A 144,179-nucleotide genomic window follows, 5' to 3' on the forward strand; every position below is an offset into this window, starting at 1 on the left:
GTCTGTAGAACATATGTAGTGATGCCAGTACTTTTATTTCTGATATTAGTCATTGTGTTTTCTCTTTTCTTCCTAATTAACCTGGCTAGAGATTTATGGAATTTATGATTTTTTCAGGGAAACAGTGTTCAGTACAAATTTTCCTATAATTATCCTCTTTTCATTCCCTACCCCCTCTTATCTTTATAATTTTCTTCCTGCAATTATTTTGGATTTAATATTTTCTTTCTAAAATTTCTTGTTTTCTTTTAAATATATTTTATTGATTATACTATTACAGTTGTCCCTTTCCCCCTCTTTGCCTCCCTCTGCCAAGCACTTCCCACCTGCATTTTCCCCCTTAGCTCATTTCCATGGGCCGTACATATAAGTTCTTTGGCTTCTCCATTTCCCATACTATTCTTAACCTCCCCCTGTCTATTTTCTACCTACCATTTGTACTTTTTATTCTCTGTACCTTCTCTCTCTCTCTCTCCTTCCCCATCCCCTGCTGATAACCTTCCATGTGATCTCCATTTCTGTGATTCTGTTCCTGTTCTTGTTTGTTTTGGTTCATTTGTTGACAGTCGTGAGTTTGTTGTCATTTTACTGTTCATAGTTGTGATCATCTTTTTCTTAGATAAGTCCCTTTAACATTTCACATACTAAGGGCTTGGTGATGATAAACTCCTTTAACTTGACCTTATCTGGGAAGCACTTTATCTGCCCCTCCATCCCAAATCATAGCTTTGCTGGATAGAGTAATCTTGGATATAGGTCCTTGCCTTTTATGACTTGGAATACTTCTTTCCAGTCCCTTCTTGCCTGCACGGTTTCTTTTGAGAAATCAGCTGACTGTCTTATGGGAACTCCTTTGTAGGTAACTGTCTCTATTGCTCTTGCTGCTTTTCAGATTCTCTCTTTATCTTTAATCCTGAGTGATGTAATGATGATGTGCCTTGGTGTGTGCTTCCTTGGATCCAACTTATTTGGGACTCCCTGAGCTTCCTGGACTTCCTGGAAGTCTATTTCCTTTGCCAGATTGGGGAAGTTCTCCATTATTTTTCAAATAAGTTTTCAATTTCTTGCTTTTCCTCTTCTCTTTCTGGGACCCCATGATTTGGATGTTGGAATATTTAAAGTTGTCCCAGAGATTCCTAAGTGACTTATGGTTTTTTGGATTCTTGTTTCTTCATTCTGTTCTGGCTGAATGTTTATTTCTTCATTCTGGTCCAAGCCATTGATTTGAGTGCTGGTTTCCCTCCCATCACTGTTGGTTCCCCATGCATTTTCCTTTATTTCACTTTTCATAGCCTTCACTTTTCCCTCTATTTTGTGCCCATACTCAACCAATTCTGTGAGCATCCTGATTACCAGTGTTTTGAACTGTGCATCTGTTAGGTTGGCTATCTCTTACTCACTTAGTTTTATTTTTTGTGCAGCTTTGACCTGTTCTTTCACTTGAGCCATTTTTTTTTTTGTCTCAGCATACCTGTTACATACTAAAGGGTGGAGCCCTAGGTATTTTCCAGGGCAGGGCAACCCACAGTGCTGGGTTGTGGCACTGTATGTGGGGGAGGGATCTGAGAGGAAACAGTGCTGCTTGCTCAGCACTCTGTTGGCTTTCAGTTACTTACTCTGCTACCCACAAGCAAATAGGGCCCTTCTGGTGCTGATTCCTGGGTGTGTGGTTTTGTGTACATTCTAGGTCCCTGTAGGTCTCTCCAGTGAACTCTCCTGCGAGGCTGGGAGTTTCTCCTGCTGCCACAACACCCACAGTTTTTTTTAGTCAGAGGTTTTGAGGCTTTATTTCCCTTCACCAGAACCCTGGGTTGTGTGGTCTGTCTCGCTCCCCAGTTGTTCTTCCTGGTGTATCCACACAGAATGTGGGTCCACCCACTCTACCAACTGATGTCTCGCCCAGTCCACCAGCGGCCTCCTTACCCACCCCAATTCTCCAGCTATCTCCTAGCCATGAGTCTTTACCATCCCGGCTGCCTGTCTCCACCCCTCCTACAGGTCTGGATGGATGTTTCTTCTTTAATTGCTTGGTTGTTGGACTTCCCACAGTTTGGTTTTCTGGCAGTTTTGGTTCTTTTTTGTTTTTAAATTTGTTTTTGTCCTTCTTTTGGTTGTGCTAGGAGGCTTGTGTATCTATCTATGCCTCCATCTTGGCCAGAAGTTAAAATTTTTTAATATCATTAATTTGAGATCCCTCTTTTCTAATGTAAGCATTTTAGAGCTATCAATTTCCCCCTGTACTCTGTTTTAGCTGCATACTACAACATTTTGTATGCTACATGTTCATTTACTTAACATTTTCTAATTTTCTTTGAGATTACTTGTATATAATTTCTTCTTGGATGAATCTATCTTATTTTTTCTATGATTTCTCCCCCAATTTCTGTTTGTTACTGATATTCAGCAAATTGGTCACAAGACATAAGGAGCCTTGGTGTAATTTCCTTTATGTTTATTTAGCTTAGGGTTTATTAAGTTCTTAGATATGTGGATTTTTGAAAATTTTCTTCAATTATTATTTGTTACTCCTCTCTCTCTTTTTCCCTGTGGATACTCTAATTACATGTACTTTAGACCATTTGTTATGCCACAGCCCCCTGATCCCCTGCTCATGTTTCTCCATTTTTCCTATTTATTTATTTATTTATTTATTTTTATGATTTTTGTTTCTCTTTGTTTTAGGACAGTTTTGGGCCTTATGTTTTCAAGTTCACTGATTTGTATTGCTGTAGTGTTTAATCAGCCGATAATCACACCAGTGTATTTATGCTTTCAGATACTGCATTTTTCATCTTGTGAAGTACCGTTTGGGTCTTTCTTAACATTTTACATTACTCTCTTCATTATATCTATAGCTTCTTCTATCTACCTTTTGACCTTATGAAATATGTTCAGCATATTGAACATAAAATATGTTCTAACTCTTGTAACATTTTTTCAGATAATTCTGTTATACATGTAATCTTCTGTTTCTTTTAATTGATTATTCTGTGAGTTATGGTTCATATTTTCCTCTGTTGAGCCGCAAACAGCATCTGACCCCTGCAGTGGTGTGGCAATACCTGTGTTTCTCTCCTAGGCAGGCCTGGCAACTCCAGGTGCTGTAATAATAATTTTTACCCAGGGCCTGACTTCCATATCCCTTGCCTTTCCAAAGGAGTATGTTGTCTTCTCTGTTTAAAAAGTTACCAAAATAGCCCTGGCTGGTGTGGCTCAGTGGTTAGAGCATTGTCCCATAGTTGAAGGGGTTGCAGGTTGATTTGTTAGTCAGGGCACATGTCTAGCTTTTGGGTTCACTCCCTAGTCTGGGCACATACAACCCCGGGTCTGGGCACACAGTCACAGGTCCAGGCATGTTCGGAAGGCAACCAATCAGTGCTTCTCTCTCACATCTCTCTCTAAAAGCAATGAAAATCATGTCCTTGAGTAAGAATAAAAAAGATTACCGAAATAAATCTTAAAGTTAGCTTATTAGGGTAGGTATAGAGGAGTTTTTTAGCATACTGTAATGCTAATTTAACCCTACTACTTAGATGTTATCCTCTGAGGACTCTAATCAATGACCCATGACTTGAAGAGTCTTTATATAAACTCTTTCAGTCTTATGTGGTCTCTGAACATTGCACAGATACCATTTTTCTGGTGATTCCTTTACTGGTCTCTGAAACATGCATGGATCAGTATTCAGCTAAAGACTTAAGTGGACCTCTGTAAATGTTCAGATTTGGCTTCAGGCCTTTAGAACTGTAAGGGAAAAAATGTTTGTTATTGTAGGCCACCAAATTTGTGGTAATTTGTTACAGCAACTATAAGAGCCATGCAAGTTCTAAAGTTTTAGCTCTTACATTTACGACTATCATATTGTGTAAGAAAGCAGTCTAACTTTATTTTATTTTATTTTTTGCATGTGGATCTATGAGTACAGTGTCCCAACACCATGCACTGAACAAACAATTTTTCCCCATTGAGTTGTTGTAGCAACTTTGTGGAAAATCTACTGTAAATATAAGTGTATACTTTTGAACTCTCAATTCTATTCCATTACTCTATGCTTATCCTTTGGCTACTATTTCACTTATTTGATTACTACAGTTGTTTGGTATGTATTAAATTCAGAAAGTTTGAGTTTTCCAAATTTGTTCTTTTTCAAGATTATTGTGTTTATTCTGGGTCCCTTGCACTTCCTTATAAGTTTTATGATCAGATTGTCAAATAATGCAAAAGTGTACCTGGGATTTTGATATGGATTATGTTGAATCTGTAGATCAATTTAAGGAGTGTTGTTATTTTAATATTAAATATTTCAACCCATAAACTTGTAGTGACCCTCTACTTCATTTACTTAGGTCTTTTAAAATTTCTTTTCATGAAGTTTTGTGATTTTCAGAGTATAGGTCTTACACCTTTTCTTAAATTTATTCCTAAGTATTTATCTTGTTTGGGTCTTGTAATTAGAATTGTTTTCTTACTTTAATTTTCAGATTGCTCATTACTACTGTATAGAGATATAATTAGTTTTTGTGTTTACCATGTGTCTTTTTGTTCTTGTTACTTAGTTCTAATATATTTTGGTAGATTCCTTAGGGTTTTCTATACACAAGATCATGTTACTTTCAAATAGTGATAGTTTTCCTCCTTCTTTTCTAATATGAATTCCTTTTATTTCTTTTTCTTCTCTGATTGCCCTAACCAGAATTTCTAGTATAATGTTTAACAAAAGTGGTAAGAATAAATATTCTTGTCTTTTTCCTGATCTCAGGGGAAAAGCATTTACTCTTTCACTAATAAGTATGATTATAGATATGGATTTTTCATAGATGACCTTTATTTAATTTTTTAATTAATATAATTTTTAAATTAATAGGCTTTTAAAAAAATATCCTCATCCAAGGATATGCTTACCAATTTTAGAGAGAGGGAGAGGGAGGGAGAGACACATTGATGTGAGAGAGAAACATCAGTTGCCTCTTGTATGCACACGGATTGGGGACCGAACATGCAGCCTAGGCATGTGCTCTGACCTGAATTGAACCTGTGACCTTTTGGTTTACAGGACAACACTCCACACTGGCCAGGGCCTAATTAACAGATTTTTTAAAGAGCAGTTTTATTTGCAGAAAAATTAGGTAAAAAGCACAAAGGTTTTTTTATATAGTCTGCCCCACATACAGTTTCCTCTAATAATCATGTATTATAAGACATTTGTTACAATTGGTGACTCAATATTGACATATTACTACTAATTAAAATTCATGGGTTTATTAGGGTTCATATTTTGTGTTGTACACTACCATGGGTTTTAACAAATGCATAAGCTCACATATTTATCTACCATTACAGTATCACGAAGAATAATTTTATGGTCCTAAAAATCCTGTGTCTCAGCTATTCATCTCTTTTCTGTCTTGAATCTATGGTGACTACTGGTCATTTAACTATCTCTATAGTTTTCCCTTTCTCAGAATGTCATGTAGTTGGAATCATATAGTATGTAGTATTTTTAGACTGGCTTCTTTCACTTAGCAATACACATTAAAACTTCCTCCCTGCCTTTTCATGGCTAGATAGCTCTTTTTTTTTATTGCTGAATGCTATTCATTATGTGGTTGTACCACAGTTTATTTCTCTGTTCATCTGTCAATGGACATTTTAGGTGCTTCCAAGTTTTGGGTATTATGAATAAAGCTGCCATAAATATCCATGTACAGGTTTTTGTGTGAACCTAACTTTTCAATAATTTTATATAAATATTGAAGAGTGGGATTGTTGAATCAAATGGTAAGGGTGTGTTTACTTTTGTTAGAAATTACAAAACCATCTTCCCAAGTGGCTGTGCCATTCTGCACTCCCACCAGCAATATATGAGCGTTTCTGTTGCTCCACATCCTCACCAGCATTTGCTGTCAGTGTTGTGGATTTTAGCCATTTTAGTAGATGTGTAGTAGCATCTCATCATTGTTACTAATTGGTAATTTCCTGATGACATACACTGTGAAACATCTTTTTAATATGCTCATTTGTTCCCTGTATAACATCTTTAGGGAAGTTTCTGCTCTAGTATTTTGCCTGCTTTTTAGTTAGGTTGTTTTTTTATTGCATTTTAAGAGTTCTTTGTAAATAAATTTTGGATACAGCTCTTCAACACATATGTGTTTTGCAAATATTTTCTCCTCATCTGTGGCTTGTCTATCCATATCATTTACTTTTTATTTAATATTTTGTTTCCTCAGTTCTCTCATATGTAAAAAAGGTAGTAATAAAATCCATCAGGGTTATTTTGAGGTTCATATCAATTAAGATTCATGCTTTAAACAAAAACCACTTTGTGTATTTTAATTAGTAAGGTTTTTAATACAGTTAAGTTTTGTGCTTATAAAATTGGAAGGCCAGAGACCAAAAACTAGATTGAACCTCTAATAAAACCTCTTAGAATTGGATTACTTACTGAACTGGTCTTCCAGGAGAGCTGCTGCCTCTGTCACACTAGGGAAGGTAGAGATTCAAGAGGCTGTCACCGGAACCATGAATCAGTAACTTGCTGCATGAAGCCTGTCATTGCCACTGTCACTACTACTGTATATCTGTAACTGCCTGAGCATTGGGAAACTGAGCCCAGATACTAGTGCTCCCACTCTTTACTATTATCTGTAAAGCCATGGATGTTCACTTCACAGACTTGCTTGTCAGAAGAAAATAAGCTGCAAGCCACAGGAATGTGTTCTCATTTTTGCTTTCATTTTCTAAATTTCAGAGGAGTGCTTCTAATTGGTGGAACCTAATTTGCAAATCTAATATGCTTTGTTAGTTGAAAAGGAAATCTAGGAATATAACTTTTTACTTTCCAGCTTTTGTAATAAAGTAAGGTACAATAGAAGAAGATGGGAAAAAATTCTGAGCACCAATAAACTATACACAGTTCAAGAATTAGATGAGAGAGCACCCGGGACAAGGCCCAGCAGCCGTGGTGGTGCACGCCAACAGCTTGGACCAGTGCAGCTGCAAGTATAGCCACAGCTAGCCCCAGCCCTTGCTGCCTGCCCTCACCCCACCACTGAGTGTGAGTTTGCACCCATCTCCTCTTACACAGGCACCTGCAGCCAGCCACCATAATCTGAGTGGGTGCCTAACACCGCCTTCTGTGTTTGGGTTTACTATTTATTTTTATTTATTTATTTTAACATCAACCTTTTCATTGAAACTGAATCTCCACAGGATTTCTGAATTTGGAAACTAAGAAATAGACATTGTTAGTTACCTTCTGAAGCAGATTTGTCATTTTTTTTTTAATGTAGCATTTTATTCTAGCTGTCACAGAACGGTAGGCAATAGTACTGGAAAGAAATGAAGGAAGGAAAGAAGCACTGCATAAAATCCCATTTGTGCCATAATGAAACTTGATTATTCTTGGTTATGCCTGATGTAAGTAACCAAGCTATGTTCTTTTAGAAATGGTAGATAGTTTTGATAAACTAGTGATGCTACAATTCTATCCAAGCACTGGAGTGGAACTTTCAAAAGGGAAAAGATACAAACATCGCTGTGGAACTGAGTTTCCTCCTCACAGCTTATCTAGGGTTTTATTGAGCTTTGGAAAAGAGAAAATGTTTTCATACTGTTTTCAACAAGGAGAGCTTTTAGTGGCATAAAAGGGAATAAAGTGTTTCTTCCTAATATGTATACCATTCAATTTTATTTTAAAGTTGAAGAGGAAGAATAAAACACAAAAGGCACAATTAAATAACCATTATGTAGTTTGGTATAAAATCACCTCTACCTCTGTCATTTTGAACAAGTCTTTTACTTGTTCTAAGACTTCTAAGTTTCTGAAATCTAAAACATATGGAGGATATGAAGAGTTTGTTAAGAATATGATATACATGTCTGTGAATTACTTTTGGCACTTTCATCCATTCATTCTTGAAATGTATTGAGTTCCTATTGTGTATCTTGACCTGCAACAGGCACCGGGAATACACAGACGGAATTGCAGTACCCCAAAGCCAATGACAATAGTTCAGTGTGGTAAGCACTCTTACGAAGTCATGTGATGGTTCTTGGCACCGATTCAATGCTAACAGGAATCCCCAATTTGGGGCATGGTGAAGAAGGAAATTTTATTCAGTATAAACAGTGTAAATTGTGATGACAGCAGGGCTGTGGGAACAACACGGCTGTGAAACAGCTTACTAGTTTTACACCTCAATTATGAAGCAGCAAGGCTGTGGAACAGCATGGCTGTGAGGTGGTCCTGGGGCAAGGTGGTCCTGGGGCAAGGCAGCCCTGGGGTGAGGCCTTTCTCCAGCTAGACAGCTCTGCTTTGCTCTGCCCTGCCCTCCTCTCTTCTACCTGCTGTGCTCTACTCAGGTCCAGAGAGATGTCTTCAGTGTTTTAGCTCCAGTTGGGAAAATGCTTTCTTCAGCCTTCAATAGAAAGAGAAAGTGCACTCCCCAAGCTAGAGTAGAACTAACTTACACAGAGAAAAGTTCCAGTCCCTAGCCCCTGATTGGTCCATCTTTGTGCAAATAGGGACTTGAAATCCTCACAGTTTGATTGGTCCAAAAGGCACTGTCCTGATTGGTCAGAATAGAGCCACACTGATTGATCAATGATGGTGTTGATGGGCATGAAGCTGCTCAGCTCTGATAGGATGGGGAAAGCCTCAGTCCTGATGGCTGAAGTAGAATTTCAACTCCTTTATAAAGGATGTCTCAGATGGTAGGAATTAATGCAGGCATGCATTTCAATGTGGGAGTCATGCAGTTCAGTGAAGGCTTCTCCCTGAGCAGGTGGTTTGTGTGAGAGACCCTTGTTATAAATGGCTGCTAGGCTCTGCCTTTACATTTGAGCTTATAGGTAATTAGCTATAAAATTTGTATACTAATTCTAATACTCATACTAATAATAACTGCTACTTGTTTTGTAAGCATTTGGTATATTCCAGGCACATGGCTAAGCACTTTATGTTCATTATTTTTCTTAAAAAAAAAGATTTTATTTATTTATTTTTAGAGAGAAGAAGAAAGAGAAGTAGAGAAACATGTATGTGTGATTGCCTCTCGGATATCCCCAACTGGGGACTTGGCCTACAACCCAGGCTTGTGCCCTGACTGAGCATTGAATTGGTGATTCTTTGGTTCATAGGCTGGTGCTCAATCCACTGCATCACACCAGCCAGGGCATCAATATTTCCCTTTTAGTACTTTTAAGAGTCACCGTTCATAGTTGAGGGCACTGGACCTGAAGAGGTTGAATAACTCCAAATACCAAGCAGTTGCGGTTGGTGTTGGGTGTCTATCTCATTTCATTAGACTACCCTTTAGCCCAAGGATATATGCTGACCTTCCTCACACACACCTTCACTGATGATGTTTCTCTGCCTAGACTGTTCCTCTTCCACCTCTGCCAATTAAAAATCAGCACATCCTTCAAAGTCCAACTGAAAACTGTCTCTTCTCTGTGAATTTTTATTGGCCTTGTCAGAATTAAACATTCCCTCTTTAGTGCTTCCACCCTGTAAAACTTATATTAAGTTTAAATGTATTGATGCCATAGTGGTACTCACAAATTAAATCTTGTAGCATAATTATTAGTGTACATGTATGCCCTCTCCACTAGGACTAAGGTACCTGAAGAGAGGGACTGACTATTCTTTGCTGAAAACTCCTAGAGGGCAAATATCATGTCTTAATCATGTATATAATTATTGATATTTATTCATACCTTCTCCCATTGTAGGGAGACTTCAAAGAGGAGCCAAGATACAGAAAACATAATTAGGTAAAATGAGAAAAAAATGAACAGGAGCATAAAGTGGGGCCACAAAAAGGAGTTTAACAATGCTTATCATATGGTCAACATACAAGTTTATTTATTTTCAAAATAAACTTTCTAGAAGCTCACTTTCATTATTATTATTATTATTATTATTATTATTATTATTATTATTATTATTATTATTTTGTATTCTTAATGTCAAGTACCAGGTTAGAGACATAGGACAGTGAATAAATACTCATTGAACTGAATACCTGCATGTAAAATGTAGGAGGACTGTGGAGAAAAGAATAAGATTTGAAATCAGATCACTTTTTAAAAGGTAGCACTGTTGAGATATGATTGACATACAGTAAACTGTACATATATAAGGTATACAGCCTGTTAAATTTTGGTACATAGAACACGTGAAATCACTCCACAAAACAAGATGCAGTCAGCCCTCTATCCACAGGTTCTGTATCTGCAATTCAGCCACCATCGGATCAAAAATATTTAAAAAAATATTGACATTGTCGACATGTACTATGTATGTAGTTAGGACAATTGGCTGCATCTGTACTAAACATATATAGAGACTTTTCTTGTAATTTCTAAATAATATAGTATAATAACTATTACATAGAATTTACATTGTGTTAGTTATAAATAATCTGGTGATGATTTAAAGAATATGGGGGTATACATAGGTTATATGCAAATGCTATGCCATTTCATATAAGGGGCTTGAGCATTCTTGGATTTTGATATCCATGGGCAATCGTCCATGGATACCTATGACTGTAATGAAAATAACTGTCAGTCCCACTAGTTATCTTGTGTTCCTTTGTAATCTCTTTTCCCTACACTCTCCTACCCTCTCCTACTCTGGCAACCTTATTTCTCTCACTGTTGGTTAGTTTACATTTCTTAGAAAGTTATCCATTCACCTGTTGATAGGTATTTGATTGTTTCAGGTTTTGACTAATACAAATAAAGCTGCTACTATGATCCAGACAGAATTGAGTTGGTTTGAACATCACATGGTTTTCTGTATTCTGTTTCTACATTATGTTGAATAATTTAACAAGAAAGGTGTTTTAAAGGTTATTAGATTCCAGTTTCTTATTTGTGGAATCTGTTGGAGCTACAATGTTGTTGAGATATTATATCTGTTTTGCTGCCCTGTAAATTTCCTTGTGACAGTCTAAGTATTAGAAGTTATACTGTTATTTTTTAGTTTGTTTCAGAAAAAATTAAGCCTGTTTTATTGAGCTGCCATTTTATTATTGCAAATAACTTCTTTAATTTTCTAATTCTGTCATCCAAGTTATGCTTTCCTTTTAAAAACAGTAATCTAATCTTATATGTTATAATTATTTATTGTCAAATAATATTATGAAAAGACTGCTATAAAATACTCTTAAGTCTATTTTTTAATTAATTTATGTACAAGTTTTTATATGGACATATGCTTTCATTTTTCTTGGATAAATTCATAAGAGTAAAGTATCTGGATTATGCAGTAGGTATATGCTTAACTTTTTAAGAAATTGTTAGATTGTTTTCAAAAGTAGTTATGACATTTTATATTTCCATTAGTAATGTGTGAGAGCTCCTCCACTTCTTTGCTAAAATTTGGTATGATCAATTTTTAAAACTTTAACTACTCTAATAGATGTGTAGCAGTAGTTCATTGTGGTGTATTTACCTAATGACTGATATTGAGTGTGTTTTTCTGTGCTTATTTTCCCTTGTATTTGGTGGTTTCTGTTCAAATCTTTTATCTATAGTTTTCTTATATTTATTGTTTTTTTCCTTATTACTGAGTTTTAAAGAATTCATTTTATATTCTGGATACAAGTTCTTGAACATATGTATGATTACAAATATTTATCATAGTGTATAGTTTTTTTTATCATTCCCTTAATATTGTCTTTGAAAGACACTATTGAAGAAAATTTTAATTTTGGTGAAGTTCAATTTATCAATTTGTTCTTTCTTTTGGTGTTGTTGCTAAGAGATTTTTGCCTAATCCAAAGTTGTAAAAGTTTTTATCTTTTTTCTTCCAGAAAATTTATAATTTCAGGTTTTGCATTTAGGTATATGATCCATTTTTAAGAAATTTTTGTATACAGTATGATGTATGAAGTACAGGCTGAAAGTTTTTTTGTTTTTTTGTTTTTGCCAATAGTTGTCCAGTTGTTCCACCATTATTTTTTTGAAAAAAATTTTTCTTTTTGCATAAAGTTGCATTTGTAACTTTGTTAAAACTAGTTGTCCATATGTGTGTATCTATTTTTGAACTCTATTCTTTTCCATTGATCAAATTGTTTACCTTATGGCATACTTCACTATTTTGATTGCTGTAAATTTATAATGAGCCTTAAAATCAGGTAGTGTTAGTCCTCTAAATTTGTTCTTTTTCAAAGATGTTTGGGCTATTACAGGTTCTTTTCATTTCTTTATGAATTTAGAATCAGTTTGTCATTTTCTATTAAAGACTGCTCTGATTTTGAATGGGAATTCATTTTATTTGTAGATCATTTTCCGGAGAAATGGTATCTTATTGCTATTGAGTCATTTGACTCATGAATATGGTCTATATTTCCATTCATTTAGGTCTTCTCTCATCAATGTTTTAACATTTTCAGTGTATACAACTTTACATGTTTCATTAGATTTATTGCTTACTATTTCACTGTTTTCGATGCTATTGCAAATGATATTATTTTAAAATTTTAATTTGTGAGTGTTCATTGATAGTATATAAAAATACAATTAATTTTTATATTTTAATCTCGTGTCCTGAGACCTTCACTAAACTGTTATAAGTTCCATTGTTTTCTTCTCTTTGTACATTTCATGAAATTTTCTACATATATTTTTGTGACTCATGATTTTTGTAAAAAAATTTCACTTATTTCTTATGGTTTTATTTATTTTCTTCCCTAATTGCTCAGAGTGGAAGCTGTAGCATCAATACAATATGGAATTGTAGTGATGATAGCAGATATAATATCGTTTTTCTGATTTTGGGGGGAAGGTTTTCAAACTTTCACTGGTAAGCACAATGTTAACTGTAGGTGTTTTGTAGATGCCTTCTCACCAACTTGAGAGAGTTCTCTTCTATTTCTAGTTTGTGGAGAGTTTTATCACATATGGATACATGGCTTTGACAAATACTTTAATTTGTATGTCATTGAGATGATCATTTTTTTGTTTTTGTTTTTAGATTGTTAGTATGGTGAATTACGTTGACTGGTTTGTAAATTTTAAGCCAACCTGGCATTCCTCATATAAATACCACTTTGTCATGCTGTATCATCTTTTTTACGCATTATTGGATTAAATTTACTAAAATTTTATGTTAATCAAAGTTATTGGCCTCTAGTTTTCTTTTTCTTTTTTTTTTGAAATAACTTTGTCTAGAATTGGTATTAGCATAATGATGTTCTCAAAGAATTAATTGGAATATACCCTTCACTTTTAAGTTTTCTAGAAGAATTTTCATAAAATTGGTGTTATTTCTTTCTTAAGTGTCTAGTAGAATTCACCAGCTTGGGACTTTTCTTTACGGTAAGGCTTTTGATTAAAAATTCAGTTTACTCAATAAAAGATTATTGTGATTGCTTACTTCTTAAGTGAGCTTTCATAATTTGTGTCTTTTAAGAAATGTATTCTTTTATACATAATGTCACTAATTATCAGAGAAATGCAAATTAAAATCACAATGAAATATCACCTCACACCTCTCAGAATGTCTATCATCAATAAATCAACAAACAACACATGCTGGCGAGGATGTGGAGAAAGGGGAACACTTTTGCACTGTTGGTGGGAATGCTGATTAGGGTAGCCACTGTGGAAAGCAGTAGGCAGTTACCTCAAGTTATTAAAAATGGAAGTGCCTTATAACCCAGCAATTCCACTTCTGGAAATTTATTTGAAGAAAGTGAAAACACTAATTTGAAAGGATATATGCACCTCTATATTCATTGCAGCATTATTTATAATAGACAAGATTTGGAAGCAGCCCAAAGTCCATCAGCAGATGAGTGGATAAAACAATTATGGTACATTTACACAATGGAATACTGCTTGGCGGCAAAAAAAGAAGAAAATTTTACTCTTTGCAACAGCTTGCATGGGCCTGGAGAACATCACACTAAGTGAAATAAGCCAGTTAGAGAAAGACAAATACCATGTGATTTCACTCATATATGGAATCTAATGAACAAACTGAACTAACAAGCAAAATAGAGAAAGGCTCATAGATAGAGAGAAGGCAGGCTGAAAGCTCTGGGGATAGGGTTGGGGGGTGGAAGGATCAAGAAAAAAGAAAAAGAAATCATTGACATGGACAACAATGTGGCGATTGCAGGGGGGAGGGGTTGGTGGAGGTGGAAGAAGGTATAAGAGGGATAAATGGTAATGGAAAGAATACAATAAAAGTAAACTATATTTCTTTTCTTTTTAAAATATATATTATTGATTATGCTATTACAATTGTCCCATTTAACCCCTTCACTCTCCTCCACCCTGCACACCCTCTCCCACCCACATTCCCCCCCTTTAGTTCATGTCCATGTGTCATAAGTTCTTTAGTTTCTTCATTTCCCATACTATTCTTGCCCTCCCCCTGTCTATTTTCTACCTACCATCTATGCTACTTATTCTCTGTACCTTTCCCCCCTCTCTCCTCCTCCCACTCCCCTGTTGCTAAACCTCCATGTGATCTCCATTTCTGTGGTTCTGTTCCTGTTCTAGTTGTTTGCTTAGTTTCTTTTGGTTTTGTTTTAAGTGTGGTTGTTAATAATTGTGAGTTTGCTGTTGTTTTACTATACATGTTTTTTTTATCTTCTTTTTCTTAGATAAGTCCCTTTAACATTTCATAAAATAAGGGCTTGGTGATGATGAACTCCTTGAACTTGACCTTATCTGAGAAGCACTTTATCTGCCCTTCCATTCCAAATGAAAGCTTTGCTGGATAGAGTAATCTGGGATATAGGTCCTTGCCTTTCATGACTTGGAATACTTCTTTCCAGTCCCTTCTTGCCTGTAAGGTCTCTTTTGAGAAATCAGCTGACAGTCTGATGGGAACTCCTTTGTAGGCTACTGTCTCCTTATCTCTTGCTGCTTCTAGGATTCTCTCCTTCATTTTTACCTTGGCTAATGTAATCATGATATGTCTTTGTGTGTTCCTTCTTGGGTCCAACTTCTTTGGGACTCTCTGAGCTTCCTGGACTTTCTGGAAGCCCATTTCCTTTGCCAGAATGGGGAAGTTTTCCTTTATTATTTGTTCAAATAACTTTTCCACTTGTTGCTCTTCCTCTTCTCATTCTGGTAGCCCTATAATTTGGATGTTGGAACGTTTAAAGATGTCCCGGAGGTTCCTAAGCCTCTCCTCATTTTTTTGAATTCTTATTTGTTCATTCTTTTCTGTGTGGTTATTTCTTTCTTCCTTCTGGTCCACTCTATTGATGTGAGACCCAGCTTTCTTTCCATCACTATTGGTTTCTTGTGTATTTTTCTTCATTTCACTTATTGTAGCCTTCATTTTTTCATCTAATTTGCGACCAAAATCAACCAATTCCGTGAGCTTCATGATCTCCAGTGTTTTGAACTGTGCATCTGATAGGTTGGCTATCTCTTGGTTGCTTAAAAAGATAGATTCTGGGGCTTTCATTTGGTCTTCTGTTTGAGCCATCTTTTTTTTTTTTTTGGTCTGGTCGGGCCTGTTACAGTGAAGGGCAGAGCCTTAGGTGTTCACCAGGGCTGGGCACTCCAGTCGCTAGGTTGTGACAGTGTATGTGGGGGCGGGGTAGAGGGAATAATGGCACTTGCTCCATTCTCCGTGGGACCTCAGTCCCTTCTGCTGCTTCCCCTGAGCAAACTGGGCCCCTCTGGTGCCAATTCCTGTGTGGGTGGGCTTGTGCATGCTGTGGGGCCCTCCAGGAACCTCTCCTGTGAGGCTGCATGTCTCTCGTGTGCCTCAGTTCCCACAGGTGTCCTGAATCAGTATCCCAAGGCTCTATTTCCCAGCACTGGGATACTGGGTTGTGCGCTGTGCCTTGCTTCATAATCGCCACTTCACTGGGTCTGCCAGCTGCCACTTGCGCACTCAGGGTCCACCTGCTATGGTCTTGCACACCCTGGATGCCTTATGTGCCTGGTCCCAATGCTCTCTGCTCTCTGAGCTGTGACCCAAGCCCGGCTGCCCGACTCTGCCCCTCCTACCAGTCTGGATGAATGGGTCTATTTCAACTTCTTGGTTGTTGGACTTCCATTCAGATCAATTTTCTGTCAGTTCTGGTTGTTATTCCGTTTCTAAATTGTTGTCCCTAACTTGGTTGTGCGAGGAGGCACAATGCATTCACCTATGCCTCCATCTTGGCTGAAAGTCCAAAAGTAAACTATTAAAAAAAAGAAATGTATCCTTTTCTTCTAAGTGGTCAAATTTATTGGCTTAAAATTATTCACAATATTTCCTTTTTATTTTAATATCTGTGGAATTTATCTTTTCTCCTATTCCTGATATTATTATATCATCTCTTTTATTCCTGATATTTATAATTTGTATCTTCACTCTTCCCTTGATCAATCTGGTTAGAGGTTCTTCAATTTTATTCATTTTTTTTAAAGAATGAGATTTTTATTTTATTGTTTTTTTATTTGGTTTTCATGGATTTCTGCTCTTTATTATTATTGTAATATCCTTTATTCTACTAAGTCTGAGTTTAATTGTTCTTTTCTAGTTTCTTAAATTGGGAATTTAGGTCACTGATTTGAGACTTCTTTTTCTAATATAGGCATCAGTACAAAAATATAAATTCCTTCATAAGAACTACTTTAGTGCCCTGGCTGCTGTGGCTCAGTGGATTGAGTGCTGGCCTTGAATTCAAAGGTCATTGGTTTGATTCCCAGGCAGGGCACATGCCTGGGTTGTAGGCCGGTCCCCTGCTGGGGGTGCTCAAGAGGCAACCAACTAATGTTTCTCTCCAACATTGATGTTTCTTTCCTTCTCTTCCCTCCTCATTTCCCCTGTCACCGAAAATAAATAAATAACATCTTAAAAAAAAAGAACTACATTAGTGTTACCTCATAAATTTTGATTTGACCTTTAAATTTTATTCAGTTCAAAATTTCCCTTTTGATTTTTTCTTTGATATGTGCACATATTTTTCCATTATTAGGGGGAATTTTTCACATATCTGTTATTAATTTCTAATTTATTTTTATTTGGAGAATGAATTTTATATGATCTGAGTGCTTTCACATTTATTGATACTTACTTTTATCACCAGAATATGGTCTATTTTGGTAGATAGTCTTTGTGCACTTCAAAAGAATGTGCATATATCCAGCAGTTGTTGGGTGAAGTAGTTTAGGTCAAGTTGATTTTTAGTGCTGTTTAAATCTTCTGTATCCTTACTGGTTTTTATCTGACTGTTCTGCCATTTATTAAGAGAGGAATGTGCAATCCCTGACTATAATGGGAGATTTGCTTATTTATCCTTTTAGTTTTTTCTTTGTTTTCTTATACTTTGTTATTAGATTTGGGATTTTTATATCTTTTTGATTAACTGACCCCTTAATGATTATGAAAATATCATCTTTATTATCAGTACTATTTTCTGCTCTGAAATTTTCTTTGTCAGGGATAGCCACTTTTTAAATTAGCATTAATATGTTATATCTTTGACTATTTTTCACTTTTAACATTTTTGTGTATTTATATTTCAGGTGTGATTTTTATAGTTAGGTGTTGACTTCTTTTGTCTTTATATACAGGAGATGGGCAAAAATATGTTTACAGTTGTTCCTATGGAAAATAATGCAACAATTAATAAATAATATAAGAATAAACTCTTTGGCATACTCACAACTGTAAACCTACTTTTGCCCCATCCTATATTTGAAAATATGCTTTTTAAATGGGGTATTAAGACCATTTATATTTAATGTCATTATTGGTATGGTTACATTTAAGTTTATCAACTAGCTATTTATTTTATAATTGTCCCATCTGTTCATAATTAGCCTTTTCCCATTTTTCTGTCATTTTGATTTTTTTTTGAAATTTTTAAAGATTCCATTTTATCTCTTTTTTCCTGTTAACTATATTTTATTATTTTCCTATTTTAATGGTTGCTTTAGCATTTATAATAAATATACTTGATATATTTTGACTACCTTCAACTAATATTATGCTACTTTACATTAGTTTAACAGCCCTAACATAGCATATTTACATCTTTCTTCTCCAACTTTGTGCTATTTTTTCATATATTTACTTCTAAATATATTATAAATTTAACAGTAGAATGTTATTATTATTTAAAGAGCAGATTCTCTTCTGCAGCATTTAAGTTACAAGAGAAAAAGTAATGTGTTTACTGATGTACTTAATATTTCTGATGTTCTTCGTTTTTTGTGTAGCTCTACATTTCCACACATGCAGTGTCTTTTTCCTTGCTAGTTTTGAGACATTTTTATTATTCCTTGTTAAAAGTGTTTGATTACAATATATATCTGTATGGTTTTCTTCAAGTTTCTTCTGTTTGGGGATTCATGTAACTTGAACTTATGGTTTATAATTTTCCTCAAGTTTGGATAATTTCGGGAATTTTTGTGGCCTTACTCTGTGTCTTAATTGAGTGGCTCCAATTACATGCACATTAGGCTGCCTGATGTTTTTCAGTTCACCAATGTTATTTTTTTCTTCTTTCCTTCCCTTCTCCCTCACTATTTTCTCCTTTCCTCCTTCCCTTCCTCCCTTTTACCCTCCCTCCTTTTCATCCTCTTTAACTATCTGTTCCTCCTCCCTTTCTTCCTCCCTTCCTTCCTTTCTTCTTTCCTTCCATGACTCATTTGGATAGTTTGTTATGTCTTTGAGTTCACAAATCTGTTTTTTTTTCTGCAATGTCAAATCTGTCATTAATCCTAACTAGTACATTTTTGTTCTCATATTGTAGTTTTTATCTCTGAGAATTCAATTTGAACATTAAAAAATCTTCCATGTCTCTACTTCAATTTTTGAATATACAGGATATAGTTATCATGACCATTTTAGTGTTCTTCTCTACTAGTTCCAACACCTGTGTCAGTTCTGAACCAATTTTGATTAATTTATTTTTCTTCTCATTATGAATCTTATGTTCCTGCTTCTGTCTAGTAATTTTCGATAGCTTGACAGACAGTGAATTTTACCTTGTCTTTTACTAGATATTTTTCTATCCCTATAAATATTCTTTAGCTTTTTTCTGGAGTACAGTTAAGTTACTTGAAAATATACTTGTTTTTTCAGGTCTTACTTTAAAGATTTAAAGGGTATGAGTGGAGTAGTGCTCCCTCAAGGGTCAATTATTCTCTGCTGTTGAGGCAAGACACTATTGTGTACCGTACCTAAGGCCCTTTGAATTTTAAGGTTTGCTGGGAGCAACATCTGACTCTGTGTGGGTCTTGGGTACTGTTGTTTCTTATTATTTCCCCTGTGCATTTTCCCCATGGTTTTCTTATATGCATGTGCTTGTCAGTACTCAGCTGCATACTGAAGGATTTATTTCTATAGATATTCATGGTTCTCTCTCTGTGCAGCTGTATCATCTTAGGACTCTGCCCTATGGATTCTAGCTACCTTGGTCTCCCCAGGCCCTCATCTCTGAGTTACATCTCCCTGTCCTGGGAGCCTGGGAACTCTCTTTATGCAGTAAGTTGTAGAGTTTGTAGAGCTCACTGTGTTTCCTGCTTTTCAGGGGTCACTGTTCATCATTGCCTGATGTTCAGTGTTTTGAAAACTTTGCTTTCCATTTTTTGACAATCTTATTTGATCTGTTTTGATGATTTCAGGCAGGAGAGTGAATCTTTTATCTCCATAAATGCTGTATGTGGAAGACCAGGCATAATTTTTTTGTTTTTGTTTTTAATTATATTTTACTGTTCATGCTATTACAGTTGTCCCAAATTTTCCTCCTTTGTCCCCTTCCATCCAGTGTCCCCCCACTCTGTCAGGCAAGCCCCACACCTTTGTCTATGTTGATAGGTCATGCATATATGGTTTTTGGCTACTCTGTTCTTTATGCTATATTTTACATCCCCATGACTATTCTGTAACAACCAATTTGTATTTCTTAATCCCTTCACCTTTTTCACCCATCCTCCTGACCACCCTCCCATCTCACAACCATCAAACTTTCTGTGTACCTATGATTTTGTTTCTGTTCTGCTTCTTTTTTTTTTCTTAGATTCAGTTGTTGGTAGATACATATTTATTGCCATTTTATTGTTAATATTTTTAAACAAGATTTTATTTATTTTCAGCGAAAGGGGAAGTGAGGGAGAATGAGAGGGGGGGAAACATAAATGTGAGAGAGAAACATCAGTTGGCTGCTTCTTGCATGCCCCCAACCAGGGACATGGCCTGCAATCCAGGCATGTGCCCTGACTGGGAATTGAACCAGTACCTTTTAGTTTATAGGCTGACACTCAATTCACTAAGCCATACCAGCCAGGGCGCATCTTCTTCTTCTTAAAGAAGACCCTTTAACATTTCATATAATACTGGCTTGGTGGTGATGAACTCCCTTAGCCTTTTCTGGGAAGTACTTTACCTGTCCCTTGATTCTAAATGACAGCTTTCCTGGGTATAGTAATCCTGGATACAGGTCCTCGCTTTTCATCGCTTTGAATATTTCTTGCCACTTCCTTCTAGCCCGTAGTTCCTTTTGAGAAATCAGCTGAAAGTCTTATGGGAGCTCCCTTGTAGGTCACTGTTTTTCTCTTGCTGCTTTTAAGATTTTGTCTTTGTATTTAATCTTTGAAATTTTAATTATGATGTATCTTGGTGAACCTCTTGGAAGACCTCTTTGGGTTCATCTTGTTTGGGACTCTTTGCAATTCTTGGACTTGAATGTCTATTTCATTCACCAAGTTAGGGAAGTTTTCTGTCATTATTTTTTCCAGTAGGTTTCCAATCTCTTGCTCTCTCTCTTCTCTTTCTGGTACCTCCATGATGTGAATGTTGGTATGTTTGAAGTTGTCCCAGATGCTGCTCATTTGAGAAAATCTAGGAAAACCTGAGGCATGGGCCAAGACGAGCCATTCATATGGAAAAGCCAGTAGAAACAGCTTTGGTGGGCTCAAAAGTTGAATGGGACAGGATCTCAGGGAGTCACCAGTGTGGGGCAAACAGTGTGAGCCATGTTGATGGAGTCTCAGATATGGAGCCTATCTGTTGGCTCTGTGGGGGAAGGGCTCAAAAAAGGAACAATGACTTCTGCCAGTACTTCTGTCTGGGTGAAAGCTATCTCCAGCTCTCACCCTGATGCTGGACAGTTCACTTCCTCCCTTATGTCTCTGATGCTTTTCAATATGCTGTTCCAACACTGGAGCTCAGTGGGAGTGAGTCTCAGTAAGTCTGTGCAAAGGCCCTTTAAAAGGATCTGCCATATATTTTAGCATGTTATTTGCATCTACTATGTGGTACTTAATCTAAATATATATATATATATTTGTATGTGTATACATATATATTTAATATTTAAATGCCACAAGATTTCATGAATCAACATTGACATAGTCATATTTTTAAAGAAATCATTTGAACCCACTCTAAAGTTAGATCTGTATATAGAAATTCAAGTGTGAGGTAATCATGCAGGTAATTAAAACAAAACTTCATCTTTTAAATCGCACTTTCTTTTATATGTAAATTACTCACCTGTATGCAAGAATTCCTGTTTTACCTTACTAGTGTAGCACTGCATCTCAAACCACTTGATGCATACAAATCATTTAGGTTTTTCCATCAGGTCAGGCAAATATGTGGAGAATATTGCTGGTGGAGGAATAGTCAATTCTTTGCGTCCTGACTGAGCTTGGATTCATTCTTACTACACAGACCATGGTTTTAAATTGACTTCTGGTCTGTGTAGACTCTGCCTAGTCATCTCCATGCTTAATTGTTTTGTATGAAATATATGCACATGAATGAAAGCAGGTCATATCCATCTTAAAATAGCAAGTGAATTTGGAACCATTAAAGTTCTTCTTGAATATCAAAGAAGATTTTTTGTATAATTATGCAGCCTTAGCATCTGGGATTAAATAAAATAAGCAGCCCCTACCCTTTCCCTCGAAAGAAAGAAAGAAAGGAAGGAAGGAAGGAAAGAAGGAAGGAAGGAAGGAAGGAACGAACGAACGAACTCTTTCTTGAAGTCAGGCTATTCCAGGCCAAAAAAGCTCTGAAATTTTTACTGTAGTAAGTATAGTGTATCATATCAAGATGGTGATTTATGATCTAAGGCTTAAAAGATAGAACATTATTATTATTCTTTTATTTGACTTAAGAGCAAGATAAGATTGATTTGCTTTTTGGCTTAAGTAAAGTTTGGCAAGCTGAGGCTTATGTGCCTAAAGGTAGGACTTACTGAAATGATAAGCAATGGTATGAAGCCCAGTATATTGAGACTGGTATATACATATTCCTATTGGTGAGAAGTTCTATTTAATTCATGGATTACTATCTTTTTCTCTCACAGGTAAAGGAGACATATAGTCTTCTTGAATTGAAGTGGAAACAAAGGTCCACATTTAGCCAGTCAAAGGTACTGTGACTAGAAACAGAGTTGATCTAGTAGTGTGGAGAAGCAGCTTAATTTTTGTCTTGTGTCTTTACTTGAATTTATTTAAAAAGCTATATAATAGTTTATGATCTTTGTTCCTTTATTTATTATTTTAGAATAATTATTTAGATGTTGTTTACTATTAGCATTACCATTTAGAACTATGACTTTCCAGTTTTTCTTCAGTTTTCAGTATTGGAAGTAAAACTAGAACAGTTTTTACCCTCTGATGGAAATAAAAAACTGTGACAGTTAATGTCTTTTAGCACAATAACTATGCTTGTAACTCACTGGCACATACATAACGTCTAACTTTATCTGTATCTACAGAATGGAGGCATGTGCATACTGACCACTTGCTAAAAAGAACTGCAATAGTACATCTCACTTGAGTTTTCTTATAAACCCTAAAATACATTATTAATATAGGACATGAGTTGATTTTTATGAAATTTGTCTGATCAGTTGGATCTGAAATTGGAGAATTCAGGTGTACCCCTAGGTTTCAACACACTTGGTGTCCCCTCTCTCTTTTTTTCTAGTTGAATATTTCTGTTTACGTTACTTGGGAAAAGATTACCATCATAATATGAAGCATCATTAGTAAATGTAAATGATGCCCAATTAGGATGGAGCCATGAAAGGTAAAGGAGAATATTGACAAGAGAAAATTATCAAGCTTGGCAGGCAGTATAGGAAGAGACCCTAATCAGTGTGTTGGATCTATTTAATCATAATCAGAGATGGTAATTGACTTGGATTCGGCCTACTAAGTACTTGGCATGGATCTGGAAAACATAATGCAGAACAAAGACTGTAAGTTGCTTCAAGGCCCTCAGACTAGGGATCATATTTCTTCTGTGACAAAACTACATACAAATCTGATGTCTTTGTCTCTCAGCCTACCTGGACACACATGTGGGAAGTCACAGTATCCACTCATGATCTTTTCTGTGCCATTAACCCAGGTTGAAGAGGTAATATAGTGGTTTAGTGATGGATGCTGACTGTATACAGTCACTAGATTAGAGTTGATCAATGGAGGCTAATGTACTCTGACAGCCAGAGCACCTGAAAGAAGTGAGGGAATAAAGAGCACCCCTGGCAGGCAATTGGACAGGTCCTGATTTCAGGAGTGTGCTTGGCACCTGGAAAGTAGAACAAGACATGGCATGTACAGAGAGACTAGTAGGAGATGAAGTCTGAGGAATAATGTGGAAAGAGTATGGGTCAAAGATGTTAGATTGTTGTTTTTGTGGATTTAGTTCATGTATTTGAATATGTTTTTCCTGTTAGAATAACATGGCAATTCTTGTGAATTATTGGCTTCCCAGTGAAATTCGTAAATAAAAATTTTTAAATCTCTAAACTTATTCTACATACCATCATCTCTATACCAGGCTATGCTGGCATGTTCAGAATGGAGCAAATAGCAAGTGGATGGCAAGTCTCTTTGAGGGGAAGAATGAAGCCAAGGTAGGCAGTACTCCTCATTATGATGGTTTAGTAGACAGTATTTTACCTTGTCTTCAAATGACAGTTACTTAGCAATTGAATAGAACAGCTGCTTATGAATTTGCTAGTATAAAAATTGTCAAGGTTTTGCTTTTACTTATTTTTTCATTTCTAACAAGTTCATTTTTATTTCTTATTTTATTTTTATTTTATTTTATTTTTAATCATTTTTTATTGTTGTTCAATCTATAAGTAGAACCTAATCAACAAAACAAACAATGTTTTGGTTTTAAAATACTTTTCTATTTTGTTTGCATTTTTGAAACATCTAATATTATGTTTCAACTTATAATAATAAGTGGGCCTTATAATTTTAGAAGATAATCTCAGAATAAATTGAGAACATTTTTTGGAGCAAGGGATTGCATTTTTGGTGATAACATTATATAATAGCTAGATGGATGGGTGGACAGAAAGATAGGCAGACACACAGATAGATAGATGAGTCCTTCTTCCTTTATATCAGTCTAAATGAAATCACAACACCTGGATGAAATATGTATTAATTGAGTCATCAAATGCTTGTCCTTGTGACAGCATTATGTTCGGCTAACAGGTAACATTTTGACATTCTAAAGTAACCGGGAGATTGTACTCTTTCTGCATTGCTCATTCCCCAAAGTGAATTTTCTCTCCTGTGTTCCCATTATCATCTTGATATGATTCATGATAGTCTTTTAGATTGCTCGAAGGGATGTGGATAATTTAATGGGCTCATATTTTTCAAAACTTCTTTTCTACTTCAGCAGAGGTTTTTAACTGAGATTACTATAGTATCTGTGGGGGCCATAGAGAGTCTTCCATTGTTCTCTTTACCCCTTGATATTGTATGCATGCATTTATGTGTTTATTTACATGTACATTTTTCTGAAAAGAGAATTCTAACCCTCATCAAATTCTCAAAGGGATCTGTGATCTGCAAAACGTTAATTATCACTTGTTTAATCAAAAACATTTTTCTGGGTGTTAGGTGGCACTAAGATACAACATGAGGTCTCCATACAGGAAAAGACATAGTTGGGCATTGATTGCAATTCATATCAATTAAAAGGCTTGAGATTTTCTATACTAACCACATTGCAAAGGAAATAATCCAAATAGGGAGCCTATCAAAGGAAAAAATAAGATGAGGTTTCCAGGGACTGATGAAGTTACTTATGGATCAATCCAATTCCTGGGCAAAAATGGATGGAAGGAGGTAGAGTTTTGAGCCGCCTATTGTCATTTATTGCTCTCCAAACATGGAATTATGTATTATCTTGGAGGTTGTGGTGCAAGTGTTCAAACCTTTTCTTTAGGATCCCAACCTTGAATGGATTACAGAAAGAGTTCATGGAAGAAATAGAACAGCAGGGATTTCTGTGTGTGTACACACACACACACACACAATACATATATATGGATTGTAAATATAATATAATATATTATATATAACATGTGTGAATGTATTAAATATATACATATATGTATATATTTAGTTTCACGTGCCATTTTGGCAAGGTCCTGGAGGACATCAAAGATAATGTTTTATGGAGTTAGAAAGAAGTCTGAGACTACCATTGTAATGATCTTCAAAGAGATTAAGGAACAGTACAAAAGGAGAAAATGTCACTGATAGCAGAACAAGAGAAAATGGGTATTTCACTGCCACTTTCTAGTTGAGAGGCTAAGAATGTAGAAGGGGCCTTGGACTGGAGGTATGGTAGATTTCAGATGAATATGAATTCCCTTCTTAGGCTGGAGGAAGTGCAGCAATGTGCAGCACGTGTTACACAAAAGCTGCCCAGATGTAGGTGCTAGGGGGAGGAAATGGTAATAGCTGTTCTAAACCATAAGCTATAATGAAAATATTTTATGACCAGTTTGCAAAGATTATGTAAAAGCAATAATAAATGTGGTCACCAATGGTGACAAAGAAAGAATTTACTTTCATAAAAACTCACTGGGGTGACATAAATGCTGAAGACTATAGACTCTTAAAGGATCAAAGAAGAACTGAAAGGAAAAAGAAGCTAAGAATAAAAGAAAGACATATATGGAAAATTTTAGTTTAATGTTTTTAATTCAATTCAAGAAATATAGGTACCAAGGTATCCACCTTGGTAGATATGGTCTGTGTCTTCGAAGAGCTTCCAATGTAGTTACACAATTGAGAGCAAACATTATAGTAGTATATGTTACACTATGCTATATAGGCATTGCAGGTACAGAGCACTCTGCTAGGGGCTACAGATACTGAGATGAGTCCTCATTTTAAGAAGCTTACTTATACCAGTGAGGGGAATGAAGGTATGCATACAACTAACTTTCACATCAGCAAGAGTATATAACTGTCACTGGGGATAAGGGTGTCTGGGTTCAAAGAAGGCAGACTATTTGGTAGGAAAATAGGAAAAGGCTTCAGAGAGAAGGTGGCATTTACAGTGAGCTTTGAAGGATGCATAGATTATCTAGCTACTAGATATGTTTAAAAGAAACAGATCCGTAAGTATTATAGGAATTATTGTGGTTTGGTCAGAAAATACTTTTATTTGTGAATAAGCTTTGAATGAAAAATAATCAGTGGCTTTCTCTGACTTGCTTATTATACTTAGCATAATGCTTTCCAGGTCCATCCGTATTTTGCAAAGGGTAATATTTTCTTTTTTTATGGCTGAGTAGTATTCCATTGTGTGAATGTCCCATAATTGTTTTATCCACTAATTTCACTTGTATGTGGAATCTAATGAATGAGCTGAACTAACAAGGAAAATAGAAACAGACTGATTGATATAGAGCAGAATGACAGCTAAGGTGGGGGAGTTTAGGGAGTGGAGGGACTGAACAGAAAGGACAAAGGACTTATGGATGCTGGACATATGGACATAGACAACAGTTTGGTGATTGCAGGGGTGAGGGGATTATAAGGGGACTAAATGGTAATGGAAAATACAATAAAAAATAAAAAAAGAAAAAGAATTGGTAGCTTTTTATTCTGTGGTCTTTTACAGAAAACTGTATATAATTACCTTTTAGAGACATGGAGAAGACTGAGATAATTCTTGGATATCTTCTGACTCTATAATCTAGTGCTTCTCTTTAGTCAGTACTCACAAAAAGTAAACATAATTTATTTTAGATAAAATATATATCCATACCTAAAAGGACTTGAAAAGGTCATATAAATAAATGCCTCTGCCAGTGCCCACAGTAATTATAACCACATTTTATTAAATTTCCCAAGAACCTTATAAGTTACATATTATAGTTTCCACTTTTTAGGTGGACAATTGCTCAGAAGTTAAGGCATTTTTCCAATTTTGCACTGCTGTGAAGTGATAGAACTAACACTCCAAATCCTGTCTACTAACTCCAAAGATTATTTTCTCAACCACTATAAAATATTGTCATATTAGCTTTTAACAGGAAGCATAGAGTAGAATCATAGTGGTTGTATCAGAATTCCTATTTGCTAACAACAAAATCCACTTTGGCTAATGGAAGTAGAGAATTAATTTGTTAAAGGCCATGGGGCAGCTCACTGAATCTCAGACGGGCCAGGAAATCAGTCTTGAATACTGTATATCCAAAAAGCTTGTCCAGTCTCACCGTTGCACTGACTTAGTGAGGCCCCACCACTGCCATCTTTGTATACAGCCTTGCTTGGGCACTTCTGACAGTGGTGTGGGGCGTCATACCTGTGAGCTGGGCCACTGCTGCCCCTGAACACTGGATCTCCCTCTGCTTCTCCTGGCAGAATAAATTCCACATGGAATATCCTTCCTCATTTCACTTTCATGAAGTTGCATGTGGTTGTGTCTAATGGGCAGACTCCAAGTCATATGTCATGACAAATTACAAAGTAATCCAGGAAACAAACGTCTAGTTTCTAACTTGGGAGGAGAGACTCATACATTAAGAAATTTCCCTTACAGAAAGTATCTTCAAAAGATTCTAGAGAAATAGGAATCTGTGGCCAGAGAAGGTTCATTTTGTATAAGATTTTAGCATTTATCTAAATGTTCTTTATCTACCTAGAGTTCTTATCAGCTCCTTACTTCCTTGTATTCAGAAGGTGACCTTACCAGCATCTCAGTTCTAACACTATGTATGCCAGCAATGACCCAAGCAGTAAAATATATATCACCAAATTAATTTAGTGGAACACTAAAACATTCATGGTCTTAAAATTTTAACAGAAGCCTGTGTTTTCTCCATTAAAAAAATTAATCGGGTAGGATGTCTTTAATCAAAAGACAAGTCAACTGGGTCACACAAAAGACCAAATAATAGCATTGTAACTTTACAAATTCTCTGACTGTTGGCTGCTTTTTATAAGCCTGAAAAAAATATCAAAAGCAGTAAAAACTTATATTATTTCTGTCAGTAGTCCTTTTCATAAAATGTTGTGAAAACAATCTCTTTAAGAAGGAAGCAACATACTGAGCAGCAAGCCTCAGTCACAGGAAGTTCATTTTTTCTTTGGCTTACAGCCCAATGCCATCAGAACTAATTAAAAACAGAGCCACGCTGGTATGGGGCTCAGTGTTTGGGTTTTACAATAACAGAGTCACAAAGCAGGGGGATGTCTAATGAGAATAGTTTCTGAGTTTGTTTTGTAGCATTGGGCAACTATGTCAATTACTGGAACTGCAGCTCAGGGCCAGCACCCATGCTGGGATGTGAGAGAGTCTTATTGCTGTGCAGATTGAGCTTCCACTTTGATACATGTGATATGCATGTCACTTGTATACTGGTGCCGCTTCTTGGCTGCAGACTATATCAGAGGAAGCTGATGCCACCTTGCTTTTCTTGTCTGAGGCCAGATCAAATGTTACCGGGCCCAGATTTCATCTGCATCATTAGCTATGCTCCAGTTAAAAAATGAAGCATGTCTTCTGGTTGGGAAATTGTTGGAAATGAAGGCTCTGACTTCGCACAGCCTTATGTATGAGCTGCTGGAGAATTAATGTGTGATAAGAGAAGGGGCAGAGAAAGATATACATACTGTAGTGAAGAGAGAGAAAAGGAACAAAGCAGTATGGACAGTTACTAGATAACTGAGGGCTAAAATATCTTCTTTGCTTTACTTTATGTGTACTAGTAATAAAAGCAAGATTTTTTGGTTTCTCTTCATTTTCCTTTTTTCTTATTTTCTTAAAGAATACTATCCCCCCCCCCTCCAAATAACCCTTATTTTCTCTCTGTGTATATGTTTATTTGGTGATCATGATGCATGGTCTTCTACTCATTTAAGAAACTGCCTTATAAGAAAGAGGTAGAGTGATGGAAAAAGCTGGTGGTTTTAGATAAGAAATTATCAGTAGGATACTTGCAACTCGGTGCATGGTCTCTTCAGGTTTACAAGTTAATCTTGTGTTCAGGTGATTTTTCTTCTCCTTTATAAGAAACATGATTGAAGAACATTCCAGTACTAAATATAAGTACCAATGAGTATATTAAAATAGAACTGCAATTAGAACTCAGCAAATTTAGGATCCATTTTTTTGATGATTTGGTACATTTAAAGACAGTTGTGTTTATCTGTATTCTGTTTCATTTATATTCTATTTAATTCATTTATATTCATTTATATTCCTCTTTCATATTCTAACAATATATACAGAAAAAATATAGTTCTAGTAGGTGAGTTCAAATAAATATGAAGGTTTATTAATTAACATATATAATCAAGCAATTGGTCTTCTCAATTATTAATAGCTCATGTAACATATACTTAGTTATAGATGACCTTCCTTTATGCTTTTTAAAGCTTTAAGATAAGCAAACAACAGATGAACATGTTATGGGTGCAAGATTCTAAGAAGGCTGACATACATGTCCTGGTCCAGCAATGTTTATGTAAATTAATCTGAAACATTTAATGATCTACATAATATTTTTAATGTCAGTGATAATTAGACATAAAAAATGGAGTATTTTAAAAGTATATGCAATTAGTATCACTTTGCAAAATAGAGCATAATTTTACACTTTTACTTACCGTGATCACTCTCTGGGCTCTTCAATCAGTGTCAGCATTGGTAACTATTCCAGATATCATGTATACTGTAGCCTTTATTACAGAAACATGTGCTGCCTTGAAAGTTATACATGCTAAAACCCAATAGGCTGGGATTTCCTTACTGCTTCTCTTTCTAGTACCTTTTCTACCCCTCAATGAGTGTTTCATCTAATAACCCATAAAGTTTTTGAATAGTAGATTGAATTGGCTATTCTGTACTTATGCTCTCAAATATCCTGGCTTTCAGAAGGCTCAAAAGGAAAAACTGGACAGAAGACCATCAGCAGACTGTTTGGAGAATGATAATAACATTAGCCCCCTGAAAATTTCATGCTAGAACACTTGGTGATGGTATGGCTAAGAGGAGAGTGATGCATATTAAAAATGGGCCTTAGAACTCTGGTGCTTGTTAATGTTAGGCCTGAGAAAAGAACAGGGAGGAAAGAAGGGAATGAGGAAAAACATGGAGACTGAAGAAAGGTTTGGTGAACAGAGACATCCTCAGGTTAAACTCAGGTCCTGGGACTGTAGCCAACTAAGATGGGTGAGTTTCCTCCAAAAGTCTGCTCTCTCCACTACTTGCAATTTATCTTCAGAGTAGGATTTACAAGGAGTAATGCTTGCACTACAAACCCCACAGAATTGGAACACTGACCGAAAGTCACTGCTAATAAAGTGAAGTTAGAACATCAGCAGAGGACATGAAAGGAATTTTTTTTTTGTTCTTTCACTACAAAAAGAGATGAGAAACATGAATATGTTTGGGGAATGTTGAGGGGGTGTTTTATAGTTTTTACTTTATTTCCTGTTTACACGTAACTTCATGGATAAATGGAACCTATTTATGTAAGTGATTTTGTAGAGCAGCCACAGTACCTTGTATAATCCTCTTAATGCAAACATTGGTTTTATGATCTATGACCTTTAATGTTACAACCAGGGAAGGGGAAAGGAATAGAAAGTGCATCTAATCTGGTATATGTTATGTGACAGGAACTTTATGGTGTATCTCATCTATTTCTCAATATCACTCCCGAAACAGGGGGTGGTAATTATATTGCACAAGTAAGGAGACTGAGGCTTAGGTGTAATTAAAACTAAGTCCATATAATTTGTGAAAATGAAACTGAGATTTGAGCCCAGCCTTTCTGACTCAAGAAGCTATGTTCTTTCCTTTCTACTACCCATCACTTGTATTTCTATTGTATTTCTTAGGGCATTTGAAAGTCGCTATAACCCAGTGGCAGTTCAGAAGAAAGTACCTTTCAGACACCTACTAGTTAAACAGGAAATTCATCACCTTGATAAAGGTAAAGGTAATGGCTAGTGCCTACGTGATGGTAGTTACACAAGTGCATGTTTGTGAGGTCATTTGCCATATATGTAGCAAACTCACAAGTATCAATGTAGAATCATTATGTAGCAGAATCATGTTAAAAATACATTAAAGATATGTATGAAGGACATTTCTCAAATTAATTAGGAAGATCAGCATTGGGTTTGATTACTTACCTGTCTTCATTTTTTAAGGATTTTTTTTAAATTAGGGGGAATCTACTTAAAGTTACAGTTTATAGAAAGTTAGTACTTTATGTAAAGTACCTGTACCTCTGTGGCCTCTTTTCATCCAATTCTTATAAAAGATAGGTTTCCTGATGGGAAGAACTTTTAAAAAATCATTACTGGCCACTGAAACATTCCCAGAAATTTTGATATGTAATTATAGTTGTGTCAAAAAGTTGAACGAATGACAAATGGAGTATTTGTATTGATGCCACTCAAATTCACCTCTTCCCAGTTCTGTAGGACCAAGTGCTCTTGGTCCAGACTGTGGCAGTGGTTTGAGGCTTCAGTGTGTTGCTCTTTGAATGTGGCATAATTTCAGTCATGGATGTAGGCTGGTGGCAGAAGCAGGATTAATGTATTTTACTAACAATACCTCCAAACTGGGCATTTTTGTTGCTCCTGGTACAAATTAAATAGGACTTGTGTTTTTAATATTGTCATATTCCTTTTGACCTTATAACTTTTTTCATTTACAAAACATTTATCAAACTTTCATTACGTGTAAGTTATTATGAGGATGTTACAAAAAACAAGGTTCTCTCTACAAGGAGCTTCACAGTAGTTGGGAAGTTAAGGCAGATAGAAACACATCAGTTGTAAAGTGGCCTCAGTAAAATTCTGTGGGGTCCTCATGGGAGGATGTGATATTTGTCTAAATAAGTCATTCATGTTGACCCTGAGATATTAAAGAAAGTAAATATTAATAGACAAACTTCTTTCCCCCCCCAAAAGAGTGAATTCTCTTTTTCTATAGCTTCTTTTTAGAATTTCTTTTTTAAATAACTTTCCTATAAAATCTGCCTATGATAATTACAGCTATGGATAAGTGTATGTGGGGAGGTGTAAAATTGGATAGGCTAGCAAGGTAATGTAAGATGCTGCCACTTCATTGAAAAACATAGTCATTGTTGTAACTACAACTTTTTCCAACACAGAAGTTGAGAATATCACTATTTCAAATCCTTCTGTTAAATGTGAGTTTTGGTTTCTTGGCCCCTCTCTTAGAGTATGGCCTTCTCAAGTTCATTCGCTGAAGATAGATCCAGAGGAGCCTAACATTAGGAGGGTTAAGTTGACTGTGGTCCTCTGAACAACTGGAACTAGTTTTTTTTTCCTCTAATAGACTTGGAGGAAAGAACCCACTGAATGAGGTTCATTTACCTTGCTGCAGACATTGTGTATGAGTTTGTTTTAGTACATCTAATCACATTAATTATCACTACAAGTTCTCATTAATTGAAAATTTAGATATTGTTTTGAAAATACTGAATATTTCAAAGACCAGCAAGCCAAAGTAGTAGAATAGTCAAGCTAGTGACAGCTGACTTGCCTATATTTTGTCTTTTACTTATGAGAAACTTCCATATGAATGGGAAGAATAAAGGAAAGAAAATATTAATTGACTGGATTGTTTGAGTTCAGGTGGGATTCCATAATCCTCACCTGGACATGGAGGCTGAGTAAGAACGTTGCCTGTGGTAGGAATGTAAAATGGGACAGCATGTTAAGAAACAACCTGACAGCTCTGCAAACTGTTAAGTATAGTTATTGTATGATTCAGCAATTCTACTTCTAGGTATATACCCAAGAGAAATGAAAACACATGTCCACACAAAAACTTAAAAATAAATGTCATGGCAGTGTTATTAATAAGAACTAAAAAAATGGACATAACACAAATGTTCATCCATTGGCTGATGAATGGAAAAACAAAATATACTCTATCTATAAAATGAAAAGCTATTTGCAGTATAAAGAAATATAGCACTGTATCTGTCCAGTTTTCCCAACACCATTTATTGAAGAGACTGTTTTTACTCATTGTATGCTCTTGCCTCCTTTGTCAAATATTAATTGACCATATAGTCTTGGGCTGATTTCTGGGCTCTATGTTTTGTTCCATTGATCTATGTGCCTGTTCTTATACCAGTACCAGGCTATTTGGGTAGGGGATAGGTAGAGGCAGGCCAATGGGGGAATCCAGGGGCACCTGTATTAGTGTCAGCAATAAAATAAAGGGAGGAAAAGAAATGTAGCACTGATATATGCTACAACACAGAAGAACCTTGAAAATTCTATGCTAAGTGAAAGAAGCCAGTCACAATATACCACACATCATATGATTCCATCTATTTGAAATGTCATGAATAGGCAGATTTATAGATTAAGAGAATAGATTAGTGGTTGCCTATATCTGGGAGTGGATTTGAGGGGATGGGAGGGTAATAGTTGAGGGTTGCAAAATTTTTCTTGGGGTAATGAAAATGTTCTAAGGTCAATTGTGGTGATGAGTACAGGACTCTGTGAATATATTAAAAACCATTGAATTGAACACTTTAAATGGATGAAATATATGGCATGTGAGTTAGATCTCAATAAAGCTGTTAAAAGAATGTTGCCTGTATACACAGTCCCAGAATATAAAACCAAACCATTTTATATTATCAGTTTTAAAATTCTCACTTGCATAATGCTAACTGACCTTTGGTCTCTTTTAATAAAGATTTAGTACAACTAGTATTCCGTTTTATAAGGTGGATATGAGAGCTTGGGGAACTATCTGATTATCACATATAATACAACAGCAATACTTTTGGTCACTATGTAAAAGAGTCCCCTTTTAACCATGAAAAATTTGACTGAAGTAAACTGTAAGAGAACCACTTTCATTTCAGAAGGATTTTGTAAAAGCAAAAGTAATTGGCAATAATATATATAGCACTTGTAAATATTATATATACTTTACAAAGTTAGGTCTGAAACTCCTAGACTCTTGTCATGTGATACTGTATTTATACTCTGTTCTTACAGCATGAGACCTTTCAAATTCATAAAGAAACATTAAAATTTTATTTTTAGCTGTTTAAGACTGCACATAGCATATGAGATGTGGTTGTCACATGCTCTGTGTCTTGTCACACAGCAAACCATAGAACTGAGACCTTGGCCTTCTGCTCACATCATACTGAAGTACTGCTTGGCAAAACTGAACAAACAAGTATATATTTTTCTCTTTCCTGTTCATTTTATTAAGTGTATAGTTAGGTGTCAGTGATGAAAAAGGCCTTGATTCTTTTCTCCTCATATTTAAAGGAAAAAACACCCAATTAATATTAATGTCTACAAAAACAAACAAAAAATTAAAGATGCCATCTTCACTCTGCATGCATTCAACAGCTTGACATGTGATTATTAAGGTTACATTTTCTTTCAAGGAATAAGTATATAGCTTTAACAAGTGGTATGTTGGTAAATGCTCAGCTTTCCTGAAAAAAAAAAAAACACAAGGCCCTGATTTGTAGCAGTAGCTAATTTTTGTAGTGTAAATATTCCCACCATGGCTGCTTTCAAGCTGCCTATGAGAGGTCTCTGATGTGGAGTTGAGCAAGGATGCCCCAAATGGGTATTGAGAGCTTGAATGAGCTGGCTCCAACAATGACAGGCTACTTGTTAACACACATGTGCACACAGACAGATGCACTTGTGCATAGATATAAATGCACTATCTTTGTAATTTATATAACTCTATTGGGAAATGAGATGTCCAACATGTATTTTTGATGAACACAAAATTACTTAGAATTTTATCCAAATTGGAGGCTTCTTTTTCTAAAAGAAATTATCAAATGCCTTGCTTATGATATGGAATATACTTCAAGAAATGTAAACTTTTCTGGATCTTTCAAAATAACTTGCCAGAGTAGGACTAAAGTTCTTGTTTCAACTCAATCATTAAGTAGGTGTATGTGTGTTTGTGTGTGTGTTGTGTGTATAAGGGGGTGGGAGACAGAGAAGCCACCTATTTGAGTAACACCTCAATAGGTTTCTAGGCCTTGGTTTACTTCACTGTTAATGAGCAAATTGAATCAGATAAATTTCAAGGACCTTTCATTTCCAAACCTGTGAATCTAATCATTATGAATTACCATATTTTTCAGACTATAAGATGCATACCCCCACAATTTGGGAGGAATAATGATTGTTAATGCTGCTGTTGAGTTCTATTTACATTTACATTGGTGAAATATTATGTTATTTATGTTATTAAATACTTTACCACATTTTTTGCTTCAAAAATTTTTTTCCTGTTTTCCTCCTCTAAAATCTAGGTGCGTCTTATGGTCCAAAAATATGGTATTATATGCCAAACTACTGGTCTCAGTGCAAGATTACTTAGAGTGATTATATCTGTTCCTTAAGATTATTCTCTTCAGCTATTTTAGATATTACACTTATTTTTGCTTCTAATCTCTAGATTTTATTCCCCTACCTTTCAGTTTGCTGCTTCTAATCTTTTATGGGCTTGAGAGAAGCAAGATTATAGGAATGGCATGTAAGCCATGAGCAAAAACTAAGGCCTGAGAGGATGGTTATCCAAAGAACAAAGTAGGTTCTGCTAGATCACTCCATGAAGCGTTGCTTGCTCAAGGTCTGTACAGTGATTGGAGAGCCAGAGTTGCTATATAAGTGGTATTTGGATGAGTGCTTTATATTTTTACTGTACATTTTATTATTTAGTGTTATTTCTGTTTTTTGTTATATAACAATATTTTGGTCTTTAATAATAGATGAAATTTCAAAAATTCAGGTTTATTAAGAAGGCAGATTTTTAAAAATTTAATTTTTACATAGGCATAGGTTGAGGAAGAGAGATTATCTCAAAGTTATATATCATATTTAAAGCAGAAGTAAGATTAGAATTCAGAATTCCTGGCCCTTAAAACCATTCACAGATTTGTAATTCATCATCAGTCTAAGAGTTTTAGTAAATAGGTCATAATACCTATGTTGGAGAAAATGGTATTTCTAGGGACTTCAAAATAGATGCAGAATATACATAATGTTGCATTCCATTCTTTATAAAGCAATTTGATTTTGGTTCATCTTCTCTGGTGGGAAATTGCAACTTGGTCATTCTTGTGGGTCCTCTTTTTATGTCAAAGTTTGTGGGTCTTGAGCTGTACCAAAGGTGGTTACAAGGCTTTGTCTGGTTACCACCTCTGGCCATTGACCCTCTTTCCAAATGGGTTCCAACTCAGTTATCTATTTGCCTTTTCTGCACAGTGGCTTTAGGTTTGAAGGTCCTTATTGTTTTTATACCACAGTTCAGACATGGGAAAAATTTTATGGCTTACAGTAGTGCCACCTCCAAGTCTTCAAAGATGCTATTTTTCTCAAAGGTCTTGAATCCCTTGTTTTTTATGTCTGTGGGCTCCATAGACCTGTCTCTTCCCTTCAAGTCAGTGAGAAATTTTTTTCTTGTTTGTAAAGGTTAACTTTTCCCTTTGCTTCTTTCCACACACCACTTTTTTCTGCAAACTTTTCTTACATGTTTGCTTTTATTATTTTTTTTTGCCAACTCTATGTTCTCACGAGGCCTATACTTCTAGAAACAAAGGCAAACAGTTTGCCAAGCTAGTTCTGCACTTTCTCCTGTCATTTACCACATATGACCCTCTCACACCCAGGTGTTAAAAAATAACTATTTTCTTGAATGTTGAGAGCATAAGAAATATGTGTTAACACTGGTTACTTCAGGGAGCAATGATCAAGGGTGAGATGGAGAAAGATCACAAATATTTTTCTACTCATTTTTATGACTTTTGATCTGTCACAATTAGCATATATCACTTTTATAATTAATAATTCTAATGAAGTTTTAAAAAGGGTTGATTGAAGTTTGGAAAATAGACTAGACTAGAACTTTGCAAAAATCATTTTACAAAAAAATTTTTGTAGGATCCAGTCAATTTTTCAAACTGGAGTTTTCTTTGCCTACATTAGCGACAAACAATGGACACTGAAATTAACAAACCATTTACAATAGCATAAAAATAAAAAACTGAGGGATAATAAAGTGGGGGAAGGACAATCTTCAACAATTAGCACTAGGAAAATTGGTTATCTGTCTACAAAAAAAAGCCAAAATGAACCTCAACCATTTCTTTACACCATACATAAAAGTTAATTATAAATCAGACACAGACTTAAAAGTAAGAGTTTTAACTTTAGAAAACCTAGAAGAAAATATAATAGGAAATATTTGTGACCTTGGATTAGATAATATTTCTGAGAACACAAAAACATTAAACATAAAAGAAAAATTGATAAGTCAGACTTCATCAAAATTTTAAAATTCTACTCTCTAGTCCTGACTGGTGTGGCTCAGTGAGTTGGGTGTCATCCCACAAACTGAAAGGTTGCTAGTTTGATTCCCTGTCAAGGCACATGCCTGGGTTGCAGGCCAGGTCCTTGGTTGGGGGTATGCAAGAGGCAACCAATTGATGTTTCTCTTGCACATCAATGTTTCTCTCTCTCTCTCCTTCTCTCTCCCTTCCCCTATCTCAAAAAACAAACAAACAAACAAAGTTATAAAAATTTCTACTCTCTAAAAGACATTGTTTAAGAAAATTAAGAACTAAGCCATAGAGTGGAAGAAAATATTATTTTCAAAACCCACTTCTGATAAGGGACTTCAGAATATATAAAGAACTTCTACAACTCAATAATCAGTGATAAACTATTTGATAAAAATTGACAGAAAATTCACCAGAGAAGGTATATAAACAGCAATACACTCAACATCATTATTATTAGGGAAATACATATTAAAACCTGTTAAGATTGACATGCTTTCACACACCCACTAGAATAACTAAAATTAAAAAGACCGAGAGTTTCATGGGCTGACAAGGATTTAGAGCAATTGGAGATCTCATACATTGCCGATAGGAATGCAAAATGACATGGGCACTTTGGAATACAATTTGTCTGTTTCTTATAGACTGAAACATACACTTGCTATAAGAAACAGCAATCTCACATTTAGATTGGGTATTTTGGCAAGAGAAATTAAAACACACACATATGTTTACAAAAAGGTATGCATATGCAAATATTTATAGTAGTGTCATTTGTAGTAATCCCAAATGGGAAACAACCCAGTTGCCCATCAACTGTTGAATAAATAAGGAAATTGTGATAAATTCAATGAAATGAAATGTAGTATATAGTAGTACATGTTGAAATGAGATGTAGTAGTATAATGAAATACTACTCAGTAATATAAAGAAATGAGCAACCGATAAATGCAGTAACCTCTATAAATCTCAAATGCTGTGTGCTAAGTGAAAGAAAAAAATGTTCCACGCTGTATGATTTCACTTATGTAACATTATAGAAAAGGCAAAAGTATGGGAACAAAAAATAGATAAGCACTTCCCAGAGTCTAGGGTGGGATGTATATTGACATTAAAAAGGGCCTTGAAGGAACGTTTTGGGAGAATCGGCTAATAGCCTATATCTTTATGGTAGTGTAGTTACAGGACTGTATACATCTATCAACGAACTATGGACTCAAAAAGAGTGGATTTTATTGTATGTAATTATATTCAATAAACCCAGCTTAAAAAATAGGCTTGGGGTGGGAGGGATTATGTTTTGCTGCTTCACTTTCCTCATCTATACTGTGAGTCTGTTACTAAGCCCTATCATATAGGGTTACTTTGAGCATGAATTGAGATAATATAGGTAGAGGGCTTAGAATTGTATCTGGAGTATGGAGAATACCCCGAATAGATGTTTGATAGCTTAATTATTATCATTTATGGGTTTTTTTGTTTTATTTATTTTAGTTCCTCATTAGAGTCCATTTGGAAACAAAAGGGTTTGCTGCCAACAAGAAAAAAAATATGTTTGTAATTATTTCTAAAACTATGGTCTTCTTACCAGGTGTGAGATAGAAGGTGAGCAAAATGTGGGAGACTGTGCTTACCTGAAGCCTGTGGGGTACTGGGTCCCTTTCTCTGGGCATTGCCTTGTCTAAGATGTTCTTACAGTAGCTGGTGATTACGGAGGAATAGAGCTTGTTGGCACAGACAAAACAAAAACAAACAAACAAACCCTGCTTAGATTTAGAAGAGTTTCTTAGTGAGCTGTGTTTCATTCTAAGGTAAAATTTAAAATCTGTGTTCTTCTGGTTCAGTAATAAATTTCTGCCTCAGTCTCATTGTCCTTCACTCCAGCATGCGTAAGTCTCAATCTATACTCTACCTTTCCCTTATATACCAGTTTCACTTTCCTTTCACCTTTCTAGAAGGGCTAATTTCTTTGCATTGATAAAACAAATCAGTTTATGTCTTTCCATTGCTTATGTTTTTCCAAAATTATTTTTGTAGGCTGTTTTCCATTAATTTTAAATGTTTTATTTTGAAATAATTTTACACTTAGAGAAAAATGCAAAAATAGTACAGAGTTCCCATGTACCCTTTATGTTTCTCTTTTGACATTGATATTACACTCATATAACCTCAGGACTATTAAGAAAATGAGGAAATTGACATTGATACAGTATAATATCATTAACTTATCCATTGACCTTATTTACATTTCACTACTTTTCTACCAATCCTTTTCTTTTGGTCCAAGATCCCACATTAGACTTACTTATTATATTTCCTGAGTCTCCCCTAATGTGTGAGAGTTCCTCAGTCTTCCATTGCCTTTAATGACCTTGACACTTTTGAAGAGTACTAGTTAGTCATTTTGTGGAAGATCTCTCAATTTGAATTTGTCTGATGATTTACTCATGCTTAGACTGAGGTTGAACATTTTTGGTTAACAATACTACAGAAATTATATATGTATTCCTTCTCTGTTGACCACAGGGATGGATAAGATGTTGATATGTCTTTTTGAGTGGTGATATTGATCTTGATCACTTGGTTAAGGTAATGTCTATGAACTTTATCCACTCTTATTTTTGTAATTAATAGACATCTTTGGGAGAGATATTTTGAGAATATGCAAATAACTTAATCCTCATGATACATTCTTCTATTAAATTATATAAAGGAAATCACCAATTTACCTTGATCCTTAGCCAAATGGCTTAGAAAATAATTAGCATTTAAGAACCTCAAAATGTAGGCGCCCAAGAATCGGGTATATGGGTATATTTTAGAACTGAGTCCTTCTGAATATGCACGATTCTCAAGACTGAAAGAGGAGAAGGAGTGGATGGAAATGACACAACTGACTGACTCAGTCATTCAGGCATGTTTCTGAGGCTTATGTCATATAGCTACTGCTGCCACGCTTTCGAACTCTCACTGACTCCACCTCCAAATCATTCCACATGGAAGTTTGTGAGAATATCAGCTCAGTGTCCTGAAGGTGTTTGTTTCCCAGTTTCTCAGAAGGAAGGCACAGCGTGTCTACCCTGGCCTGCCTCCCTAATCAAAGACTCAGCTACTTCCACAGATGCCCACGTAAATCATCTTTAGTGGAACAATGAGAATCTAGGGAAAACCCCTCCTAGGGAAATGAGTGCCATTTCATTAACAGAGGGGAAAAAAAAAAAAACAATCCTTCAAATCTGGTTCATCTCACAGTCTAAATGCAAGTTCTTAATTAAAAGCCAACAGAGATTTCTAAAGTTGAAGAAAAACTGGAGCAACAACTTTTAAAATTATCCTGTGGGCTTTTTTCCTTCTTAGTCTCTTAAAGGAAAAAGGCTAATAACCATTCAGTGGCAAATTGCTGTTCCTTCAGAACAAGGAAGTGAATGAGAATGAAAAGTGGCATCCCAGGGGAATAGGGAGTCATCCTGTAATTAGACTGGGCACCATGTAGAGAGGCAGCCAAAAATTACTGGAATGGATCAATGAGGAATTATCCTATTAGACCTCAATGGTTTATTCTAATTTCTAGTTTCTGAAGGAATAAGTAAAATACCATGCATTACACTTTGTGCTTTCCACAGAACCGGAAACAGTGCTGAGTATGAAGTAAGAACTCAGGCAATCCTTGTTTATTAATTTGAGGATTCCATAGTCAAAGTCTATGCTGTTTTGGTAGGCTGTTTTTTGTTTAAGCAGATCAATGCTGAATAAGGCAGTGATAATGGGTTCTTTATGTTCAGCGTTTCTCTACCTTGTATTATTGGCATTTTAAACTGGAGAATTCTTTGCTGTGGGGGCTGTCCTGAGCATTATAGGATGTTTAGCAGCAGCTCTGGCCTCTATACACTGGGTGTTAGTAGCAGCCCCAAGTCATGACAATCAAAAATGTCTTACATGTGGAATCTAAAGAGCAAATAAACAAACAATATAGAAACAGACTTATAGATATAGAGAACAGAATGATGGTTGCCAGAGGGGGTAGGGTTGGGGGACTGGGTGAAAAAGATGAAGGGATTAAGAAATACAAATTGGTAGTTACAGAATAATTATGCGGATATAAAGTGCAGTGTAGGAAACATACTGGTAGTCAATATTATTATAATAACTATGTATGGTTCCAGGTGGGTACTTGAAATATTGAGGGGAGCACTTTGTAAATAAAGTATATGATCTTCTGACCACTATGTTGTACACCTGAAACTAAATAATATTGAATGTCAACTGTAATTGAAAAATAAATTTTAAAAGTTAAAAAAATAAAACAAAGTGGCTAAAAAAAAGTCTCCAGACATTGTCAAATGTCCCCTGAATGCAGGAAAAGCAGGGGTGGGGGGCAGCAAATCACCCTCATTTGAGAACCATGGCTTTATTTCTTTATCCCAAGGTCACTCAAAAAATAAATGGTAGAATGGAGATGGAGGCTCAGAAAGTCTCATTCCTGGTTTCCGGTAATATTCATGATATAACCCTACTGAGTGCATTGTTGACTGCATGGATAAAACATAGCATTAGGAGCATTGATATACCTCGGCATGGATTTTTCTTTTGGAATGGATTTTGTGCCTGAATCGGGTTAACTTAATGGAATGGAAACCACTTTGAAGACTCAAGAAACTTTCATTTTACAAGTGAACATACTGATCACAGTGACATGAAATAATCTAAACAGGAGATTTGGTTTTGGCTGTTTCTGAGTACCAGCAGAGGTCTGGGGTAGTTCTGAATCCTAGTCTCTTCCCTTAATTTACATACTGCCTCCATTTCAGCAATGCAGAAGGGAAATGAATAAAAACAATTATCCTCAAAGACATTCAGTCTGGTCTTGACTTGTTAAGAACGATAAAAGTCAGCAGTTAGAAGCATTTAATACAGCTGAACAAACCATAGAGTCTCAAACAGCTTCATCTGGTGCATTTCCTCTCAGTAGCAAATAAAAAGGAAGACTATAATTAGGGCATGATTCTGTTCAAGCTATCCAATAAAAGCTTTTAAAAATGATTGCCCTTATAGATGGCAATGTAAGGAACAAAAGAATCCAGCATGGGTTATTATTTGCTTATTAGTATTAGTTTATGATAATATCTCCTTTTTGCATTTTAAACCAAAGGGAAACACTACATGCTCACATGATTTCTTAAAGTATATTTTTGATAACACATTGGTAGTACACTGGCTTTTTAAATTTGAAAGCCAGGTCTCAGATTTTCAATTAATTAGTAAGTGTTTACTAAACCCCAGCTATTTTCCAGGTCTGGGGTATTGCACAAAATGTGGTTGAAAGATCTGAGTCTCTTCTATATTCCAGAAATTGAACGTCAAGTGAGGAGAGAAATCAGTGACCCTCAATCTTCAATGTGCACAGGAATCACATTGCGATCATGTTAAAATGAGTTTCCAACTCAGTGGGTCTGGAGCAGGGCATGAGAGTCTGCATCTCTAAGAAGTTTCCAGGTGATGCTGATGTTGCTGGTCCAAAGATCACACTTTGTGTTGCAAGAATCTAAATGACAAGTCAAGAATACATGATATAAAATAAATGGACCCCTAATTACTAAGTTCAAAATATGTCTCCTCTAAGCTCAGAGAATTACACGCTTCTCATCTCTGGTATAGCAACCACTTAGATACTCATGTGCCCTGTGCTGATGCACTGCCAGCACTGCCTGCTAGTCCTCATCCATGCAAACATGTTTGCAATTTTACATACGGAGACAAGGACGGGTGTTCACCATTGTGCACCTCTGACAAGTGCCTAAGTTGCTCAGAAAGCCATTTAAAATCTGACATTGGCTGGGGACCTAGACTTCCACTGGAACTCCCATGACTCTTGTATTTTCTATTCAGGTTTTATGACTGCCCACAAAGTCTTCAGATTGGGGTCTTTGGTCTAACACTGCAGTATTCACCTAGTCCCTGAGGACACTCGTAGTCACTCGCTGTGAACCAAATGCAGCTTGGGAGAGAAGCAGCTATCAGCAGTCCTGATCCTTTATTTCATATAAATGTGTGGAGGTCTTCCCTCTGAAGGTTTGCTCATGGCTGATGGTGACACTGTGTTCAGTTAGGAGTTGAGCTTCCAGGCCAGTGCTGTCTAATAAATCTTTCTGCGGTAATGGGTTTTTTGTTTCATCTAAATGGTAGCCATTAGCCACATGTGGCTATTGAGAGCTTGAAAAATAGCTTGTGCAACTGAGGAACTGAATTTTGAATTTTAACTATATTTAATTAAATAAAATTTAAAGCAGTACACATGTAGCTGGTAGCTACCATATGAGACAGCACCCCAATGGACTTCCCAAAGATATCCACACCCATAGGAGAACAACAGGAAGTGGTTGGATTCAAGCAAGACTAGACTACTTTTGACCTGGCTTTCTAATTTATAAAGGTGGCAAATTGACCTGGGGAAATATCTTAATTTCTTTGTTCATTTTTGTACTTTTTTTGTAGAAATATGTGAGACTAGGTATTTAATTTACATTTCCAAAAGCCTTTTAATTTGTTTTATAAGATTTGGTAGCCATTATAGAAAATCTCAAAAATATTGTTATACAAAATGAATTAAAAAACCATTCATTACACTGTTGTCTATGCCCATGAGTCCTTTTTTCTTTTTACTCAATCGCTCCACCCCAACCCCTCTACCCAACACTGGACAACAGTGTGGTGATTGCTGCAGGAAGGCAGGTATATGGGCACTTAATGATAATGAAAAATAAACAATAAAGATTAAATTAAAAACCATTCATAATCCCATCTTCTAAACATGACTATATCAAACATACAATGACCATTTTGGTGACTAGTTCTACAGTTCTCTGTGTGTGTATCTCACATAGTAATCTATACATTTTTAGATTTATAAATAAATAAATAAATATTATACAGAAGAAACTTCACTTAGATACCTTACTTCTGGGAGGGTCCACAGTGGCCTTGTGCTGGAGAACATGAACCCCTAGATGACACTGAAAAATAGAAGATAAGGTAATTACCTTCCTTCTTTTTTGGAAAAAGTAATGTTCTGTTTTGCATGTTAACTATGACCACCCTATGAAACCCTTTTTCAGGCATCAAAGAAATAGAGTCTGTGAGTGACTGATCAAAGACTTATGGGCTAACAGACGGACTCTAATCGAGGAGCCCTGGATGAGCACTTATCCATCTGAGTTGCTGTCAGTATCACAGCAAAATAACAGATGGAAATGCGGGAGAAAGTAGACCCAGCAAACTCCAGGATGAAGTTTGTCTTCATCATGTAGCGTTAAGTACTAAACAAGATGTTCTCTAGTTAGTAGAGTTGTTTTCCTAAATGCTCTTATGTTACTGCTTAAGCAGCCCCTGCTTTTGTTCAGGCCCACAAAAGGGAAAAAGAAACACATTCTCTTAAGGATCAAGATGGTGATGTTTCTTGGGGCAGCTGAGTGGAAGGGGAAAGTTCCTTTGCAAACTGAGCTTGGAAATCTGGAATTTAAGCTTTTATGTCTTATGAATGTAAGTTATTTTAAGGAATCTAGATGATTTTCTGTGGGCTAGGGGAAGGAAGAAGTAGAAGGGGGATAGGACGCTGCAGAGGTCAAAGTAGAAAGGAGAGATTCACCCACAAAGCTTTTGCAAGGGAAGCTCCCTAAACATAGCTCTGTTTTCACTTTAGATTATGTGCAGTGTTTAATCATAAGTGCTTAGTAAATCTGAAAGTGCTATCATAATAACAGCTAGCAATAGAGCTTTTATTCTTTTCTGGCTGCTTCTCAGACTCCCATTGAATGACAAGTTCAAAGTTTATGAACTCCAGCAAGACAAACTTTGACTTTTCTCTTGTACTCTGAAAGATTTTCATTGTCCTCCTTGCCACCTAAGTCCAAAGTACAAATATAGGTGCAAGGAACTGGTGATCCCATTTATGAATTATCAAAGGATTCTTCCTTTAATTTTATGCCCCTTTTTGATCAGTTCCCTGCTTATTTAAACTTATGACTCCTGTGGTATTTTCAGTCTAGAGTGCTGGCTTTGGTGTTTGGTCAATTCTTGCAGAGTAGCACAGTGGTTCAGAGCATAGACTCTGGAGTCACACTGCTGGCTGTGGAGTTAAACATTGGCTCCATCATTATTTGGATAACTTTCTAAGCAGCTATGTGTTTCAGTTTCCCTTTATGTAACATGGCAATAACAATAATAATATTACCTATTATTATTATCTATTATGGACTGGAGATACTTGTTCCAACCTCATAAAGTTGGTGTGAGGCTACAGTTAGACAATCCTTGAAAAGTGCTTATTATAGTGACTAGTGTTCTAAAGTATTTTGGCACAAAGTGCTTAACATTGTCAGGCATACATTGTATGATTTTAGCATTTCACCTGTGGCTTTTCAGGAGAAATGTTCACCATCAAGGGTGAGGGAGTTTTTCCTTTAGTTTATTGCCTATGGTTTTGTGCCTACATGATATAGGTGGTCACTGTAGAATCTGAGATCTAAACTACACGGTTCTACTTATCTTTGAGCTGGACCAGAGTAACAACTACATTAATTTTAACACACACTATCTGAGGATTTATGAGGAGAGATGAAGAGCCCTGAGTTTAGAGTTGAATATACTTGGTTCAAAACCTAGCTTTATTACTTACCAGCTGTGTGACCTCGGGAAAGTTACTTAACATCTCTCATCTTCAGGTTCCTTATTTGTGCACTGAGGATACTAGTTGCAACTTCAGAGTTGTTATGAGGCTGAAATTAGAGAATCCTGTAAAGTACTCACTTTAGTAATGGGCACATTAAATAGTCTCAAGTATCTATTAGTAATTTTCACATAGTTTTGCCATTTTCCCCCCAAAATAAATTATGTAGCCAAGCTCAGAAAGAACTTTATTTTCTGAAGAATATTCAATTATAGTTTGAGTGATACCTACCAAAATCAGATTCTAGACTGGCACCCCCTGCCATGATGCTCAGTTGTGGGTGTACAATAGGTATTTGATTTTTAAAATGTACATATACTTATAAATATAAATGCATATGTATAAATATGTGAATATATATGTATATCTTACTATGTGTCAAGCACTACGCACTTAAAATATTAATTCATTTAATTTTTATACTAACTTCCATGAAGTAGTACTGCTATTATCATCTACATTTTATGGGTAAGGAAACTGAGGGAGGGAGAGGTTAAGTAGCATTTCAGGATCTCAGAGCTAGTCCATGGTAATGCTGGGATCTGCACTCAGGAAGTGTGGCTCCAGGATCCGTGCTCTGATAGGCTACACTGTGCTACCTGTAAGTGTTACAGCCCTGACTCAGAGTATCTCACCTGAAGAAGGCAGGTGTGACCACATAAATTTCTCTTTATGTTCTTCATTTTCCTCTGAATCTGGAAATCAAACAACTAAACGTGAAAGAAATATTTCTTTTTAAAGTCCCTTCCTTTTCCTTCTTCTCCCTCCTTCCCCATTCTCTCACCACCTCCTCTACTCCCTCTCTCAGGCCATTCCATTTTATGTAAGTCCCATTATGGGCTGCTGCTGTCACACTCTGGACACAATATAACTCAACATGACACATGGTGAGCAGAGATGTGTAGAAATACCTGAAACTATTAGAGCCAAACAGCTCTCTGTTAAAGTTTTTACTGCCGCATAAATATTCTCTGAGCTGGCTGGAGTCTCTGAGGTATAAATACTCCATTAGAGAATATATCCATGGCGGCAGCATGGCCCTCTGGGTCTTGTCCAAGGCCCCCCCAAAATGCAAGGGTCTGGTGGTGCCTGGTTTCTTTGTATTTAAACAGCCTTTTCCCGTTTTCAGAGTATAGTGGCATTATTAACAAGGTCCATTTGGTTTATTTTTTCTGTAGAAGAAATCTCAAGACCCTTGTGGACAGATTTAAGGAGCAGTTAGGCAACTTGTATTCATTACGTGCTTACCATGTACTCAGGCCTCTAGCAGGTACAATGGTAGAAACACGTGAATGTTGAAATACCACACCCCATTGTCATTAAATATACAAACACTCTCACATGAGATGTCTAAAAGTGCAATCTGTACTTGAATGAGATAAGGGAACACTTTTATTCTAAGATAGCACATTGACCATCCATGAAGACTCCTGAAAGAAAAATTTATTATTATTTATTTTTATGTGACCAAGTGTTGCTTTCTAGAGTAACAAACCACATCTCTAAAATGCAAACAGAAAAAAAAGACTCTCTTGATTGTCTCTTGTTTTAGAATATTTTCTGAAGAGGCCAAGCTTACCCCTGACTATTCCAGGTGGCAGAAAACACCACGTTCCTGATTACTCAGGAATTAATACTTTCTCAGGAGGGATGACTTAGGAGGGAGGGTGCGGGTCAAGAGTGTTCAGGCCCAGCAAGACTGCATCATCAGCTTGTCCACGGATTTGCCAGATTCATTCATCCTTGTTCTGTCTCTGCCCCAGGCTATGCCAGTCCACGAACATGGGAACAGAGTGGCAGCACACAAGCTGGACACTGCATGCAGGCCAATGAGGCATACCCCAGCCCTGCGTAAATAAGAGAAGGGCATGCCTCGGTCCTCTCCGAATCATAGATCAGAAAATTAAGGTCAGCATCTTTTTGACCTATACAGCATCCCAGTGAGAAGGGGGAGGAACAAGGCAGTCAGCCTTATCACCGTGAATTTCACAGGCCAGAGAATAGAGACTTAGGGAGGCCACACCTGCAGAGGGAAAGGTGAAATGAAGCCTCTCTCCCCTGATGTTCTGAATGCTTTCCATTTGACTGGGCTTCCCCAGACTTGGCTGATCATCAGTATCGCCTAGGTACAAGGGTTAAACATGTGGATTGCAAAGCTATTCCATCCCTCAGAGACTCTGATAAAGTAAGTTCAGGTACCAGGAATCCATGTTTTTAATAAGCTTCGCACATGATTCTAAAGATTAACATTAAACTGCTACTCCTCAGTCCCCATAATTGTTACGGTTGGGAAAGAAAAGCCCCCAAACAAACAAACTGTTCAAAACCACTGTCAGACAGGGGTTACTCTGCTGCATGGAATTCAGTTGGTCTAACTCAGAGGGTCTCTTTTGAAATTAACAACCTTTGAGAGGAAATGGTCGAGCTAGACCGAAGCAGCTGACACAGCCCCTGCCAATGTGTAATCAGAGGAGTGGAACATGAGGCCTTTGTCCACCAAACATTTATTTTGATCATAGAAACTCCGCATCATTTTACTTGTTACTTAGGCTCTCTGGGCTGTACACCATAAGGTTTTGAAGTCTCTGTGTTTGAAAGGAGAGGATCCTTTACTGTGGAAAGTCTTCATCTCATGGGGTTTGGCTGGTGCTGTTTTCAAGGCATTCTGTGGAAACAGCACACAGGTATCAGGCTTGGCCTGAAGACTTGCCCCATTCTGATGTTGGATGATCATTTGGGGAGGGGTTTGCTAAATTTTAGTTCAGCAGGAGGTCAAGTCACTAGATCAAAGGATGGCCACTCTTAAAAATGAATTTGAATAAACTCCTTTTTTGATAACCCCCATTTTGTTCAATAAATCACAAACTAAATATTATTTACAAGGAATAGTAATAATATGAATAACTAAAACACACAAAATTACTACTTATATCATTTTCCCCTCAACCTCACAAGAGTCCTGTTAGTAAAAAATCAAACAAATCAGTTAAACTTTTTCCCTTTTCTTGCCCTTTCTACCTTCCTGAGAAATTATTCCATTTCTAGAAAATACATTTCTGTAAAAGAAAAAGGGGGTGGGTGGGATTTTATCATCCTCTTAGAAATATGGGAAAATTCAATTGTACTTACTCACTAGAGTCTGTGCAGATGACTCCAAAATCCAGATGGACACAGTGACATTATGGTGATCTGAGCAGCAGCCTGCAAAACCGGAATTTTCAGGTGCCTCTAACACTGCAATGCTATGCTTAAATGAGGAAAGTTCCAAACACTTGGTTAACTCAGTTCTGCTATGTATATAAATAGACATGGCTAGGATTTTGCAAAATGTTTAAAACTAAATACCCAGGGGAGATAGTACTAGTTCTTAGCCTGTAGATGTCTTATGGAAAGTCCTACATGTGTATGACTTGCTAACTGTTGCCAGTCAGTGCTAGAGAGGAGACGCAGAAGCTGAATGCCCCCCTTACATGGCCAGCTCTGTGCTTAGGCAGGGGTGACAGTGAATGGACCCAGCCTTTGCCCTGTTTTGCCACATGAATTAGGGAAAAGAATACAAAACAGCACAGGGGTGAATTCAGCTCTGACTGTATTTATTTATTTATTTATTTATTTATTTATTTATTTATTTTTTATTTCTTCACTCCTGATGCCAAAGTTCAACTAATTTTCCTCCTAGCTTTCCTCACAGTTTTAAAAATATGAATTATTGCCAGTTCCATGGTTTTCACTGCTCAGGAAGACTTTTGTAAATCATTTCATGTATAGCCCTCATCCGCTGGCAGTGGTTTGGTTAACAATTTAGCTTCCAAATCCTGTTACCCCCACCCCAGATTCCTCTTAATGTAAATCTCTGAAAACTGTTCCTTTGAATGAATGCTGCCTTCCTTCCTGTTTATTATCAGCAGGTCCTGGATATTGACTATAAATAGCCTATAAACACATTTGAAGGAAGTTTGGAAGCTGGAACTAAATTTTGTTTAATGATGCTACGGCATTGGACTTGGCAGCACAGAGAATTTAAAAATGCACTGTCCTAACAGGATTGGGACTACAAAATGGTAATCAGAAGAATCAATATCAAACATTTCTGGTGACTGACTCACTCTTTTGAAGTTCTTCTCATTACATCTGCAGAGTATTTTTAAAAACAAAATGTATTTATATAATAGAAATACACATTTATTATTTCTCTTCCACCATTAAAGCCAAAACAATTTCTTATAAACTCAGACTTCCCAAGTTTTCATGATTTTTTATATCTGTTTCCCCCTCCTTTTATGTTTTTAATTTAAATTTATTTTAGAGAAAAAGGAAGTGAGAGAGAGAGAGAGAGAGAGAATGAAACATAGATTTGTTGTTTATGCAACAAATGCATTTATTTATGCATTCCTTGGTTGCTCCTTGTATGTGCCCTGACTGGGGACCAAACTCACAAACTTCATATATTGGGGCTACGCTCTAACCAACTGAGCTACCCAGCCAGGGCTCCTCCTTCTTCAGACTCTGACAATAGACTTCTGCTTTTATAGATTTTTTTGTCATCAAGATCATCAATTTTTCCCTTCTTAGATCTTTTTTTAAATAATATTATACAAACGTTTTCTTTGTAACTAGCTTTTTCCACCCCTGCCTTCTCTCTCTTGCTTTGGTGAGCTCACTCTAATTTGATGTGGCACATAGAGAAAGACTGGACATTCCCCTAACTCTTCCTCCCTGTGCAATTATTTTAATAGATGCCATTGTGTCTCCTATAGGAATGTTGGTTTTGGTTTGTAGTTTGGGATAAAAGTATGTTAAGGAAGACAAACCTAATGATATCTTTGCTATGTTCTAGTGATTCTATTTTTTTTTGTAGTTCTCAGAGGTTTTCAAAGTGCTGAGCCTTCTCTATAAACTGCCTCTCTCTGACTGGGGTTAGGGGTGTGGTAGGGAGATAATGCAGACTACTGTACTTGAACAACAATTAAAAATATATTGATTATGCTATTATAATTGTCCCATTTTTTTCTCCCTTTTATTCCCCTCTGTCCTGCACCCTGCCTCCCACCATATTCCCCCTCCGCACCCCACCTTACTTCATGTCCATGGGTTGTACATATAAATTCTTTGGCTTCTCTGTTTCCTATACTATTCTTAACCTCCCCCTGTCTATTTTGTGCCTATCATTTATGCTTCTTATTCCCTGTACCGTTTCCTCTATTCTTCCCTCCCTCTCCCCGCTCTTAACCCTCCATGTGATCTCCATTTCTGTGATTCTGTTCCTGTTCTAGTGGTTTGCTTAGTTTGTTTTTGTTTTGTTTCTTTTAGATTCATTTGTTGATAGTTGTGAGTTTGTTGTCATTTTACTGTTCATAGTTTTGATCGTCTTCAGTTTCTTAGATAAGTCTCTTTAACATTTCATATAAAAAGGGTTTGGTGATGATGAACTTCTTTAACTTGACTTTATCTGGGAAGCACTGTATCTGCCCTTCCATTCTAAATGGAAGTTTTGCTGGATAGAGCAATCTTGGATGTAGGTCCTTGCCTTTCAAGACTTCAAATACTTCTTTCCAGCCCCTTCTTGCCTAAAAGATTTCTTTTGAGAAATCAGCTGCTAGTCTTATGGGAACTCCATTGTAGGTAACTGTCTCCTTTTCTCTTGCTGCTTTTAAGATCACTCCTTATCTTGGCTAATGGAATTATGACATGCTTTGGTGTGTGCTTCCTTGGGTCTAACTTCTTTGGGACTCTGAACTTCTTGGACTTCCTGGATGAGCTCACATATTTAAGGCTAAAGTCAGTATCTCCAGCTTTCCTCTCTTTATGTGGTTCATTTAACTAATGCTTACTGAGTACCAACTCTGGGTCAGACACTGTAATGCTGCTGTGGGTAAATGCTGCTGTTGTTTCTTCCTTAAAAGTGTCTTGCTTTACATAGCTGCTTTGATTAGCAGCAAAACATGAACTGAATGGGGATTTGCTAACATTTTCCTGATTGAATAGGCCAGGTATTACATTTTATTTAAAAAGCATGTTTGATCTATATTTTTTACATTCATCTCTGCACAATTGTGTTTCTTACTGTTTTCTTATTCTTCCAGTCCTATACTCTCCAATCCTAAATTTCATTGACACCAATTTTCAACACCATCCTTCTTGTCTCCAGGAGTAATTCCTTATCTGTTTGTATGCAGTGTGTCACTTTTGATACCATAATCTCATTTCTTGATCTCACATTAAATCAGTCTTTCATTCAGAGTGCCATAAACTGTTTTGTAGGCTTCTTGAGCTTTGTGCTATTTTTATTACATGTCCACCGTTACATTGTGTTTATCCCTATATTGTTGAAAATGCATTTGATCTTGAGGCATTCCTTCTTCTTAGATTCTTATCATTCTATTTGAAAAACAAAATCAAATCTTAGTTCTTATTTTTTTCCCTTTTGGAACTTTGGCTCCATATATATTTTCTCTGTTTTTATTTTGTGTGTTAATTTCTCTGGATGCTGTTTTTTCCTCCCAAGAACTGAACTACCTCCCATGAAGGGTTTGTTCTCTCTGGCATCTACCAAAGCCACTACTCTTGTTGTCCAAGTCCAGCATGTCTATTTTCCCATCACACTGTGAGATCCTCATTTTCTTGCGATCTTCTTTTGCTGAGTTTTACTATCAGGAGAGATTATTAAACAGCTTTCATTCTGGGTCTTCAATACTGGCCCAGCTTTGCCAGGCTTCTTTGGCCTGTGACCCTATCTTGCACAGGTGGCATCACAATAAGTGTGTTTTCATTGATCAAATTGCTGTGGGCTTCTTGCTCTGTTTATATCCCTGTCCAGACTGCACACTGCTTGCAGAAAGGCAGCTGCTCTAGTGCACAGGCTCCCAGACCAGGTGCTGCAGAGGCCTAGAGGTCCATGAGGCTGTCTGGAGAGCCACTCACTGCAAGGCACAGGGGAGGACCAGGGGCATGGCCCACAACCTCTGCGTGCAGCACCAGTGTGAATTCCTCCTACACATTGGGTTTCCATATAAGGTTGACATTTGAAAAAAATGATTTTACTGCTAATAATATGATTTTGAAAGTGGTTAATAAAGTGAAGGAGCATTGACCATGGAGACAGAAGGTTCTGTGCTTACTAGCTGGGCAATTTTGAGTACCATCATCTGTAAAGTAAGAATGCTATATTCAGTCCAACTCACTTAGGAGAATTATATGAGATAATGTGGATATGAGTGAAGAACTGAGAAAAAATTAAAAGTATGAAATAAATTTCTGTTTATACATGTATGCACCTCAAAAACAATGTTTAGTGAAAAAATGCAAGTTGCAGAATGGTAGGTACAGTGTGATAACATTTGTATAAATTTAAAACAAATGCAGAACAATACTTATTATTTCCAGAAGATTAGGACTGGGTATGAGAACAAAATGGACTGGAGATTGATATGTAATGCTTTTTTAAAAAATAAAACAATTGAGTCAAAGATGAACAATAATTGTATTTGTTGTGATATGTTGCAGTGGGTGTTTTTTTTTTTTTTGGCATTTTTAAAGATACGTGTCTCTTCCCAAATCTGTAAAGTACCATTTAAATGTGTTCACAATGTTTTATTAAATAATATGTATGTGTGTGTGTGTGTATATATATATATATATATATATATATATATCCCATATCTATCTACTTAGATATCCTCTCTTTGTCTAGTCCTTAAAACTGTCTGTTCCCATATGGAAAGTTCAAAGGGAAGAGAAGATAGCCAACTAATATTTGCTTTTGCTTTTACTGGCATGTTTATACATTGGAACATATTTAAACCAGTTCATACACTTTATTCCACTCCCTGTTTTATTCCTGAAAAAAAATGAAAAGAAGCTAGCAATTTGGGCACTTTCATTATTTACTTTTTTCAACTGTCTTATCACTTTTCTCTGCTCAGAAACAATTTCTAAAATAAATTAATCTTTCACTGCCAATTTGGAACACACATCAAAAGCTTCTTCCTTTGCAGGATTGAATGCCTGTATATTAGTCCTTTGAACCCATCTCACTTGAATTACTAATTGGAGTCTCCACTACATAATCTCCTATTCTCTAAGCTCCTGAACACTGACCTGCCTAAAAGGGCCCTGCCTGCTGCCTGCCTTCATGAAATGTCAAGTAGTCAAGATTTCCTTTTTCTTCTTCTTCAATTTCTAATCAGTAAGGAAGACAAGTTAAGAAGAATATCTTCCCTTTTTTTTTGGTCTTTACATATTACCAGTGGTTTTTTTTCCCCTTTTTTGATGCAACTCTGACTCATTTTAGCATGAGTCTGAATGTACTCATTTGTAGTAATGTCACCTCTAAGTGACATTACTACATGAGAAGATGTAGGACATGAGAAGGACATGAGAAGAAGAAGTTTGGGGCTGGAGGCTGGAGATATGGATGGTAGCATGTTTTCGGAATTGGCACAAGTTAACTATAACCCTATTACTGTCCTTTTCCCTTCCCAATAAGGTGTGGTGTATCTTGGGTTCATAGCTTTTTCCTCTTTACCTGCTAGCAGTGCCCTGTTGTGACTTCTCAAGGAAGAAGCAACTTGTGTATCCTATTAACTAGAAGAGTAGGACAGGCATGGATGATGCACCCCAATTTTTTGACTTAGGAAGTGGACATGAGTGATCCTTATGTTCTATGATATGGCTGTGATTAAGGTTTGGGTCTTTAGATGGCTATGTTCAGCCTCTTTCTACTGCAGTTTTTGTCCTAACAAAGCAATCTTTCCAGTCTTGTTGGATCCTGCTTCACTCAGCCCACAAAAAATGCCTAGACATTTTTTCTAGCTGTACTCACTTTCTTGGTGATCTCATTCAGTTCCATTTTAAATACTATCTATATGCTAATAACTTCTAAATAGATATCTCTTGATCTGATCTCTCCTCTGAACTCTGGTTTCATTTATTTTACTTACTTGACATCCATTAGGATTTTTAGTAGGCATCTCAAACTTAGCTTGTCCAAAATCTTAATTCCCCTCCAAACAGATCTCTTTCCAAGTTTTCTCAGTATGACAATATCATTCACCCAGCTGGCTTTTGCTAGAAATCTTGGAGTCAATATTGATTTTTAATGTTTCTTTTATACCAATTATTCAATCTGTTGTTCGTGTTTGCCCTACTTTCAAATTATATCCCAAATATGGCCACTTCTCACTATTGCCCTCCTATCATATTACAAGCCAGTCATTTCTCATCTGGTCTGTGATGGAAGACTCCTAATAGGTTCCCCTGACCTCACTCTGACTTCCTATATTCTGCACAGTTGCCAGAAACCTAAGTCAGATCATGCCACTCTTCTGCTCAAAATATTCTAATGGTGTCTTGGCATATTTTGGGGCATTTTGAACTCCCTACAATGGACTTGATCACCTATAGGATGAGCTTCTGGTGAGCTCTCTAATTGAATCTCCCACCTTCTCTCCCTCCCTCTCTCTGCTGTGGCCATGCTGACTTGTTTTTCTGCAGGTTGTCAAGCACAATTGGCTTCAGCCTTTGCTATTGCTGATTCCTCTGCTTGAATTATCTCAAGATATTTATTTGCATCACTCCTTCTTCCATTTCCTTCAGGTCTCCACTTAAGTATTACCTCCTCAGAAATACTTAACCACATGAACTAGAAACTTAAGCTCTATCCCTCTGTATCTATTTCCTTCTTTATTTCTCTTCACAGAAACTATTACATCCTGACTTTAAATATCTCTTTTTATATATAATTTTTTTCTTTTTCCCCAATTTGCATGGAAGTTTTATCATAGAGACAGATATTATCACTCTTGTTCACAACTGTGTTTTCTGATTTAGAAACTGGGACAGTTACTAAACCCTAATGATAGACTGAGTCAATAAATATTTGTCAACTCAATGACTAGTGTAGGATACTTTAGGCTAAGCCATTAAGAAGCTTCCAGGTCAAAAGAAATCCTCCAACCAGGAGCCATCACACACTGAGCTTCATTGTGATAGGGTATATGCTGTATACATCATACAGTTCACTTTCGGGACAGGTTAAATTTCCAATAATCCGTCTTACCTTAGCAGTTAATATTACTTTGTTTCCATAAATACGCTTATATTTCTTGGACTACATATTTATTGGGTGCATGCTAGAGTCCAGGCTCTATACATTTGTATTCCTCATCTCATCTAATCACCAAACCCAAGGGTACTATTAAGTTCAATAGCTTGCCCCAGGCCTCATGCCTGGCCAGTGGTTCAGCCAAAACTTGAACCCCAAAAGCCTAATAAGATGGCCACACACTCAACCACCACAGCTCTGCATGCTATTCTAATACTCTTCTTTGCGTACCCATTTTTGGCTTAGAAGATGTGACTGTCCTGCCATAGCATTAGTGCATTGCCTGCAGAAGACTGACAGACCATTACATATTTATTGAAGTATGTAGTGGTATAACATTTTTCTTTTTAAGATTCAACAACCCATTAATTTTGAAGCTTTAGAACAACCTGCCCCATGTGCTGCTCAACAAATAATTTTCTACTTGTGACCATTGAACAATAAAGAAACCATGTTCTGGCCATTTCTTCAACCTTTGCCCTACCCTCCTCCCTCTAAAAACTGATCATTTCCTGTGTTCTGCGTGCTGCTCATTATGATACCCAGTCATTGTGATGCCTGAGTGCTAAGGACACGGGGAGCAAGAGTCAGGTTTACACAGTTAGATTGATAAGCAGATGCTAAGCTGATGTGACACTGCTGCTACTACTGAGCCAGGAAAAGCAGGTCAAGGTTATTAGGAAACATTGTGGCACTTGCCCATAGCTGGAAGCAAAAATATCTCCATGTACCATTTTCTTTCTCAGTCTCTCTCTTCAAATTTCTTATCATCTTTTTTAAAATTTCTTTATGTCCTCTCTATTTTAGGGGTTGTGGTAGAAGAGATATGCATTGAAATCACTGGTCCTCTCTAAGTGAAGGACACCTATGAATCAACCACGTTTTTTTTTTGATTCTCCAAAAAATCAAATCATTCTTTGATCCTCCAAATAGTGCCATACTTTAAAAATCAGATTCAAAGATTACCGGTGACCATCTGTTACTTACTATTTGATTCTGTGTTTTCTTAAGACATGGGTTCATATCTGAAACATACTGGATAGCTTGTATTAATGCATCAGATACTCCAATAACCAGGGAGTCTGGTTTCATGTTTCCATTTCTCATTCAATTGAGTTTATTGGTGGCTAAATTTAATTTTTCATCCAAAATAACCTGTATCCCCAAGGTATTTTTAGATTTTTCTATATAATTTTGAACTGAATATGATTTAATTAGATAAAAAATGACCAAATGAGATAAATCAGCCTTCAAACCAAAGACATTTACAAATTATCTTCAGATCAAGAGTTCACCAGTATCTACTGGTAGATCTTGAAGCCAAGCCAAGATTACTAGCTGGTAGATTTGCTGTGCCCCTGTCTGGGATTGCTGTGATTGTTGCCAGTGGTGCGGGCCTCTCAGAAAACCCATTTACTCCTCTAGGATGCCCCACCCCCAAACCCAGCACCTTCCTTTTGACCAGGCCCTGTCCTCTGCCTGGAAATCTTCAGGCTCACTAAAGTTTGAAGATCTCTGATTTTTTTTTTTATAGTTCCTTTAGCATGTGTCATATGGAACATATAAAAAGCACTGGGCTGAATTTTTTGTTTATATTTGAGGTCTGAGCCTTATCGGCTCTGTGAATAGAGAATATTACTCAACTCTCTGAACCTTGGTTTCCTCATTTGTCGAGGGAGGGAGGTGGCAATAAGATAAAGTCCATCCAGTTCCTAATGTAATACACCTACAATAAACAGTTGTTATTTTTATAACATTAATGTTTCACTGAATAAGATTTAAAGCTTCTGATAATAAACCACTCAAGGCAGAGAATGGTAGATAGAGAATAAATTAAAATGATTTTCACAAGTTCTGCTTGTAAAAGATATGGAATTTAAACAAACAGAACTATTGTACTCAGGGCAAGTAACTGGGTCATGGAGAACAAACATCACATCTTGAAAAGGTAAAAGCAGGCCCAGGATTGAGCTGTATATTATTAGGTGATATCTATAAAATGAGAATAAAATAGTGCTTACTCCATTGGGTTTTTATGAGAAAAAAATGATTAATATATATAAAGCACCTAAAACACAAAGGAACAAGAGAAAATGAGATATTTTCATTAATGGATAAAAGGACTTAGATCTTTACGCCTGGTGGCATGCCAGTGCTTATGGAGGCATGTCTCTTTGTGTTGAAATGACACAAGTCTGATTGTTATATTTCTTAAGCTCTGGAGGGTAGCTACATTGTCACTAACCTGAGGCATGCATCTATCTATCTATCTATCTATCTATCTATCTGATCATCTATTATCTATCTATACCATCTATCATTGTTAGATCTTACATCTTAGTACAATGACACAGATTTAGCATTTAGCATTCAATGGTTATTGAATGAATGGATGAACAGGTAGAGAAGTTACCTGTCTTGTCTAAATCTGAGGGTAATTTGGTTGGAACCATATCATTTTGGTACAAACTGAAATTCTTTAATTTTCCTTTTCATTTTTCCCACCTACCCCATTCCATCAGGTGTTAAGACTCTAAACCAGGCACAAAATTCTATGACATCTCTACCTCTTCTCACTCCAGAAAGCATTTGCCTGGAAAGAATCTGTGGTCACAAAACCCTGAGCCCATGGGTGCCAGGCAAAGAGAATGAATGAGTGCAATGGGCTGGGCAGCAGTAGAGTATGACCCCCACCCTCAGAAAGCAAGCCCTGTGACAGCAGTAGCCTCCTCTGTTTTTTTTTTTTTTTTTTCACTAGCGTTCACACAGCACCTAGAACAGTGCCAGCCACATAGTCCTTTGTGGGTAAATATTGGTGTAATGAACGAATAAATAAATGCTTAGTAGAGGCTGACTAATGCAAGGCAGCGATGAGGACCCAATGTTGTATAACCCATAGTTCTCTCAAAACAGTGCATAGAATCTACTTTTATGTGAAATCTCTTGGTTTCAAATGTTGGTAACAAATTAAAAATATTAAAATACTATGTAGATCAAACAAAAAGTATCTAAGGGAAAAACTGATCACCTCAGCCCTGAGCAGTTTTAGACCTGTGCTCTCAGTCACAGTTTAGGCAGTGTGTTACCCTTTGCCATAGCATCACTTTCATTATTGCATTCCTTCTTTATGCATGCTGAGTAGTATAGATAGTGCTATATTCATATTTTAGACAATGTCACTGAGGCTCTGAGAAATTAATTGGCTTATTTAAGGTCACAACACTGTTAACTTGTGGAATTCGAACCAAAACTCAAGATTTCTGACCTCCAAGTCCTATGCACATTTCAGGGCACCATTATAACCATTCTACCACATGCCCTTTGAGAGGACAAGTCATAAACCATGTACTTTAACTTCTAGTCTCTGCTGTAATAGCTAAGCATTAATGTGCTATGTAGTGTTTAAGTGGTGTTTTCTACCTGCTTATGTATTCCTTGATTCAAATATTTCATTGTGTTTTGCTTCTTCCCTGCAGTATTTAGTATGAATAGTAGATGCTTGATGGATGAATATTTTAATACATAAAACTAAGGTAATGGCAGGAAAATCTTCAGACTCTTCTCTGAATCATTTGCACATTATCAAGTAACTTTTTAAAAAAATATTTTATTTATTTATTTTTAGAGAGGGAAGTGAGGGAGAGAGAGAGAGAGAGAGAGAGAGAGAGAGAAACATCAATGTGTGGTTGCTGGGGGTCATGGCCTGCAACCCAGGCATGTACCCTGACTGGGAATCGAACCTGCGACACTTTGGTTCACAGCCCATGCTCAATCCACTGAGCTATGCCAGCCAGGGCTATCAGGTAACTTTTAAAACTTGAAATTTGCAGGGAATAAAAATAGCCAAATATATCAGAACTTATTGGTTGGTAACTGGACAGGGGCCCTTAGACAGGAATTAATGAAATTATTCTTTGTAGATAAACCCTATTCCTCCAAACCTTAGGTCTGGTTAAGCTACAAACTTCACATATCCACTCACTCTCCATTCTGTGTTGGTGAGAACACTGAAAATATTCCAGCATAAATTGTATTAGTTTCCTGTGGTTGCTGTAACAGAAGACTACAAATTTAGTGGCATAAAGCTTCAGAAGTTTGTTCACTCACAGTTTTGGAAGCCAGAAGTCTGAAATCATTTTCACTGGGCCAAAATAAAGTAGAATTTCTGGAACTCACCACAGATCATCAGTGTGCCTTCCTGATTCCCGTGTTTCTGGATACCAGCAGGATTATACTCCCTCCAGAGGCTCTGGGGGGGAAAAAATCTGTTTTTGCCTCTTTCAGCTTCTAGAGGCTGCCTGCATTCCTGGACTCATGGTCACATCACTCCAGTATCTGCTTCTGTCTCCATGCCTTATTCTCCTTTGTCTGTGTCAATTTTTCCTCTGTGTCTTTCTTATGAAGGTGCTTGTGATTACATTTAGACCCATCTGATAATTCAGGAGAATTTCCCCAACTGAAAGATTTTAATCACATCTACAAATTATTTTTTTTTTGTCATATAAGGAAGGTGATACTCACATTTCACAGATCAGATCTTTTAAGGGATATCTTTTAAGGGAGCCATTCTTCTGCCTACAACAGTAACATGATTTCATTTCAGCCTCACATAAAAGTTCATTTTCCCTTGTAGGAATCTAAAGTTCAGAGAGACTAAGTAACTTGCTTGAAGTCACCCACCCTGCTCCACCCTTTTCCTCACTCCTTCCCTACCCCAGTAGCGAGATGAAGATAGAATGCCCCCATTTCCTGTTTTCATCACAAAGTCAGTTAGCAATATGCCTTCCTCTTATTAAACTTCACAAGGCTCTTTTTAACTCCTTTTTCCCTTCAAGGCTGTCTTAATGTCCATTTTATCCTCACTTCACCTGTGTGCAAAGTTGTGCACCTAGGACAGGGGCCACATGCCCATGCAACTCAGACTTGCCATAATTCACTCACGGGACAGTTGGGGAGTATCGAGTTCCCTTTACATAATTGGGTCCAGAACTCTTCTGGACTTTGGCATTACGAAGTTGGGTTACAAATGTCATGAGAACAGACTCGCTGGCAAGATATCTAACATTACAGCTTCCAGTCTCAACCAGATATAGCAAGAGCCTAGCATTTCCCAGGGTATTTGAGTGTTTCAGGTTCTGGTCTCAACTGGAATCAAGTGCTAAAACAACTTCCAAGCAACCATTCAGAATGTGAGTGAAAAAGTTTAGTTCAATATTAAGTGTATCAGTAGGTGAAGTTGGGGGGAATAGGAGGTGAGAATAAGTGGAAGGGGTATGAGTGTATTTTTTTTTCCAAATTATTGCTGGGTAAAGGGACATGTTGAAAAGGCCCAGCTGGATCTACTGAATATCTGATATGCCATTTTCCAAACAGTTATGTGAGGAGACAGGGCCAGCTCAGCTGTATTGTTGCTATACTAATGTGGTGGCTTAGCCATTTGGAGTTAATTGTTAATCAAGCCAGGCATTATGGGCGATACTATTCTGAGAGGTAGGAAAAAAAAATCTAACATCTTACTAACCTTGTCATCGAAAAGCTCTAAACATTTTTGTATAATAGCCATAGGAATGGCAGAGACGGGGCTATTTTAAGAACCAAAAATGCCTTCTGTTTTTGGTTTCTATTTTCAAATAATTTTCTCTATGAACTAAAATCAGCTGGGAAGGATCTGCCACATAGTGGAAATTGCAAAGGCTGGCTTCCAGCAGCACCCTCTCTGTGACACTCATTTTTTTGCTATTAAGAGAAGCCACTTAACAAACCAATTGTCAACAGGGGGAGATGAAAACACAATAGTTAATCAGGTTTTACAAGGTCACACGTCTAATTCGAATTGTAAAAGGACCCCATTAGTGCCTTCTTTCCCTTGCTCTTGAATGTTGTCTTTTTCCAAATTGAGGGCTCACCACTTTGGATCCCCCTACATGATAGCAGTCAGTTAATAAAGGCCCAAAGTACTATTTTCCTTACTGAAGGCCCCCTTTGGAGCCTATTAACACCCCTTTTTTATGGGGAGCAGAGCAAGTAGCCTCCGCCCAACATGTGTTGGCACTTTCTAAAAGGTCATTAATGCTCCATATTTCAGAGTATAACAAACCCAGGAAGGCTCACAAGGAGCCCAGCAGGGGTAAAATAAAAACAGTGAGTAATTTACCAAGATTCTTGTCTCACTTAGGTGGTAACCAATGAGGGGGCAGAGAGAGAGAAAGAGAGTTGGGGGTGGTTTGCAGTGTCCTAGGAATTTCCAGGTAAAATCTAGAAAAGTGAGCTTTTAATTAACAGCCTTGATCAAATATTTGCACTATAGGAAAGTAGCATCATAGTGGTTCAGATTCCTCTCCTTCCTCTTTAAAATGAGTTTTCTACATGGGTGGGCCTTTTTTGCCTTCTGATTATTTCTGAAGTTCTGATGATTCTTTGATAACATACCACACTGAAACTGGAAATTGATGGGCAAAGATAGAGCTTTATTTTACTTTCAAATTTTGGAGACATTCTTTGTTTCATAAACTCATCATATATTTTCCAGAGATCTACTTGCATCTTAGCATGTTGCTAAAATTTGCATTGGACACTAGATTGATGGGATTTAGTTTATTAAATTATATGTGAAGGTCTGAGAATGAATGTAGAAAGTTAAAAAAAAACTTCAAAGTGTTATCAAAAATAAAAGGTATACCTAAAGTTCCCTTATATACATCTTTGCAGAGTTGACCAGTCAATGATCCTTCTGTTTTCAAGGTAGATAGATACCACACCAACTAATACACAGTAGCTCCTTCTTGTTTGCCCAGAGGATGCAAGGACCATCACCACTGGCTCCTAACCCTGGCGAAGCATTCCTGTTCCTCCTGTATTTGTGAACTTATTTTTGCTTACCACCCAGCGTTTGATAGAGAGCATCATACTGAAAAGTATCCTCTTAGCATTTTTACCTCCTGACAATGATAGGGAGGTCCATGGCCCACCTACAATTTTTCTGTCCTACAGAATCAGAGATGTAAGCAAGAGGCAATGTGAATTAGGGATAAAGGAAGGAACCTGTAATAGCTGCCAGACAATTATTTCTTCAGATAACAACGCTGATTAGTAAGGTCCTGGGATTGTTTTTTGATCCTTTCTTGAATTCAGTTTTCAAGGTGACCATGTATTCAAACAATGATGTTGATCGCCTATTATGTGACAGATGCTAATTTGGATTCTAAGGAAACAGTGAATAAGAAAGACAAAACCCCCATTCTCATCATGCCTGTGTGTATGTGTGCAAGAGAGAGAAATGGTAAATATGATATACAACCATATTAAAACTGTATTATTTTATACATCACCTTATTATGTGAACAGTGAAAAAGGGAATAGACTTCATTAGGAAATTGCCATTTGAGGAAAGACTTGAGGGAGGTGCTTTTTCTACTCAATTGGTAATTGGTGGAGAAAGTCTGATTATTTCTATGAAAAAATTTACATTAGGAGAATTAAACAAATTTCATCCAGTTCAAGATAAATATGTCATGTGCCTTAAGGAATTTATGAGTAAATCAGTGGGGTGGCTAGGGGAGGAAGAGATGGGAAATCAATAAGGGGAGTGAGGTCACCTCTTACTACAATGATCAGAATTTGGTTTCACCAAACCTGAGAGGCAGGTAGTTTAGATGTTTGAGATTCCCAGTAGATATCAATTTCCTAGATAAATCTATGAAGAAGCTTTGCCAGTAGTCTGGTGGAATTTATCTGGCTGCCATTTTTCCAGACCTTTAGGAGAGGAAACACAACTAGAGTTCGGAATCTGAATTCCTTCATCGAGCTGACCATTATGCTTGAGTACAAAGGTTCATGCCACCCAGAGGACATTCTAGTTAATACTTTCTCTATTAGTGGTAAGGACTTTGGCCCAATTCCCTGTCTGTTCTCATATTCAGGTAAGGAGGGCTGGCCTTGAGAACTAAATCCTTTTATCCCTCCAGTATCTACATTCCCAGTCATTCGAGTGCCTGGCTCCTTGGCCTCTTCTGCTAGGCCCACTCCTGTCCTCAGCTTTTTATGGGGTCATGGAAAAAAAAGTGAAAATGATAACTTGTCTTGGCCCAGATCTATTTATTATACCCCCTTATTTACATGTAAAAGTGCTCCTCCTCAGGAGGAGCACTTCTGTTTAGTCCTGGATCCTTTCAGAGCTCTCCCTGCCTGGGAATGAATGACTGGGAGAAGCCCTAAGCTCAAAATAGATCTCAAACATGGACATCCTCATATAGATCTTGAAGAGCATGATACTCCATTGAGTGGAGATACCATAGTATAGTTACTAAATATTTAGCAGAAGGCACTGAGTTTGTTTCTAGTCCCTCCACATCCCTTTGGCTACATGGGTATTCATAGCCTGGCACAAATAATGCCCCTTTTTTATTACAAAATCTTTTATTACAAAATCATAAGCATGTAATTCTGTAAGATAACAATATCACACTCAAGCATACCATATGACATTTTAGGTGAAATGTTCATATTAAAAGTATAAATTATTATGCTCATATTATTACCCTACCAACCACACTCAAGCAGGCATTACTTCTGCCAGACTCTGTATTTTCTAGATGAACCATTCCTACTCCAAGATTATAAAAATATTTATGTTTTTTTTTTACAACACTACTTTGATTTTTTAAAATATTTTTATTACCTTATATTTTACTCTAGTAGTTTTATGGTTTATTTTTTAAACTTTAAGTGGTAACCTTTAAGTATTTGAATTACATTCAATAGTTTTGTGGTTAATTATAAAATATTCATCCTTTTTATATGAACCATTTAGAGTTTATTTTGGAATATGAAGTGAGGTAAGAATACAGCTTTGTATTTCACTAAATATAAATGCTAATTAATTTTCCAAATACTACTTATAATTCCTAGTTCTTGCTTATCCCTGAATTTGAAATATCCATTGTATAATGTTCTAAATCCTTACACACTCTTGGATATATTTCTGAATTTCTATTCATTCTGATATCTTTATTCTGTTCTTGTACAACCAGCATACTGTTTTCTACAGTGGTTAAATAGCTTTTACTAACTTAACTTCTGACAGAACAAATACTTTTTTCCCCAGAATTTCCTTGGCTGTTATAGCATATTCATCTTTCAAGATAAAATCTTACATTATTTTTTCAAGGCTCAAAAATAATTTTCTTTTGGATTTTTTTAAAAGATTTTATTTTATTTTATTTTTTAGAGAGGGAAGGGAGGGAGAAAGAGAGAGAGAGAGAGAAACATCAATGTGCGGTTGCTGGGGGCTGTGGCCTGCAACCCAGGCATGTGCCCTGACTGGGAATCAAACTTGCGACACTTTGGTTCACAGCCCATGCTCAATCCACTGAGCTACACCAGCCAGGGTCCTTTTGGATTTTTAATGGGGATCATATTGGCTATAATAGTTAATTCACAGTTTAATTTAAAGAAATTAAGCTAATTGTAAGTTTACAGTTTATTTAAGGAAAATGATATTTTCTATTTTTGCTTCTAATCACACAAGGAACAAAATATGGCTTTTTAGTAATTTAAATTTTCTTGTAGAGTTTTGAGGAATATTTTGTTCTCCTTATACATAATATATCAGTGAGGATTTGTCAGTTGTTAACAACATAAATGGAGTCTATTTAATTTCAGCAGAAAAGGAATTTATTCAGAGAACTTTGGTAGTTCATAAAAATTCTAAACAGTTGGAGAACTAAGCTTAGAAAAAGGCAGAAAGCAGGACAGCCCTGGCAAGAAGGAAGTACTTGGTAGTCTTGTCTGGGAATTGAAGCAGGAGAGAGGAACATGGACTGTGTTCTTACGTTCTTGCCTCATGCCACTTCAGATCAAACCCCTCTTTTGTGAGTAATGTAATTGGCTTGTTTTGATCAGGTGTCCAAACTTTGACATAAAAGGAGACTTATATAACTCTGGTGAGTCTCTGTATTCATGTAACAGGGTGTCCCATGTGAGTCTAATGGAAAGGAAAGATAGTCTCTGGGATAGGCTTGGAAGCCTTACCCTCAATTAGGCTTCGTTGTTTTGTCTGACCTTAGGAGCTGAGAAGCATACTGAGTAAAGACTGGGGACAGAATTAGTGACTGCTGTCCAAAGAGATACTGATGTTGTAGAAAGGATTAGAAGGATGTAGTGGAAGGCAAACACAGCATACCAAAGTAGACTGAGCAACAGGGTGTGGAGGAGAGTGAGGTGAGAGAAGCCAATCTGGGTGTACTGTATGACTGTTACCTGAATGTCCCGTGCTCCAGTCCCTCTGACAGCATGATCGCCCCCTTTGTCCCTTTATTTAAATGATGTGTATACAAACTAAAGTAATCATCATCCTTGGTTTTACCAGCTGTGAGTAAATGTAGTTGCAAAGTCGGAGTTGGTGAGTGATAAGAGGTGAGTACTGAGGGTTTAGATTAGCCCCAGGGCTATGATGTATGGTCCTGCAGGTTGTACACTGCACAGTTTCAGAGACTGTCCTTCACATGGACTACAATATGCATATATGACCTTCATGGCTGTACAAGTTTGCTCTGCCAAAAGTAACATCGGTTGGAGCAGTAGAGACTGCAGCATCCCAAGTGGTCTGAAGCTTCAGTGGTCTGAAATGGGACAGCTATGGTAGCACATGCAGAGGACTGGCCCTTCAGGATGGGCAGGTGTGGACAAGGGCCTAAATTCGAGTGCTGGCCTGCGGAAACTCTTGAGTACTATGCTACACTCCTGGGAGCTTCCAGAGATACTAGGGTTGAGAGGAAATCTTGAAAGGTGGTGGAGGAACTGTGGGTGTCTGTTAAAGAGAAACTGGCTGTGTTAACGCAGCCTGATTTTGTAGCCTGGGTTGTAGGACCCTGGAGATGTCTTGGATTATTTTTGTAAACAAATATTGTTCATTTATTTTCAGACATCCGATTTATGGTTGGGTCCTATGTTTTTCTTTTTGGACTCAAACCCACTGTTAACGGGAGAAGTGCTGCTGCATGTTAAATCTCCACGTGCTGTCCCGCTGTGAAGGAGCATGCAGCCTGGCCGTCACTGCCGCAGTGTGTTCTCTCTGAACCTTGTTAACTGGCACAGAGAGTAAAGTGAAGTGACATTACATGGACCGATGAGCTGAGTTCTGCACGATAAACCATCAGGAAATAATTCTTGGCCATGACATTTAAAGAAAGAGGAAAAAAAGAAAACGATGATTTTAAAGAAACTTTCACTAAAGGAAAAAAAACTCAGAATTTTTATCAAAAAGTACACACACAGAGAAAGAGACTAATCAGTGGAAAATTATTTTTTTTCAACTTAATTGTAACTGGATGCACATGGTGGGAGATATTTATAAGAAACATTTTCCCTGGCTGGTGTAGCTTAGTGGATTGAGCGCGGGCTGCAAACCAAAGGGTTGCCGGTTCGATTCCCAGTCTGGGTACATGCATGGGTTGCAGGCCACGGCCCCCAGCAACCGCACATTGATATTTCTCTCTCTCTCTCTCTTTCTCCCTCCTTTCCCTCTCTAAAAAATAAATAAATAAAAAAAAATCTAAAGAAACATTTTGAAAGGTGGGGTTTCTAAGTTCACAGAGATGTCAGTATCTGAAAGGCCCCATGGCTATAGCACTTTATAGAAACTGACAAAAACACAATCCTTGCTGCTGTCATCTCTGGAGTCCAAGCAGAGGACTGTGGCAATGAGTTCATGAAATGGTGGAGACACAGAGTTGACTCAGGCCAAGGGGACCTGACTGCATTTTTACTCGTTTTGAATGTCACCCGTCTCACCATTACTTGATCACATAACATTCGCCATGATGTACCTGCCCATTTTATCCCAAGCATTTATATAAGGTCCTCAGAAGGAAGGGAAGTTCTTTCCTTTTCTTTTTTTCTTTTTGGTGAGGGTGGATATGTGAGGTAACTCATAAAAGGAAGGAGGAAGAAACTGGCCTGGTACCCCATATGCTATTCCTGGGTAGAACTAGAAAGGTTTATGAAGAACTTGTTTCTGTAGAATGGATTTTTGAGGGAAAAGTGTGACACATGAAACATTTGCAGTGGAGGAAACCAGCTAACATATGTGAGCGGCCTCTAAATGCCAAGACCTTTGTATTATCTCATGTAGTATGGGTATAATTGTGCCCATTTTTTTCTAGGTACAGTGAACTTTATTGATGGAGCATGACAAGGTAGGGCTCCCTAAGCCCCTCCCCTTCTTCAGGGGGTTTGGGATGGAAACTGTTGAGGTCAGGAGACTCTCAGTCTGTTGGGGGATTGATTTTGGCCAAGGACTCTGTAGCAGCCAAGGGCCTCTCTTCCCCTTGCTGGGGCAATTTGTCCAGGGTCTCTTACCCCTTGGAGGACAGTAGAACATAAGGTCAACCACCCTGTTGCTGTAGCCAAATTCATTGTCATACCAGGGAATGAGCTAGGTAAAGTGGTCATTGAGGGCAATGACAGCTCCAGCATTGAATGTGGAGAAGTGGGTGCCAATGTTAAAGTTGTAGGAGACAGCCTGGTCCTCAGTTTAGCCCAGGATACCCCAAACCATATTCAGCACCAGCATCATCCTGTTTCATGTTGGCAGGATCTTGCTCCTGGAAGATGGAAATGGACTTTTCATTGATGACAAGCTCCCTTTTCTCATCCTTGATTATGCCTTTGAACTTGCCATGAATAGAATCATACTGGAATGTGTAGACCATGTAGCTGAGATTAATGAAGAGGTTGATAGCAACAATACTCACTTTGCCAGACTTAAAAGCAGCCCTGGTGACCAGACACTCAGTACGGCCACATCCATTCACTCGGACCTTCACCATCGCATCTCAGGGTTGTGGCTGGCACTGTGCAGGAAGATGTGGCTTCCTATGGCTGTTGAACATGAGGAGCAGAGAGCCTATGCCCATTTTATAGAAGAGGAAAATGAAGCTCTGAAAGCTTAACTTATTGCCCTGATCACACATCCAATAAATTGTAGGCTCAGGATTGAACTGAGCTACTCCTGGTAGTAGCACACGTGCTACTTCTACCACAACAAGCTGCTCTTCCTCTTGACCTCTCTCCACCCCTGGACCCCCACAGTGCTCTCACATTTGCAGGTACCATCCTCCTAGTGTATGTTGGCAAACAAATCCTCATTTATAGCTCAGGAAGTTAGCACATCATCTCTGCACTCTCCGCTAGTCAATGAGAGGATCAGCAGCTCTGCTGTCATCTGCCTGGCTTCTCATTGATCCCCACAGCCCTCTCAAGTCTCTGTCCATTACTGCTTAAATATACATCAGTCAAGATGATGCCACTTACATTCTATTGAGGAATCATAATGAATTCTGCTGCCTTAGTTCTTTTGAAAAAACTATATTTTTTAGAGAGAGAGGAGGGGAGGGAAAAGGGAGAAAAACATGGATGTGAGAGAGAAACATCAATCTGCTGCTTCTCGCTCATGCCTCAATGGGGGACTGAAACTGCAACTCAGGCATTTATCCTCACTGAGAATCAAACCAGTGGCCTTATGTTTTGTAGGACAATGCTTAACCAACTGAGCCACACAAGGAAGGCTAATTCTGCTTTAATTCTGCTGAGCTTTGTTTGTCAAGTTAAAAACTAATTTTAAAATTCCAGAGGTGGAGTTAGATTCTTTTTTTTTAAACAAATAGACTGGTATGGCAGAGATATGCCACTGCTGTTGGCTTTACAGCCAGCAAGAGAGCTGGAGAGGAGGAGGTGTCACCCATCATTACTCCTGGCAGAACACGGTACCGAGATGTGGAGAAGGGCTGGCTGAGTGTGGTTCCAGTAGCTGCTTGGACCACAAAAACATGACTGCAATTCTACCAGCAGTATCCAGAAGTTGGATCTGCTGTGGCACAGTTGGAAGGGCTCAGCATGTGATGTCAAGCCACCCTAAACAGAGAATAAAAATAGGCTTTCTGCATAATAGGACCATTAGGCAGTCTCACAGGAGTGACTAGTCTTTCACTGGCTAAAGTACCTGTTCACAAGCAACTTTGCCATTCTTTCAAATAATGATACTAAAAAAACAAGTACTCATTTATACCTAGTGTCAAATTACTGTACTACTAATAAAAAACTTGCTTCCTATTTCTTTCTACTTAAGATCTAAAGGTGGCAAGTAATTTAAAGGAAAGTCTGATGCTTAATGGATGAGATTTGCTTGGAAGCTCATTCTATACAAAGTGTAGATTTTTCTAGAAACCCTTACTTTGTCTATGTGTTCATTTCCAAAGTTGAAGTCCATTGAGGGGACAATTATAGCCCTGGCCTGTGTGGCTCAGTTGGTTGGGCATCATCCTGTAAACTGAAAAGTTGTGAGTTTGATTCCCAGTCAGAGCACATGTCTGAGTTGTGGGTTTGGTCCCAGTTGGGGCATGAGCAAGCAGCAACAGATTGATGTTTCTCTCCACTTCTTGCTCCCTTCCCCTCTCTTTAAATAAAAATTTAAAAATGCATTTATAATATTATGCCTGTGTAAACACTGTTCACTATACATTAACGCCATGCACTCCTTCCCTCTTTGCCATTTGACCAGTCATGGTCCTAGCGTTAGGTCAAAGGAATTCTTTTTATTTATACTCTTCCAAATACTCTAATCATGTCACATTTTAGTCTGTTTCATATTTACACCATAACTTTTTTGAACTCTCCCCCCACCCTGGAGTTACTAGAAGGAGAAATGTAGTCTTTTGCACCATATATTATGACCTTGCAACTTCTTGCTCATTCCATCTCTCAAAAGGGATCCATATTTTTCTATTACTTATAAAGTTAGCTGTGGAGCCCACTGAGTGTCTGTTTTAATTTGGAGCAATTGCTTAATGGGTTATCTATACTGCTATCAATGTCTGATTCACTTTTATTGGACTTTGAGTCATTCTTAGAGATTGTTATAGCTCAAGGCTTTTGTTTCTTTTTTAAAGGTCTTTATAGTTTATTCATTGTTTTATAGTTTTTTAAAGTATATTTTATTGATTATGCTGTTATAGTTGTACCATTTTTTTCTCCCTTTTATTCCCCTCCACCCTATACCCCCCTACCCACAGCACTCCCCACCCCCTTAGTTCATGTCCATGGGTCGTACATATAATTTCTTTGGCTTCTCCATTTCCTTTACTACTCTTAACCTCCCCCTGTCTATTTTGTATCTACCATTTATGTTTCTTATTCCCTATACCTTTTCTCCCATTCTCCCCCAGCCTTCAAACTGCTAACCCTCCATGTGATCTCCATTTCTGTGATTCTGTTCCTGTTCTCGTTGTTTGCTTAATTTGTTTTTGTTTTTGTTTTGCTTAGGTTCATTGTTGATAGTTGTGAGTTGGCTGTCATTTTAGTGTTCATATTTTTTATCATCTTCTTTTTCTTAGTTAAGTACCTTTAACATTTCATATAGTAAGGGCATGGTGATGATGAATTCCTTTAACCGGACCTTATCTGGGAAGCACTTTATCTCCCTTCCATTCTATATGATAGCTTTGCTGCATAGAGTCATCTTGTATGTAGATCCTTGACTTTCATGACTTATGTAATTATGATGTACCTTGGTGTGTGCTTCCTAGGGCCCAAATTCTTTGGGACTCTCTGGGCTTCCTGGACTTCCTGGGAGTCTATTTCCTTTGCCAGATTGGGGAAGTTCTCCTTCATTATGTTTTGAAATAAGTTTTCAGTTTCTTGCTCTTCCTCTTCTCCTTCTGGCATCCCTATTATTCAGATGTTATAACATTTAAAGTTTTCTTGGAGGTTCCTAAAGCTCTCCTCATTTTTTTTTTTGAATTTTTGCTTCTTCATTCTGTTCTGGTTGATTGTTTATTTCTTTCTTCTACTCTGAATCATTGATTTATGTCCAATTTCTTTCCCTTCATTGTTGGTTCCTTGTATATTCTTCTTTATTTCACTTTGCATAGCCTTCACTTTTTCCTCTATTTTGCGACCATACACAATCATTTCTGTGAGCATCCCTGATTACCAGTGTTTTGAGCTCTGCATCTGATAGGTTGGCTATCTCTTCATTGCTTAGTTGTCTTTCTGGAGTTTTGATCTGTTCTTTCACTTGGGCCTTATTTTTTTTGTCTTGGTGCACTTGTTATGTTGTAAGGGGTGAAGCCTTAGGTATTCACTAGGACAGGGCAACCCATGTGGTGTAGTCTGGATGAATGTTTCTTTAACTTCTTGGTTGTCAGACTTTCATACAGTTTGATTTTATGGCAGTTCTGGTTGTTTTCTGTTTTTAAATTTATTGTTGTCCTTTTTTTGGTTGTGCAAAGAGGCAAAGTATGTCTACTTATGTCTCCATCTTGGTCAGAAGTCTCCTCAAGGCTTTTGTTTCTGTAATGGATTTCACTCTTACTTTGTTGGAGTGTGCCTTCAATTTACTTCCTCAAACAGACTATTTAAAATATGTCTTTATTTTCCCATTAAAATTGATTGATAATTTAAAGAAATGGAAAATAATAGTTTCACAGTGATTTGTTCTGAAACTCTGAAGGGACCAGGCCTCTACTGCCTCTTTCTGCATGCATACTAGACCATGACTTCCTCCTGGTTTTATGCAAAATGCTTCCATATACTATCCATCTTCAAGGAATTTGTGGAGATCTGTCTCTCCCACTCTTGCTCTATCTTTTCATTTTTTCTGTTAGGAGTTTATTTTCTTTTAAAGAAAATTGTTATCTTTTATTATCAATTTAAATATTAACTGCAACGCTGAAGAGAGAAGAGACAAACTTCTACATTTCACTTGTGCTCAGTTCATCATCTTGAAAAAACAAAACAAACAAAATCTCAGCTTTCACCTGTAAAAGTGCAAATACCCCTGGGGTAAGGGTGAAGGAGGCAGCTAATCTTATCATGTGCATCCAATAACTGAATTATTCTGAACAGCTTGAGAGAATAGTGAATCAGAGCTGTACAAAGATATATAAACAAGTCTTCAGAATATCTCTTTGTAAGAACTAGGAAGTGAAAAACAGTTTTTTTTGGAACTGAAAGGCTAACCATGGTAGTAAGTAAGATTTAATCCTAGCTCAAGGAGAATTACTTCAGTGCTGTAAATCCTGTTTACAAGTTGCTATTGACTTCTTTTGTCAGCAGTGTCACAAATACATCTATGTTTATTAGATCTATCTATATAGATATAGCTAGAGCTATGTGTCATATATTTACACACACATACATATACTTATATGTTCACATATAAATATATGCATATATACACATAGACATATATTCATATATACTTATGTATACACATATAACTGTATATTGAAAAAATATACAAATATAGGTTCCAGCCAGGTAGCTTAGTTGGTTAGAGTGTCATCCTGATATGCCAAGGTTACACGTTTGCTCTCCAGTCAGGATGCATACAAGAAGCAACCAATGAATGTGTAAATAAGTGAAACAACAAATTATGTTTCTCTCTCTCTCTCTCTCTCTTCCCTTCTCACTTTAAAATTAATACATATATATATCTAGATCTATTAATATATCGAGGCTTAACTGGTTTCATTTCAGGCATACTTCCTTATTTCCTAAACTTCATAACACAATGTCTGGGTATTTGGGTTATGTAAGTCTTGGCAATTACCACTCACAGAAAAATTTAGGGCATCTGCCCATGTGAACTTTGATGCAACCAGTTTCTCTGGATCCTTTAACTCTTGGAAATATTCAAATCTTTTCTGACAAATTGTGTCTGCTTTGCCACTTAGTCTGCATACCCGCCAAACTTCAGGGTGTCCTAAAAAGCAAATAATACCATCTAAAGTTGATTTTATCATGTAGATCTTTAGGCTGAGCACACTATCATTTGAGGCCAGAGTTCCTTTAGCTACAAACCATCCACCTTCATCTACTTTCCCTAAAAGTGTTTTAGGGAATTTTGACTCTAAAAATATGTAGGTGAACTTGGCTATTGACATATGTGGACCAAGGCCACTAAGGGAAGAGACCATTTTCTCAGAATAGCTTACCCCTCACTAAATCTTCACTTTGTCTCATTGTCTTAAATTCCCTTCTTTGGGTTAATAAAAATTATTCATATTTAAATTGATTTAAATGTCTAATTTTTAGCCTTCCATCTACCTTAAGATTGTTAAAAAGTTTAAGTTTGGGGATAGGAAGAGGGAGAGATCAATGTGAAAGGAGGTTCTGAGGTATATGCAGCAGGGGTGAGCTGGCTGAAACTAAGGGAGAGGGTGCCTAAGACAGCATGGCCCACTGTCAGGTTCAGGTCCAAGGATGCAAGCATCTTGGCCTCTGAGAGTGGCAGAATGCTTGTACCCCTGTAGCTGGTTACTGGCAGCCTTCTCTTTTGTTGTGATGACAGAGCAACACACTCTTTTTTTCCCCAAAGTTTTACCACCCTGGGTTTGAGGACCTGTAACCAATTCCCAAAGTATCCTGGCCTCTTAGGCCAGTGCAGTCCAACCATGTCCATGCTGAGAATTCTCTCCTGTTTCCTCCCAGCTGGAGTCACATTGGATCAAGTGATGACTCACTGGACTGTGCACTCCAATTTCCCTGTAAGAAAGATAATGAGAAAAGGAAATGCCTACAGGGAAAGGAGGATAAAGTTGGTTTTGGACTCCTTCTGAAAATATGAGGCAATATTTATCTTCCAGGCCTTGGTTTGATGCTAGCTGGGGGAGGCAGACTCTACATCCTTATTTAAGAAACATTGCTTTTTTTTTCCTATTAAAATAAAGGAAGGGGATATTTTTGAGTTTCATGTGTTTAGAGAGTTGCAAAGTGAGCACGTCCCTGGGTCAGGCTAGCTAATTTGGCCTCCTGAAGCAGGAGAAATTTGGAGCCAGAGCTCTGAAATAATATACCACAAATAGCTATGAAAGGATTGAGTTATATGTCTCTTACCAGTCATTTTCAGTTAGATTTTTGTAATCAGTGGGGTGGTATTATTTTTACTACATTAATAATTCATGCCTTATTCTAGAAAATGAAAAGATTCACATTTGGGATTGGTCAAAGGAAGCAATTTGGAGTTTTTGCATATGCAGAGTAAATGTGGGTAGAGTAAGAATGAAAAGGGATTAATGTTTACTGAACATGTTTTATATGCAGGTACTGTTTAGGTGCTTTATACATTTCTTATTTAATTCTTCACTGTACAGCAAAAATAATACCTCTTTAACAAAAGTATCTTTAAGATATTTTATAGTTAAGAAAATTGACTTCACTGAGCTGAAGTAAATTGCCCAAGGTCACTCAGCTTGTAAACAGTTGAGTTGCATTCAAATTCATATTTTTGTGATGTCAAATCTAGGCTTTTTCACTTGCCCTATGGTGTCTCTGAAAATAATGCTGAAAAGACTGTCTTGTCAAAAATAACTCTGCCACTTATCTGCCAGTTGGCCTGAAATTGTCCTCACTGAAGTCACTGAAAGACATCATTTCTAGAAGGTACTTATTAAAATGTAATTGTGCCACCCAGAACAAGTATAGTGTGGGAGTCCTATTAATCAGCCCTACCCTCTGCCCTAGCCCCTTACCATAGTTTAATGATAGACTCAATATTTCAGCAGAAAGGGGCTTTGGGAGGATTCAGCCCTCCAACTTCTTTTTATAAATGATGAAACTGAGATGCAGAGAAGCTAAGTAAACTCCTCAAAATTATATAACTTGTGTGATTAGTTATATCAGAAATTAAGGCCCTAGAGGATGACACAGATGAAATTTGATTTAGGGAGTGAGGAAGGGATAGACAGGTTCAATGCTTGGAGTGCTTCCAGTGAAAAATATTCAAATAGCACAATGAGGAAGCACAGAGACCCATGAGTCTACTGCTTTGGGGACCTGAGGTGGAAGGAGGCCCAAAAGTAGGAGGATGCCTATCATGGGGAGGTGAACATTGCAATTTTGCCAAGGACCAGTCCTGTTAGAAAGCTTGGATCATTAGAAATGTTCAGGAAGGCATTTACCATTGTTGTTATTTCTTAAGAACACTTTCAATCTCTGTGTATTTGATCAACTCCTAGTTGATGAAAGACTTAAAGTCAAACAAACAATTCTCTTTAAGAACAGTATATGCAGTTTGTGCACCATTTGTAGGCCAAAGCTCCAACAGCATTTAGCACCTGAAAGTGGAACATCAAAAAACAATAGGTTAAAATTGTGATCCCCATCAAATCTTTGACATGTCAGGATGACTTTACTGGACAGCCACACAGACAGCTCCCACTTACCTGTTCATGGCAAAACAGCACCAGATGTTAGATCTCGGTCCTAGAGTTTTGACTGAGAAAGAATTCAGAGCCAAGACCCAAATACACTCAAGAGTTTATTTAGAAAGTCACAGAGGTAGAAGAAGTGAGCAGTAGAAGAAATGGGCTCCGGAAATAAGTTACAGAGGCAAAAGAAGGACCCTTGGAGCTTAGTAAAAAGAAAGTAAATGTGCCCTCCCCTGAGGAAATTAGAGGAGAAAGGCTCAGTTGTGCTCAAGAGAGGCAGAGAGAGCTGCGCTGAGTCCTTTGTCTTGAGGGTTTTTATCTGGAGGTCTCAGGGGAGGATCTTAATAGAATATTCATCAGCCTTCCAGGTGTGTCTCCTCATGGTAGTTGTCTTCACTGTTTGGTCAATGCTGGGTCAGAGGTCATTAGTCATCGCAGCTGGTCCTGATGTCAGTCATGGCATCATCCTGCCTGGCCTTGCTGTTTTTCTGGGCCTGCAGCTGAAACACAGCCAAGGACTAGATGTTATCTCTAGTTTGGCCAAAACTCTGCCTCTGCAGTCAATAGACCCAAGACTTTGTTCCTAAGACTATTTTATGTGCATCAGAACCTCATTGTCCCAAAATCTTAATGCTTATTGGAGTGATTGTTGAAAGGCTTGTATGGGAGTCATATGAGACTATTCTCAGGTCCCCTTGTTTCTCCACTAAGGGGATCTACTTCACCATCAGTGACATGCCAGGGGAGGAAAGGTCAGGGGAAAGTCCAACCACGTGGCCAGTGATATGCTAGGGGAGGAAAGATCATCCAAAGGTCCCACTCTAAAATTTTACATTGCTAGGCACTTGGGGCTTTCTGCCCTGGCGACCTTCTGTACCTGGCCCATTGTTCCTACTCTGCTCATGTCTGTCCAATTGTCTCCTGCATCAAAACGTCTCTGATTCTAATAAACTGCACTCTAGGGGAAAATGGCACGTCCTGCAAATGTGATAGCATTCTGGCTGGAGGGGTCTGGTTTTAGTACTCATTTAATGTGAAGAAAACCTTTTACCTCAAGCATAAAAAAAGAGCAATTCTGGTTCCCGAAAGAGAGAAATGTTACCCTGCTCGCCTCAGCCTAGGAAATAGCACCACTGGCAAACTTGGCAGCTGTTCTAAGGAGAGTTGTGTGGCCAGCTCTTCAGGCTAGAAGTGTAATGGTAACTGCATAATGATGTCTGAGAAAATCAAAGACCAAAGGAACGATTACAGTTTGGTCGAAACAAATATACAACCAAGCCCAACTTTTGGGTAATTTCTGAAAGGATGCCCTTGGGTCTTTGGGAGACATAATGGTTATAGATTCTGTAGGAAAATCATAATCATGAGAGGGCATTCAAAGCATCCGATAACCTGTGGTTAAGCCTGTGTATGTAATTGTGATTAGCTGGTCAAGGGAGAGCACTTGGAGATCAGGAAGCCAATAATGCCATGCTCAAGTATAGCAATGGAGCTGAGGCATGGGTGCTTGGACATAGCACGGAATAGAAAAGAAAGGCCTCATTTCTACGTCCTATGTAGAAACACATAGTGTGTCTGTACCATTCACTGGCTGCTTACTCTTGAAATATCACCTAGCCTACTTGAATCTCAGTTTCATTCCTGGTAAAACTAAAAGTTTTGACTAGGTGATTTCAAAGGTCCTCCCAGCTATAACATTGCATAATCCAGTTAAATAACACATTCTAGGTCTTTGGAGCATTTATTTAGTAATTAATTTTTTTTCATTCTTCAAATTGTTGAGTACTTACTAGAGGGTCAGTTTGGTTGGTGGTGGGGCACTTGCAAAGAATAACAAGTTCTGGTTCCAGCCCTTAAGAGACTGATAATTTAGTGGTGTTAATGTCCTGAAATATATGTGAAATTCAGTACTAAAGGGATATTTATTCACTGTTCTGTGGATGATGAGAGATGAAAAGGAAAATAAGGTACTATATGGTCTCTTGAATTGAGGAGACTGAAGTGATACATGTGAAACAATTAGAAGACAATTGAGGGATAAACTTTAGACACTGGCTATAAATGCAGTTGGGATTCATAATGTGGGCTGGGAAGTCAGAGCAAGCATAGTGAGCAAGGAGAGACATGGTGGCACCTTGGAGGGGTATTAAGATTTGAATAGACAGAGAAGAGAGAGAAAGAAATGCCAGCTGGGGGAAATTGTAAAATAATTAATAGAAAAATATTCAGAGTTTTTCTCAGAAGCACTGAGAGCTTTAGCTGTCCTCAGCCAAATGTTAACCCAGATGGTATATCCAAATTTCATAATTAACAGTTCACCCAGTCACCACAGGTGCTCAAGTATAAGTCTTATGTTATTTATTTGTGGGACTAAGGCAAAAAAAAAAAGGAAAAAAAACCCCTAGGAGTGAGGAAGGAAGGTTTGTGGGGTGATACCCTGGGGCAGTTTTCCAAGATGGATAAGTTTGATTAGTTTCTGTTTGGTCATTGTTTCTGAAGCTGCATGTAGGTTTTATCTCTGCGTGTAGACAGGGTATCTGTGGTTTTTTTTAGGAAGCCACAGATGGAGTTGACAAGGCCAGCACATGCATATATACAAGGGCACAGTGCCTGGCACGATGCTCTCCCTTATTTCCCTTGACTGCTGAGATAGGGGGAAGAGAAGGTGGGAACTAATGAGATAACAATTAGTCATCATTTCTATTGAAAACACAAATTGGAGTAGATCTTATGCTGCTGATGGCCATTGGGAGGGGAGAAAATGAATTACCCTGAGCACAGTTCCCATATATAGGGCAGGAGCCATCCTGTGCTCCCTAAGAGACTGGGTTCTAGTCTCCTAACTTGCTGCTTCTATACTAGCCCTTTTCTCAGAGATGCACAGATGGTTTCTGTCTTAAAGGCCTTAAACAAAATTGCAAAGCGAGTGCAGTTTATCATTTTTGGCTGCCTGTTTTCCTTTCTGGCCCTTTCCCAACTCCCATGAGGGAAAGTTTAACTTGGGTTATCCATTCCATCCTTGGAGCTTTGTATTTAAACATTCCCCTGCTTATGAAGTTACATCGTGGTATTGGGTCCCTGTCTCCCAGGTTTTAGACATTTCCTCCATGGTGTTTGGCTGATTCTTGTCCAGTCTGAAGGCTTCTTATAATTACCTGTTGGTACTCTTGCTTTGTTGGAGAAAGAAGACTGTGTTCTTGATGTCTTCTACATTTTGGGAGCCAGACAACTTCCCATCTGCCAGCCCCTGCCACACAGCTGTCCACCCTGATGGTGCAAGGCCAAACCAACAGACCATGTGAAGGAAAGCTTGGATTCTTTCTCAGAGGAAATAAAAAGGCTTCTTCCTTCCTTCCTTATTCCCGCAAAGTTCACTGATTTAAAATGATTTGTCCAAAACACGCAGCAAACTGGGCCTACACTTGGACTAGAGTATTGGTCTCCTGGTACTCTTCAAACCTATGGATTTCTACTTGTCCAGAATTTTTGCTCCTTCATGAGAGGCAATATAATACACTGATATATTGGTTAAAAGGGTAGGTTCTAGGCCACTCCAGAGATGGCTTTCTCTTTCATGTATGCATTCTCAAGGACAAGAGGGGTGGTCCTGGGGCTATTTAGTTGTGTGTGTGTACATGTGTACGTAGAGTTTCTAGTGTGGGGGGTTGCTGGAGTGAAAACAGAACTGGATAGCCACGGACTAGATACTTCCACTTGTTCTTGCTCTAGTCTACAAATGTTAGGGGTGAGGCTCTTTAGGAATCTGTGCTTCAAAAATCATTGTGTCTGCTGTGTGAAGAATGGACTGGAGGGAATATGGCCTGCACTGTGAGGAGGGAGAAAGATGCAGCTGTACACAGGTGAAAACAACAAACGCCTGTCTGAGCCAAGGAAGTGGTTTTGGGAAATGACAAAGAAGGGATGGATTTGAGACCTATTGTAGAGGTGGTAAAATCCACAGGACTCTGTGGTCAACTTGAATCAGGCTGAGAGAAAAGAAAGAATTGAGGATGATTTCCACATGGCTGGACAGTTGTGTCAGGCTTTGAGAAGGGTGCCCTGCAGGAGGTGCATTAGGTGTGAGTGGGGAGAATAATGAGTTTAGTTTGTCTCATGCCGAGTTTGCGGTGCTGTTGAACAATCAGAAGTGCCTGCTAGAGTAGGATATAATAACAATAATGACTTATTAGGTGCCAGATCACATTCTATTGAAACCTATATCTGCAAACTGGGGTTTCTCAATCTCAGCAGTATTGACATTTGGGGCCCGATAACTCATTGTGAGGGGCGTCCTGTATATTGCAGTCTTTAGCGTCATCCCTGGTCTACTACCTATTATGCATGCAGCTCATCTGCAAAAAGAAACAAGCAGCATGCAATGTTACCTTTGAACTTGGTAAGTAGATCCTTCAACAGCCTTTTCTTCCCCCTTTGGTAATGATGTTTCTTATGAACTATGAGCAAGCAAAGAAAGGGAACTTGTCTCTCCTTAATCCTGTTGATTACTGAGTGCTTTCATCTTTCCCAGTTTCTGTCATGTCAGGGATTGGAGGGTGGTTTGTTCTGGGGCATGAAAGGATCTTTGTTGCTCCATCCACCCATTTTACTCTTATACAGAAGTATAAGAGTCTTGAGGAATAACTGGTGAAAGCCAATGTACTTCTCATCTTCCTACTCTTTCTTAACAGTGCATGCAGTGCATACTGTCCTGCTTTTATTTTTTTGCTTAACATATCTTGGAAGCAGGTCTCACCATATTCGTACATATAAGTTTCATGATCTTTTGCCTGTACAGTATTCAGGTTTTGGATGTATTATAATTAATTTAACCTATCCTCTACTATTGGCTTATTTCCAACATTTTCTATTCAAAGTGCTGCTATGAAAAGCTGTATCTAAATATTTTTACGTGTGAGAGTGTATCTTTGGGAACAAATCCCAGATGTTGTATTGCTGGGTTAATGGGTATGCCTATTGTGATTTTGATACGTATTATCAAATTCCCTCCATGGTGGATGCACTGATTTCAATTCCTGGGCACATAAAGCAGCTACCATATCTCTTATAATATCAACATAGGCATTTTAGAATTGAAGTAGTATCCTTAAGCTCTTCTTTAGAGGTTTGTCATTAAATATTTATATATTGTCATGATTGCTTTTTCTGAAGCTTTCTTCTGGTGAAGATTTTGTGTATAGCAAAGAAAGTTAATATTATTTTTTTAAGTTTAAACATTTGGATATAAGTTATCCTTAGCTGGGAATGATAACCATTCATGTTAATAGAGGTCACTTGTAGCTATTAAGGAATTAGAATAAATTAGAAAGACACAGGAAGTAGAAGTTTATGTCTTTAGGAAAAATGGTTTATGTATTAGGAAGAAACCAGAATAGAAGTCAGAAGACATCTTCTGTTCCTTTTTTGTCTTTTCTTCTATGGCACCTCAGTTTCCTCTGGCCACTCGTATTAATTCACAGGGTTCTTGTCAGGACAGAATATAAAAGCAAATGGAATACATTATTAATACGATCAATTAACTACTAATAAGGGTAAGATGTCACTTGGGAGTATCAAATATCAGTGACATTCATTCATTCAATATATATTTATGGAGAAGAAGCGCACTGACTTTTCTGGTGAACTTCCTCCATTAAAAATACAATTTGGGGCCCTGTCTGGCATGGCTTAGTTGGTTGGAGTGTTGTCCTGTAATTGAAGGGTTCCAGGTTCCATCCCTGGTTGGTGCCTATTATCCCCTGCCCAGACACCTAGGGGAGGCAACCAATCTATGCTTCTGTTTTGCATCAGTGTTTTTCTCTCTCTCTTCTCTCCCTTCCTTTCTCTCTAAAAGCAATGAAAAAATGTCCTTGGGTGAGGATTAAAAAAATATACAATTTTGGTGAAGAATGAAAGGTCTGGCCCTAGAGTAAGTATCTCATTTTTCTATACCCTAGTTTCCTCATCTGTAAAATGTTGCTATTAATAGTTACTACTTACTAGACTTTTTGTGAAGATTAAATTAATTAATAATATATGACTCCCAGAAGAATCCCTGGCACCTAATAGAACTGGATAAATATTAGCCATCATCATCATTATACCACTTGACTTTTCTATTCTTTGAGTTTAAGGTTGTAAAATGAATCATTAATTCAAAATTTAAAAATTGAGAAATAGCCCTAGAAAAAATACAGTTCAAAAAATTTAAAAATTAATAAAAAGTAATGGCTGCACAATGAACCAAAATAAGAATAAAAAAAAGAACAACCAGTAACCAGAAATATCATTTGCAAAGCAAATCACATCAGTGAAACTGTTTTGCCCAATGTGTAAGCTACTCAATTATTGCTTGTGCTGCATGTGACTATCATCTCCTTTGACCAAATCTTAGGTGAAATTTCGAACCATGTAAAATATGTCTGGGGATTTATTCCATTTTTTCATCTTCTCCCTATCTCTTCACTCAGATCTGTTGTAGGGGTGCTGATCTTGCTTTCCCAGCTGCTCTCAGCTGTGAGCCCCTCCCCACACCACGATATTTTACCCAAGCAATGCAGTTTATATTAATATTTTTTCTCCCTTCTTTTCTTATTGGAGGAAAGTAAAAAATAAATTTGCTTGCATTAGACTTTTACTTTTATTTATCTTTATGAAAAGTAGGGGGGTAGGCTAGTGCTAATTCCTATCATACAAAATGGAAAACAAAAAATCCAAATGAGTAGAAATACTATACATCTGTATAGATCCCCTCTCTCCATCTATAGTCCTATTTTACCTTATTTTAAAAAATATATATTTTATTGATTATGCTATTATAGTTGTTCCATTACACCCCCTTCATTCCCCTCTACCCTGCATACCCATTCCCACCCACATTCTCCCCTTCAGTTCATGTCCATGTGTCATAAGTTCTTTAGCATCTACATTTCCCACACTATTCTTGCCCTCCCCCTGTATATTTTCTACCTACCATCTATGCTACTTATTCTCTGTACCTTTTTCCCCTCTCTCATCCTCCCACTCTCCTATTGCTAACCCTCCATGTGATCTCCATTTCTGTGGTTCTGTTCCTGTTCTAGTTGTTTGCTTTATTTGTTTTTGTTTTAGGTGTGGTTGTTCATAATTGTGAGTTTGCTGTCATTTTACTATACATGCTTTTCATCTTTTTTTTTCTTGGATAAGTCCCTTTAACATTTCATAAAATAAGGGCTTATTGATGATGAACTCCTTAACTTGACCTTATCTGAGAAACATTTCATCTGCCCTTCCATTCTAAATGAAAGCTTTGCTGGATGGAGCAATCTTGGATGTAGGTTCCTGCCTTTCATGACTTGGAATATTTCTTTCCAGCCCCTTCTTGCCTGCAAGGTCTCTTTTGAGAAATCAGCTGGCAGTCTGATGGGAACCCTTTCGTAGGTTATTGTCTCCTTATCTCTTGCTGCTTCTAGGATTCTCTCCTTCATTTTTACCTTGGCTAATGTAATTCTGATGTGCCTTGGTGTGTTCCTCCTTGGGTCCAACTTCTTTGGGACTATCTGAGCTTCGTGGAGTTCCTGGAAGTCCATTTCCTTTGCCAGAATGGGGAAGTTCTCCTTTATTATTTTTTCAAATAACTTTCCCACTTGTTGTTCTTCCTCTTCCCCTTCTGGTACCCCTATAATTCTGATATTGGAACATTTAAAGATGTCCTGGAGGTTCCTAAGCCTCTCCTCATTTTTTTGAATTCTTGTTTCTTCATTCTTTTCTGTTTGGTTGTTTCTTTCTTCCTTCTGGTCCACTCCATTAATTCGAGTCCCAGTTTTCTTCCCATCACTGTTGGTTCCCTGTGAATTTTCCTTCCTTTCGCTTAGCATAGCCTTTATTTTCTCATCTAATTTGCGACCAAATTCAACCAATTTTGTGAGCAACCTGATCACCAGTGCTTTGAACTGTGCATCTGATAGGTTGGCTATCTCTTGGTTGCTTATTTTTATTTGCTGTGGAGCTTTGATCTGTCCTTCCATTTGGGTCACTTTTTTTTGTCTTGTCTGTTATGTATGAGGTGTGGAGCCTTAGGTGTTCACCAGGGTGGAGCAACCCAGTTGCTGGGTTGTGATGCTGTATGTGGGGGCGGGGTCTGAGAGGGAACAATGGTGCTTGCTCCACTCTCTGTCATACTTCAGTCCCTTCCACTGCTTCCCCCAAGCAAACTGGGCCCTTCTGGTGCTAATTCCCCTGTGGATGGGCGTGTGCATGTTCTAGGACCCTGTGGGTCTCTCCAGCGAACTCTCCTGTGAGGCTGGGAGTCTCTCCCTGTGCCTCAAACCCCACAGGCTTTTCCATCAGTGCCCCTAGGTTCTATTTCCCAGTGCTGGGACACAGTGCCTTGCTTCACAATTTCTGACTTGTTGGGTCTGCCAGTTGCCACACCATGCCTGGGGTCTGCCAGGCATCACCTGCATGCCCAGGGCTGGCCCACTGCACTCTTGCGCACCTGGGATGCCTTATGCAGCCTGTCCCACTGTTCTTTGTGCCTCGACCCCTCTCCACCTGGCTGCCCCACTCCACCCCTCCTACCAGTCTGGATGAACGTGTCTATTTTAACTCCTTGGTTGTCTGACTTCCATACAGTTCAATTCTCTGTCAGTTCTGGTTGTTTTTCCATTTCTAAATTGTTGTTGTCCCTATCTTGGTTGTGCAAGGAGGTACAGTATATCTACCTATGCCTCCATCTTGGCTGGAAGTCCCTATTTTACCTTCTTAATGTCACTTGAATTCATCCCCTTTTATACAGGTCCACTGCCATAGCCTTAAAGTCCTATCAACTGTTATGTGGGACACATCCCCAGTCTCCTAAAATAAAAAATCTGGCCACATCTCTTAAAATGTTCTGATACCTCCATGTGATGCGGCATAAAAACATCTTCATGTTCACGCATCCCACTTCCCCTGTAACTTTACACTTTCTCATTTCCCACTCTCAGTCTGTACTTAAGACCTCTGGATTGCTCATTCACCTCCATACTTCTTTGTTTTATAAATGTTTAACCTGATAAATGTTGGTTTTTATGTTTATTTCTGATCTCTGCTGATTACTTCATAACTTCTCCTGTTTGACTTCATTGCTACAAGACTTGAAACCAAATTTGTTGTCCTCATCTTACAAATACATAGACATTAATAACATGCATTTTATTTTACTTTTAGGTCCACTTGTTTTCCCTGCTCTGTTCCCTTTATTCCTTCCTGCCTGACTCTGTAAAAAAACTTATTCTGCATTTCAGTTATACTTTTGATTTCTTATGTATCTTTTTTAATATGCAAAGCACATTTTCACTTATTAACATAACATTGCCATCTTTTTTCTTTTATTTAATGATTTTTTATTGTATTTTTTCCATTACCATTTAGTCCCCTTATACTCCCTCCCCCTCCACAATCACCACAGTTGTCCATGTCCACGAGTCCTTTTTCCTTTTTGCTCAATCCCTTCAGCCCCTACCCACCTCCCATTAACTGTCATCCTGCTCTCTATCTATGAGTCTGTCTCTATTTTGCTTGTTAGCTCAGTTTGTTCATTAGATTCCACAAATGAGTGAAATCATATGGTGTTTGTTTTTCTCTGACTGGCTTATTTCACTTAGCATAATGTTCTTCATGTCCATCCATATCGTTGCAAAGGGTAAAACTCTCTTCTTTGTTATGCCTGAGCAGTATTACATTGTGTAAATGTCCCATAGTTGTTTTATCCACCCATTTAGTGATGGCTAATGTGTCTTTGAAAGTTTCCTTAAATCCTTTCTGGAGCAAGGTAGTCAGTAACCAACTAACTAAAAATAAATAAATATCTTACTTATTTAAATATCTGTTCCTACATTTCCTTCCAAACCCAGCCTACATATTTCCTCCTTTGTCTTCTTGGACCATGTACTTCCTACCTTCTGGTTTAGCTCTCTGTCCTCTATGATCCCATATCATTTTGAGTTACTATTATAACTCCAATCTGTATTATAAATGTTTCTACACCAAACTGAACTTTTCTCTGTGAGCATGTTCTCATTTATTACTGTGTCTCCAGCTTCTAGGGCAGTGTTTGCACATGTTCAGCACATGTGATAAAATATTCACTGAATAAATGGATAAATAATTGTACAAACCAAATATGTAACTTTTTAAGTTGGACAGTTTTTTAAAGAATATTGAACTTCTGATCAGGTCAACTTTCCTACTGGGAACCTATTTGAGAATATGGTTATATTCCTGAACATTAATATATTACTTCCTTGATTATTTCTTTGAAAATATGGGAGGAAAGCTTTTCTGTGCTTATTTCTAGAGCTGATATTTTTACAGTGTGTTTGGGAAAAAAAGTGCAAAGAACACAAGAAATGTTTGTTTAATTTGTTGGTGTTTAAAATCTCCCTTGAACAGAGAAATAACTTAGTTCCCAGGAGGAAGATGATGACCCCTTTGATCAGGCACTGAAGATCAGAGGAGAATGTGGAAAAAGAAATGGGAAAGCACAAGGTAATGTGTTCTTACCTAAAAGAAAACCTAGTATCTCCCTACTTCCCCCACTACTAAGTTCCTAATTCATAGTGATAGTAATTAAAAGGCTTACAGTTTTGGTGTTGATCTTATTGAAGCTCCCAAGACAGGTGTGTAAACAATAAGACATGCTGCTCTGTCCACTGGCAGCCCAGTGAGCTGGCCATTTGGTGATAATTTTCCAGTGATTTGTTAGTTGGGCTCTTACCATGAGCTCCAGTGAGACTTACGTGAGTCTGTTGGGTTTCTTCTCTGCAGAACCTAGCAATGAGCCATGTGCAATATTTCCTGATGACAAGAAAGAGAAGTCAAAAGAGCACCAGAGAAAGATGCAGATACTTGAAAAAATATTAATCATTGAAAGAATAATTTTCTTATTTGTTGCCATTGCTTGGTTATTCTGTTTGGATCAAGGAAAAAATAATGTTATGATCATGCCTGTTAATATGAAAATCAGTGAAAATAGCTGCCCAGCATTCCATGTATATTTGGGGTCACCTGTGATAGATTCCCAGATTTCCTTTAAGTACTTTGGAAACTGACACATCTGGTATAAGTTAGACATGTCATCTTTTTTATGTCCAGCCATAGATTTATCACCAAGTGTTGGGAATTGATGTAGATTTAATTTTTTAGGTCTTTTAGGTTAGTTATCTTGGATGAATTTAATATTCACTTTGATATTCCTCTAAGGTCCTCTGACATGAAAATTTATGTCTGTGCTAGAGGCCTTTTTCTTCTTTTTTTTCCCCCAATATATTCTTTCCTCATTCTTGTAAAGGACACGTTTTAGACCTTGTATTCTGTCTAGGTTCATTTCTAGAATATATTCTATAAGGCCTAAAACAATGAGTCTCAGTTTTAATGAATTCTCTCTTTGGTTATTTAAGGCACACCTATTATTAGATACCATCAGGTTGGCTATAACACTTTGTCACTGGTCATGTTGAGGGCACAGAAAGTTCCTCGGGTTAGAATGGGCTTACCGTTTCTACCTATTACCATCACAACAAAATCTAGTGATGTAAGGTGCACCTCTTCATTAATAAGTGGAAGGGAAGTGGAAAGGTTTTAGTTAAGTTAGTGCTTAGTGGAGTGCTGGTACCTTGAGATGCTTGATAGAAAAGGGGCTGTCTATCAAGTTTAGTACCTTTTATCCCCCTTTAGCTCCATAAAAGTATTCTGGGAGTCAATTTCAATGTGTGTGTATGTGGGGGTGGGGGAGGTGTTCAATGCAATTCTGACACTGTATACACAGAAATTGACTCAGATTCCAGAGTGCTCAGCCAGCAGGACCACTCTCCACTTGGCAAGCCCAGATTGTTACCTGTGCTTCTGACCAACCTACTCAAAATCAGAGGTTCCCATACCCCTTCCTTGGGTTCAAATAATTTGCTAGAACAGCTTGCAGAACTCAGAAAACCCACAGACTCACTAGGTTACTGATTTATTACAAAGGGTATTAAAGGACACAAACCAACAGCCAGATGAAGAGGTACATAGGATAAAGTCCTTGTGGTGCTTGGGGCTGTCAAGGTGTCAGGTGGAAACATTCTAGTTCCTCAGCATGGAAGCTCCTGGGGAAAAAAGTGCCAATGAGCTGTTCTTTTGGGGTTTTATGCAGATTTCAGTACATAGTCATGATTGACTAAGTTATTGGCCATTAGGGATTGTTTCAACCTCAAGCCCTCCTCCCCTCTTCAGAAATCAGAGAGTGAGACTAAAAGTTCCAATTCTCTAACTACATGGTTGTCTCCTATTGTAACCAACACTCTTGGGTGGGGTCCAAAAGTCATCCTTAACGTAACAAGAGATACAATTGTAGCTCTCGTCACTTAGGAAATTCTAAAGGGTTTGGTAGCTATGAACCAAAGAACTGGGTGAAGACCAAATATATTTGAGAAATATATGAGGTCTGTCCATAAAGTATCCATCCATGCAATATGTAAAATAGAGACACTTACTGAAGAAGGTACAAGATACAAGAAACATTATACATAGGACAATGATGCCTCAGTCTCCTTGTAAGCACCTGAGGACATTACACAGGTCTCCCATTCTCCATCAGCTGCCCCATCATGTTTTCCTGAATCTCATCGATGCTCTGAAGTCTCTTCCCTTTCAAACATGAGTTTAGTTTTGGGAAAAGACAGCAATTTTTGGAATCCCCCAATCAGTTTCTAGTTCTTGCACTGTCAGTCACTGATCTTTGTTGATTGCAACCGATACACTGTTAACGTTCTCAGGTGTTCTACTTGTTACAGGCCTTCCAGAATGTGGATCATTGTCAAGAGGTTCTCAACGATTTTTTGAAGCTTGTGTGTCATATTTTTATTTGCATTGCACTTATTGCACTGTCCCTGAAAATGTTCTGAATCATCTGAATAGTTTCCAGAGGAACGTTCAAGCTTAATGCAAAATTTGATGCAGATTCATTGGTCTACTCACTCAGTAATTTTGAATGCGACAGCCACACAGTATGTGTGTTTAGTCAATGGCACCTACCACCCCCACTGACTAGTATAGTGAAGTTGTCATTGTTCATGCATGTGTATTCCGGTCCACACTCCTTGGCTGCCATGTTACATCAATGCTGCACAAACCATTTTCATTATATTAACAATGGCTGGACTTTTTTTGGACAGACCTCATATTTCAGTTATCTGAATAACCAAATATATATATATATATATATATATATATATATATATATATACACACAACCCAATATACTATATATTTATACATATACTATATATATTTCTTATAAATCACAGTATAACACTCCAAACACATATTAGCATATTAAAGGCTTTAAAAGGCCTTGCATTATTAGATTAATTTTGTTCAATTCAGTGTTTCTCAGGAGTATTTGATAATGAAAGTTGTTTTTTAAGGTAATGTTATTAACATCATCATCACCTTAACATGCTGGTCTCTCAGAATGCTGGTCTTTTTTTAGGCCATGCAAACTTTTGATAGTAAATGCAAACATAAGACTTATACAGTCATGATTCTCTAAATACATGGAACAAATCTCCCTGCTCTGGTTAATTCCTGTAGCAAGTGCTTATTACGTGCTGTGTGAGACATGACACATGAAGATGTAAACAATAAAGCAATTACAATTTTGAAGGGTACAGTACTATTTATACTTCAAGGATGGAAGTGGTCATTGTGTGGCAAGAATTATTGCAGGAGGAACGGAGGAGGCCTGATGTGGTACAAGGAGCCCTTGGACTGAATCACAAGGCCCAAGTCAGATAGATGCCTTATCACTAGACAGGCTTTATGATGTTGGTCAATTTAACCAAGGTTCAGTTGTATCACTGCAAAATGGGCTTCTATAGTAGCCAGAATCCTAAAGATGGGACCTCCAATATTCCTACCATCTGCTTATTCAATCAAACATGAATCTAGGTACCAAACATGCCTGCTAGGAAGGCATTTTGCAGATGGAATGAAAGTCCCAAGTTAGTTGACCTTAAAATCTAGTGATTATATAGGTGGGCCTAATATAATCACACTAGCCCTTTAAACACAGAGTTTTCTTAGCCAGTGAGAATAAATGAGAAAGTTTCTACTGGCTTGGTTGAAGAAAGCAAACAGCTATATTATGATCTCTTAATGGAGACACGTGACTTCTAAAAGCTGAGAGTGATTCTGACCAATCAAGAAAATAAGCACCTTCATCCCCCACTTGGAAGGAAATGAATTTTGCCAACAATCAGTGGGCTTGGAACAGGACTGAAACCTCTGATGAGGATGTGCAGCTGCCTGACATCTTGATTTCAGAGGACCTGGCTAACTTGTATCTGGGGTCCTGACTCAAGTAAATTGTGAGTAATAAATTTGTATTGCTTTAAGCCGCTGAATTTGTTCTAATGAAAGCAGCAGTAGAAAACTAAAACACCTTATTATCCATCCTACCTTGTTAAGATGAAAATGAATTAAGACAGGATGTGCATGGAGCACTTTGTAAAGTATGAAGACTGGTATGCTTGTCAAAGTCCAAAACAGATCCAGTGATTTCCTACCCCAAATCTGCTTCTCTCTGAGTCTTTATTTTAGCAAATGGTACCATCATCATCTAAGCCTAAAACCTGGAAGTTATCTTCTCTATGTTTTTCCTTTACCCTCAAAATGTAATATACCAGCAAGTCCTTGTACTCCCAGAATACTGCCTGGCACATAGAAGGTCCTCCAAAATATTTGAGTGAATGATAATTATCCCTTGAATTAAGTCCCCTAGAACGTTGCATCCATGAAGTTCTTCCTCTTTGGGATGTCTGTCATTGTGGTAAATTAGATTTTTTTTATAAGTATTTGCTCCTTTCCTCACTCTTAACCCCAGTGTAAGAAGTCTGTTTCCCTACCTTATTCATGCTAATCTTGGCCATGAACTGGCTTTGACTAGTGGGAGTCACTAGTCTGTCCACCTGCCCCCTTTGGGAGCTCCAGACTTTTGCATTAATAGAATATGCTCTAGGTATTTGCTACCTTTCCAACTTGAACCTCAGAAGGAGACATACAGAGCAGAGTTGCCTCAGCCACCCACATTCTGCAAGGAGGAACAGAGATCTCCCAGTCAACTGTGTATGAGTGAGATAATAAATAATTGTTCAAGCCACTGATTTTTGGGTTGGTTTGTTATACAGTCATCAGAAAAGCCATAGTTGACTAATACACTTTTCTAAGGCTGTAACACTCCTACAGTCTATGAAATAATGTGCCTCAGTTCAGCAATTTAATGAGGTTATTTAAAAACTGATTTTGTCAGTTAAATACACTAAGCTCATTCATTTTGAAACTGAAGAGACATAAAACTGAAAGACAAATTAGAAATCATTCAGTTTGCAACTTTCATTTTGCAGATAAGGAAATTGATGTCCAGGTGTATCCAAGCTCATATAATTAATTCATTGTAGAGAGAGGACTAAAGTCTAGAGCTCCTGCAGCCATGCCTCAAAGGCCCTAACGGGAGAATTTGATGATAAAGAGACCAAATTGTATGTGGAAATCAGTTCATTTTGTAACTTTCTTTGAAATATGCCAAGAGCAAGAAGCTGAATAAAAGGAAACAATGGCTTTGGGGAAAAGCATGATATATTTTTTAATGTTCTTTGGGAGCAAACTGCCCTGTGCTCCTATTAGCTACCATCAGAGGTGTAATTTCAGCCACCATTGATATGCTGATTAGACACAGCCTTATGTTTGGATCTCCACTGACAGACAGTTAGGACCTAAATTTTCATCCCATTAAAAGAATAGGTGACATTAAATAGGAAAATTTCCCCATGCGAAACTTGAGCAAAGCAGTTAATTCCAAGTGACTTCAACTACTGTGTTATATTCTATAAACATAGCTGCACTTTTCTTAAAGAAAATCACATTAGGTACTTTTTAGGGCTATTCAACTTAGATAAGGATTGCTATATTTCACTGGATTTTGGAGTTTGGGAGAGGCCACTGGATTCAGAAAAATCCTGTAGATTGTACATTGGTTCCACTTAAAAAATCTAATAATATTATATTAAGACATTATAGGGTTGTAATTCCAGAGGTTCCTGTATCATTTTAAAAAAAATTATTCTTTTTTTTTAAGATTTTATTTATTTATTTTTAGAAAGGGAAGGGAGGGAGAAAGAGAGAGAAAAAGAAACATCAATGTGCAGTTGCTGGGGGCCATGGCCTGCAACCCAGGCATGTGCCCTGACTGGGAATCGAACCTTTGATGCTTTGGTTCACAGCCCATGCTCAATCCACTGAGCTACACCAGCCAGGGCCTTAAAAAAATTCATTCTTGTTTATTCTATTACAATTGTCCCAATTTTTCCCCCCTTTAGCCTCCACCAACCCGCCCCATCCCCGCTTCCATAGTCTATCCCCACCCAGTTGTCCATGTCCATGGGTCTTTCATAGATGTTCCTTGACTACGTCCTTCCCCTGCCTTCAGCCCCCTTAATCTCTCAGTTTTAACCTGGAGGGCATCTTGACCAAATATCACCTTTAGTAGCCTTAGAAATTCTGTAGGTTCTCTAATTGTAGTAATTCAAATCCAGGTATACTATATTGAAATGATTAAATACATCTAAGTTCTTTTTTAAAGAAAGCAAATTTGTTACATCATACAGGTTCTTGTGGAAGATTGTGTTTGGGATAAAGAGCCAGCTCAATGTGCGGTACAAGCTAAGCAACCCTCAAAAATTTATATTTACTTAATACCTAAGAGTATGTATGCAATTGAGAGCTAGATAAGTAACGGTCAATAAATTTATGTTTCTATAGTTCTTTCGATGAGTAATTCAGGCTCAAGCACATCAAATCTATTATTTGGAACCAGATTCACAATGTTGGGGTGGATATCAGACTAGTCTATGAAGTTTTAAAAAAATGCATGTGTTGGGACCTGTGACTAGGACTCGGGCTCCTCAGCACTATGCTTTTTACTTGCTTGTTTTTAGAGAAGTACAGATGATTCTGATATCTGGCCCTTGAGTTCACTGGTCTTTAAGGGTTTTATTTTTATGGTGTTAGATTTAGTCAGTTCAGTTCACTCTGCCTTACCTATTTTGTTCCATGGATAGGGAATAATTTAAAAACTTTAGTTCTGATAATATTAATAGTAAATTATAGTGACTAGTTATGTTGCACTTATATAGCTATGGTTCAGGTTTAATTTCAAGAATTTAAAGCATCTTAAAAACCAAAAAAAAAAAAAATTTATAACTTGTAAAGGAAAGTTTCTGTACTTTGGGCTTTTCTGAGATTTTTAAACTTTTATTATGTATTTCTCTTTATCTCAAGTGTCTTGATCTGTTTTTAAATATTGTCTTTCATTTAGAAGTTGATTAATAAATAATTAGTAAGTGGATGCATGCACCAAAATAAAATGAGGTTTAATTTTCTAAGTACAATTTTAGTATTCTAGATTTCATTAAAATAACTGTATTATAAATTGTTTTTGAATTTTTAAAAAGATTTTTATATTATGTTTTCTATTTTTTAACAAAAACTTTGTATGCAATCCATTTATTTCCTTAAAACTTGGATATTTCAGAAAACAACAAAAAAACAAAATCTTCAGTAATCCTATAATTAGTAATAAATATTGTTAACAATTTTGGTGTAGATTTTTCTAGCTATTTATATACACACACACACACACACAGGGATTTCTCAGTACTTTTTTGGAACTAAACTTATAAAAATAACACTTTTATTAGTTAAAATCATAAAGTACACATGGGTGTTTTAAAAAATTAGGAAAATAAAAATCTCCCTGTTCTGCCCAAGTTCAGTTCTTACTTCCCATAAGAAACCACGGTTTAGTGTGCTTTTTGTTTCTTTTGCTTACATGGCATATTTAAAAAAAATTAACTGCTTTTATTTCTTATACATTATAAATGGTTCTATATTTTTAAAAGAATCATCTATAATTGATTTTTATTAGTTGCCCAATTTCATGTTTCATATATTATAATCATTGTTTTTATCAAATCCCTATTATTAGACATCTTTACTGATTAATATTCTTTTGTATCCTATATTACCTCCTTATGATGAATTCCTTAAGTACATTTTCTATGTCAAAGCCCCTATATACATATGGCCAAATTTTGTTTGTAGAAACATTAAATATTATGCTCACTTAGAATTGTACCTACAATTGTACCTATTTTTTTGCACCATATGGGATATTGTTATTTTTAAAAATCATTGTTCATGCTAGCTCATTTTGCTTTTATTTACACATCTTTATTTAGTGAGTTTGAACATTTTTTGTATACTTTATGGACTTTTGCATTTCTTTTGAGAACTAATAGATCATGGAGTTTCTTTTTAAAATTGATTTTATTGATTTAAAAGCATTTTTTTCTAAGGGACTTGTTGGAAACAATTTCTTCCCAGTTAATTTCCCTTTTCATTGTGTTGTGAGATGTTAATTTTTGTGTGGTCAAACCTATTAATCTGGCATTGTCCTTAGAAAGGACGTCTCCATTTGGAGATTAGCTAAATATTCATCCATTTAAAAAAAAACATACTTTTAGAATAGTTTTACATAAAAATTGCAAAGATAGTACAGGGATTTCCCATAGATTCTGAACTCAGTTTAATTTCTTACTTAGCTAGGGTACATTTGTTACAACTAATAAACCAATAGTTAAACATCATTACTAACTAAAGAATACACTTCATTCAGTTTTGTTTAGTTTTTACCTAATGTCCTTTTTCTTTTCCAGGATTTTGTTTAGAGTGCTACACTACATTTGGCCATTGTGTCTCCTTAGGCTCCTCTGGATGTAACAGTTTTTCATACTCTGTTTTTGATACCCTTGACAGTTTTTAGCAGTACTGGTCAGATATTTTGTAGAATGTTCCTCAATTTAAGTTTATCTGATTTGAGGGGTCATGATTAAACTGAGGTTATGGGCTTTGGGGAGAAAGAACACAGTGGTAATGCCCTATTTCATTGTATATCAAGGATACATACTAACAATGTGATAACACTTTTTATGTTGATCTTGATCAGCTACTAAGGTAATGTTTATCAGATTCCTCCAGTCTGAAGTTACTCCCCACCCTTCATTTCCATACTATAATCTTTGGAAGGAAGTCACTAGGTACAGCTAATACTTGAGTTCTTGGGAATTATGTTCTAACTCCTTGAGGGAGAAAATATGTACATAAATTATTTGGCATTTTTCTCTTCATATATTTCTTTCCATGTATTTATATATCCAATGATTTATTCATATCTGTATGGATTAGTGGATATGATATATCCATGGATTATAATCCAATGCAATGATATTTATTTATTGCTCAGATTTTTCCAGTTTCAGCCATTAGGAGCTCTTTCAATTGGCTCCTGTTCCCCTTTGACATTCCACATTCATTTTGTTTGTTCAGCCTTCCTTACTTTCTGATACTATAAAATGCTCCAAGCTCATCTTATATATTCTTTTCCCTAATCATAGAATCAGTCCTTTCTCTTAGGAGGACTGCTTCCTTTTATTATAGAGTGGTATTAGAAACCAAGATTTGAGTGCTGGGTGTGCACATTGCTACTGGGGAGTCATTGCTTCTAGAGCCTCTCAGCTGGCAGAACAAAAAAAAATATATGTGTGTGTGTATACTAACCTGTGTATATATATATACACATATATATTTAAAGTATATAATTACTATTTACATAATTATGCTTTTTATTTTTATAATTATTTTAAGTATATGTACAAGCTTCAGTTCTAATGCTTTCAGTTCTAATCCAGTAACACATGGTTCACTCTAGCCTCAGTTTCTTGCTGTTTGTACATTCACACTCCTTCAGTAAGAAACCTGGATCCCTCCGTCCACTATCCATTTTCTTATTTGTGCAATACCAGTGTACATGTATAGTAGTTTCAGAGTTTTTAACCCATAACCTGTAGGAAACAACTTTCCAGATAGAATACAGCACTTACAGATAGTTCCATTTTTCTTTAGCATTATGTTTGCAGTCATCTCAAAGTTACTCAGGTCAGTACTTTTATTCCTCAGCTCTACGCTGGTGTTATATCATACATCTGTGATATAGCTGGATTTTGTCACACCTCCATTTCATTCTGGGACCCCCCACACCTTCCTACTTCATATTTTATTTGCATTCAGTAAGTGATATGAGGATTTTGGCAAATGCACAGTGCCATATGGAATTTTATAGTCTTAAGAATTTCCTGTATTTTACCTTTCCAAGCCCCTCTCATCTCCACCCCCCCCCCCGTGACCACTTATCTGTTGTCATATCTATAGTTTTAGAATGTCATATAAGTGGGATCATATATTATATAGTCTTTAGGACTGGCTTTTTTTACTTAGTAATATGCTTTTAAAATGTATTGGTGTTTGGATTTATTAGCTGTTCCTTTTGATTCACTTGTTATTTACCTAATTTTTTATGATTTCAGTTTTTACATTTAGTTCTTTAGTTAATTTGGAATTTATTTTTCATATGGTTTAGGATTGAGCTATAAGTTTTCCTCCAAATAGTTAACTGATTTTGTGAATATTGCTTTTTGGAAATTTTTTTCCTTCATTGATTTGAAATGCTTGTACATAACTAAATTTATATGTACCTAATGATCTTTTTTTTATCAGTCTATGGAGCTAAACTTTTCTGTTATTTTATATGTTACTACCAAAGTATTAGAAATATTATATTTCTGCTATGCTTTTAATATTTAATACAAGTCCTCTTTAATTATTTTTCTTCATAAAAATTCTTGATAACTTCCCCTAGGTTTTTCTTTTAAATAAAATTTAGATTTATTTTCTTTATTAAAAAGAGACATTATAATTTCAAATAGAATTAAGTTCATAGGCTAACTTAAGGAAAAATTTATGCTTTTTCAATATTGTGTCTCTTTTACTGAGGTGTGATGCACCATTTTATTAGCTCAATCTTCTCTTTGATTCAATTTTCTCAATTTGGGACTAGTAAAAATATGTTATTAACTTGACTTCTAGATATTTTATATTCTTAGTATTGCAAATTTTCAGTATTTATTGTAAATTTCAATTACTTTTTTGAAACTGTAGTTTATTTTATGTGTGAAAACAATTAATATTTGCATTCTAATAACTTCCCATTCCTTTTATTAGATTTTAAAATGGTCTCTCCTATATAGGGTGGGGGAAAAGGAGGTTTATGGTTGTGAGTACACAAAATAGAGCTTATTCTGGTATTATTATTTATTAATCATTACATTATTTTTCATACAAACAACTGTAAACCTACTTTTGCCCCACCCTGTATAATCATGCATATTTTTGTCATAGGCAATTATATCATATTCAAATAATGAAATGTTGGTTTCTCCTCTCTAGATTTTATACATCTTCTTTTTCTTTACTTTATTGGCTGCAATTTTCAGGTGAGGTGAGCTAATAGACTTCTTTGTCTTTCTTCTGAACTATAATGAGAATGCCTCTAGTGCAGGGGTGTCAAGCTCATTTTCACTGGGGGCCATATCAGCCTCGAGGTTGCCTTCAAAGGGCCGAATGTAATTTTAGGACTGTATAAATGCAACCACTCCTTAGCTAGGGGCAAGGAGCTCAGTGCTGCTCCTGGGTAGAAACAAGGTGCCAGGCCGGATGAAACAAGGTAGAGGGCCGGATTCGGCTCTCAGGCCTTGTGTTTGCCACCTGTGCTCTAATGTTTTACTGAAACAGCATATTTTAAAGGCAGTACACATTCTTTCTATTTAAAGGATTCTAAGAGCACACTAATGTATATTTTGCAAGTGCATAAAGTATCTATTACTTTCTCTTCTATGAAACAGACCATACCTTTACTGATTAATTTTGTTAGGTGTAGATACACCAATATCTTGCATCTCTTACCCATTATATTAATATATAACTAGGGAATCCTCTTATTTCTATCATCAGGAGAAATGGGGTTAAATCTATTTGAGGTACAGAATCTAAACGAATGTAGAACTTTTATTTCTCAATTACTTTTGCAGCTATAGTTTAGCATCTGTATCACAGTACAGTTTGACAGAAGTACTTTAAAATAGAAATAACAAATGAAAACAGATAGTAGTGAGAAATTTTAGAATTTAGCTTTTTATTTCTTGGTATTCCTCACGATTTTTGGTTTTTGTTTTTTTTGGCAGCTTAGCATCAATGATCTGTTTTCCTGGACAGGGTTGATATAAGTACTGATATGGCATACTAATTATTGTCCATTCTAGTTGGTTAAATATTTGTTCTTATTTATTATTACCCATACTGTATTAATAATAAATGTTTTGATGTCTACCACGGATTGTAGAGTTTTTATTATTAAAAATAAGATTTGTATTTTCTAGCAGCATTGCATTCCTAGTCATTAGAACATAAAGTCAATTATAGAATTTCTCTTTTATCTACCAGAGGGAAATGTCAATATAAAAAGTGATAAAACTTGTTTCTATCAATCAATAGCTATTTACTGAGTGTCTAATATCACCCAGATGAGTAAGTGCTGTAGGAGATACAAAAGTTGTATAAACTCTTTGGTGGGCAACAATTTCTTGTCCAGGATTTTGACAGTGAAAAGATAGGCCGCTAGTATTTAGGGCAACTTAAATGTAAGGACATTGCCTTTCTTTACTTTCTTCTAAACTCAGCATTGCCTTTTATCAGGGAAATGTCTCCCTTTTTCAGTGTGGGGTCCTGGCAGTTAAGGTTACCTTGCTTTGCAGTTGTTTCCACCAGTGATAGCTCAGAAGGCAGTCCAGGTTCCACAAGTGACAAATCATTACTGACTGTACAATGTAATTAAAAAGCACAAGCATTGATTAGCGATGAGCTAAACCTGCGACCAAAAAGTGAGACCTAGAATAGCTGGCAAAACTTCTCATTGAATCTGTCTGAAATGGAAGATGTTTGCCCCTGCAGGCATGGCGCAAGGCCCATTGTGCATTTCCATTAGAGATTCGCACTGAATCCGAGCACGCCATTGATGTTGGCCTATTTATGAAAGGCTGTTGAAAGAGGTTTCAGAGCTAATTGAAAAGAGATGTTTCTGAACTATAGTCACTTCAAACAACATGGCTCCAAAATCTGTTTCAATAGTTTGGAAACAAGTGCATCTCCATAATTTGCACATGAAATTAAACAAATGATTTAAAATGAAAGCTCCACTGGCATTTAGTAAAAATTGGCTCTTTTAAAAAATGTGTTAATTGCACAGTTGGCTGAGTTTATCATAGCAGTCCTTGCCCACATCTCTTTGTGCTTTCATTAGGTTGTCTACCCTTGTTTTCAGGGATGTCAGCTGTAGCTGCCTAAAACTACCTTGTCTGGAGACAGGCGATAGAGTTTTAACAGGATGCTGTCAACTACTGTTCAATTACAAATTTTTATCTTTTAGGAAAAAGAATTCTTAAAACCTAATTTGCAAAAAAAAAAAATAGTACTAATAACAAAACAACACCCTAAACATGCTTTCACAAGATATTTCTCAAGGTAGATGTAATAGACAAATCGAGAGGGAGCCGAACCTGAACCACACTGAAAATTGAGTGAATTTATGTGAACAGAATGCAAACATAATTATTAAAAAATGTTCTTCCTCAGGCAGTTTTCAATCAAGATCTGAAAGCATTAGCAAACATTGATTTCTCCCATAACACTTGTACTTATTATTGGACCTGATTTTTGTCTATTCTTAAAGCAGAAATTGAGGTCTGATAACTGAAGCTGCTGTGGCCAAGTTAGCCATTGCCCAGGGGGTGGAAAGCAAGCGTTGATGTATCACTACTCCTCAAAGCAGAGAGAGAGAGTCAGGTTCATTGTTATTATCTCAATTATCTTAATTACTCTGTTCTTAATGTTTTAATAACTTTTTTTAAGTTGGGAAGACTAGTGCCAAGCAATTTACCTGGTTAGCCATGTAGTTGGTGCTGACCCAGGAAAAAGGCACATTTATTACTGGTCCCTTATTCTAGTGTGGTTTAAAGCAAACAATTAGATTTGAAAAGTTTAACTACTGAGGGAAATATAGAGTCCCAGTTTCTCTGAATGATTTGGAAAGGGGTATAAAACTTAACTGCCATAACATCAACCAGATTTCACCACAACTGAGATAATTTGATTGTTTGAATGACTGAAGTAACTGGATTAAAATGGTAGGTGCAGTCACTTTGGCTATGTTTCTGACTAAGGTGCTTTGGCATAGGAGAAATGTACCGATTGCCTGGTGACTGACTGGTCTGACAACAGAAAATGTCTCCAAATTATTTCTCATACTGGCTTGAGTAGCCAGTGGCCATTTTATAATTATATAGCCTTGTCTGCTCTTTGAGGGCCAGAATGACTTTGAGAGATCCCAGGACATTCAGAAGAGGTGGGACTGACAATAGGTACGTAAGAGAAAAGGGGTGAGGCAGGCCTGGAAACCACTTGCTTTGGCAGATTCAAGGTTGGGTTGGGTCAGGATGGCATCTCTGGCCTTAACTAAAACCATCTCAAACACCATCTCTAGCTCAGTGGGACCCATTAATAGATGCACTTTCACTCCCTGTGGTTTTCTTGAATTAAAGCAGAATTCCCTGAGGTGACATAACCTTCCCTTTGAGTTTGATCCCAAGTGGATTTCCTGCAGATATCTTAGAACTTCAGAGCTTCAGAAGAGGTGAGATGCATGGATACAGGTAACAGTGGAGTACAGTGAAAGGGCTGAAAACAAATGATCTCATTTGAAGGGCACCAAGCTAAGCACTGGTTTGGTGGGACCTCCTATATAATGAAAGTTGGTTTAAAATTAGAAAAGCAGCAATATATTGTAATAGATACTAATTTGGGGTATCTAATGACTGGTCAAATATTTATGAGGGAAGAGATGAAAGAACTGAGAACAGGTCGAATAACTCTGTCCTAATTATGTGCCACATCTTGCTCTAACCTTTAACTCATTTAGTACTCATAAGCATCCTGTGAAGTAGACACTGCTATTATTCCCATTTTACAGATGAGAAAACTGTTCTTGAAGCAGAGGGGGAATTAGATTTATGTCCAATGTCAAAGTCACACAGGGATTTTCAAACCTAGTTATATCTTATACCTCACAACTTCCATTTAGGTCCAAGGAAAGCAAAAAGAGGACACAAAAAGAGAGATAATTATTACAAACATCGAATCAAGATTTGTAGGTAATGTAACTCTCTGGAACTTAAATGTTTCCCAGAGATTTTCCTATTATCTTTTAGGATTATGTATGAGAGTTAAGAGTACAGGGATGTGGAGCAGGTTAGCCACCTGACAAACCCAGAACTGCCTTACCAGTATGATAACATTGTATCAGTGGGAATATTAACGTGTGTAGATGTGCTAGGCTGAGGGAACTAGGAAGCAGAGAAGAAAGTTAAGACAGAAGTTCTCTTTTAAATTGCACATAGTATTTGAGAATAGTAATGCAATTAAGTAAATATTGAACATTAGTGTGAGTAGACTTGATTTTTTAGAACAGTTTTAGGTTCACAGCAAAATTGAGTGAACCCCAGCTCCCACACATGCATAGCTTTCCTATCATCAGCTTCCTTCACCAGCGTAGTATATTTGTTAAAAGTGATGAATCTACATTGACATACCATTATCACTCTATAATTTACATTGAGGTTTACTCTTGGTGTTACTACGAATTTGGACAAGTGGCATGAGCATGCGTCCATCATTATAGTATCATACAAAGTATTTTCACTGTCCTAAAAACGTATGTGTTCTCACTATTCATCCCCCCACCCTCCCTGCCAATCTCTGGTGACCAGAGATCTTTTATTGTTTCCAGTTTGCTGTTTCCACAGTGTTGTATGGTGTGTAGCCTTTACAGCCTATTCTTTAACTTAACAGTTTGTATTTAGGTTTCCTCCATGTTTTCTTGTGGCTTGATAGTTTATTTTTAGCACTGAACAGTATTCCATAGTCTGGAGGTTTATTTATGCAATCACCTACTGAAGGACATCTTGGTTGCTTCCAGGTTTTGGTAATGATAAATAAAACTGCTATAAATAATGGTGTGCAGGTTTTGCTATAGACACACATTTCCAAATCCTTTTGGTGAATACCAAAGAGTATGATTGCTGGATTGTTTATTAAAAGTATGTTTAGATTTCTCAAACTGTTTTCTAAGTTGCTGTTCCATTTTACATTCCCACCAGCAATAAATGAGAATTCCTGTTGTTCCACGTTTTGGCAGCATTCTGGCCATTTTAATAGGTGTGCAATGATATTTCATTGTTATTTTAATTCGAAATTTGTTTCTCTAATTGTTTTTTAAATGGGTGCAACTTTTTTTAGGGTTTTTTAAAAATTTTATTTATTTTTAGATAGAAGGGAAAGGAGGGAGAACGAGAGGGAGAGAAACATCAATGTATGGTTGCCTCTCACATGGCCCTCGAGGGGGACCTGGCCTGCAACCCAGGGACAGGCCCTGACTGGGCATCAAACCGGCGACCCCTTGGTTCGCAGCCCACACTCAATCCCACTGAGCTACACCAGCCAGGGCTAATATGAAATTTATTGATGACATATGATGTACAACATCTATGTATATGCTTGTTGACCATCTTTATATCTTATTTGGTAAGGTGACTGTTAAGGTCTATGGCTCACTTTAAAATCAAGTTGTTTCTTTTTATTGAATTTTTTAAAATTGTTCAAGTACAGTTTTTTGCCTTTTACCCTCATCCCTTATTATTGAATTTTAATCATTCTTTGTATAGTTTAGATTACTCCTTTATTAGATGAGCCATTTGCAAATATTTTCTACCAGTATGACTTGTCTTTCATTCTCTTGACAGTATCTTTCACAGAGAAGAAATTTTTAATTTTAGTGAAGTCCAGCTTATTGGTTCTTTCTTTGATGAATCATGATTTTTGTGTTGTATGTAAAAAGTCACCAAACCCAAGGTCTTCTGGATTTTTTCTTATTTTGTCCTCTAGGAATTTTATCATTTTGTATTTAAGATTTAGGTCTGTGATCCATTTTGCATTAATTTTGTGAAGGATGTAAGGTCTCTGTCTATATTCTTTTGTTGCATGTGGATCTCTGGTGTTCCATCCAACATTTGTTGAAATAACTGTATTTGCTTCACTGTTTTGTCTTTGCTCCTTTGTAAAAGGATCAGTTGACTACATTTATGAAGGTTTATTTATAGGCTATTTATTCTATTCCATTGATCTGTTTATCTATTGTCTCACCAATATCACACTGTTTTGGCTATTATAGCTGTATATTAAGTCAGGTCATGTCAGTCCTCCAATGTTGTTCTTCTTCATTATCGTGTTGGTTATTCAGGATCTTTTGTCTTTTCATATAAACTTAGAGTCAGATTGTTAGTATTTTCAAAATAACTCACTGGGCTTTATATTGTGATTTAATTAAATCTATAGATGAATTTGGGAACTGACATCTTGACAATATTGTCTTCTATCAGTGAACATGGACTCATTTTATATTTATTTAGTTTTTATTTGATAGTTTTATCAGAGTTTTGTAGTTTTCCTCATACATTCTGTACATATGTTGGTAGATTTAAACTTAAGTATTTCCTTTTTCAGAAGTAATGTAAATGGTATTGGGTTTTTAATTTCATGTTCTACTTGTCCATTGGTGGTATATATGAAAGTGTTTGCCTTTTGTATATTAACCTCGTATCCTGAAACCTTGCTATAATTGCGTATTAGTTTCAGGAGTTTTTTGTCAAGTCTTTTGAATTTTCTATGTAGACATTCATGTCATCTGCTAACAAACACAGTTTTATTTCTTTGCTCCCAATCTGTATGCCTTTTATTTCTAGGGTGTTCTATTTTCTGTGTTATAGTTGTTCATAGTTATTCCTTACAATTGTTTGCATTTCTGTGATATCAGTTATTATTTGTCCTTTTTCACTTCTGATTTTAATATTTCGGTTCCCTTTTCTTTATTTTTTCTTGATGAGTCTGGTTAAAGGTTTGTCAATTTTGTTTATCTTCTCAAAGAACCATCTCCTGTATTCATTGATCCTTTGGACTCTTTTTTAGCTTCTATATCATTTAACTCTGCTCTGATCTTGATTATTTTTTTCCTTTACTCTCTCTGGTCTTTAGTGTTGTTACTCTAGTTCTCTACTATGTAGGGTTAGGTTGTTTATTTGAGAATTTTATATCTTCTTTAGGTAGGCCTGCGCTACTATAAACTTCTCTCTAAGAACTGCCCTTGCTGTTCCCATATGTTTTGGATTGTTGTGTGTTCATTTTCAGTTGTTTCCATATATTTTTGACTTCTTCCTTGACCTCACTGTCCACTCATTCATTATTTAATGATGTTATTCAGTCTCTATGTATTTGAATGTTTTTAAATTTTTCCCCTGAGATTGGTTACTAGTTTCAAACCATTATGATATCAGAAGGTGCTTGATATGATTTCAATTTTCTTGAATTTGTTAACACTTGTTTTGTGTCCTACCATGTGTTCTATCTTTGAAAACAATAAATGTTTGAAAAGAGTGTATATTTTGCTTCTTTAGGATAAAACATTCTATCAATATCAATTATGTCCATTTGATGTAGAGTCTTGTTCAATGTCACAATATCCTTGTTGATTCTTTGTTTGGAAGATCTGTCCATTGTTGACAGTGTGTGTTAAAATCCTATAAAATAAATGTTTTGCTATTTATGTCTTTCTTAAAGTCCTCCAGGATTTTCCTCATATATTTAGGTGCTCCTATGTTGGGTGCATATATGTTTAAAATTATTATATCATATCCTCTTGTTGGACTCCTCCCTTAAGTGTTATGTAGTGACATTCTTTGTCTGTTATTATGACCTTTGTTTTGAAGTCTCTGTTGTCTGATATAAGTATTGCTACCCCAGGTTTTTTTTTTTTCATGTCCATTTGCTTGGAATATTTTTTTCAATCCCTTTACTTTCAGCCAGTGTAGATCTTTTCTTCTGAGGTGAGTCTCTTGTAGACAGTATATATGTGGATCTTATCTTCCAATTCACTCAGCTACCCTTTGGCTTTTGATTGGAACACTTAATCAATTTACATTTAAGGTTATTATTGATAGGTATTTATTCATTGCCATTTTAAATTTTGTACCTGTATTCTTCTCTGTCTCTTTCTCTCCTTCTTAAAGTAGTCTCTTTACCATCTCTTGCAATTATGGCTTAGTGGAGATGTACTCTTATAGCCATTCTTGGGGGGCAGGGGTCTGGGAAGCTCTTTATTTCACCTTCCATTTTAAATGAGAGCCTTGCAGATCTTTGCTTTTCATTACTATATAATACTACATGCCAGTCCCTTCTGGCTTGTAGTGTTTCTCTTGAGAAATCAGCTCATAGCCTTATTGGAGTCCCCTTGTATATTACTAGCTATTTCTCCCTTGCTGCCTTTAAGATTCTCCCTTTGTCTTTAAATTTTCCTATTTTAATTATGATGTGTCTTGGAGTGGGTCTCTGTGTACAATTCAATTGGGACTCCCTTGGTTCCTGAACTTGCATGGCTTTTTTCCTTCATCAAATTAGCTAAGTTTTCTGTCGTTATTTTTTTCATACAGGCTTTCTATCCCTTGCTCTTTTTCTTCTTCTTTTTGTATTCTTATGAGGTGAATGTTACATTTCATTTTGTCATGATACTCCCTTAAACTACCTTCATTCTTTTTTAGTCTTTTTTTGTTTTGTTTTGTTGCTCTGACTGGGTCTTTTGATCTGCTTTGTCTTCCAACTTGCTAATTTGGTCCTCTGCTTCATCTAGCTTGCTTTTAATTTCTTCTAGTGTATTTTTCATTTCAGATATTGTATTTTTCATTTCCATCTAATTTTTATTCATAGTCTCTATTTCCTTTTATATGGTGATTTACTTCACATTCAGTTCCTTGTAGTTCCCATAAAGTTTCTTGTAGTTCTCACTGAGGTCCTAGAGTATCCTTATAATCATTACTTTGAACTCTATGTCTGATAAATCGATCTCTCCTGGTTTGTACTGCAGCTATGTGCTGCTGTGCTGCTTACTGTGTATGTGTAGCCTGGACCTCCCAGACTGTGAATTCTCCCAAGTAACTCTGGATTAGGGTTGGGGGCCCCTGAGGAGGACTAGGGACCCCTGCCTTGGTAGGAGAGGGAGCTACAATGCTGCAATTTCTGACTGGTCTTTCTACTGCTGCAGGTGCTATGCATAGGGTATTTCCCCTTTAACTTATAAAATCTCCTAACCAGATGGTGTAAAGCAAGTTCTGTATTCCTTGGCTTCAAAACTTCATATCAGCTAAGGTTCCATTGATTGCTCAGGTTACTTGTCAGATCTGCTGAAAATCTGAATTGGGGGCAAGAGCAAGTGGACTCATCTTCTACCTACTTGGCTGCCTTCTTCAGTCCTGGATTGTGCCTTTAAAGAACTTAGTGCCATTTTATTTAAGTTATTAAATTGATGGGCATAGTGTTGTTCATAATATTCTGTGATTGTTTTTTTTTAATGTCCATGGGGTCTGTACTGATGTTCCCTCTATTTTCTAATATTATTCAATTGTGTCCTCTCTTATTTTTTAGTTAGTTCAATTAAATGCTTACTGATTACATTGATATTTTCAAAGAATTCACTTTTGGTGTTGCTCATTTTTTAAAAAAAATATTTTATTGTTCAATTACAGTTTTGTACATTTTTAAAGTTGATTTTCTGTTTACTATTTCATTGACTTCTGTTCAAAATTTTATTACTCTTTTCCTATGTTAACTGTAGATTCAATTTGTTTTCCTTTTTTGTTTAGTTTCCTAAGATTGAAGCTTAAATGATTGATTTAAGATCTTTCTTCTTTTCTAATGCATATGTTCAGTGTTATAAATTTCCTTGTAAGCATGGCTTTCAGTGCATCCCAAAGAATTTGTTCAGTTGTTTTTTATTTTTATTTAGTTCAAATATTTTGAATTTTTTGATATTTCTGTGTTGATCCATGTATTACTTATTTCCCTAGATATTTTGGCATTTTCCAGCCATCTCTCTATTACTGATTTCTAGTTTTATTCCACTGTGGTCTGAAAGCAGACATTGTGTTATTTTTGTTTTTTCAAATTTGTTAAGGTGTGTTTTGTGATTTAAGATGTAGTCTATCTTGATGAATGTTCCATGTGAACTTGAAAAGATTGTACATTCTCTTGTTGTTGGATAAAGTAGTATAGAGATGTCCATTATACCCAGTTGATTGATGATGCTGTTGAGTTGAATTATATTCTTATTTATATTCTGCCTGGTAGATCATTTCTGATAGAGAGTGTTGAAGTCTCTAACTATAATGGCAGATGCATCTGTTTCTCCTTGAAGTTCTACAATTTTTGCCTCACTTATTTTTATATGCTATCATTAGAAAAATACATATTAAGGATTATTAGGTCTTCTTGGAAAATCAACCTCTTTATCATTATATAATGCCTCTTCTTTATCCCTCATAATTTTCTTGACTGGACATGTGCTCTGTCTGGAATTAACATAGCTACTCCTGTTTTCTTTTGATTAGTGTTGGCATGGTATATCTTTCTCCATACCTTACTTTTAATCTATATATGTCTTTATACTTAAAGTGGATTTTTTTGTAGACAACATATAGTTCTGTTGTGTTTTTTATCAACTCTGATAATCTCTGCAATACATGTTTACAATGGACTAAAGTCCACATTCAAAAAACACTATATTGTTTCACAGGTAGTATGAATACTTTATAGTAATAAAATAATCTTAATTCTTCTCTTTTGTCTTTTGTACCATTGCTTTATTCATTTTGCTTACACCTGAGAATGCATAAGCACACACATGTATATGTAAATGTATATATAATTGAACACATTGTTGCTATTATTTTGAACAAACTTATCTATTAGATCAATTAAGATTAGAAAATTAAAAGTTTATTTTATTTTATTTCCACTTATTTTCTCCACTCCTTTCCCTTTCATATTTAGACAAAATTTCTCACCTATATCATTTTCCTTTTTAGCATTTCTTATTAGGCAAGTCTACTGGCAACAAATTTTCTCAATTTTTGTTTGTCTGAAAAAGTATTTCTTCTTTGCTTTTGAAGGATAATTTTGCAGAATTCTACTTTGGTGGTAAAAAACTAGAGTTCTAGTTTTTTTCTCTTAGTACTAAATATTTTACTTCATTGTCTTCTTGTGGGCTGGTTTCTGAGAAGTCAAATTTAATTCTTATCTTTGCCCCTCTGTAGGTATTTCCCCTTCTGCCTCTGGCATCTTTCAGAAATTTTTCTTTACCTTTGATTTTCTGTTTGAAACTATTGCCCATGGGGTTCTTTCAAGATCCACAAGAAGAGAATTTTGGAGACCCATGCATGGGAGGTTGAGTGTGGTGGTAAGATCTATTGAATCTGCAGCAAACACAAAGGACTGTCTCCAGGTGTCCAGTGTCTCATTCACTACCAGATGGCTCAGCTCCATCCCACTGTGAAAGAAGGCCAGCCTTGTCTTCACCAAGCCCAGAAGAAGGGCTGGGGTCCAGAAATTCTGTGCCATTGGCTTGGCACAAGCAGAGTATAGTTCAGTTCAGTCCATGACAAAGCTTTCCATCTCAGTCTCTGTCCCCATCTGATTACCTTAGTCTATGTTCTCAGCTGCATTTTGGCTGGTGCTGCACTGTCACACCCAGGCAAATGCTTGGGCCCATGCTTGGAGCTGTGTGGCTACCAGGCCTGCATGGTTGCTATGGAGAGAGAGCAGGAGAGTATGTGAATGCACAGAGGAATGCTTGCTACCAAGTTTGGCTTTTGTTAAGCTTTGATTGTATTTACTTGGGCTTGGAAAGGGGTAAATTTTGTTTCAAACTAACCGATTTTTTTCCTGGATCTTCATGGGCTTATGTTGGGTCCTCTCCCTATCCAATCTCTTTCCTAAATCTTCTAGGGTTTCATGCCCTCATCCAATCCAATTCTTTTCTCAGGATAGAGTACACCCCTATATGGTTGCCATCTTGGCTCCTACTATGCATGCTTCAAAGTAGAAAGACATCCCCTGACATGACCTCTGGCCTGCAGTGATTGCGGAACACTGCGGATGGTTGTGCTCATTGAAACACAAAAAAACATACACAAAGACAACCAAGTCCTGTGGGGAAATAGGGACGGAACGGCCACTCTCTCTAGTGGAGCGTGTCCCATCTTTCCACCCAAGCAGGTTTTTATTAAGAATACAGACACAGTTTGTGGATTCATAGTCTGGAAGGAAAGATCAAAAGGAATAGGTAATTTTCAAAGGGACTGACAAAACTCCTGCTGGGATTCTGGGCAAAGTTTGGAGTTTTATCATTTGAAAGGCCTACAGGGCCCAAAAGGCTAGTTTTGGTTTCCTGTCTGTGCCTTCATATTCTAATTTAATAACATTCTCCAGAAAACAAATCTCATAGGATCTTGCATATTCTATGTCCCAGGCCTGATTACCCTGGGGGTCTGTTAACTCTGGTCTGGACTGCACCGTCCCTGTTATTTCCACAGGCCTGAGTCGGGCAGAGGAGACAAAGGCAGCCAGGAGACTTGGATTTCTCACATCTAAGAACAAGGACTCAGGCTTTGACAAAGCCGAGGGGGCTGGGGTTGATGTCCATCACCCCTTCATTTCCACAGCCCTGAGTCTCCTCCCTGAGGCCTCCTTGTGATTGTACCTGTCTTAGGTAATCCCCCCCACCATGGGAAATCTTACCTGTCATTGGCTAACTGATCAAGCAAAGGAGGCCAGGTACAGAACAGGCAGCTTTCATGCCAGGGAAATAAGTTTTGTCTCCTTAGTGGCTCCTGGTCCGGAGGTCTCTCACTCAGCCTAAGTCATGGAGGGGTTACAGCTTCCTGAGACCAGGCAGGGCAGACCCCAACAATCCCCTGCAACATCTTGGCTTCTACTGTGCATGTGCCTAGGGAGCAAAGGAATTTTTCCTATTGTTTTATATCTCTCACCATAATCTTAATAATGCCCAGTTATCCCTGAGGGAGTCTGTTTCAGGGATTAAGTCCCCTGGGGAGCCTCAAACCATAACTTCCAGATTTAAGCCTGATTAAGTTTAACTTTCAGACTCAATTAGGCCCAGCCAGTCTAGCTCTCTTCTCTTCTGTTAACACTTAGCTGCTTACACTGTGAAAATGAAATGCTTAGATGCAGGGGGAGCATTTGTCTTCATTAGTGTTCTTTGAGCTTTCTGGATATGTAGCTTGGTGTCTCACATTGATTTAGGAGAAATACTCAGACATTATTGTTTCAGTTATTTCTTCTGTCCCTTTCTTCTTTTAATATTTTCATTACATGTGAGTTATGCCTTTTTTAGTTGTCCACAGTTCTTAGATATTCTGGGGTTTTTTTTTTCGGTCTTTTTTTCTCTTTGCTTTTCAATTTTTGAGGGTTATATTGATATATTCTTAAACTCTGAGATTATTGCCTCAGGTTTGTCCAGTCTACTGGTAAGTCCATAAAAGTGTCCAGGAAAGGCATTCTTCATTTCTGTTGCAGTGTTTAGAATTTTGATCTATCTGCTTACATTACCCATCTATTTTTGCACGTTATCTACTTTATCCATTAGAACCCTTAGCATCTTATTCATAGTTGTTTTAAATTTCTGGTTTTATATTCTCAATATCCCTGCTATATCTGCACCTAGTTCTGATGCCTTTTCTCTCTTCAAACTGTGGGGGGTTTTTGTTTGTTTTTGTTTTTGTCTTTTAGTATGTCTTGTCATTTTTCTTTGACAACTGGGTGTGATATACTGGGTAAAAGGAACTGCTGCAAATAGGCCTTTAGTAATGTGGTAGTGAGGTGGTAGAGGAGGGCAAGTCTTCTATAGTTATATGGTTAGGTCTCAGTTGTTTAGTGAATCTTTGCCTCTGGACTATGAACTTTACATGTGTTTCTCAGTTTTTTTCTTTTGCTTAGGTGGAACAGGCTGGCTGTAGTGGGGTGGAATTAGATATTTTCCTTCTATATGAAAGGCTAAATGTGCCGGAACAGAGTATTTCCCTTCCCCCAGGTCAATTAGGCTCTTATACAACCCCAGCAGGTTAGACTCTGGTTAAATAGTTTCTCCCAGGGGCAGACTATGTTAAGGACAGAATGTTCTGGCATATCTCAAAATGGTTTCTTTTTCTTTGTCCCTGCCAGGGGAGATTTTTGTTGGCTATTCACTGTGAAAACCTGGTAGGATCTCAGGTGGTAAAACTCACAAAAGTGTGTCCCCCTACCCCCACCAATGACTTGTTCCTTTCGAGTTTTTAACTCTCAGAGTTGTCCATACTAAGCCTGCAGCTATTTGTCAATTATACTTCAGATTTTCCTATCCCTGCACTGGCTTCTGTGGAGCTTTCTGCCCCTATGGGCTGTGATCCTTTGTATTTACCTGTGAGTCCCTTCAGTTTTGCGGGGCAGTGGTTTTCTCTGTGACCTTGTTCTCTTAGGGAACTAAGAAGAGTTGCTTGATATTTTCTGTTTTTCAGCCTTTTGCTTGTTATTATAATGGAGTTGCAACTTCTAAGCTTCTTACATGGTAAACTGGAAAGCTGAAGTCACAGATTATAGTTTCTGTGAATGATGTTTAAAAGAGTAGCAAACAAATTTTCAAAAAGCAAATAATGCATCAGTTTCCTTCATATAATTCATTTTACATTTGTTATTTTTCAAAATGTATTTATTTCTTAACTGAATGCTATATTCACGTGGTCTAAGAAGTAAATATGTCATGTATACATGGGGAAAGTTTGTGCATGTAAATGTTCTTGTCCCCACTACTTTCTATACATGATCAGGTATGTAAGGTTCTCCTATAGACTTCTAGTCCAGCAAAGAAAATACAAATATATATTCTTATTAATCCCCTTTTAACACAAAGTTAACATACAACATATATTTTGTCTGTACCTTGTTTTTTTTAATTCTAGAAATCTAGAGATATTTCCATATTAATACAGAATGTTTTATTTTTCTTTTATATAGCCATGTGCTGTACTATAGTTTCTTTAATTAGTTCCCTACTAGTGGACACTTGAATTAGTTCCAATTTTGCCAACAAATAACCTGTAAAATGTCATTTTGCAGATAAGCAAGTGTATAAAAATCAGATTGCTATTATAAAGGCTAAATATATTTGTAATTTTCATAGATATTGTCAAATTTTCTTCTATAAGTTATAATATAATTAAATACGTTATATTATAATATAATCCATAAAGTCAATATAGTAAACTGTATGGATAAACTCTACTTTTTTTGTTTAGAAACATTCGCCATATTATATTAAATGAAATGGCATGTTGGAAAGCGAAAAGAATTTTAAACCAGGGAAATTGTGCTAGGTTACTGTACCACTTCTGGGACTCACTTCCTTTACCCATAATGAGAAGGAGTAGGATATAATACTTACAAGTTTTCCTCTGCTTTTAAAAATAATAACACTTTATATTTCCCATCATTACTAACACTTTAGCATTTGTCCAATCCTGTGATCTTTTCTGATATCCAAAAGCAAAGCAAAGCCTGTTAACAGCTGTTTTACTCAGAACAAGCTTTCTAAGAATAATAACTACTTTTAGTCACTTAAATGACATAAAGTGAACTTTTGGTGCTCCCTAGAGTAGAATTCAGCTACCAGGTGGTTTGACCAGCTCATAAGCATCACATTTCAGTGCAGCTGCGGTGTGAGCTGGAAGCTATATGGCATGGGTAGCATCTGTACTAGACTTCATCAGTTGAATAACTATGTGACAGTGAACCAACCTGTGTCAGGTGCTCCCAGCACACTGTTTCAAAGGGTAGGCATTGTCAGCCAGCCATGAAGAGCCCTTCTGTCTTGCATGCGTGCACTGTGGTGGGTTCTTCAGTAAGGATGCCAAAAGGCATCAAGTTGGCAATTGTAGGAGGAGGGTTGGTTATATCAGGAATAGGCTGAATCTTTCTGTTTGTTCTTATTTGAGTCCGGGTGGGTAGGCACTAAGATTTTAGAGAGAAGACATCAAAAAGTCCAGTATTGATTGATATTCTGAAGCTTCTATTTTGCCATTTTATTGTGAAACCACAATCACCTAACATATTCCCAGGATACTGGTATTTGAATCAGAGTATATTTATGTAGGCTATTCCATTACATAAATATTTCTTTTTATTTTGGCTCTGGAAGTTTTAGCAAGAGAAAAGCTGGAAAACCTTTGGTGGCTCATGGGAAAAGAGGGAGAGGGATATAAGAATATAACTATTTGTTGAAAGCCTATTCTCTGCCAAACTGAGCTGGCTGCTTCGCATGTAAGCAAAGACAAAAGCTAGGTTTTTGCTTTCCCAGGGAAATTAGCAAAGGCTTATTGCTCTCAAAGTCCTGGGTAGCCTTTTCTACAGGAAAAATGAAGACTAAAATCAAGTGCTGCATTACGTATACACGTATACATTATTATATGACAGGGAGAGAACGTTTACTGAGGAGCTGATGGTGTTTTAGATGTTGTACAGAACACCGTGAATGCAACAAAATTAATTGTCTCTGTGCAGATAAATCTGCCCAGAACACTGAATTTATCAAATCTCCATCTCTTCAATGCCCCATACCTATATTGCTCCTTATCAGGAAAAAAAAGAAAAAGAAAAACCTCATAGATAATAGTTTCCTAGGAGTAAATTTCTTGTCTTATTTTCCCTTTTCATCTCACAGATAAAAATTGCAATATGAAAAGATAATTCTTCCCAACTGTCAGAACCCATTAGAATTTCTACAGTCTGATGCTCTTTAAGGTAAACATGCTGTATGCATTTACCTCAATAAACTCATCGGATTTACATTTTGATTGTTGAACACTGTACAAATTGCACATAATTGCCTGCTCTACGGCTACACTCTTGCTATTTGAAACTTTTGAAAATCTTCCTCATCTGGAATTCAGTAAGAGATTAATCCTCCCATCAAATAAGGGGGCAGGAAATTGTCTTTTGCAGTTGTATCCTGTGAGGACACTACTAATTAGAAGCCATTTCCTGCTCTCTGACCACTTTCTAGCAGCCCTCCCCGGAGGTCCACAAGATGCCATGTGACAGCATTTGAGGTGAAGCCCTTGGTGGTCAGTAAGACTTGTCTCTTTGCTGTGTTTGGAGATAGTGGGAATCCAAATTATTTCCAGATCTGTGCTGTCTGTAGAACAAGGTTTCTCAACCTTAGCACCATTGATATTTGGGGTCAGAAAATTCTCTGGTTTGGGGGCTGCCCTATGCGTTATAGAATGTTTAACAGTAGCCCTGGCCTCGCCCACTGAAGACCAGTAGTAACTCCCCAGTTTTGACAACCAAATGTGACTCCAGACATTGACACGGGTCTCCGGGGACAAAAGCCATTCCTGGTTGAGGCCGTTGGAATCACATTAAGTATCTAAATGAGAATGAGATCACTGGCAATGTTAAGATCCAATCATTTGGATGAATTTTTTCCCCGTCTCTACAAAAACTACAGCAAAAAAAAAAAAACAAAAACAAAATACCCCCACAAAAAACTGATTCACACATCAATGTCTTTTCTATAATTTTTCTCTGAGTTAGGTTGAATCACACAGAGACTTGACTTCTCTGATCCGATTTCTCTGTGGGCACAGGAACTTTGGTTTCTCACTTTCACTCAGAAGTTTCAAGAGTTCAGGTCTTGTTTACTTTCTAAGACATGCAGTTGATAGTAGGTATAATTTCCAGAGATGGAAGTAAGATTTTTATATTTGGGATTGGTAAGAATTATAATTCATATATTCTTTAGCTTCCATCACCATGTTTGAAAGATCTGAAAGAAAAATATAATTATATCTCTCAAACATGTGTTTGCTATCTTAAATGTCAGATTGTATTGTGGTTAAAGGGTAAGAGACAATTGACACCAATGTTATATTTGTAAGTTTTTATAATCAGGTGGTCCACTATACAAACACTTGGAACAGCAATTTTAACACTCACGGTGCTTATTTATTTATACATCTGCCTCCCACTTTTAGATATCTGCTTCCATATGCCAGGGACCATGTTTATTTTATCTGCGTGTCTTCATGATCTATTATAGTCACTGGAATATGCTGGGCTAACACCACCAGACTCTAAAGTCCCTGAGTGAGAAATTATATGTGATTGCATTCACCACTGTTTTTCCCTGGGTCCTAGCATGGGGCACAGCACAAAGCAGGTATTCAACACATATTTGTGGAACAAATGTGTGATTGGGAGCCATACTGCAAAACTGGTTGAATCCTTGGTGTGCAGGTCAAAGGAATTTTGGCTTTATAGTTTAAATGAATTCAAACTTACTCAATTTAACTTGTTTGAGCTAGGGTTTGGGGGAAAAGTACTTCACCTCTTTTTCCATTCACTTTCTTTATAGGCAACCCAAAAGAAGATGTTAGTGGCCCGATTAAATGCTTAGAAAAGCAACTGACATCTGACGGATGAGTTGCAAATTGGTGCGAACAAGGCTTTCTCCTGAGGAACATAGCTTCTTCTATCTAATTAAGCTGAAAAGAATGACTCCCTAATTTTGTTTTATTTTATCAGTCTCTTTTATCCTATATATTTGTTTTTTAAAGCAGTGCTTAGGAATGCAGATGCTATAGTCAAATAGCCTGACTGTATCCTGAGTGCAGTAGTTTTTAGATGTGTGACCCTTCAGAAATTGCTTAACCTTGCTGTACTTTTAATTTTCTTATGTAATAGGTACACGAGTTTAAAATTCCTACTCACCTCATAAAGATAATAGGAGGATTAAGTGAGTAAAAATGAATAAATATGCTTAAAACTCCTAAAGGGCATACTGTATAAAGTAGTACTTTTTCTTTTCAGATCCGATATACAGGTATACATATGTATACATACATATATATGTATATGCACGTGTGTATGTGTGTATAGATAGATAGATATCCCAGGTAAAGGAATTAGATGAATTCCTATGTTTCTCCAAGTTTAAACATATTAAATAATAGGTAAAAGAGAAAATCTCCCTCCATAGAAAGTCCATATACAAATTGTCTGCTCTGGAATGGATGAAAGCCTCATGCCACTGCAGAGACAGATCTGGCCTCGTGGCTTTAGCAAAAATGAGATGCTAATGAAGAATGTAAAGGGAACAGCTTTAGGGGAAACAAAGGTATAATGTAGCAGAAATTGCAGACTCAGGGCCTTCCATTTTGTAAATATTTGGATTGGTGGAAATTGGTTAATTGAGGCAATTGATTTTCACCTGAAAATGGTAGCAATATCTAATTCATTAAAGCCTGAAATAACATCCTTTGGGCCAAATGGGGTCATTCCATTCTTAACCTCTTAGTGATATATTAACAGTAGAAAAGCATTTGGGTGCATATCTTAAAAAGTGCCACATTAACAGGAATACACACTGGAAAAAATATAAAAGAACCCAAATCGGCACCCACACATGTACTAAAGGGGGGAGAAAAACCCCCATGGCCTCCAGCCCCTGTCCTCCTCTTCAGCAATATTTTAAGGTCTGTGTTTAATATTGCCAAGCCTACTTGAGTGATAAATGTAACTGTATAAAAATTACTTATTACAAGCTGTCATGTTGCCTCACTCACATCGGCTGGGCTGGAGGCATTGTACATAAAACTTGAATCTCTACCTTGACAGCATCAGCCGCAATGGCTTTAAACTAAAATGCTTTCAGTCATGAATACAAAACATAATTTACCTTTCCATAATACTTCAGTTTGAAACAAGTTGGAAAGCTCGTGTTACCGTCGGACCTTTTACCTGAACAGAGCGGAGAACCAGAGAATTTCAAGCTGTCACCTGAAACCCACTGCTGCCTCCCTGCTGTCCCTTTGAAGCAAACTTAAGCTGTTAAATTGCGGGGCCTCTAATTTTTAAAGTCGTATTAATGTGTAATTCCTTTTTGCAACTCCACAGTGACAACATGTTGTCAAGGTGGATTAGCTCGTTTTCTAAATTGGTATTTGTATTGGAATTCCTGGCTGACTGGATTTTTCTCTTATTGAAGCTCTCAGACCCCTTCAAGCAACTGTTTGTTCAAGGGGTCAGAAGCATGCACAGATAGACATAGAATATTTAAAAATGAAGTCCTTACCCATTTGCAAACACAAGCAAGTCCACCATGAGCTCTCTCAGGCCAATAAAACCTCTCAAACCAGTGGCTTAGACCAGCGAGTGAGACCCTGCGACCTGAGATTTGTGGGTTAGTTCTGAATCCCTGCTTAATATAGCTGCTGACTACAACCTGCGCATGTCAGCCAAGTAAAATCGAATGTGAAGGTTCCAAGGAGCCTCTCCGAGGCACCGCTGATTCATTGTGACTGTTTTTATGGTTGGTCATGATGCGTACAGTATGCGAGGCTCCATCTGCGGGGGCGTCTGGCCACCAGCCTCCCTGTCACATTGGCCGCCGTGGCCCCTGACAGAATGCACCGGGATGGAGCTGCAGATGCCTCCAGTTAGCCCAATTCCTTTTGACAATGTTCACATTCAGTTAGGGCCCAAAGTGCTTGTACTTGTCAGTTGGGATAAATGATGAAGAAAACAGTTCCCCTGTGGAAAGTGAAACAGAATGGCCAAAGGAAAGACTGCTACTTTTCTAGGCCCCATTCCTAAGCACCTATCCTTATAAAAAACTCCTGCATTTTTGGCTTCTCTTTCAGTTTGCCACATAATGACTGTGGAGAAGAGACAGCTAACCTGCAAGGGTGTTCAATATCATGGGCTGTTCTCTTTTTGAAGTTTTAGGGCAAGTGAAACTAATCCTGAAGGAAAATTGGTGGGGCAGAGAAAGTGCTGCTGCTTAGACAGGTCCCCCCAAAACAATTTGCCTAATTGTGTCTATATGACCCCTTTTCTCAAGGAATTTAAAACACTATCCAAATGCTACTTATGATATTTATAAAAGCCTATCAGTAAATGTTGTAGTCTTTTTACCCATAGTTGGAAGATTTTCCAACATGTAGCTCTGGGCCTCTCTTGTCCATTTCTTTCTTGGACAAACCAATCTCCCCTCCCTCCAAAGGTTCTTCCCCTCAAAGGTGCTTGTCTTAGGCAAACGTATTCCATTTCTGACTTCATAGCTTCCCAGTGCCATCATTATACTCCTTGTCCTTCAGTGCTGCCTTCTCCAATTGATGGAAATAACATTTTCTTTAGCATACCAAGTAATGTAAGGCACATAAAGTAAACCCCAGGTTAAAATGGTAAAATCTCTTGCCCTAGGGTTTGACTCTTGTGCCTCAGCTCTAGGACCCTTGCAATGGACCCCTGTAACAAAACATCATGTCATGTCCTGTCATACCATGTCACACTGTGTCATGTCATGCCCCCATACCAACCAAGTCATTTATCGATTGAAATTTTACCATTAGATATTTTTTCTGTTATAGCATCACTTCTATGTACATTAATAGAGGTTCACTTGGGCAGTATGTTTTTCTAAATGTATAGGACCCTTAGATAGTACTCACTTAAACTAAGAAGCACATAAACTGTTGCTGAATCTAGATAATTTGTTTTATGTAGCTTCTTGGATGGGTACTAATTAGATATAAATTTATGCTAAAAGTATTTAATAGTTTTTAGATATTACTTATTTTTTATTTTATTTTTAAAATATTTTATTTATTTATTTTAGACAGAGGGGAAGGGAGGAAGAAAGTGAGGGAGAGAAACACCAATGTTTGGTTGCCTCTCGTGCGCCTCCTATTGGGGACCTGACCTGGTCCACAACCCAGGCATGTGCCCTAACTGGGAATTGAACCTGCGACCCTTTGATTTGCAGGCCAGCAAACAATCCACTGAGCCACACCAGCCAGGGCAGATTTACTTTATTTTTAAAAGTGTCTAAAGGTGAGTGGATTCTTACTGGGTTCTGAAATAAGACTGTAGTGTGAGTAGTTGTATTAGGTCAGTGGTTATGAGGTCGCATTTCTTATGTCCCATTGAAGCCAATGAAAGCACATTTACTCATTTGAACATTTACAAGTGTCCTATTAATTTCTTCTAAATTTACAATAACCTTACAGTAATATTATAGTGTATTATTTTAGAGATCACTTCTGATTGTCCCTGTATATATACACATGCCTCTGAACCAGATAAGCTTAATATTTCAAATACAAATTAAATTCTTCCATGCATTTAAATCATTGTCACATGTATAGATGTGTCAGAGCATATAGCTCCATGGGATGCAAATAGGGTTAGCTGGAATGCAGGGAACACCCATAATTAAAAAAGAATTAATTTAGAATCCACTGTGGGTTCATTATCTTTTCTTAGATGCCAACAAGGATAAAAGATTGTAGATGGTGATAAGATAAGCATATATTATTTACTGCTTAATTGAACAACATGTTAATAAGTACTGTAGAAGCTCAGAGAAGTGGGAGATTAATGGCTCCATAGATGTGAGTACAATTTAGAGAAGTAGAAAGGAAGGGAGAAGAGTGGAAGGGGTATGGGTGCAGCAGATGAAATATTTGTTGCTGAAACTAAATGTGGGATCTTTGGAAGACACCAAGGAAATCAGCTTCATTGGAGCAGAAAACCTGGGCTGGAATAAAGAGGAGATATATTTGTTCAAATGCATTTTGAAGAAATATGACTATAGAGGTGGCACTGAGGAGGCTGAACTTATCCTGGAAGCCATAGTGAACCAAAGAGCCACTTGCCCTGTTGAAAGTGTGTGTTTGTGTAGGGGAAGGGGGTAATATTTGTTGAGTGTTAATATTTGCTAAATATAGTTCTAAGTATATTACATTTATTTGCTCATAAAACCTCATAATGATGAAGATTAATTGGGTATAATTACAGGATGGAACAAAAGTAAGCTTACAGTCATTCATATGGCAATTAATGCTATAATTAATAAACAATAATAGAAGAATAAACTCTGTGTTTCACATACTCATGACTGTAAACCTCCTTTTGCCTCACCCTGTATTTGAAGTCAGTATAATTATTTCATTTTCTTCCTGTATACTGAGACTGAGTGAAGACATATTTCTTCTCTTTTTTTTAAGATTTTAATTGATTTTTTATTTTTAGAGACAGGAAAGGGAGGGAGAAAGAGAGGGAAAGAAACAAGGATGTGTGAGAGAAACATCGGTCAGCTGCATCTCTCATACCCCCAACTGAGAACCTGGCCCACAACCAAGGCACATATTCTGACTGGGAATTGAACCAGCGACCTTTCGGTTCACAAGCTGGTGTTCAGTCCACTGAACTACACCAGCCAGTGCCATATTTCTTTTCTAAGGCTGTTCAACAACTAAGTTATAGAATCAGAATCTTAAACTACTTGGCACTGGTTTCTATGGTCTTGGGGAGACACCTCTGGGGAAATTTGTGACTCATCATCTAAATATTATGGCTTACTAGTTTGTATAATCTTCCAGTTAGAATATATTCAGCAGATATTTGACTTAACATGTAGTTTATTAAGGGCCACTTAACATCTGCTTTTCAGTTTTAAAGTAGCTACAGCTGATTAAAGTGAGACCAAGAAAGGGAGCATCGTTCTTTAAATAGTTCCAAATAGTGTTTCATTTAGACTGTTTATTACTTGTTGACTTTAAACAATTTTGAAATATTTTCTTCAATGCTGCATTGTTGCTTTCTAGTCATTATGAAATATTCAGGACTGATAGGCTGATATTAAAGTATTGTTGTACAGATGACTTTTTAAAAAATTATGTTTGCGCAGCCTAGCAGACCTCCTGTTTGCAGAGGTGTCCAACCTGTGGCCCACAGGCTGCATGCATCCTAGGATGGCTATGAATGCAGCTCAGCACAAACTTGTATATTTACTTAAAACATTATGAGATTCTTTTGTGATTACATGTCACAGTGTATTTAATGTGTGGCCCAAGACAACTCTTCTTGCAGTGTGGCCCAGAGACACCAAAAGGTCAGATACCCTTGTGAGGGAGGAAGGGCCCAGATGATGAGCTTTGAAATCCAGAGTCATGTTTACCCTGAGACTACACTTCCCATGGGCTGCTTGGGCCAAGGCTGAGTGCTGCAGGATGCTCAGTTCCTGGAGGCCAGCAGACTTCACTGTCAGCTGACTTTGCCTAAAGGACTTGCCCAGGTGCTTGCCCCACCCTTCTGACTGCAGGGCTGTCTAGGGCACTTCCACCCCAGGTCTCTCCTTCCCTCATTGTCCGATGGATCCCCTGACCTTTTCTGACTCCTTCTCTATTTTCTTTCACAAGCACTCCCCTAATAAAATTCTTGCCCATTTAATCTCATTTTGGAGTCTGCTTCTCGCAGGACCCAGACTAACAGAGACACATTAATATGACTATTCATTTCTCACACACCTAATGTTTGGGAAATAAGATAAAATAAATGTAAGATCTATATAAGAAATCAATAAATAGTATCAAAATAATGTTCACATAAGAAATTTTAAGGGGAAGTATTAATTTTATTTTGGTTTACACACAGATCTCATATTTTTGAAAAATATTATTCACAAGTCTAACAATATTTTGATGAAAGGAAAATGTCTATGATCTTGTAACCATAAAATTTATATTGAATTTTGCATATAACTTATTTTTCCTTGAACCCATGTCTTTGTATTTTATGTGTTTGGCTAATATATGCATATCATTTTATTATCTGTTTTTTTTACTTAATAAATATTTTCTGTCTGTCCATATAGTTTTAATATGTGTTTAATGACTGCATGATAGTACAATATTCCAAATCCCAAATACTGTTCTCCTATGGTGAACTTTTTACATTATTCCCAGTTTTTCTATTGTAATATTCTGCTATGATCTGTCTTAAAATATTTGGTTATGTTGAAATATTTCCTGAGCATAAATTCCCAAGATAGAGTTGGTGCCAAAGTATATAATAATCTTATGTCATGTGCTATATTTGGCTATTTTTCTTTTGCAAAAGTGTAGCACCATGGCATTGATAGAAAGTGAGAATTCCAAATCCAACTTTACCTCACAAGTACTGAGCGTTGGGCATTGCATGTTTTTCTCATTTGTTAAATACATTTTTAAAATGCTCTAGGCCTTTAAAATTTGTACTTATGTAATTATTAACAAAGATAAACATTTGAAATGATATATTCAAACTAAAAAAATGACATTTAAGTAACACAAAAGCATTTACAGTAGGTTCGAATATTGATGTATTGACTCAGTTGTTATCTAAGCAGGAATAAGGATTTTTTCTTTCATTATAGAGCACTTGCTATATACTTTTAAAGGCACATTCCTTCCCTTGAGTGTTGAACTATTCCTTTATAGTTCCAGAACACCAAGAAAAAACATTTCACCCTACCAGGTAGTACACAGGAACATTGCAGATAACTTTATTTAGCATCATTTACTTATCATCTTTTTACCCCAGGAAAGCAATCACAGAAATCAGAAAATCACTTAGAGGCTCTCTAATGGAAACTCATCACCACTGATGCATATTCACATTTCCAGGACCACATAAGAACATGCACATAGACCAGCCTCTGTGAAGGGAAGGCAAGCGAGACTGCAATTCCATGTATGCACCAGAGCCTCCTTTAACTCTGGTGCATGGTACCTTCTTCTGGAGAGCTGTCAGTTCATTTGTTTGGGACCTAGAAGGTAATTTCTACTTTTTTTCTTCTTTGTTTGTTTGGAGTGGGCAAGCCCTGAAAGAGAATTAAGGAAGAGACAGTTTTAAACTATCCTTTTTTGAAAATCTATAGGGGATCTTTCTGATATTTTTTTAATGAAATAGTCTTGCTACTGGCACTATTTCTAAAATAAGTTTTCCAAAACTACCCATTGTATTAATGAAGCAACTGCAGTATAAAACGTTTTCCTCAAAGCATATAATCATTGAAATTATTATATAATCACTGAAATAAGTTTCCCTCTGACAGAGGTTATTGCTCCTTCCTCTAGTTTCCAAAAGCATTTTGCATAGAGTTTTATTATTTCAGGCTACCTACTGTATTTACAGTTTGATTTTTATATGCCTAACTCTCCTTATTGGAATGAAAACTCTTAGTAACAATGTCTTGGTTATTATTTTATCCCATATGGCAGGAGAAGCATTTTACATGCTTTATATCATTTAATCCTCACAACTGCTTGATGAACTAGGTACTGTTATCATCTCCATTTTACTGATGAGAAAATTGAGACTTGAGGAGGTTAAGTAACTTGCTCAAGGAAGCACAGTCATTTAGTGGGAGAGCTGGGTTCAAATCTGATCTGTTTAACTACAGAGCTTAAATTCTTTATTACAACAGACTGAATTGCCAGAACACCATATTTATAGTATTGCCTCTCTCCAGCCCCTCTGCTTCCCTCCCTCTCTCTTTCTATTTTTCATGACAAAGCCTGAGGGAAAACTGTAGCTCATGTGCTTGGGACTTTTTGGAATGTCCAAGTTTTGAGGGTATATAGGAGAATAAAGTATTTCACTCTATCATCCTGCAGAAATTGAACCTATTTATGTGTAGGTGACAATTCCAATGCCCAAATTTCAATGTAGATTTCAAGGTCATGTAGTGGACAGAACATAACATTAGAATCAGTGTAACCTGTGCTTTAATGCTCATCTCATTATTTTATATCTGTGGCATCCTTGATAGATTATGTAAGTTAGTGGAGCCTTAATTTTTTCATCTGAAACATAAGCATATGATACCAACCTTGCAATTTTATAGATATCAAATAAGATAATTAATTTTAGATTGTACAACTTATGAGTGGGACATTGTCTGTATTTTTCATTGCTGTGTGCCCTGTGGTATGGCCATTACCTTACATTGTATAGGGGGCATTGTTGGTCTTCAATAAATATCTGTTGAAACAATAAAAGAATGAACTCATGTGGCATCTGGCATACAGAAGGTGCTCAATTTATGTTAGTGTTTGTCCACTCAAATGTCTTATTGCATTCATCTTTATTTATCTTGGTGTCCTTGAATTGTTCTCTTAAGTTTTGGGGCATCAAAATATCTATAATGATTTTAGTTCTCATAAATTATATCTTTGACTCTCGATTTTTCTCATCCTGTTTGCAGTCCTTAGCAGGACTCAAATACTGATTAAATGTGAGAAGTGAAGAACAAGAGTCAAGAAGGGTTCCTGAGTTCCAGTCCTGGGTATCTGAGTGAATGAGGTCACAGAAGGGATAACCATCACATGCAGAATATGGAGCTGTACAACAGTTAAAGTAGGCTAGGTGTGGTGTGAATGGGACCCTCGTTTCCTTGCTGTCTGTTGACAGGAGACATCAGTTCCTTGCTATATTGGTTTTTCCATGGCAAGTTCGCTTTCCCTGAATGAGAGACTTGAACAAAAGGAATGTGATGGAGGATGCAGATTGTAACCTAATCTCAGAGGTCACATCCATTTCTCTGATGTATTCTATTTCTTAAAAGAAACTAAATCCAGCCCACATTCAAGAAGATGGGGATTCTACCAGGGCATGGATACCAATGAGGCAGGAACAATTGGGAGCCATCGTAGAGGCCCCCTGTGCATGGAGAAAACTGGAACAGAGAGGGAAGTAACTTGTGACTCAATCACACAATAGGTGGATCTGACTCTGGAGTCTCAGCTTCTGGCAACTACATGATACTATTGTCATAAATATGTTGTGTGCTAAGAAACCAAGTAACCTACTTGCTGAGGAAATAGTAGGGTCCCTTGAAGACTTCTCCTATGGAGTTAAACATGTCAGGTTACTGGAGATAAGTTCAGAAAGGTATTTTCTCATTATTGCTTATTTTATGTCAGGTTATTGCAAAAACATTCATTCAGAAAGATTTTTTTGTTGTTATTGGTCTTGTTTGTTTTAGGTTGAATTTGAGTTGGATTTCAAATGTTAGATTTCTAGATAACTGTGAAACTGCTGTAATTTTAAAGCAAAGAACAAAAAATGTAGAGCCAACATTTTTACTCATTCACTTTAGGATTCTGAGCACAGTGAGAGGAAGGATACGGATCCATGAAAATACCCCAGGAGAGGCAAAGACAAGACCTAAGGCAGGTGCCAATATTCAGTATCACACAAACTTTAAAAGCAGAGTTGAATAATATGTATAAGAGGGAGGGGAGAAAAGATGAAAATTGATAGTCTATCCTAATGCCTGCTTTTAGTTTTTCAGGTAAGTACATATATTGTGATAGCAAATAGCACATGTTTGGCAAATTTAAGTTTGTTCAGTTTCTTTAGAAAGCTTTGCTTAATAGTCAGCAATCTGCTTGTATTCAGGTAGAAGCTTTGGTCAGCTTTAATGATAAGAAGCTCATCTAATACAATTTAGTTACGAGGACTTGGACAGGTGCTAATTAACAAATACCATATTGCTGTGTCCCCAGAATTCTTCTGTGCAAGACAAATGATGCTTTTCAATGGGAAGTTAGAGGCATATCTGTACTTTCTCTGACAAGTGACAGATCTTTGTATATATAGCAGTTAAGGAGGCTCATGTGATTTTAGAATAGTTTAGTTTCGGGTGTTCAGGGCAGCATTCACACTCATTTCTTTGGCAGGTCTTTCTCTTGTTCCATGGGGTACCAATAATGTGAGAAGCTCAGTGGAGAAAGAAACTTCTGCAGAATAAGTTTGTGAATAAACAAGTCTGTGAGGATTGTTTAAGGTCAGAGTTGGAGCATGTTCAGTGCCTAGCCAGTGTCTGCAGCACAACAGACACTGAATCCCAGAGAAGTTTGTTTTTAAAACATAGTCCTTTTAATGACACAGAGATTATACAAGACTAGTAGCTTGCTTTTATAGAGAATGCTATCTTTTAACTGAGGAACCACCTTTGGAATAGAGGAATTATGTAAATACATAAAGATTGGACCTTTTCACAACCCTTTAAATCTTATGTATTAAGATATTCTTATTAATCTTATTGTATTATTATTAAAATTTATTGTAAAATTTTGGCCAACCCTGATAGTATCAGCTATGCAAGAAGCATTTTAAAATAAGAATTCAGGTCTTGTACATTAGCTAAGAGAGCAGTTAATTTTTATGAACACAATATTGCTTCGAGCTTTGTTTTAAGCACGTTGTCTTTAAATATATCCTAAAGAAAACCTCCTCAAACATGTACATTTACAAAATCTATTTGCCTTCAAATCTTGCCAAATATCTATCACTTTTGTAAATTGCTCTTTTTTTTTGTGCTCAGAAAGGTATTTGGCTCCATCTCAAAATTTGAAAATCATTAAAGGAAAATGGTAAGTGATTACAATAATTCTTTAAGCTTTCAATTAATGTGTGGTTCAATTTGACAGAATGAGATAGAGGGATTTCATTTTATAGATTTGCTTGTTGGGGAGAAGCTAATGTTGTATAGATGGTAAAAGATGGTTTCAAAGGATTAAAGAAAACAAGAACTCTTTGAGGATGCGGTTCATACTTTTATGTTTAAAAGGATTTTCTAGTCCCTATTATATTTTAAAAGAATTTGCCTCCCGTGGCGAAGGACCAAACACATGGCATAATCCTGTGAATGACTTATATGAAAAGATAGTAATAGAGAATCAGCACATCACACTTAGTTTGGGTTCATATCTATAAGTAAACATTTTTGGTCTCAGTCTTTTTAGCTATGACATGAGATGTTAGACTGAATCTTTTGTACAAAAATTTTTGGGGTGATTTTAAGCATTTCCACTGTATATTGTATTTAATATAGACAAATGATTATTTCAAAGCCTGAATTAGCTGCAGATAACAAACGTCCTGAGAAATGGGGCAGATGGAGAGAAGAGTTAGTAATATCTGAGGAAGTCTAACCTCATTAGGTGTCCCTTTGGTCTCCTTGGGTCACCATGAGTCTTCTGCAGTGTTGCTTCATGACATGAGGTCCAGGGACTCCTTGTTCAGTGATCTATGTTCTGTTACGATGGTGTCTGGGGACTCAGACCTAGATAGTCCTGAAGTTATTTTAGGCCGGAGAGGGAGGCCCAGAAATACGCCAGCCAGTGACAGATCTAATGAGGTCAGGTGCATGGTTTTCTGTGAGACTAAGCAAAGGCACGTTTGTAAAACACTGGGTTAACATTGCTGTCTCCATCTTTCATTTTCATGTAAACTCAACAAAAGTCTCGAAGCACTAGTAGAAACAGTGCACTGAAGAAAATCCTTTCAAAAAGATCATTTCTTGAAGAATTTCATGAAGCCGCAGCAGCTATTGAAAGCAGCATGTATGTCATTTTCCATGAGAAAATTGAGCTGAAGAAATATGGTTTTCCATTGGTTTTATCTTCCTAAATTCTAGATATATTTATAGATGTACCATAGCTAGAATCCAAATATTTGTATTCCAAATGAGCTTTTAAAAGATTCAATCCTTGTTATCCCAAACCAAGATTTCAATAAAAACACTTTGGACTAGCTAGCATGATTTTATGGTTCATATCACCAGAGACCAAATATAAAACTTGAGGAATATATTTTGCAAAAGAATTATATCTCTTTCCACATATTACCATTTTAAAAGCCTAGCACTTCAATATTTTTTCTCAGTCATCATTGTGGCAAATTGCTTACATGAATAACTGTCCAACTGAAATTAATGATTACTAGAAAAGAGAATACAAATAGTCAATTTGGAACATATCAGCATGTATCTTTCTGTTTGGTGCCAGAGAATAAGAATAACAATTAAAACAACAACAGCAACACCTGGTCCCGTGTAAAAAAAAAAAGATTGGACTGTAGATTTGCAATGCTGACCTCCTCAGACAGAAAGGTGAATTAAAGGTGTTTGTGAGTGATGCAACTGATTTTCAGAGAACTGCAATGTTTGTTAATAAGGGCAAATTTCATTTTAACCTCTTCTTAGGCTGGGTTTGGAAATTTTGAGGTGCTATTTGTCACCTCCTGCTATGACAGATTTGGAAAGCAGGGTGGTTTGTGGCCCACACATAGGCCCAAGGGCACAGGAGTTCTTAATTGCAGCCCCAGGGAACATGTTAGTATGCCTTGGGCTTTTCTGAAATTGACAGCGCCTACCTTGGTTATCTTAAAATTACCCCAGAAGATTTATAAAGTAAGGAGCGATGAACACTCAGAAATATCATTCTGAAAAGTGCAATTAAAATAATAGCGCTATTCCTTCTTTTTGAAGTAATTTATTATTTTTGAAAATAGCGTATTTTCCTGGATTAACATTATATATTGTGTATTATCAGTGAGAACATTGAAAGTAAACAGTCTGTTGTTCTTCTTTAAAATTCACTTAAATGCAACACCTGCCGAAGTGTCTGGTGTGTGCTCAGGGAGTGGCTTTGTGAGGCAGCATCTTTGTCCATCTTCTGTCTAAATGCATCATCTCCCCGAGGGCAGACATATCATCTTCAATACCCTTCCTTATTAGGTAAGGATATAACAATTGGTAAAAAGAATGGCTGATGGACTCACATTAGCCATTAGGAAAATTAAAACTAAAATGTGGAGTTATTGTTTAATGGGAACAGTTTTGATTTTGCAAGATAAAAAGGTTCTGAAGATGAATGGTAGTGGTGGTTGCATGACAACGTGGATGTACTTAAAACTCAGACACTTCACAGTAGTTAACATGGTTCAGTTATGTATTTCTAACACACAGTGATGGTGTTATTAAGGGGAAGAGAAATGGTGAAAGAGAAAGCCAAACATATTTTTATATTATAGTTCATAATTGTAGATTTTTTCTCTTTTTCTGCTTTTGCTTTGCTAACATCAAAGTGACTGATCATCAAACAATGGGGCTAAGATCTGTCATTATAGCGTATAGCCTGAAAATATTTCCTTTCAAGTTTTCTTGACTGAGTTGGAAGTTTCTTATTTTCTTTTGTGACTTGATACAGTCAAAGAAAGAGAGACAGAAGGATAGAAAGAGAGAGAGAGAGAGAGAGAGAGAGAGAGAGAGAGAGAGAGAGAGAGAGAGAGAGAGAGAGAGAGATTAGAAAGTGGCCAAGATTGTATTCATTTTAGGAGCACCACCTGTAAGCCAGAGCACTGATGGAGCTGTCTGGCTTGCTGCTACAGCATCACCACTGAGACCAATGCCATCTTTCTAAAATCAGTCTGGGGTCATGTCTAGCTCTTACTATTTCTTGTTAGATGTAAAGGCAGATGCCAAGAAGTTTGAATTGGCAAGAGAATTGTGATCCAACAATGAGAGTAGAACCAATGGAGTTTCTAAATTGATATTCTTAGATCCATGAAAAGGAAAGGAGAAAAAAACCCTAATATCTATAGCAATGAATCTTTCTGATATGATTAATCTCTCATATTTTAACTGTTCTAGAACACCTACTCTGCATGCGTTAGCATTCTTCCTGTGTGCCATTTAAGGCAATGGCTATGTACATTTAATTTGCATAAGTGGCTGTGTTTATATAACTGCATGTGGAAGAATAGATTAATGCTCACTTTTATCTCTAAATTTATTTGGTATTCTTACAACATAAAATTTTGGCATGTCAAATTATAAAAGGTGATTTTATGTATTTTTGAAACTATTGGAATAAAAAAAGCAATACTAAGTCAAAGATGTTGGCTTGTAATGAATAAAGCAAAGGTGGTTTTGAATAGTTTGAATTTTAAGAAAACAGTCAAATATAATAATTAATGTTTGTTTCTTTTATGAAAAATGCAACTAAATGAATGTCCTCTGTTAATAATCTTTAAAATAGACTTTCAGCCAAGATGGAAGAATAGGTAGACTCACTTTGCCTCCTTGCACAACCATAAGAAGGGTGACAACCAAGGGTGATTTTTGGTTTTAGAACCAAAAATCAAGTAGAACTGCCAGAATATCAAACTGTATGGAAGTTTGACAACCAAGGATTTAAAGAAGAAATATTTGTCCAGAAATGCAGGAGCAGCGGAGAAGATGTAGTGTGATGTGGTGACGTGGAGGCAGGCAGGGGCAGCAAGAGGCAGCTGTGGCAGCAGCTGGCAGAACAGGCAGTCCCACTTTTACTTGTGGCAGATAAAAAACAGGAGGGACAACTGGGGAGCGAGTGATCTCAGCCTCAGGCATGGCCACACAGCTCAGGGTACCAGGCCAGGAAACAAAGCCTCATGTTGCGCGTGGGTCACCGGCCAGCAGTGACCATGGAATGCTGTGGATGGCTCGACGATAAACACGTGAGAAAAAACACCACATGCATAGAGACAGACTAGTTTCTGTGGGGAAGTAGGGACGAAATGGCCACCCCCCCTAGTGGGGAGTGCACTGATTTACCGTCCATACCTGCTTTTATTGGGCTCATTTTGCATAATAATTCAGGTAAAGTACAGTACTCATTCGGGGGAAGTAAGGAACCATAGGAAACAAAGAACTCTGCCGGTCTATTGAGTTGGGGGTCAAAGAGCTGTAAGACTGAGGAACAAACTAACTTCCTCCTAAGACCCTTCTCATTCAACTGAGAGCATTCTAAACAAAGAAGGTTTCACAGTAATTTACATGTTCTTTCTTAGGCCTGATCACCCCGGGAAATCCGCACTTCTCAGTACCGAGCTGTACCACCCTGTCATTGTTTCAGGCTTAGGTGGAGCAAGGGAACTAGGTCACTGAGAGATAAGGAGATTTTCTCTCAGACGCTGAGAACTCAGGCTATGTCAAAGCCGAGGAGTGAGGGTCCATCACCCCCTTTTGCTGCAGTCCCCCAAGTCCTTCTTTTGGGGGGCCTCCCAAAGTGATCGTGCCTGGCTTGGGTCGTTCCCCCCATGGGGAATCTTACCCGTCTTTGGCTAACCGACCAAGCTTTTTGGGGGTTCAGTTATGAATAAAGCAGCAGAAGCAGCATTCCTGCCAGGAAGATAAGCTTTTGTCTCCTTGCTGGCTTACAGTTCCAAGGGCGTTCCCTTAGCCTTAGCCTAGGCGGGGGTTTCAGCCTCTGATACAAGTCAGGGCGGTTCCCAACAGCCTCATAAGCTCTGGCTGTAAAAATCAGAGAGTGTTAGTGTGGCAGAAGAAATTGCCGGTCTCTCAGGAGAGCCCATTTAAAGAGCCCACAAGGTCCTAGAACATATGCAAAACCACCCAGTCTGGAATCAACAGTAGGGCAGCAGTGAGAATGGTGCCAGATGTTATGGGAAGTGGAAGAAGTGAATGGAAATGGGTCAAGAGCTGAGCAAGTGGCATTGCTCCCTTTCTGACCCCTCCCCACATACAGTACACAAGGCATTGAAGTGGGTTGCTCTGCCCTGGCAAATACCTAAGGCTCTGCCCCTTACAGCATAACAGGTGTGCTGAGACAAAGAAATACGGCCCAAATTAAAGAACAGATAAAAACTACAGAAAAACAGCGAAGTGACAAGGAGATAGCCAACTTATCAGATGCACAGTTGAAAACACTGGTAATCAGGATGCTCACAGAATGATTGTGCACATTTGCAAAATAAAGGAAGAAGTGAAGGCTATACAAAGTGAAATAAAGCAAAATATACAGAGAAAGGAAGGATATGGGGACTCAAATCAACGATTTGGAACAGAAGGAAGAAATAAACATTCAACCAGAACAAATGAAGAAATGAGAATTCAAAAAAATGAGGAGAGGCCCAGGAACCTCTGGGACAACTTTAAATATTCCAACATCCAAATCATAGGGAAGCCAGAAGGAGAAGAGGTAGAGCAAGAAATTGAAAAGGTATTTGAAAAAATAATGAAGGAGAAGTTACCCAATCTGGTGAAGGAAATAGACTTCCAGGAAGTCCAGGAAGCCTACAGATTCCCAAAGAAGTTGGATCCAAGAAGAAACACACCAAGACACATCGCGCTTAAATTACTCAAGATTAAAGATAAGGAGAGACTCTTAAAAGCAGAGAGAAAAGGAGAGAGTTCCCTACAAAGGAGTTCCCATAAGACTATCAGGTGATTTCTCAAAAGAAATCTTGCAGGCAAGAATGGACAGGCAAGAAGTACATACAGTGATGAAAAGCAGGGGCCTACATCCAAGGTTACTCTATCCAGCAAAGCTATCATTTAGAATGGAAAGGCAGATAAAGTACTTCCCAGACAAGGTAAAGCTAAAGTAGTTTATAAGCAGAGACCCTTGCTGTATGAAATGTTGAAGGGACATCTAAGAAAAAGAAGATAAAAACTATGAACAGTAAAATAAAAAACACAACTATCAACAACAGAATCTCAAAAAATAAAAACAAACTGGACAAGCAACTAGAACAGGAGCAGAGTCATAGAAATGAAGATCACACAGCATTGTCAGTGGGTAGGGGGAGGGGTAGAGTGGGGGGAGAATGGGAAAAAATCCAGAAGGAATAATTAGTATAGTTGATGGGTACAGAATAGACAGGGAGGTATTAAAAATAGTATGGAAGTGGAGAAGCCAAAGAACTCATATGTACAACACAAAGTGAACTAAGGGGAAGGTTGCTGGAGAGAATGGGAGTACTGGGTGGAGGGGAGCAAAGGGGGAAAATAGGACAGCTGTAATAGCATAATTAATAAAATACACTTAAAAATAATAATCTTTAAAATACACAAGCTAAACTGGTAGCTTTTATTTGGCATTTTAATTGGTGGAATCCCTGAAGAGTGTATCTGTGTACACACACCATATTTTTCAGACAGTAAGATACACATTTTAACCATATTTTTTGCTTCAAAAAATTTTTTCCTATTTTCCTCCTCTGAAACCTAGGTGCATCTTATGGTGTGGACCCCAGACACACCTAGGTTTTAGTGGAGAAAAATTTTGAAGCAAAAAATGTGGCAAAAAGTGCATCTTATAGTCCAAAAATATGGTATATACATGTATATATAAGCTTGTATAGACTAATTAGTAAATGCAAATTTAGGTAAGATTTTTGAGAGTATATATTTCCTACTGATTTTGTATATTGTGTAAAAATCAAGTTCTTTATAGAACAGAGGACTGGAATGAATGGCTAGAAACTGGACATTCTTCTTTGAGAACAGTTTTTGACCTGAACATGTCCTGTGGCGAGTGACAGGCGCTGTGTCATGATATCCCAACTTATTTGACAGTTTCTTTTAAAAAATGTTTAGTGCAGAACAGAGCATATATACTGTTCCCTAGATTCAAGAACAGATCTGCTGAGCTCATTTCATAACTATTTGCACATCACTGCCTTTGAATAATATGGTTAATATGGTTGGGTTTTCTCTCCCTCTCTCTCTTTATATTTACCTTTAAAAAACATTTTAAGACATAAATCTTGCTAAAAAGCCATGGGCCTATTCATAACAGTATCAAAATATCAAATTGTGTCATAATTAAGTGACAGTTGACCTCAAAATAGAAGTACAACCCAGGCCTTCCCATCACAGAAAACCAGTAAACTACAATCTAGGCTCTGCTTAATTTATATTACAAAAGGGTGGGCAAAAGTAGGTTTATAGTCATTCATAGGGATAAAGATATGCAGGTTATGATTATTACAATAGCTTTATGAATTCAAAAGAATGTCACAATGTCACTGTAAACCTACTTTTGCCCACACTTCTATTTATGAGGAAAGAGAAATTTGGAATTGGGTATAAATGGCACCCCTGGCAAGAAAACACTGGAATTGACATCTTACAAAACTGGGGGTGAAAGACATCTAGATTAAAGGAAAGTGCTATAGATTCTATTCCAGTTCGGCCTAATTACCTGCAACATCCATTATATTAAACATGTAGAAATGAAGCTGCAGTGCCCAAGGTACTGTTATCTCAGAAATGTTGATGCAGGAAATTTTATGGCAAGGTATAGATAAAGGCAACTTTTTTCATTTTAAAATGAAATAACTAAGATTTTGAGGCTATAAACTTTGTTCAAAGGATTGTTCTCCCTATTACTTCACTTAATCCTTACAAACTCTCTGTGAAGTTGCTATTGTTATTAACATTCCCTTCTGACAGTAAAGAAAGGAATAAAAGGTCACTGCATTGCCCACATCCTTCATTTAGCAAGGGGCAGAGCTGGAACTGGACCCAGATAATCTGGCTCTGAGATCAGCCCACTAAATCACTCCTGCTTTTCTTCCTGCTTCTCTGCCTATAAAAAAGGCCTTCCCATAACCAATGCACTGAAAGACACCAGCTTCCAGAGAAGATTCAGTAGTCAAGGAAAAAACTCAGATGCTGTATGGTCAGGTTAGAATGCCATCCGCCTACCCCAGTTTTATTGAGGTGCAATTGGCACACAGCATGTACAGCATAATGATTTTTTTAAAAAGATTTTATTTATGTATTTATTTTTAGAGAGAAGGGAAGGGAAAGAGAAAGGGAGGGAGAGAAACTCTCACATGCCCCCTACTGGGGACCTGGCCCACAGCCTAGGCATGTGCCCTGACTAGGAATCAAACCGGTGGCCCTTTGGTTTTCAGATTGGCACTCAATCCACTGAGCCACAACAGCCAGGGTTACAGATAACTGTTTGACCTACATATATTGTGAAAAGCTTACCACAGTAAGTTTAGTAACATTCCATCATCTCATATGGATACAAAAAAGTAAAAAGAAAAAAAATGTGTTTTTTTCCCTTATGATGAGAACTGTTAGGATTTACTTTCTTAGCAACTTTCATATATACCAAACAGAAGTGTTAACTATAGTCATCATGTTGTATATAACATTGCTAGTATTTATCTTACAACTGGAAGTTATCTTTGACTATATTAATCCAATTTCCCTCTCCCTACATACTCTTCTCCTAGTAACTACACATCAGATCTCTTTTCTATGTTCATTTTTATTTTCTTCCTTTGAAAAGGAAAGAAAGATTGGCATTTCTGTCCTCTGAATTTCTTCTTCTTACTGCTTCTTCCAAAGGACTTTTCTTCCACCTTCCAAAATACTGATTTTTTTCCAAATATTCAATCTCTTCCTCTTTTCTCTCAATTTCTTTTCTCCTTTTTTCTCAATTTCTTACTCCCCTATCATCCATTATCTTTAGACACACCTGTGTCTGTGGCCCTGCTGTATTTTTATGATCCAAGTCCACATTTCCAATAGCTTATTTCACATTCCTAGTCAGGTGTCTTACCAGCTCCTTAAATTGAACATTTTTCAGTTGAACCGGTTTTTAAAGACCAGATCCTTCTCACTTTCCTCATCCTGTTGAGGGGGCTTCTCCCAGTTTCCGGGCTCAAGGCTTTGGTATCACCTTCAATTCTTGTGCTGCCATTCCTCCTTTACCAGTAAAGTCCTAGAGATTCTGTTCCCTGCCTACGTCTGTCCAATTTGCAGACTATTTCACACCATGACAACCACTTTAGTTCTAGTTTTCACACTCCCCTCACCATGTTCAGAATCAATGGCTGTACTCCCCACCTGTAGGCTTTCTCCCAATCTGTAACTTGACTTGAGTTTCTCAGGCTTTTGACATAAGCTGTTATTGCAGAATACCCAGCCCACACAGAAACATTAACTTTCATTTTCTTCCATGCCTCTATGTTCTCCTACTGATGGAGATATTTTAAATTATTCTTTTCTGTTATTTCCATCATCTCCGTACACTTTCATGTGTTCACATATTCTGTTCTCTTAGGTTGAAATGCCTTTCTAACATATTTGCCTCAAAAACTTGCATTTATTTTTTCAATTCAAGCATTATCTATAAACAAACAAATAAAAAGCCTTTTGTTACTCTTCCCAAGAAAGTTGTAACCAATATAACAATAATTAGATTTTTAAGGGAAAAAGTGTACTTTCTATCTCTTGCTTTCATGATATTATAAATAAATGACTGTGATATAATTTAATATAATGTATTTAAATGTTGATTTATATGTCTCTCTTCACATGCAACTGTGTCACAAGACTGAGGACTAACCATTTTATCTTTATTTCTCCAATACTTCCTATGGCTCAGAGTGGGCATTTTATGAACACTTGCTAAATAATTTGTTGAAAATTTAGGTTTTTTTTAAATTAATTGATTGAAGAGGAAGAGAAAGAGAGGGGGGAAGAAAAATACTGATTTTATTTTTCCACTTATTTATGCATCCATTGGTTGACTCTTGAATATTGCCTGACACCCACAACCTTGCAATATTGATTGCAACCACAACCTTGGCCTATCAGCATGACACTCTAACCAAATGAGCTACCAGGCCAGGGCTGAAAATTTAGCTCTAATCATTGTTGTATATATGGGAGATCCTAAACGTTGCTTTCCCTTCTGAGTTCTACCTAACTGAGAAAAAGACACAACAAAGCAGTGTACACTCTGTTTCCTTGTTGGCAAAACCAGTTAATAGACCTTGGCCAAGCCACCTAACTCGCAGTCCTCTTTGAACTAATTCTCCCAGGCACAGGTGAATAGGCTGCAAATACCAGAGCAGGAACCTGTTTCCTCAGTGGACAGTGGAAGTGTGAGATGAAACCTCCATGTCTGAGCACAGGTGACACAGGATGGTGAGAGAGAACCTCTGTTTTTGTGTCACCCTCTGGAGATGTGGACCAATCAGAATGATCATCTTCCTTCTGATGGGAGAAAGAAGTATGGATGAGGATATAGTTGGATGATCAGCTGGCTCCAGGTTGCTCAGAGTAGTCCTCATTTCAGCACTTGACAGGCCTATGTGCCACACACCCCCTTAGTCCAGGCAAACTGGAGCAGTTAGTCACCAAAAGGTAGAAGTGAAGAAACTTTTGTCTCAGCACTGTGAAAGAACAGAATTTCTGCGGAAGGGCAATGTTAGAGTGAAAAAAATTTCTTTCCAACTATTATGTTCTTTTTTTCTTAAAATTTATTTATTTATTTTTAGAGAGAGAGGAAGGGAGGAAGAAAGAGAGGGAGAGAAATATAAATTGACTCACACATGCCCCAAATGGTGACCAAATCCACAACCCAGGCATGTACCTTGACTAGAAATCAACCAGTCACCCTTCGCTTTGCAAGACAACATGGACTGAGCCACACCGGTCAGGGCTCCAACTAAGATTATGTTCTTTAATGCTCTAACTATGAATGGTTTCACCTTGTCTATTAAATATAAAGTACTCAGCCAGGCATTTCCCTCAATTTAGCACCAATCCACCTTTTTGATTTATCAGTTATTATTATGCAAATAATTGTTGAGAGCCTGCCACAAACCAGTCACTTTTTAAAGCCATGCACAGCACAGTAAATATAAAAAGGCTCTAAGCTTCCCATAGGCAAGATCTGTTGTGATAGGCAGTTCAGGTGGCCCCAGTGACTTCTCCTTTCACACCCCACCACTTAGTGATTCTGTCTGCAAGCAGGTGACACTTATTGACTTCTAATCAATAGGATAATGCATGTGTGGTAGCATGCTGTGGTACCACCTCTAAGATTAGGTTATAAAAAGAGATGATAGCTTCTGTTTGGGGTGTTCTGTCTTAGATTGTTTTCCCTGAAGGAAGCCAACTGCCATGTCATGAGGCAGCCCTATGGAGAGGCTCATATGGCAAGGGACCAACGCATATCAATAACCATGTGAGGGAGTTTGGAAGCAGGTATTTCCCATTCCTTCTCCTCTACATCTGAGCTTTCAGATGAGACAGGAACTCCAGTTGACAGCTTAACTTGAACTCTTGAGAGATTCTGAGTCATGCCTGGATGCCAACTCCACACTACCTGTAACACATTTTTGTTGTTTTAAGTCACTAAGTTTTAGACTGGTTTACTATACAGAAATGAATAATTAATGCATCCACAACTGGGTTCCTTTTGTTTGCTTGTTTTTGCTGATAGTCTCTTTAACATAGTGATTGCATGTAATATATGCTCAATAAATAATTTGACCAGTGAATGAATGAATGAATGAGTGAATGACATGATTATCTCCTAATGAAAATTCTACTATTATACAAAAAGATTGTAATACACTTTAGGATCAGGGACTATGTCTTAGAAACATTGTGATATCTGTACTGCTTGTAATAATGTATTATGCATATAAGAACTTAACCATTCTTGATTGAAATTTGATATCTTACTTTTTTTGGATGCATAAAACTTGTGAAGCTACCACCCTGCTGAATTAGAATGTAGAGTTGGAGTTCATTTAGATAAAATTCAAGCTTGTATAAATAAGTATAATGAAGACCAGTGAATTGATCTCAAGCCAACTTATAACCTCATATGTTTATTTCATATTTTTCCTTTTTTGATGTTCATTACATCAGTCATATCTTTTACCACTTCTTTAATTAGAGAATGGGCATGGGAATAGGCAGAGAATTTTGTGACTCTCACACCCATAATTAGAGCTATAAATTGAAAAGTCTTCCCTATGTGAGGAATTGACTCAGTTCCAAATGAGCTGGGACACAGAATTGAAAATAGTACTTGATGAGGAGTTAAGATGTTTGAGTTTTTGTCCTAATTCTGCTAGTAACTAGTCATGTTACTAGCCATTTCTCTGTGCCTTAATGTCTTTAAGTGGGTGGGCTAATGTTCCAGGAAAAAAAAAACTGCTTTTGTGACTGCCTACTGTGAACTAGGTTCTATATAACTCTTGCAAAAGATACAAAATCATGCCTGTACGTTTTTAAAAGAAAGACTAAATTATTTAAATTTTTAAAAATCCTCACCCAAGGATAGGTTTATTGGAGAGAGAGAGAGAGAGAGAGAGAGAGAGAGAGAGAGACTCATACGTGTGCCAACCTGGGACCAAAACTGCAACCTAGGTTTGTGCCCTGTCCGGGATTGAACCCGAAACCTTTTGGTTCATGGGATGGTGCTCCAATCAACTGAGGCACCCAGCCAGGGCTATTTGAATTTTAATAAATTAGTAATTTGCAGATCCTATGTAAATTTTGACAAAAATAAGTAATGGAGGTCAGAATGAGCCCAGAAATCAGGGTTCTGAGGATAAGCAGAGTGATTCTTGGGAATTGCAGGTCCCCAGTAATGGCATTGCTAGCCCTAGTATAGAAGCCCTTCTAGGTCACTGACCTACAGGATTGGGTGAGATTCAGTGATTGCAGGCAACTGACTAACATTTGTCTTTTATTCCATGTCAACATTTCCTGGTAGGAGCCTCTCCTCTGGCACAGAATAAGCACAGTAAATATGTGTGGACTAAATTAATTAAAATAAAAGGTCTTTGCTTTCCAAGTTCCTGTTCCATGATTCCATGATTATGATAGGCATAATACAAAAGCCTGTCAAATGCATCTTTTTTTTATCCTGGTAGAGTAGTAAGATCAGGGACTTTGGAGTTGGACTTAACTTGGGTTGAATGCTGTGGACTTACAAAGGGAATGAACTAAGGGAATCTTGCTAAGCCTCATTTTCATCATATATAAAATGGAGAAATAATAATTAATTTCTTACTTCAAAAAACTTGTGCAAACTATGAAAACAACTAAAAAACAGTTAAATATAATGTCTGACCCAGAATATAAGTTTAATACATTTTAGTTTTCTTTTCTGTCCTTTTTTGCTTCACTTCCATTGTTATTATCTCTGTGTACAATTAAGCAAGATGAAATAAAGTCCTAATAATAGCATCAAAGCTCACAGTAAAATTGGGAATATCTGTGTTTATGCATATATGTAATTCACCCTGTGTGTTCCACTGGCCGGATAAGATCTGGTTATGTTATGCATAATTATATTGAAATATTTAAATGTATTGAAACTTTCTTAGACTTTAAACCCTTAGTAATTAAAAGCATATTTTAATTTTATTATAATTTTATAGTTTATGTACATTGCCATGTGCCTAAGGTGATTCTTTAGTATTGGATAATAATGATGTAAATTATTTAAACAGTATAAAATATGACATCACTGAAATCCATGTAGAGGAAATTGTTTTTATTTTACAATTTATCTCTTCTAAGAACTATTCATTGATCAAATTATATTTATAATCTGTATGGTAGAGAATGGGATGAAGATGGGGCTGAGAGTTAATAAGGGAAAAATAAAATGATCTAAGTATTTAAAAATGAGATTTCTCTAGATAAATAAACTTTCCTAGTCAATGCAACTAAAATAACCCCCCAAAACTAATGATTCTCACTTGTCCTATCACTCTTGGTATACATGGAACAGAGTCACTTGGGCAGTGGGATAGGCAGAGCTAGTCTTGTAAACTATACTCAAACCATAGGAGATTCCACTACATCCACAGATTTTGTATGGGCTCTTGGCAGTCGTCATTAATATTATTGATGGAAATTTGTTGTATTCCTCTGATAGAAAAGAACAATGCTTGAAAATATATATGTCCATAGTTTTATGGCACATAAATATACAAATGGTAATTTTTCACTCAGATCTTTGGGTAAGCAGTAACAAATTCAGAGCAATGTCATGTATATCCACCCTTATTTCTTCTACTCACTTGACTGTCAGCCTCATGCCTCGGGTTACTGTGCGTAGTTCCAACTGGTAATTAGTTATGGTGGTAATTCCTGAGAGTTGGCACGGGGGATGAAGGAAGAGAGAACTAAGTATAGACAAGTATCTATTATGAATAAAAAGTTACTATGATTTCTTATAATGTATTTGTTCCTTACCCTGTAATGGAATCTGTGAACCTAGTTTGAATTCGACAGGGCTCTACATCAGAATTCTGAATGCTGTGGCTCGTTTGAGAAGTCCTAGTCAATGTAGGCCTCTTTACTATTGTTACTTTGGGTGGAAACCTTTGCAAGTTCCACTGGACTAAGGAGATAATACTTTGAGAAGAAAGAGGAAAGGCTGAAAAATATTTTATTAAATATCTAAGTTGAAGAGTTCTGGAGCAAAGGTTCCCATCAATGTCTGTTATGGAGGCTGGTCTGTCAGGAAAATGTAGATAACAATATGTTTTCCTTAAGAGTAAAATATTTCCATTCAAACTGCTCTCCTTTATTCTGAAATTATAAAATTTCCTGCCTTTTTATTGCAAAAGGATTATTTATTTTATGAAGTAATGATAAAAATGAATGGGAGCCTTTCAAATGTCATTAATGTCATTAATTGGCAAAATATTAATTCACTATCCCCCATTTAAAAAATTATGACCTATGAGAATATTAAGAAATCATCTCTTTTAATGATTTTTTAAAATGTACCTGAACAATCTCTCCTCCCACCACACAATGAAATCTTATATAGAAACTTTCTTGTAAAGTGAATTTTTCTGATTATAATGTAGTGAGGGGTGGCTTATATGTCTTGCCCCCCAGCTCATGACGTAGCCCTTCCATAGAATACTTGGGATCCTTAACAGATAGCTTTAAAAATTAATGAATTTAATTTAGTTTTATTGACATATAAAATTGCAAGATATTTAAAGTATGCATCTTGGTAATTTGATATATGTATGCATTGTGAAAGGATTCTCCCCATCTAATTAATTAACATATCCATCACCACACTTTTTTTTGAGGGGGCGAGAACACAAGTCCTACTCTCATAGCTGATTTCAAGTAAACAATACATGCTATTAACTACATTCACCATGTTTTCTATTAGATCCCCAGACCTTAATCATCTTACAGCTGACGTTTGTACCCTTTAAGTTTAGAAGCATTGGTTTAGACCAGGGTTTCTCAACCTTGGCACTATTCACATTTAGGCTGGGAAGTTTTTCATCATGGGGCTGTCCTTTGCACTGTAGGTTGTTAACAGCATCCTATGTCTCTCTACCTACTAGATGCCAGGAACATTCATAGTAACAGTTGTGAAAAGCAAAGTATCTCTGGATATTGCTGAATATCCCCTGGGAGTCAAAATCATGCCTGATAGAGAACCAGTCATCTGGACAACAGATTGACCTATGTAGTGCATATATGAAGACTTTGCTAAGGAGTATTAAGTGATGCTTTTTGTTTGTTTGTTTGTTTATGTATTTATTTGTTTGTTTATTTATTTAAATCTGAAATCCCGCTACCTTTTCTCTGTTCAAGGTATGCTTTGGCCTCCATGCATCAAGGAAATTGGGGTTACAGCTGAACTGCAAAAAGAAACAAAATAAGATAATGCCAAGCTTCTGATCCCCCAAGGAGTAGATCTTAGATAAAACAATAAATTTGGAAGAATACATTGCTATCCTGTTTTACCTGACACAGGGAATGGATGTAAAATCCCCTGGACTGGAATGAACAGGCTAGAATTTGGGAAAGGAAACAAGACGATTAGGTGAAGTATAAAACTTCTTTGTGTATGGTGAGTGGGCAGAATAGAACTTTCTTTAAATTTTACTGTCTGAGATTAAAGGGTGCCCTGCCTTTCCCTGTGGGTGAAGCCAAGAAAAAAAGGCAGAGAACAATCCTGTTGCACCATGCACTAGATGCCAGAGAGTAGAAATGGCAGCGTGTCTGTGTTGGTGTGTTGGTATGAGAGGACCAAGAAACTATGGAGTTTTCTTCAATCACAAAGACAGATGGGAGAATATCCAAAAGTTCTTGTGCTTTGTTTCCTTCCTCTTGCCAAATGTAAAGGGAAATTAGTTAAGAAAATTGTCACAGACAAGAGTATGGTCATTACCAGAAGAAAGGGGAGGGGAGGTAGTAAAGGGGAAAGGGGGTCAAATATGTGGTGATGGAAGATGATTTGCCTCTGGATGATGGGCACACAATGCAATATACAGATCATGTATCACAGAATTGTATACTTGAACCTATATAATCTTATTAACCAATGTTACCCCAATAAATTTAATAAAAATATAGAAAAAGAAAGATGACAATGGGCATGCAGAGGATACCACACTAGAGGATGTGAAGCAGATCCATCCTCTAGGGATTGGAAGAGCCCCCAGTTACATCTCAACTAGTGGGATGCATAGAAGGGACTATGTCTGAGGACCAGACAGGACATAATGCTTCTGGGATGATTCCATCACAGGAGAGATATTGATCAGGGTTGCGAAGTAGATCCACCTACCTCTCTCCACCGATGTCTCAATACCATAGTGTTAGCTCTAAGAGAAAGATGGTGGGTAACTCTTGAATTTCACTGAGTTTAAACTTGAAATGTCTAAGGAAAATCATAATCACAAAAATAACTAAATATAACTTACTGCAATTAGATTTTTTTCTTCACTGTGCTGAACAGAGTTTGCAATAGAAATCTATTCCTTTTCATATCCACTTTGCATATTCTCCATAATATTGCCAGTAGAATGATCTAATAAGTAAAACTTGAAAGTAAACAAATCCAATGGTAAAAAATATGCCTGTAGAATAAGGACTAACAGTACCAAATAAATTTTCAACCCTTTTTACATCATGGCACATTGTAAGCTAATTAATAAAATACTGCAGCATACAAAAAATATATTTTTCACCAATCTGACAAAAATATAGGTATAATTTTGATTCATTCATGGCTATTGTGTTGGCTGTTACAATTTTTTTTATTTGACAATCCAAGGGAACAGGCCAGTGCCCCTGACTGAATAGCCAGGTGTTGCATGTTTTAAAAATTCTTGCAGCTCACCAGTTGAAAATTACTGATTTAGTGACTAGAGTAGCTTGAGGATGAAAGAAAAAATAAAAACCATTTTTGAGATTTAGTGGTACTGAGTTCTGGGGTTTACTCTGAAATGCTTCAGAAAATAAGATGGGTGGATAGCAGGGTGGATAAATT

Source organism: Phyllostomus hastatus, unplaced genomic scaffold (genome assembly GCF_019186645.2).
Source record: "Phyllostomus hastatus isolate PE091 unplaced genomic scaffold, TTU_PhHast_1.1 phas_contig_40, whole genome shotgun sequence".
NCBI lineage: Eukaryota > Metazoa > Chordata > Mammalia > Chiroptera > Phyllostomidae > Phyllostomus > Phyllostomus hastatus.